Source organism: Dipteris shenzhenensis, chromosome 24 (assembly GCF_047967505.1).
Source record: "Dipteris shenzhenensis isolate YYH24624 ecotype China chromosome 24, Dip_SZ_1.0, whole genome shotgun sequence".
Classification (NCBI taxonomy): domain Eukaryota; kingdom Viridiplantae; phylum Streptophyta; class Polypodiopsida; order Gleicheniales; family Dipteridaceae; genus Dipteris; species Dipteris shenzhenensis.
Genome location: NC_141619.1, coordinates 28,278,227 through 28,404,962, shown reverse-complemented (window position 1 = coordinate 28,404,962; position 126,736 = coordinate 28,278,227). Strand labels below are relative to the sequence as shown.

Below are 126,736 nucleotides of genomic sequence, written 5' to 3'. Positions count from 1 at the left end.
GCACTCTTCCAAGTCCTACAAAAACACCAACACTTTAACCCAATAAAGGTTAAAGAAATGCATGCATTCCTAGTTCTTGGACTAATCCTTGTCCCTTGTGGGCATCCCCAAAGTTCTCTTTTACCAAAAGTAAAAGCAATAAAACTTATTCTAGTTAACTAAAGTCAACATTCTTTGACCGAAGTCAACTCTAATAAAGATTATTCGTTATATCTTGGAAAGAAGCACGAAATGGTGACATCCCCTCGGCTTTTAATCAATTGCCCTCACTGAAAAGGTTTTTGATACAAAGGCTTTATTGCAATAGAAAATAACTTTGTACAACTGGCTTTGAGAAGAGCATGAAGCTGAGTACAGCTGTTGAATCAATCTGGGAGCCTTGAGGCCCTTCTTTTATAGACTTGGCCTAGCAAAAAGCTAGTCCTACTTTCTAAAAGCTACTTTTTACAAAAGCTGAGCTTTCTTGCTTTTTCCCACCTTGGGGCAACTTTTTACCCTTTCTAGAACCCCATGGGACCCTCATTAATGGCACCCTTTATCCTGGTGCTTTTTGCCTTGTGGGACCTACTTTTTGGCACTTCCTCCATTTTTGAGCCTTTTTGCACTCTTCCAAGTCCTACACAATCACAAACACTTTCACACATTAGACGTTAGCGAAATGCATGCATCCCTAGTACTTGGACTAATCCTAGTCCCTTGTGTGCCTCCCCACAGTTCTTTTTTACCAAAAGTAAAAATAATAAACTTTTTCTAGTTAACCAACATCAACATTCTTTGACCGAAGTCAATTCTAATAAAGATTATTAGTTATTTCTTGGAAAATGGTGACAGTGGAGCAGCAATTATTCGTTCTATCTTAACGCACCTCTACTTCCCCCTTGCTGCTCTCGGCCCTACCCTTTGTTGGTCAGACCTCCCCTCACGTTCATCCCTCTCCCCTTGCTGCCTCTCCCACTAGTCATTCAATCCTCTTCCCTCACCATCTCAACCCTCTACTATTGTTGTTCAGCTCACGCCATTTCTTTATCCTCTCCCTCTCAGCATGTTAGCCCTCTCCCTCTCCTCATTCTCCCTCTAGCTACCCACCGACATTCTGGCCTCCTTTTCTTTTATTTATTTGGGAGGGAAGGGAAGGGGGAAAGGAGTGTTTGGGGGGTGAGTATATCAAAGCAAAACCTAGACCAGACGACATCCAAAAATAGTGGAAACCTGAGAGCTAAATAGAAAATGGACTTCGAAGCTTCCTGCTTTGGATTACCCAAAGCCAAAATTCCAAAGACGACTATATAACTTAGAATAGAGTAGAGCTTCTTCATTATTGTTCTTATATTATAGCCCTTTCAAAGAAGTTATATGATTATATTTATATTACTAAATTGAGATACAAAATCCTAGTCACTTGTGTGGAGATGAGAGAACCTATAGAATTGGAAAATAATCATGCCATATTTAGCCAAAACAAACGCGTTGAGTAATGTGAGGCATTATGAAACTCAACATAGCATACTCAGGTTGTTGTCATGCAAAATCTGCCCCCCGGGGCGATGGAAAATGAACAACATGTACTCCTTAGGTGCCGAGCCTATGCACACATCAAAGAAAACTATGGGGACAGCATAAACAACTTGAAAAATCTGTTGGACCAGCCAGCCAAAAAAAACTAGGGAGCTACATAAAAGAAATCTTGGAACACCGCAACAAGGTACTCCAGCTAGCACACAAGCTAGCTCAACAAGTACTGATACAAAGCAAGTTTGTGATATTTTCTTTCACTAGATTGTAACATGTCACGATTTGTTAATAGTGACCACCAGTGCCATAGATCCTGAAGAGTCTCACAAGGACCTTAATACAGCTGGTGATGTCTATCAACCATGTGTTTAGTCAACACATGCCAGATTGCCACTTGCATACGCTTCTCATGGCCAAATAAGTTGTTGAGGTGAAGAAGATCAAAGCATGAAGAAAATTTTAAAAGACCATTGCCAATTGCCTGGCTTAGACTTGTAAAGGATATCAACAATTCTCAAAACAGTGTTGATGTTTCATGCATTATCATTTGAGTCAGGCACCAGCATGATAGCAGGTTGGAGCAATTCCGAGTCAAATCTGTCAAGCAGCTCAGTGGATCAGCAATCATCTATTCCTCTCAAGGCATCTCTACTTCCCCCTTGCTGCTCTCATCCCTCCCCTTGTTGTTCAGGCTGCTCCATTGCATTCATCCCTCTCCCCTCGCCACCTCTCCCACTAGTCATTTGTTCAGCTCACACCATTTCTTTGTCCTCTCCCTCCCCGCATATTAGTGCTCCCCCTCTTCTCATTCTCTCTTTAGCTATCCACCCGGAAAGGAGTGTTTGAGAGGGGGGGGGGGGGGCATATCTCAAAAGCAAAGCATTCCCTAGACCAAATGACATCCAAAAATAGCACAATCTGGATTACACTCAAAGATCCTAGAAATACCCAAAGGCAAAATTCCAAAGACGACTATACAACATAAAACAACGTAGAGCTTAGCCAAAACAAACACGTTTCAGTTAATGTGAGGCATTCCTATGATACTCAACATAGCACACTTTGGTTGTTGCTATGTTATCATAGATATCAACTTCTAAATTCAAAGAAGATTGAGTAATGCTAAGATCTAAGAAACTACAATGGATTCTACTAGCTATACAATTAAGTTCACAAATTCACCAGGATAAATTCTTCCACTAAAGAATTGAAACTACTAACATGATTAAGTTTATGAAGAATGGTTGTGTAAGTTTCATACGAAATCAATTGTTGCATAGCTCAAATTCATAAGTGAGAGGTAAAACAATTAGTGCCCATGGGAATACCAATGCTTTGTTCGAATTAAAAGTCCCAATGAAAGAGATCTTTAGCATGTACAATTTTTATACACCTTTCCTTTTCAAATCAAGGTCTGGATTTTTTAGATTTCAGCCAAGGCTGAATTCTCAATTCTTTGCCTCTTGCCTTTTACTTGTAAGAGACATCTAAATTTTACTTTTTTTTAAATGTACTTACTTGGTCAATGCACACTGAATCCCCACTTCAGGGCGTAGCAAATCACACGGTGACCTTGGATCTATTGTTACAAACACTATAGCATAGTGCATGCAGTACTCCACAAAGCCTAGGGTGCTCCATATGCACCACGAAATCGACCTACCAAATACATTGCCGTACATGCTCACTACCTCATTGTATTGCGGCCAACCCTCTTCTATTGCAAAAGCCCTCTTTCACATATGCCACGAAGAGAACACCCTTATTGGGCATTCCACACCATCTTGGCAATTCCAAGTACAAGGGAATTAGGTACCAAGGAATGTAAGTGCAAGTATTGGCTTGAAGGTTACAATTGCAGCTCTACATGTTGATTCATCATATTGCTAGGTGGAAAAGCGAACGGACCTTGCCCCATCGTCCCACAAGATATTGCAAATCAAGGGCTGAGAGAGCAATCTTTATTACCTTCTGCTAAAGGCAATCTTTTACTGCCGTAATGGAACGTGAGGATGAGTTGCTTCAGCCCATTGATGTTGAGGTTGAGGATTCAGCTATGGATGGGCCTCGTATTGCCTCCAAGAGGATTGTTGGATGATGCAAGGAGTGCAAGGAACTGAAGTGTACTCGCAAATAGATAACGAGAACGTACAAATGGTTTCCTATATAAAAGCGCAAACTTAGGACTAAGTGTCCTAACTAGCCTACAAGGGTATGGCTGAAGTATCCTGGATACATACCAGGTATAGCTGGAGGCTAAATCATGGTTGCACATGTTAAGTCATGATAGATATAGAAATCTATGATAGTACAAGGAGAAATTTTGTGACGAAAGGTATTGAGTGTAAAGCTTGACAAAAAGCTTCAAACTTTATCGAGAGCTTTCGTGACATAATCTACTAAGTTATCCTCCATAGGAACGTAGGACAACTATGTCTCCAGCTAGCAATCGCTCTCGAACTTGGTGATAGTGCACCTCAATGTGCTTCGTACGCACATGGAAGACTCGGTTACATGCAACAGCCAAGGCACTCTCACTGTCAGTGTAGATTATGGTAGAAGGGCCTACGTGACATCAAGATCTGCAAGTAACTTGCGGAGCCAAACACACTCTACTATAGCAGTGAAGGCTGCCCTGTACTCAGCTTCACAACAAAGTAGCAACAGTAGGCTACTTCTTGACCAAGAAATGCATGAAGAAGCATGAAATAGTTGCCACTAAAAGATACGCAGGTGTCGAAACAACCAGCCGAGTCACTATCCGTGAAAGCATGAATAAACGGTGAAGACTTATCATCATATAACAGTCCCATATGCTGTGTGCCTTTCAAGTATTGAAAGATATGTTTCAGCGCTTGCCAATGCTATGTACATGATGTGAGAGTTTGGGGGAAGAGAGAGAGAGAGCAAGAGAGAGAGTGCGCTTGAGAGCTAAGTTGCAATAGAAGAGTGTAAGAGAGTACAACTGAAAGAGTGAGAGATAAGGTTTTGTCCTAGTGACAAAACCTTAGTAGTCACTAACCATAGTTAGCGAACTAACTGCGGTTAGGGGGAAAACCCTCTTAAAGAGGGAAAAGTGCCCCTAACTAGCTTATTAAATTACATTGGTCACTGCTGAATTATTTCTAACACCCCCCTGCAGTGCCAATGTCATGTACAAGGCTGATCAATCACCGAACAGATATAAGTTCAGGGCACTGCGAAATGCCTCAAACTTTTCACGTGATAGTGCTTTGGTGAAAATATCTGCAACGTTGTCATGTACGGACACAAAGATCATACTGATCTCTCTTGCATGCAACTTCTCTTTGACGTAGTGATAGTGAACCTCAATGTGCTTCGTGCGAGCATGAAACACTGGATTCTTTGCCACTGCAATGGCACTCTGACTATCAGTGAGAATTGGAGAAGGACCCTCCAAAGACAGATGAAGATCAGCAAATAGACGTCGCAGCCAGACACATTCAACTGTTGCTGTGAAAGCTGCCCTGTACTCAGCTTCACATGATGAGGTAGCCACTCTAGATTGTTTCTTGCTCAACCAGGAAATGCAAGATTTACCAAAAAAGAAACAATTGCCACTAGTCGGCTGCCTAGTGTCATAATCACCAGCCCAATCTGAATCACTGTAGGCATGCATCTGCAAGTCACCCCCCCTGGGAAATAACAAGCCAAAAGACTTCGTGCCCTGCAAATAACGGAAGATGCGCTTAACTGCCTGCCAATGCATAGTTTTTGGGCTGTGCATATACCTGCTCACCTGAGATACTGCAAACTGAATATCAGGTCTAGTGTTGCAGAGATATATGAGGCATCCAACAGCCTGACTGTAAGATGTGGCATCAACTGATTCTCCTGCATCATGCATTGTGAGTTTCAGCCCCGGCTCCATGGGAGTGGCTATGGGCTTACAATCATGCATGTTAAATCTGTCCAAGAGTTTCTGCACATACTTGGACTGAGACATAGCAGTGCCACGTCTCTCTTGAGAGAACTGGATCCCCAAATAAAAGTGAAGCAGCCCCAAATCTGACATGTCAAAGGTGGTCTGCAAATCAGCTTTGAAATCTGCAATTTTATCTTCATTGGACCCAATGAGCAGTAAGTCATCAACATAAAGAAGGATGACTAAAATTTCCCCCCCATCCATCTTGATATAGAGGGTGCTCTCAGTAGGACTATTGTGCAGCCCCTTGCTGGTCAAAAAGGCATGAATCTTGGCATACCATGCACGAGGGGCCTGTTTCAGCCCATACAAAGCTTTGTTTAGCTTGCATACCTGAACTGCATTTGCTGTAATTTCAAAGCCTGGAGGTTGTTTGACATACACCTCTTCCAGCAAGTCTCCATTTAAGAAGGCTGTTTTTATGTCCAACTGATGAACATTCCACTCAAAATGTGCAGCCATTGCAATAACAGATCGGATGGTGGTCATCCGAGATGTAGGAGCAAATGTCTCCTCATAATCTATGCCCTTTTTCTGAGCATAGCCTTTAGCAACCAGCCTTGCCTTGTATCTGTCAATGGAGCCATCTGGCTTCCGTTTCACCTTGAAAACCCATCGTGTGCCAATGCATGTTTACCTGGTGGCAAGTCTACAACATCCCAAGTCTGATTTTTTTCAATGGACTGCAACTCATCGTGCATGGCATTCATCCAGTGCACATTGTCCTTTGCTTCTTCGAATGTTGCAAGCTCTTCCTCATCAAGAAGAGTACCTGCATATGCTGATTCCACTGAATTAGCACCTTCCATGTGCCTTGCTGCATTGCGAGTCCTGCCAGGTAATGGAGCATCAATTTTACTCTCCCTGAGAGGCTGTAACAGCCAGTTTGGGACTGTTTTTGCTGCATGTATGTCTGCAATTTCTTGTTGCACCACCTGTTCCACTGCCTGTGGAGGTAGCAAGACATCCTGTGGCTGAACTGAAGCATCGGGAGGTGGCTGTAAATTCTGATTTGCATGAGAAATATCAGCAGGGAAACCCAAGACAATGGGTAGCAACCCCTCAAAGACATCCTCTGAAGAAGAAGGCATATGAAATTCAGCCTGAGTGTGAGCTGAATTTTCTGCTAATATCACATCTCTACTAACAATGATCTTGCGTGTAGCAGGATTGTAGAGACGGTACCCCTTGCTTTCTGCACTGTACCTAACACATATGCACTTAATTGCCTTATCTGACAACTTGTGCCTAAATTCAGCTGGCACATGAGCATATGCAAGGCATTCAAAGACTCGAAAATGATCCACTGAAGGCTTTCTCCCATTCCAGACCTCATAGGGAGTTTTTGTTTTCAAAGCCTTAGTGGGAGCCCGATTTAAAATGTAGTTGGCACACATCAAACCTTCAAGCCAGAATTTGTGAGGCATGTGTTTGCTTTTCAGCATACATCTGTCCATCTCCATGAGGGTTCGATTTTTCCTCTCAGCTTTGCCATTTTGCTGAGGGGTTAGCCTCACTGTGAGCTGATGCACAATACCCTTGCCTTTCAGAAAAGCATCAAAATCTGTAGACAAGTATTCCCCGCCTCTATCTATGCGCAATGTCTGTATCTTGAGTCCGGTTTCATTTTCAACCATGGCTGAAAAGTGTTTAAACACCATGAACACTTCTGATTTGCGCTTCAGCCCAAAGACCCAAGTGAAATTGGAGTAATCATCAATAAAGGTAACAAAGCAGAGATGACCACCCAATGATGGAGTCCTCATGGGACCACAGACATCACTGTGTATAAGCTGTAATTTGCGGACAGATTTAACTGAACCATCCTTTTTGAAGGGGAATCTATGCATCTTGCCTAAAATGCACCCTTCACAGGCATGTGGAGGAGGCATCTCAAGAGGTGGCAATGCATCAACCATAGAGTGCTTCTGAAGTGTCATCAAGCTGTTGTAATGCATGTGGCCATATCGGGCATGCCATAATTCTGCATTCTGCATGGCAGCAGTAGGGGTAGAAACTGCAAGAGCATGGGCTGCTCTTTTCTCAAAAAGATCAAGCTGAAAAAACCCACGCAGCAGAGTACCAGATAATCTTAAGGCATAATCATTTTCCCTGTCTCAGACAGCACATTTGTCATCCTCAAAGATGACTTGAAATCCAGCTCTGTTAAGAGTGGACACTGAAAGAAGATTCTTGGTGATACCAAGCACATATAAGACATCTGAAAGTCTGAAAACTGAGCCATCAATGGCAGTAAGCTCAACTTCTCCCGTGCCACGTACTGAATATGACAAGTTATTGGCACAAGTGACTTTCTTACCAACGGGAGGTGGATGCAAGGAAGTAAAAAGACACTTCCTAGAAGTGATATGCTTGGATGCACCGCTGTCAAAATACCAAGTGTTCAGTGTTTCATTGACACTGAAAGCAGATGCATCCGTAGAGGAGTCATAACTGCAAGTCAAAAATGCATATGTATCATCATTACAAGTGGCTGTACTATCCCAAGCATCTGGAGCAGCCAGCCTAGAATCTGAAATGCAAGATAAAAAGGCATAATCCTGTCCAACAAAGTTGGCTGCAGCATCCCCACTGTCAAATGCATGAGGAGCTGAATCTGAAACAGCCATACCGGAGCTGTTTTTCTTCTCTTTTGCAAGCCTTTTCCTGCATTCTGCAATGTGATGACTTGGCTTTTTGCAGTAATGACAAAAACCCTTCTTCTTGGGCTTACTTGCATCATTTTTAGCCTTTTGTGAAGGCTGTCCTGTCCCACTGGAAGGCTGATTTACTGATGTCTTTGCCTGTCCCTTTGTTTTTGACTTAAACTTTGAGAGCATAGCTTGTTCACCTGCACGTGAAGCCAAGTTTTTCCTCGTCTGCTCTTCCTGAAGCAGAAGTCCTATCAACTCATGAAAAGTGAGAGGATTTGCACCCCCCCTCAATGATAAGTTCAGCGAGGTATGAAAGCTGAGATAAGACTCAGGAAGAGAATTCAAAGTGGTAGTAATCATCTCTGAATCAGGAATAATCTCATCTATGTTCAATAATTGCTCTCTGAGATCCTATAGCTTTGTGAGGTGGACAAACATGGAGTCACCCTCTTCCATATGTGTATTACTTAACTCTCTTTTCAAGAAAGATACCCTTGCATCATTCCGGGCTGCATACATGCTTTCTAAGATATCCCACGCTACCTTCGAGGTCTTACACGACCGGATATGCAGAATGATAAATCTTTTCACTGAAAGAGAGATGCATGACAAAGCTAAGGCATCCCGTGAATCCCATCTTTTCTGCTCTGGAGTAGTGGCTATAGCTGCACCAACAACTTGTTCTGCAGCTGCACCCTGTGCACGACCTCTTCCACCTCCTTGCTGAGGAGGGGTATTAGGTGCCATACCTGCTGGTCGGATCTCACCCCCATTCACATAATCCCATAAATTACAATATTGCGTACCATAAAACTCCAAAGGGAGTAGTTGGTACCATCCAACTTGTCTTCCTGTGAAAGACCACCGAACTGGAAGTCATTCTGATTTTGTTGGGCCATATCTGAGAAAGAGATTTAAGCAGATACAAAACTGAATTCCCTTACTGGGAATGAAATGCACAACTCCCAAAAAACACAGCCAAGCACTGGCTGTAAATGCGACTCAGATTTCTGCACTTGCACTGTTAGAAATCTATCCAAGCATCAAAAACTCTCCAGAATCTGCCAAAAGTGCTGCAAAACACTTCAAGAAAGGCAGTATGAACTGAAATCTCCAAAAATTGCTCTCCCAAAACAAAAGCCCCAAAATAGGCCCGAAATTGCAAAATTGATCAAAAGCCCCAAAATGTTGCAAGAATTGCGCTCTGTCTGCAAAAGCCCCAAATTTCACTGCGAAATTGCAGTGTTATTACAAAAGCCCCAAATTTCTGCAAGAAATTGTACCGCAAAACTGAAAGCCCCAAATTTCGAGGTTGAAATTGCAACCGGAAAGGGGCAAAAGCACAGAAAGCCCCAAATTTTGCAATTTCAGCAGAAAGCCCCAAATTTTTGGGCTAAACCTCTGAATCTTCCTGCAATGTCTGCTTCACAAGAAACTATGAACCCGAAAATACCCAAATGACTGCAAAAGACTGCAACAATCTGCACAAATACCACCAGATCTGCTGGTACAATGAGTGCGGATGACCAGGTACGGATGTACGACAGAGTACAAATGAGCAGGTACAGATCTGCCACATGTGCGGATGAGCAGGTACTGATTGTACGGACAATTAGATCGTATGGTCACATGTACAAACGGGGCTGCAGAATGTACGACGACATCATGCTGTACGGCAACGAGATTGCAAGTACGGAAGCAGGTACGGCAAGTACGAAAGCAAGTACACGCACGTGCGTACGGCGAACTCAGATTGTACGACAACGATGGTGCAGTACGTGCTATACGACGCTGCACTAGCGTTGATGTGGGACGGTACAACATGTACGAATGGCAATAACGCAAGTACGTGCAGGGTACGGATTCCGTACAGTCGTACGGACTGTACGGACAGTCTTTTTCTTGCTTCGAGTTGTACGTACGGGATGTAGCAGCAGGAGCGTGGGCTGTAGGCTGGAGCTGAACGAGGAAGGAGCAGGGAGCAGGATCAACCTGCTCTGATACCAAATGTGAGAGTTTGGGGAAAGAAAGAAAGAAAGAAAGAAAGTGTATTATTGTCCACTAAAGGCCAAAATGGGCCCATGGGACATCAAGAACTTTGCGTACAAGATAAGAGAGAGAGAGAGCAAGAGAGAGAGTGAGCTTGAGAGCTGAAAGCTTGAGAGCTGAGTTGCAATAGAAGAGTGTAAGAGAGTACAACTGAAAGAGTGAGAGATAAGGTTTTGTCCTAGTGACAAAACCTTAGTAGTCACTAACCATAGTTAGTGAACTAACTGCGGTTAGGGGGAAAAACCTCTTAAAGAGGGAAAAGTGCCCCTAACTAGCTTATTAAATTACATTGGTCACTGCTGAATTATATCTATAATTCTAACACATGAACCTACTTAACCGAGTCACTGCATATTGCAAATCATGCCTGGTGTGACATAAATAGACAAGGCAGCCCATAGCCTACTGGTAAAGGATAGCATCAAAGGGGTCATCCCATCCTTAAAGAAGAAATGGAAGCTAAGCTCCAATGGTGTAGAACCCGCATATAATCCTCGAGCTGGAACTGTTTGTAAGAGCTGATCAATTTACTTAAATTGGCTCATCATTATAACCCCACGCCCCCGCCCCCCCCCCCCCTCAAACTAGCAAATTGGATGCATGGGTAGTAATGCAACCTGCCCATATCTGTCATGGCAAATGATTTCTGCAAATCAGCTTTGCAAGCTGCAATTTGTTGTATATCTTGCCCAATAATAAGCATGTCATCCACATATAGGATTAAAATCAGAAAATCTGATTCACTCTTCCAGACATAAAGAGTGGCCTCGTGTTCTAAAATCCAAAGAATAACAAATGTGAATGTATTTTGGTACACCATGCATGGGGTGCCTTTTCTACAGCTCCATTCTATTGCGGAGTGTATGGCACTATGCACTGATGTATTATTCCCCGGGCTGCTCAGAAATCTGAAAATTCACAAGACATATACCTCACCCCCCTTGTCAGTGCGGAGGGTCAAGAGCCTGTTTCGAAAGTGCTTGAAACAAGACAAGACATCAGACTAGGACTTCAAACCAAGTATGTTTGAGGAAGTCATGCACAAAGGTGATAGTATAAAAGCCCCCAAGTGATGCTGTCCCGTCGGCTTGCATCAAGATGGACCAAATGCTGTAATCTCCTTCACCATATCAATGAAGTAAGGATTGTGGGCCTTCACTATGGGCACATCTGCTCGGCCCAGTGCTGCATCTTTCAGTGCCCTCCTCCTAGGAGGCCACAAGGCTAGCCTGCACGACTCTCAGAGCCCCTGAACCGGCAGCCCCTAAAGGTGTGGATGAAGCTCTACTCCCGAAGAAGGCAAAAATGGAAGAAGCAGGAGTTGCTACACCTGGGGCTGGTGGTGGCACTGGTTGTAACACACCTACGCTCTCTCTTTCGTCAGTCTAAATGTATTTCGATCTCTCTCTTCACAGGTGATGGCACGCTATTGTCTCTCTTTCATCAGTCTAAATGTAATTCTCTCTCTCTTCACGGGTGATGGCACGAGTGATGGCACGCTATTGTTTGACCCAGCCGATTCTCTGTGGTAACAAGCTCTCTCAACATCAATCCCACGTGTAAGCTCCTCCATGCTAATCCACAAAGCCCCAATTCCCTAGATGGATCTAGTCTGCCACATGTCTTCATTCTAGGGCACCTCGTAAATGCACCTTTTCTACCCCTCTCTTGTCAATGCCTCTTGGAGGAGCCATTGAGTAACCTGAGAGACGAGGGAGGGAGTGTGGAGAGAGAGAGAGAGGCGGGGGGGGGGGGGGGGGGGGGCGGAGGGGGCGCTGTTGGTGGAGACTTGGAGAGGGCTAAGCAACGGGCAGTGAGAGAAGGGGGTTGAAGGGAGTGGAGAAGGGAGTGGAAGAAGAGGGGGCTGAGTGGGAGCGGGTGGAGAAAAGAGTGGAAGGGGAGGGGACTGAGTGGAGAAGGGAGTTGAAGGAGAGGGGGCTGAGTAGAAGGGTGCGGAAGGCGACAGGACTTAGTGGAAGGGAGTGGAAGGAAGGGGCGACTGACTGGAAGGAGAGGGGGCTGAGACTTGAGTAGAGGGAAGTGGGAGGGGAGGGGGCTGAGTGGAAGGGGGTGGAGAGTGGAAAAACCCACTAACAAGCCCCGTCAAGGCAAAAAGCCATTCCCCACGCAGTCCAAAAACGGGAACCTAGGACTAGAACGCGTTCCACACGTGTTCCTAGAACGAACCCTAGGCGTTCCCGATAGGCCCTCCACCTAGGAATGGCGTTCCCACGTTCCAAGAAGATGGAACGTAGTTCCATGGTAATTGTAGGCTAAAGTGCTTAACTAGTGAGCAAAATAGCAAAATGGTATCATGTGCTCAAGCTAACGCTCCTAGTACACATTCAGGCTCCATATATTCAGGTACCTTGGTGGCTCTCTGATGGGATATAAGGAGATCTCGTATCTGTGTCTGCTCAACAGACACTCGAGGCAACGAAGGGTGTGGTCCCCTCGATCTCTATATCCAATGTGCTATGTTAAGGGTAATGCCTCGTCTCTGTCAATCTCCTCTAAGGAGGGCTGAGATAGACCAGACCTCAATCATGCGTGCTCTCATCACTCTCCGTGCCGCATGTGGAGTGTGCCTCTCGTCTGGCAGCATCGTGGCGGTGACTCTCACTGCTAATCCATGATGCTCTCATCTCATCAAGCTCCTCTCCCTCTGCCTCCCAGGTAGTTGACTCAGATGCATAGAAGTCTATAACACGTGTCTGTGCTCGATCAATCTCAATGACCTTTCGCATCGCCTCCTGCAGCTCTCTCGACTGTTGCAACAGTATATCTATGTGTTGTCGCATCTCAATCATATAGAGCCCACCAACACAAACTTGGCCGGGAAATGGATCAGCCGTTTGAGCGGACCAAAGCCATGTCCCTCCTGACAGAGGCAGCGATATCACCCTCAAATCTCATAGTAGACTGGGCATACACATAGAAAGTGGTCCTTTGTCTTGACCTCCCCCATCAGGGCATGTCGGCATATCCTCTGCTCTCTGGGTATGCCTGCAGCTTTACCTGCATCAATCCTCAGCTGATGTGATGAGACTCGCAACTGTCCGATGGCGATCCTCAATGCATGTGAGACTCTCCTATCCTCGAGATATTGAGGTCCAATGACGAGACCATACTCCGAGACCCTCAAGAAGTGGTCATGGTAGAACTGGATCTTGGTGGGTAACTCCTCTCCCCCCCAATCCCGAGACGTATGGAGTTGGAGGAGGTCCAACCATATGATACAGTTGATCACATCTCGTCGGAGCATCTCGGGTGGTGCATCCATGCTGTACTGAAAGGGGGAAGTCTGTCCATCTGAATGTTGTGACTACCAAACCATGAGAGAGAGAGAGAGAGAGAGAGAGAGAGAGAGAGAAACGTTAATGTCCTCGAGAGGCCTGTCGGGCCTATGGGACAAAGTACACCAAGAAAAAATAACCCATACAAGCCTCGAAGGGTCAGAACCAGAAATGCGCAATAGACTGCAAGAGACTGAAAGTGATGTGCTGGGAAAACTCTGCTTTACTGCTGAGAAAAAACCTCTACTAGAGGATCTGGTCAGACCTGGACAGGCCGACTGGCTCAACCGTCCCCTGGTGGTCTGGTCAGTTGAGCCCAATCTATTGGTCAGCTGACCGAACCCAGACTGGTAGGATGGTTGGCTGGCCTGACTGGCCCCAACCAGTCCTGCAAGGCTGGTGCTATGTGGCCCTTTCCAGGCCTACACTCAGCCTTTCACCCAGCTACATACCCTGGCAACATGATCAGGCTAAGCCCGCCAACTACCTGCAGAATTCCCTGTGAAAGAAGAAGAGAACAACTGTCCTCGGCGGGCACACCCACATATCACCCCTCACTCCCTATACTGCAGACAGGAGATGACCAGAATTCTAACAACACTTTCATTTTCACCCCCCTTCTCAGAAGGCTCAGCATGAGATATCATCTCCAATAACTCTCTGGAAAATTCAAAGTTCTCATTGTGCACGTATCATTAGAGGTGTACTTAGGAAGGACAAATATTTTGCCACAATGGGTAGGAGATCATACAAACTCTTAAGGAATCAGTGAATATTAAATGTTTTTGAGACTTTTTGGCAGGCAAACAGTGAGCAAAGTCTTTCCTCAGCAGTGCAGGACTGTAGCATCTTCTTTCGACTCATTGGTTTGGCATGAGGTGCACCACCTTAGCTTTCCCTGATATAGACAGGTACCCACCATTGCTTACTCTCCACCTCTTGTACTCGGTTGGTTTTTAAAATTTTTTGCACTTTGCATTCTTACGTTTGGGCAGATCTTACCTCCCTGCATGCTGTACACAGCCCAATTGAAATACTCAGGTTTTTTTATTGCTTGTCCTCTTGTTATGTCATGAGACGTAATACATCACTTTATTGAAAAATTAAAAGACAGCATAGCATTAAAAAATATCGCCACTATCATGCATAGAAAGGACTTGCACAGACAAAGGATGTACTTTACATTCATTGAAAAATAGTAGCTTCAAAGGAGTCCTAGCATACCACAATAGGTGCTCAATGCAGGCCTTTGAACAGGGCAAGACCTTTAAAATGGCACATATAAAGCGGAGATTGAGGCATTAGATTTCAAGGTCAGGAGAACTGAGCTGTATCAGTACTTTAATGGTAGCGATCAGAGGATATTCAATAGGTATCACTTAATGACGTAAGGAAATTGCACAACATGAGACTGACAGCATGATTATTCAGATCCCATCTTTGTTCTTAGACATGGGCTTCTAAACATTTGATTAAGGAACCACTTAGGTAACACCAAACCTTTCCACCACAGTCATATGTTGCTCCTCTGTCAATGTGACAGAAATTGATATGGTAGCTCCAAGTTCCTCCTGTGTTCAGAGAAGCTCATGCACACAGACAAACGAGGAGTTTGTGGGATTTTTGCAGTATTGTAAACATTGGTAGAAATGACCACAGCTGCAATATGTAAATGTGGCAATGCCAATACCTGAGGAACCTTTTGTGCAAGTTCAGATGTATTGATCAAAAACGATGATTGAAAAGTGTGCTTGAAATGTAACAATAAACCTGACTACCAAAACTATCATCCAAAGCACACACCAATGAAACCATAACGCAGATGTGTAAAAGAACAGAATTCCTAAAGGTGCAGCTCATGTTTATGTGACACCAGCCAAGTCACTAATTGTCGAACTACAAAGAATACAGCACTGTCAGTCATTGCAATTGCCCAAGAAAAGTAGACTTTGCCATGTAAAGGCCGATGATACAACAAACCAGCAATGTCAATTTTCCGTGCAGATTTAGCAGCTAAACTGCTACAATAAACCAGTGTAGCATCAGTTCAGCTACCCATTAAAACCCTTCAAGGGAGGTATATCATAGTAGCCTTATGACAAGTCCACCATTCAAGATGGAAAGGCTGTGCCCAGAACCTTCACCAAACTAAATCAATGCCACACTCAGCAGCTGTATATTTGGGCACCTTCTACCAGCTGCAGCAGCTTCCACTTGTTGTCCGCATAATCTTTGAAAAAAACTCTTATCAAGATAATATACAGAATGCTTTACATTGATGCAATATCCCCAACTAAATGCACCTGGACTAGAAACCAATCAGCCCCATGTATTGATGTCATTAGCGTATCAGCTCTCCAACAGGTTCAAGGGTACAAGTCTTCGAGCATGAAGTCTTGCAAATTGCCAGGATAAATAAAGCCCAATATCCAGATAGCCGTCCTCGCATATAGGCATCATTGAAATAACATGTAATTCCATCACCCTCTCCATTCTGACCTTGGATAACCATGAAGATTAGACTGGGAAGCTGGAGGTTTCCATAACATTACATCTCCTTGGGGCCTCAAGGGGGCAGATACAAACGATGGACGAGGCCCTGCAGGAGGGAGAGGAGGCTGTGCAGAAGGCAAAGGAGGGTGTATTAAAGGTGGTGTTCTGATTGTATGCTCAGGGACTGAACTCGTGAAAGGTAGCTGAGGGGGCATGGGGTTGCCGAAAAAATGGGTGACACTCTGACTACCTCTCACATCAGGTATCAATGCTGGCACCTTGTCCACAAGCCTTAAATGATGTTCTTGCAACACTGCCGATTGCTTGAGTCTGCCTTCAGTGTATGCAGAAACTGGAAGTCGCAAAATGCCAACTGAAGGCCCTATTTCCCTGCTCTGTAAGCTAAGTTCCAAAGATGCCTTTGGTACTGCTGAAAATGAGAGCCCGTTCCGCCCATTCATTTGGTTCTCTTGCCTGTGTATTTGATGAATAGGTGGATGTACTTGGCCCTGCTCACCCTGCATAAACATGGGAGGTTGTCCCCTTAGATCCGCTTGTACAGCGGTTGGACCCAGGTTCACAGTTCCTTGTAGCTGAGAGGCCCTGGTCAGAGAAGGCTGGCTGGATGGTCTGATGAGACCAGCTGGAGTGCCACCAAGATGAAGTTGGGGAATTTCAGGAAAGACAGAGCAGCGGTCCAAGCTTGGCCTTATGGGTGTTAAGGCCTCCATTTGGGTTCTAGGAACAAATCCTGCACTTTGATCACTGCAGCCTACATGAGAATGATTGAGAGGTCTCTGACTCCAATCCTGTAGACTATCTCGAGCTCCTAAGTCTTCAGACATCTGAAATGTATTCCTCTCAGCTCCCTGGAAAAACGAATGCTGCAACAATGGGTTTGTCTTATTGTAAAACTGTCTGGGATGATTCTGGTAGAGACAAGCTCATCAACAAATGCACATAAGGAATTCTCTCTCTCTCTCTCTCTCTCTCTCTCTCTCTCTCTCTCTCCACACACACACACACACACAGACGTCATACATCCACAAAGAGACACCATAGATAAGAGATCTTGTAGTACACAAAGTGTTGAAAAAGATTTGGATCGTATATCTAGATGAATCCAGTAACATGCTCAAACTCATCCTCTAAAATTACAACACAGTGTGCAGTTTCAATCTCATGATAGTCACTCATCAGATTGAAAATCATAAACTCCATCACGCATAGCAGGGACTAGTTACGATGCCTATGCGGCACACTGACTTAGTTTGCCCAATCAAAATGCATCAAACACATGCATAGATGCCATACCAAAATCTGATTGGCTGCTCTAGACTGGGAGACATGGTGAGTCTTTTGCATGTGTGACAAACAGCAAAGCCACATGAGTTAGAATGGTGCCATGCAGCACTCATCTTCTTCATTCATGATGAAGGTATATGGGGCTATGCTACATCATGCGGCCCCTTAAAAATCTCTAATCATTGTTCATGACATAACATCATGAGTGGATTAACCTAGGGACCTGAGATCTAGCTACAACTCTTTTTTATCTTTAATTATCCAAACCCCAAATTACCCCAAGAGTGATTTAATAAACTAATTCCACAGTTCATCAATACACACAGTTCAGGGCATTGTTGAGGAGCTTGAAAAGTTCAGGACAGGACTATTGAGAAATCAAACTCTCTCATGAAAGACAATTGAAGCTCCGTCTGGAAAATCTTGTCAAGGCTTGCATAGGAATCAGGAAAGCAAGTGGTGTAACATTGTAAAGTGAATAGTTGAGTCTTTCTCTCTAGCATTGCCTGTTGAATAATAAGAACTCCAACAAACATGACATGCTAATTGCACAAGCGATGGCAAGGGTTACAAACTACCTTGCTTAAAGGATATAATATGCTGACGTTGGCATGCACACCATTGCATGTCAGAGAACATTGTAAAAGTCACACACTTGCGGAAGAGTGGCACCAGAAAACAATTCACCTGGAGACGGCTCACTAGCAAAGTAGATTTATTGCGCTGAGACGTATGTAAGGAATAAAGAGGATGGGTGGGAGTTTAATGAATGCACATATATTAGTGGGAAATGGAATGGCATCCAGAGGCTTCTGTATTTCTTCACCTAAGGCGCCCTGGTTATGCTGTAGCTTAAGTTTTATGAAACTAGGATCTCAGATATGTTTTGAAGAGCCGGAAATCAATAACAACAACTGAAAAACTGCAACTGTATTCTTAACCTAGCGTGCATCTCAAACAAGTTTCTAGACAGGAACAAAGAACACAAAGCCTAGCAGATACTACAATGCTTATTTGCTAAGGAGATTTGGTACAGCTGCAATTGATCTCAAAATGTCTAGGCAAACCGTGCATCGCTCAGACAAGCCTTATTTCCAACAGCTATTCCAAGCTTCAGTCAAAATCCGGGAATGCAATACTGTTGCCGAATAGGCTTACATTACCACAAATGCATCAAATGTTGAAAGCTTTTTCTCACACTTTCGACCCTACATTGCATCAGCTTGCATCGAAACAATTAAAAGAGCCCACCAGAAACCAGTAAGAGTTGACAAACAAGAGTGCAGAAGTGCACGTCGGCATTGCCTCCTAATATTGTGCATCCCCAAAGTACTCATCCATGATCTTTGAATGCATACAATTTGCCTCCACACTTGGAAAAAGTATCCACATATATACAAGAGCCTCTAATGCAATTTGAATTTTTTTAAACTCTAGTGGTTCCAGTAATGGCATCACAAATTGTTTGGCATCTCTCCTATTCACACCTAATCTACAATCCCCAACTAGAGGATCTGGAGATTGTATGAAAATGTTCATTAAATACATTTTTTGTTCCATCATTATTTCCTATACATCGGCCACAGTCATATCTTTCTTCAAGAAGAACCCATGACTCCTCATTTTCCTCAAAATCTTTCTAGGAAGATCTTCTTTTGCTTTTGTAACAAAAACCAAGCTTTCCTACCCATGTCATAACAGGAGGCAGTGCTAACAAAATCACAGCATTACAAAACAGGCAACTCACAGTTGAAGAAGTGCACCAAAGTTACATTAGTATAAAGCATTCACCGAAGAAAAAACTTCTCTCAAGTATTCACAACCAACCATTGAGGCCTGATGAGATGACCAAAAAAGATTTTAGTTATGCACCTTATAACAGTGGTTACTGTGGATCAGGAAGCTTGAGACAAAATTACCATAGCTACAGTTTTACACATCTACATTATCCAAACTCAGCAAGCTCATATCACCTGCTGTAAGATTCAGAAATGACGAGAAGAACCTTGCATAGAGAATCTGATACAAAGATCGAGGAAATGACTCACCAGTTGATCTATGACTGGCATGGAAGGCGGCAAGGGAGGTGGCATTGGTGGGAGAGGTGGCCTTAGTTGCTGTGTCCCTGCTGGTTTACTGCTTGGATGTACCAGCTCACCTGAATGAGCTGGTAGAGAAGGCATTGCTGTATGCAATTGTGTCACAACCTTCTCTTTCGATTCACCGGTCTTTTCCCCAAGTTCCACCTTAGAATTAGCCATGTTTGTTTGCATAACCTTCTCCGCATGATTGTAAAAGTCTTTAGAAGAAGCACTGTCTGTTCTAAAACCTTTTAGGGTATTTGCAATTGCAGCTAAATCAGTACTAGAGGCTGTAGCTTGGGATGCCGTTAAAGCGTAAACAAGATCTGGATTCTTCAGAAATAGAGAAAGCAGTTCAAGATCAGCACCAGAGCCTCCACTGTTATCTGCGAGTTGCTGCAGAACAATTTTAAGCATGTCCAAGCAGGCTTCTTTGCTTAATTCTGATAAACTCAAACCCAGAGTATCCTGACCTGCAGGACCATTTGATTGATCCTGGATTTTATTTGTTTGACCTGATGTCACAGATACTCTATGTGATTCTGATAATCTCTGATTCAAAGGCCCCCCACCTTTCTGGGGTGTGGAAGCACTGGAAGACATTTCTGCTTGACCCGAAAAACCTGCAACAGCATCTGAACCACTGCTCCGTTCAGTAACAGCCTGGACTGGATGGAGTTCACTTGCTTGAGCATTGACTTTGTCAAGGACAGGAAAACTTAGTTGCATTGAAGTAGCAGATGAATTCTGTTCAGTATCCAATTTTCCCTGTTCATCTTTCTTCAAGGTGTCTCCAATTTCTGGAACATCAGTGCCAATTTTGAGTGGTTCATCCACCTTTTTGCCAGGTGTGAGCTCTAAAGTTTCAGAAGAAAGTATTCCAGTAAAATTTGACAACCTAGCATCTTTTTCCAGGGGCTTCTCTTCACGGGATTTCTCTGCTATACACAATTTGGATGAGCCCAATTTACTTAGGATTGTTGGCTCAGGTGAAACAGCATCAGAAACTAAGAGGCCTATAGTATTCCTAGCATCTTCCCTTCCATCAGCTGTGCTTGCATTACTATCTGTGTCTGAATCAGTAAACCTTGCCACAGCTCTCTCCCTGATGTGACTCCATCCTTGACCGTCTAAGTCACTGGGATTGTCTAAATGAACTAAACACTTGCTATCTGCTTCCTGCCCTCGGACTCTTGCTTCATCAAGTCCTGTGGGAGACTGCAAAGAACAATCTTTATCCTGACTATCTTCATCCATTGCCTCCAGCAAAATTTCAGGTACTAGAATATCATCTACAAAAAGAGAGAATTTCTCCAAAGGCTCCAGTGGATTTGATGGGATGCACTTGGGCGATACATACAATACTTCTTCCTCATTTCTTAGACGTGCAGCTTGAGAGCTTTTTTCTGTGCTTCCTTCTCCACTTGCAACTCTCCATCGCGGCTCAAGCACAAGTCCTGTACAGAATTAGGAAATGAGAAAGTGTCAAGAGTGAACCTAAAGAAAGCACACAATGGAAACAGACCATTAGAAAGCAGCATTGCCTACTTGGAGGTATTGCCCATCGAATGCTGCTGAAATCCTTGTAATGTGCAACTCCGTGACATCTCTCCATTGATTCGGCATCTTCATCCACCTTCAGAGGATTGAGATGAAAGGAAGGAGCAGGAAATTCTTCTGGACCTTTTGTTTCTAACCCCTTATCATTTTGAATACCGCTGCTGGATGCTCCCAGTAAATCAAAACAAGCTGCATTCAGTATTTGTTGTGGTTCGTGTTGAGTAGCTTCTAATTCCAGACTCTCCTTCAAAACACTACTCTCAATTTGAAGCTCGGACTCAGTTTCAGAACCATGATTTACCAAAGAGCATGGAGTACTTTCCAAAGCATTCACAGACAATAGAGGTCCCTTCAGGACTTCCAAAGTTGATTTAGCATTAGCAGAATCTAGCAGAGTCGATACTGCTGAAGGACTTTTGTTTACCCCGACTGCCTCTGGATAAGGCATGCGCATGGAACTCTGTTTTGTTGGCAATATATGTGTTGATCCTTCCGAACTTGATGGCAAATCCGATTGCCAATTTGAAGGCTTCCGCACTCTCGAGCTGCTTAGACTTTGAAGAAGGTGAGCACGCCTTTTGGCTTTCTTAATGTCATCAGCAGACAGAGGCCGAGGAGTTGAGTCGATGCTAAAAGACCTTGCCATTTCTGGATCCTTACAACGTCTAATAGCAACCCTAGATTCTTCAAAAAGCTGAACTTTTCTCCTCTCTTTGAATCCTGTACATTTTCTCTGTTAAGGAATAGAGTGTTGCCATGGCATATGAAGAACATCTGTTGATACATATTCAACCCTTAAACATCAACCAAATCAAGTTGCAAAATAATAACAGTTCACAAAGAGGGGAAAAACAGATTCTAAAAACCTTACAGAGTATTTCAAACAATTAACTTAATACACTCTGTTATCATCTTCCAGAATATCTCTATGTACACAGCTTATCCAGACAATCGCTTAATATCTCAACCAACAGTTAAGAAACCTGATCTGTTAATTAGCAATACCTTGCTAGTGGGTAGGATGCTTTAGCAAACCCTTGTTAGCTAAAGCACATTTGATACAGCTGCCCTTTTAAAAAGGACTCAGTGATGATGGGCTCCAGGATGATCCAGAGCAAACCCTCTATCCCCCACCAGATCATACAGGCATTGGCACTAGAGTCACTATACGCCTAGCTGAGAGGAGAATTAGTATGGCTTGGTATGCATGCATATCCAAACGGTTTCGCAGCCAAGGCATCTAGATGGATCGTCTCCCCCCCCCCCCCCCCCCTTCTTTTCAGTACAGCTTAGATGCTCCTAATCACCTGATTCCCTTCTTTTCAGTACAGCTTAGATGCTCCTAATCACCTGATTCCTCGTGATGAGATCAACTATATCATACGGTTGGACCTACTCCAGCTCCAATAGAATGTGCTCTAGGAGCTCTTTGTCTCGCCCGTGGTCTCTGCATCCTCTCTTGACAGCACCGTGACCTATCACATCTTGCATGTGGACCACCACCTGTGCTTTAATCATCAGCCACTGCATTACCTACATCTATAGATGTGCATACAGCCCATCAAAGGCAGTACGGGGGAAAAGCAGAGCACCGAGGGCAAGATCTTTACGGGCTGGTTGGGCTGCAGCTTTATAAGAAATGCTCGCAAGGCATGTCGCAAGTTCTTCTACGAGTGTGACTTTCCATTTAACATTGCTCATGCTCCTGCGTTTATGGAGTTGTGCAAGAATGGGAGATGCAGAACCATCCTTTAAGCCTCTATCTTCAGAGAGACTACGTACTAGAGACCTGCATGGTGAAAGGTTTGGGGTAGAGAAGGAGCTTCAGTCTATTAAGGTAGCATGGAGCAGATATGGATGTACTACCTTGTCTGATGTGTGGTCGGATACAAAGAGGAGGCCTCTCATTAACATCTTTGTGTCATGTTGTGTTGGCATTGTGTTTCTCAGGTCCATAGATGCAACCAATGACTCTCATACAGGTGATTATACTTATGGTTAAGAGGGCTATCGAGGATGTGGGATCTCAAAATGTAGTGCAGGTCATAACTGACAAAGCTAGTAATTGTCAACGCATGGGTGCACTAATGGAGGTTGAGTATAGCCATATTTTTTGGACACCATGTGCTGCACACAGTTTGGATCTCCTTATCGAGGATATAGGCAAGCTTCCATGCATAGCCACGGTGGCGCATAAGGCACGAGCTTTAGTGACTTTCATTACGCAAAAGCATAAAGCCCATGCTATTTTCAGAAAGCACAACACATTGGGGATTCTGAAGCCCTCGACACTTGCTTTGCCTATCTTTTCATTATCTTGGCATGCTTGGTAAAAATGAAGGCGAATTTGCGATGCATGGTTGTGAGTGAGAAATGGATAGAATGGGATAAGTCCAAGAAACCAAAGGCAAGGGCGTTTGAGGACGTCATATTTGATGGAGACTTTTGACATGCAGCTAAGGAAATCATTACCCTTTGCCTCACCGACAAAGAGGGCTGCACTATAGGATTGGTCTACAAGTTCATGGGGAAGGTTGAAGAGGCAATGAAAGGTTACACTTGGCTGCAAAGAGACACATACATCCAAATGACAAGTCTGAGCATTTGAATGCTCAAATGGCTTTCTTTATATTAGTTGAGACTTTCTTTTACTTGGAATTTCAGATTTGTTTAATCACACGCTACGAGAGATCATGGGCATATGCGAGACAAGGTGGAATACGTTTCATAGGCCAATCCATGAAGTGGCCCATATTTTGCACCCTCTATGGAGGAGGAGGGCAAAAGTGATTATGAGAAGGTTTTATAGGGGTGGACCAAGTTTCGAGGGAGAGTACCCTGATGCAAGTCAGCAGCACTCCATGGAGGACAAACTCCTCGCATTCAAAAACTCCTTTGGGAAGTTTGGTACAGCTCCTCCATGCATCCGTGAGGCCCGGTTGAGGCTGTTTCTTGATGGGACAAGTATGGCAAGAGCACTCCGGCCTTGAGACTGCTTTTCATTAGAGTCCTCTCACAGCACTACTCATCTAGTGCATACAAGAGGAACGGAATTGTATTGTCACTTATACACACCAAGAAATGGAATAGACTATCCACAGCTCATTATCAAAATTACAGCTGGACTGAAATCTGAAAATTTGAAGTTTACGTTAACTTTGAAGCATGACTCCAATAATTTTTGTGATAGGCTTGTGGCTCCTTCAGAAAATAAAGAAGACACAAGGTCAAATCAAGGTGAACCCAGATAAAATACATGTGGAATGAAGGATCGGATAGAAGAGAGAGAGTGCAGGTAGCAAAGGGTCGCAGAAGAACACCCGCCACGTCAAACTTAGATGAATAAAATAGAGAGTACAAGGTACTTGTACCTAGACCTAGGACTAAGTGTCCTAGGTGTCACATAGGACCAAGTGTCCTACGTGGCCTAAAAGGCACTAACACTACAAGTGCCTATATTTATGCCTACACTAACACATACCATGGCCTATAGGGCATCACTAGAACCACCAGGAGATGGCCTACAAACACCCCTCCATGGGATGGGCTGAAGTACTCTGGAAACGTCTCAGAATACCTGGTATTTTCTGGCCATTGTGGCACATGTTCATCCAAAAGGATATAGCCACCTATGAATGTACAAGGCATGTCAGATCATGTAACAAAGGGAACCAAGTGTAAAGCCTATCGGAAGACTTCGAACTTAGGACGAGGAAGTGCCTTTGTAAACATATATGCTATGTTGTCCTCTGTGGGAAGATAGGACAACTCTATGTCTCCTGCTGACAACCACTCCCGAACATAATGATAGTGAACTTCAATATGCTTGGTACACGCATGAAACATTGGGTTACGTGCAATGGCCAAAGCACTCTGGCTGTCAGTGTAGACCATAGTGGAGGATGTCTAGCGAATACCAAGATCTGTAAGTAGCTGTCGAAGCCAAACACACTCTACTGTAGCAGTGAAAGCTACCCTGTACTCAACCTCACAACTAGATGTGCCAACTGTTGGCTACTTCTTCCTGAGCCAAGAGATACATGAATTCCCAAACAAAAAACAATTGCCAGTATGTGACACTCTGGTGTCGGAACATCCTCCCCAGTCACTATCCATGTAAGCATGCATGGTAAGTGAACCCTGATCACCATAAAAGAGGGCTAAATCTTGAGTGCCTCTCAGATATCTGAAGACTCTCTTCACTACCTGCCAAAGCTGTGAACTGGGCATATGCATGAATCTGCTAACCTGAGATACTGCATCCTGCAAGTCAGGTCTGGTGTGACATAAATAAATAAGGCATCCAACAGCCTGCTGATAAAGAGTGATATCGCATGGTGGGCTCCCATCATGAGCTGAGAATTTGAAGCCAGGGTCCACTGGAGTAGAGATTGGCTTGCAATCCTCAAACTGAAAACGATCAAGGAGCTGTCCAATATATTTGGACTGAGACATCATGATACCCCCCTCAACATGAGCAAACTGAATGCCCAAATAATAATGGAGCCGTCCCATGTCTGACATGTCAAAAATCTGCTGCAAATCAGCCTTGACAGCTGCAATTTGCTGAGTATCTGGGCCCATGATAAGTATATCATCCACATAAAATCAGCACTAAAAAATCAGATCCACTCCCACGGACATAAAGAGTGGGTTCTATGGGACTATTCTGAAAACCAAGGGATAGTAAGTGTGCATGAATTTTGGCATACCATGCCCTGGGTGCCTGCTTCAAACCATAAAGGGCTTTTCTAAGCCGGCATACCTTATTTTCAGAATTAACAACCTCAAAGCCAGGAGGTTGTGTGACATAGACTTCTTCCTGCAGATCCCCATGAAGAAAAGCAATTTTGATGTCAAGCTGGTGCACTTGCCAATGATGATGGGATGCAATGGCAATGACACATCTAATGGTAGTAATCCTAGAAGTAATCCTAGATGTGGGAGCAAATGTCTCCTCAAAGTCAATGCCTTGTTGTTGGGCATACCCTTTTGCAACAAGAAGGGCTTTATATCGATCTATGCTGCCATCAGATTTCCTTTAAAATTTGTAGACCCTTAGCGTTCCAATGGCATGCTTGCCGGAAGGGAGATCTACTAATTCCCATGTGTCATTTTTAGCAATGGAATGTAACTCAGCTCTCATTGCATCCATCCACTCTTTGCTGTCAAAAGCATCTTTATGACACAGAGGCTCTTCATTGCAAGCTGTAGCAAGGAGTGCAAACTCAAGAAAGTGACCATGCTGTCTATTCCCTGATCTTGTCCAGGCAACAAAAGGCTGATCTTGTTTGCTGTCCCTCAATGTATCAAGAAGCCATCTGGGAACTTGCCTTTGCTGTCTATTGACAGCTCTTTCCTCAATGACTGCATCCTAAGTAGTGGGATCATTTTGTGCTGGAAGAGAAACCTGCAAATCAGCATGAGGTTGTGGTTGATTATTGCTTAGTGGAGGGCCTGCAGGACGCTCATGTTGCTAGTCAAAATCCTCTTTTGAGGATGGCAGAGGTAGCCAAGATTCAAAGGCATCAAACATGTCAACATCTAGCTTAGCTTTGCAGTCCACAAGAGGAGAAGCTGAATGTTCAGCAAAGATTACATCTCTACTAACAATAATCTTCCCAGTATTTGGTTCATATAACCGATACCCTCTACTCTCCTGGCTGTAACCAAAAAATATGCATTTGATTGCCTTGTCATCAAGCTTATGTCTCAGCTAAGATGGTACATGAACATATGCAAGAGACCCAAAAACTCTCATGTGTGAAAGTGAAGGCTTCCTGCCTTCCGTGCTTGATAAGGTGTAACAGTCTTCAATGCCCGTGTAGGTGATCTATTCAGTACATAGTTGGCACATGCATCAAGCCAAAATTTAATGGGCAAAGACTTGCCATCTCCATTGTGGACCTGTTTTTCCTTTCAGAAACAGGATTCTGCCGAGGAGTGTAAGGAGTAGTACATGAGTGAATAATGCCCCGTGAAGACAGAAATGCATCAAACTCCTTTGACATATACTCTCCCCCCCTATCTGTGTTGAGGGTGACAAGCTTGCATCCTGATTCATTCTCAACCATATTCAGCCATCTCTGAAAGCATAAGAAAACTTCAGATTTGGCTTTTAAAGGATATACCCAGCAATATCTTGTGAAATCATCAATGAGAGTCATGAAATACTTATAACCCCCAATGGGATTTCTCCTCATTGGGCCACAGACATCACTGTGTACTAGCTGCAATTTCCTTAGTTAGAGTTTTGGACAATTCTTTTGAAAAGGAAATCGACGCATCTTACCCAAAAGACAACCCTCACACACATGTTTGGAAACTGTGTGAGTCTGAGGTACATCATTTGCCATCTGCTGTGAATGTAGCTTTGCAAGAGCTCTATAATTGAGATGGCCCATTCTCTCATGCCAAACATGAGTTTCAGCAAGCCGTGAATCTGAAATAGCCAATGCTTCAATAGAAAGTGCAGCTGAATGATGATCAAGGTGATAAAGCCCTTTTTCTAAAGTCCCAGTGAGAACTATGGCATTGTCATCACGAAGATCATAAACTAGGCATCTGTAGCCATCAAAAATCACTCTGAAACCTGAAGTAGCAATTGCTGAAATTGAAATCAAGTTGACTTCAATTCCAGGCACAAAAAGAACATTTGTCAGAGTGACAGGATGGCTTGAAATGGATGTCAGCTGCACATCTCCAACTCCTTTTACAGCATATGAAGCATTATTAGCACATGTAACAGTCCCCCCTCAAGGTGCATCAGCTAAAGAATGAAACAATTGTCTGCAAGATGTGACATGCTTGGAAGCACCACTATCAAAGTACTAGGACTGGGCATTATTAGCAGTAAAGAATGCATCAGCTTTGGAGGGATCAAATGAGCAATGGACAGCCCATGCCCAATCATCCTGAAGAGCATGTGCATGTGAAGCATCTTCTGGCTCATGGGATTCAATAGCATGTGAGGCATTAACTGTCAATCCTGCTTTCTTTTTCTCCGAAGCAATGCGCTTCCTGCATTCTGAAATGTCATGTCCAGGCTTGCGACAATAGTTGCATCTTTTCTTCTTTGACTTATCTGCTGTATTTTTAGATGCATGGGAGGAATTGCAGCTGCTATGCGCAGATTTTGGCTTGCCCATAGGCTTGGAAGCCTTGCCTCTTCCTGTCTGCTGTGAAGCAAATGATTGATCAGGAATGATGGCTTGTCTATTAGCTCTACTTTACTCTTCCTGAAGAAGCAAAGTAACTAGCTGGTCTAGATTACCCATGGCCACTAATCGAAGGGTTGTTGCAAACCCTTGATATGTATCTGGCAGTCCATTCAATGTGGTACTGAAGCTGTGAATTTGGCACCACCTCATCAATGTTGGCAAGCTGTTCCATGAGGTCCTTGACCTTTGTCAGGTATGCATCCATAGAGTCACCTTCATTCATACTGACTTCCTGTAATTGCCTTCTCAAATATGCAACATGAGCTTCATTGCGAATCTGATAGAGAGAAGCCAATTTATCCCAAGCATCCTTTGCTGTCCTGCAAGACCGGATGTGTGGAATAATGATTCTCTTGCATGATAAAGCAATGCATGAATGTGCATTTGCATCTCTTGCATCCCATCTTGATTGTTCTTGAGTTGGAAGAGAAGCAGCAGGAGTGCTAGAGGAAGAGGCATCAGGAGGAGTACCCTCTACAAAGGGACCAGCAGTAGAGGCAACCACTGTAGCATTGGCTGGCCTCAAATCAGCCCCAGAAACAATATTCCACAAAGGCTTAGCAACAAGAATATGTTTCATGAGATAAGACCACATCGGATAGTTGGTGCCATCCAACTTATCATCTTCACGAAGAACGCCAAATAGATCTTGATTGTTCCCAGCCATAGCAAATGTGATACCCTGAAAGAGACCTGAAAACCCAAAAGCCTCAAGGCTATCACTGCAAAAAGCTGGCTGTCCAAAAATGACAGCAAATATCTACAAATTTCTGACCCAAATCAAAGGGCAAATGCATATCTGACCCAAATGTGACTGTGACAGGCAATGTTCACTGCAAAAATAGCAAATCTGGCAAAAGCCCCAAATTTATTGAGGGCAAATAGGCCAAAAAGAGGGCAAATACAGAAAAGCCCCAAATTTTGCTGGAATTTTTGCAAATGTGACCCAATGTATGAAGATTTGACTCAATGTCCTGCAAAAGTGACTCAATGTATAGCCTCAAGGCTTGAAAATGCAAAAGTATGAGTTACTGTCCCAAACTCAAAAGTATGAGTTACTGCTCAGTTGAAATTAAGCTTCCAACGCAAAAGCCCCACATTTTTGTTGACCAAATTCCGGATCAAGTACAACTGTACGGATGTCAGTACGGTGCTTGTACGTAACAGTGTACGATAGCTGTACGGAACTGAGTATGATAGCTGTACGTACGGTAGCATGGTACATTCACACGTGACTCTACGGAGAAGCAGTACGGAATATGCACAATGTACGGCTCAGGTAATACGGAAGTGCGTAGGTGCAATGTACGGCGGCGCAGGTATCCATACATGACAGTACGGACGTCTGGTGTGCAGGCTGTACAGAGGCGCAGGTGTTCATACGTCCAGTGTGCATGCTGTACGGCGGCGTAGGTACCACGCAGTACGGCTATACGTCGATAGTACGGAACACACAAAGATACGGGAGCCTTGTACGAAGGCGTTGATAGTACGGAATACACGAAACAGGTACGGAGCTGTAGCGTACGACTGAGGGTCAGTGAGGTTAGCATGGCGAGGTATGTACATATATCCAGATGGTTTGCCACTCAAGTTATTCATATGGACCCAGCCCAGCCTTTTCAGTACAAGTTGGATGTTACACCCCCTTAGATTCCTAGCACATAGAGGACGAGTCTTGGGAGATGGTGGCCTGGCTCACAGAGGGGGGTCACACCATCTCGATTGATCTAGTCTCACTGGCATACAGGATACATGGACAACATGTCTCCCAAATAGAGACCCATGACGCATATCAACCCTCCCGTTCACGCCCACCCCCTCTACCAAAGGACAATGTGTAGGTGACAGTATCCAGAATTACTGCTTCGAAAATTTGGGTTGCTCGGTGCAGCCAGGTGAGGGGGGGCTAGCCGGCTCTCCGATGGCTACCCTAGTAGCCATCTAGCAAGATATCATCTTCACTTTGCACGCCACTTGGGAGCACAGTACTTCAGGTTCGAGAGCGACCGCCAGCAGCGGGAACACTTCTACCAGGTATGGCCGGCAGGAACTTTCTACACCCTTTCCGCAAGTGGTATTTGTTGGATGTATACACCACCATCTTGGTTGCTAGCTCCTATTTCAAAATCTCTCTAGGCGGTGAGCCATGAGATCCAAAAACAGGTGGCTTTCCTATAGCTGGCAACCTATGTTTCTTTTGTACTTTCATCGACGACTCCTTGTGGAAGCTATTTGTATGGTGTTTTCAAGCATTAATAGAATTTACTTTTTTTCTAGAGATTCCACGGGATGAGATCAACCGTACCATACGGTTGGACCTCCTCTAGCTCCATATGTGAAGGACTTGGAGGGGAACCAAGAGTTACTCACCAAGGTCAATTTTATTACGATCACTTCTTGAGAGTATCAAGGATGCAATGATTATCAAATCCAAATACTTGGATGCGCTGAGGATTTCCATTAAACAATTACAGGTCTTGTCCCACCAGCTAAGAATTGAGACAACGAGCCCCGCAGGCACACTTAGAGAGCAGCGGATCTACAAGCGATGCACACTAGAGGAGGTGGAGACAAAGGAGCACTTTCTAGGTACATGCCCAGTTTCCTACTAGATTCGTGGATGATATCACTGCCTTTTTCAAGAGGGCGCAAGTTCGGGCTAGGTCTGCATTGGCCTCTACTTAATCAAGATGTGACGACATAGAGAGACTCTATTGAGACAAACCAGACAACAGGAGATGAGGGTGACGGGGGAGACAGAGCTAGACCGGATACAACAAGAGTAGAGAAGGACCTAGCCAAGATGAGGATAGAGTGGAGAGCCACAAAGACCACGCACAGTGCACAGACAAACTCGAGCACAAACGATGGAGAGGGGACCGACAAAGGCAAGGTATCACTCTTGATATTGCCAACCGTATACAGAGATTAGGGAGGCCATTCCCCCCACCTAAGTAAGAGACAACCTGACAGGGCAGATATGAGATGTTCTTATATCCCATCGAAGGCTCTCGAGGCACCAAGATCATAGTTGACTACATCTTTTGGTTCTTTTGAGATTTTTTAAGTTTTAGATTTTGGTCTTTGCATATGGAACTCAGCAAGGGCCCTAACAAGCCCTGGTTTGTATGAGATACTATTTTTGAGTGTACCTCGTCTCATAGGCACGTGAGGCCTCTAAAAGACATTAATCTCTCTCTCTCTCTCTCTCTCTCTCTCTCTCTCTCATGCTCATGAGATACAAAAGGCATATAGAAACAAAAGTATACATGACCCTCTTAAATGAGATACCCCTAAAGTTCTGATCTGCCCTGCATATGTAAAAATCAACCCTTAAACCCTTTGAAGCAAAATTACCCCTTGCAGGCAATAGAAATTCACAAGTTCAATATACAACAGTCATTCTTCACAATGAAATTTCAATTAAAAATATAAATAAATCAAGTTCTCACCTTTACAATACCATGTTCCTGATCTATATGCAATTTAATTTGCCAATTTTTAAAAAGTGTGTATTTTACATACACACAGGCTGATATATAAATCAGTTAAACAAAAGGCCTACCAACTGAAACCAAGACTATATTCTCAAGGATACGATCGCCTTGGAGAAGAGAGTTGGCAGGTCGCTTTTTTATTGAATAAAGCTCAGATGGTGTTTCCAATTGCACCCTATTCCAAAGATGTACACAGTAAGGAAATCATTGTGTACTTGATATATGAAGGCATAATGCATATTGGCGTCACTGGATATACCTTGGCTGAGTACTCTTTTCTACTGTTGACGGGCTCGGAACCACGTCTGAGAAAGGCAGAGAGGAATCCACCTGAAAAAGGTCCATTCATCGATATTACCAGGTGGTACATGGACGACCACATGGCATAAATAAGCATTTTCAGAGTTTTTCCAGTATTCTGCAGCAAAATTTTCAAAGGATCTAGCAAGTCGTTTAAATTGACAGAGATTCAGTAGGAGAGTGTTTTTTTTTTTTTACAGAGAAACAGTAGGAGAGTGTTTACCATGCTATCAGTCTTTGATTTCTTCTTCAATGTGCTACCCTCCATCTGTGAGACAGTAATATCTCTGAAGAAAGACCTTTTATTAATTAACATCTAGAACCTAGAGATAAGTAAAATATGGATAATCTTGGATTCTAAAACATAGATATTAACTGCATATCCACATGATAACAAATTTGCAATTCATGACTACCAAAAAGTTTCCTTTGTGATACTAAGTTTCCATTACCTGGCCCGTTTCTGTACAGGCTGAAAACTATATGTTGACGCTGCAAATTGAAGAACACAAGGATTATTAGAGCGTTGAAGCCTCATCAAATAACCGTCACAGCTATAATGCATATGATTTTAAAAAAACTCTACAAATCAAAATCTTTAGGTCAATTTTTACAAAAGCAAGAATTCATCAGACCTTTCTGCAATTGTTCACATAAGTATAAATCACTCTGCCAAATACCTACAGGCAGGCTTTAACGTTTCCAAAAATATCTTAAACCAGTCTTATTTTCAGCCATACTATGAAGATTCTAAAAAGAAATAATGCATACAATTTCATAAGACTAAAAAATATCCGAAGCTTACCGAATGAGATAACTAAAGAGCAGAAACAAAAGTGAATGTGTAAAACCTAAGAGACAAAAAGTACACACAATGCAGCTAAACGACTAAGGGATGCCCTAATTGCCCACAAACAAATAGACAAGGCTAGAATAAAGAGCTGGGCACACAAGAGCAAAGGCATGCATATACCTAGATGAATCCAGGAACATTCCCAAACTCATCCTCTAAAAACACAACATAGTACTCCATCACGCATAGCGGGGACTAGCTACTATGACATCCCCACTGACGTCATCAGCGCCCAACAGTGGGTGTAGACCATAGTATAAAAGTATGCTCTCACACATACAAATCCACACACCCACACATACTTGAGCATCCATTTATACAAAGTCTTCGTACTAAGTTTCTGTCTGCACTCCGGAAGTGAAGGGCAAACTCAGCCATGATGAAGGCTAGCACTAAAGAAGAAGGCTAATCAAAAAGTAGTCCAAATCTCTTCATTCAAGCTACAACTGCTTGTGAAGTCTAAACGATTTCATTTTAGTCTCTCCCAAACAAGCATCTAAATATAAATCTAGTTGGTAGGGCAACGCACCATTTAAGATAGAAAGAATTATCGCAATACCAGCAGGCCGCAACTTGGACGAAAACTTCACAAGGTGACATTTGCATGTCCGCTAATACGGCAAAAGCATAGACCTAGATGAATCCAGGAACATTCCCAAACTCATCCTCTAAAAACACAACATAGTGCAGTTTCAATCTCACGAGAGTCACTCATAAGATTGAAAACCATAAACTCCATCACACATAGCAGGGACTAGCTACTATGACATCCCCACTGATGTCATCAGCGCCCAACAGTGGGTGTAGACCATAGTATAAAAGTATGCTCTCACACATACAAATCCACATACTTGAGCATCCATTTATACAAAGTCTTCATACTCGGTTTCTGTCGGCACTTCGGAGGTGAAGGGCAAACTCAGCCATGATGAAGGCTAGCACTAAAGGAGAAGGCTAATCAAAAAGTAGTCCAAATCTCTTCATTCAAGCTACAACTGCTTGTGAAGTCTAAATGATTTCATTTTAGTCTCTCCCAAACGAGCATCTAAATATAAATCTAGCTGGTAGGGCAACGCACCATTTAAGATAGAAAAAATTATCGCAATACCAGCAAGCCGCAACTTGGACGAAAACTTCGAAAGGTGAAATTTGCATGTCCGCTAATACGGCAGAAGCATATACCTAGATGAATCCAGGAACATTCCCCAACTTCTAAAAACACAACATAGTGCAGTTTCAATCTCACGAGAGTCACTCATAAGATTGAAAACCATAAACTCCATCACGCATAGCAAGGACTAGCTACTATGACATCCCCACTGACGTCATCAGCGCCCAACAGTGGGTGTAGACCATAGTATAAAAGTATGCTCTCACACATACAAATCTACATACCCACACATACTTGAGCATCCATTTATACAAAGTCTTCGTACTGAGTTTGTGTCGACACTCCGGAGGTGAAGGGCAAACTCAGCCATGATGAAGGCTAGCACTAAAGGAGAAGGCTAATCAAAAAGTAGTCCAAATCTCTTCATTCAAGCTACAAACGCTTGTGAAGTCTAAACGATTTCATTTTAGTCTCTCCCAAACGAGCATCTAAATATAAATCTAGCTAGTAGGGCAACGCACCATTTAAGATAGAAAGAGCAAAGGCATGCATTGCAAAGAAAAAAGTAACCAATAGAATCATCATGTGAAAGACAAACAGGACTCTTTAAAAATGAACTTAGTTAAACTCAAACATTTCCATTACCACACCTTAAGAGCAGTGCTAAAGACGATTCATATCCCATGTGACGTGCAATAGAACATGGGAACAGCTGTAATATCTCCACTAAGCTAGAGTAGGAGGCATGAGAAGAGAGTATATATACCTTCGTAAGGCTAAAATATATCCAATCTTACAAATAACTTTTTTTATAAAACAAGTGAAAGACTCCCACACATGTGGCACCATCAAGGTAAATGGTCTCCCCTATCAAGAGCCTTTGAAGCCAATTGAATACCCTAGCGGATGCTTCGAAACAACTACATCTTATGAGGAAAGATCTGATATCAAATATCTAAACCTATGAAGTAGAAGCAAAGTCCTGATTAGGATTGTTCCCACAAAATATCATTACCCGATACACATTGCGCATGGCATCATATGATCATGCCATTATTACCTACATTTCAACGCTATACTCTAGGAGTTTAAATGGAGAAAAAAGATATGCAAAGGTGGGTTGAAATATTTCCATTTTCTCATGGTGGAGAGAGAGAGAGAGAGAGAGAGAAAAGAAAGATATATTAACGTCCACAAAAAGCCTCGCGGGCCTATGGGACAAAGTGACACCAAAGAGAAAAACTCATACAAGCCACAAGGGGCTGAGGCAAAGGGTGCGCCAAGACCCATTTTCTCAGGGTGGAGAGAGAGAGATATATATATAGAGAGAGAGAGAGATTGCCTGTGGATGAAAGTATCCTTGCATTGTGACTGCTCCTGAGAAACCTGCTCCATCTAGATAGCAGTAACCGTGCACGACTAGCAACATCTGATCTTCAACCACACATTTGCACAAAAGCCCATGCATGAATATATCACCCCCTTCACTGTTTCCAAACAAATTCAGGAATTTTCGCCATGAAGCTCACACAAAAGAAAATCACCTTGTGCTCTGTAGAATCTTAGCTTGTTGACAGTCTGCAAGAGAGCAGACATCTGCCTTGGTAATGCAGATCCAAGAGGTAGGTGAGCAATTGTCTGCACTAACCATAGACTTGTTACCAGCAGCAACAAAAAAACATCATTTTCGGCTGGTGATAGGTGTGTTCCAGCATGTTTCAAAATTATGAGAATTTTCGGAAAAGCAACCTTTAAGATAATCCCAAGCCTGTAAAGAAAAACATAACAACAAAGGGATCCTAGTAATAGATAAATCTTCTAATACTCTAAGAGATGCATGATAGAAAATTTACACATCCCACAACCTTAAGTAAAACCCGTATGAGACTAGTTTGTTCCTCGATAGCAGCTTGAATCAGCCATTTAATTATTTGCTGCAAGCCACCTTTAGCCATAAACCTGGGTCCAAAGGACAACAAACGTGCTTTAGCCATGATTGAGAGAATGATATCGATTTGGTAGGAAATATGCACAGAAAAACAATGTCATACCACCGTAAGATAGGCCCATGAGCCTGCAGAATGACTTGTGCAAGTTGAATTTGCCCAGCAAATGTCTTTTCCTTGCGCATAACATCTATAACATTCTCAGCTGCTTCAACAGCGTTTGATTTGTATAATCCTCCATTTGTTTTTTCATTAAAGGCGTCCAACAATGATGAGTATTTGCTCTGCTCATCCTTCATCTGTACTGACACAGACTGATTTTCCTGATCTTCTGAACCATTGAATGGGTTTTGCTTTGAAGAGTGAACTCCAAAGCATCCAGTAAGGCTCCCAGCTTCTTCATGTGAAAGCTGCACCAACTTTCTGACACGTGAACGTTGTCCAGAAAAAAATTCCCTGACCTATACAAGATTCACACAAAACTGAGTTTTTTTTAAATCAACAAGACAGCCACAAACTATGCTTTTGTTTTTAACAAAATCGCCAATGCGAAGACAATGTCACAAAAGAACGTGCACAAGAAATAGGTCAAACCTCCTTCCATCAGAAAGCAAATTCATCAATTAAAATACCAGTATAAGAGCTTTGTAGGTATCTAAGGAGCAAAAGGTTAAAAGCTTTTGACCTTATGATGGCCAAAACCACAAGTTTACAAACCGTGAACTCTACATAGCAAGACTTCGTACAACATTCCAAATGTGTTTCGCCCAACACAGGATAAAGCATGAAATGTACTTACTAAAGTCTGACACATGCACACATGCTGCAACTCAAAAGTAAATTGGCATCCTGTTGAATTACGGTTGGTCACCTACCCACTTGTAAACCCCCAAATGAGGAGTGCACCCAGGGGGTGAACCATGGGGACAATAGCATTAGGTTTGGGGCTGCCACATGGACAGCAAACAGGCTGCCGTGTGAGCAGCACAAGGAGAACGACCCTGGCAGAGAAATATACCTTTGTAAAACTAGAATATATCCAATCATACAAATTTAGATATTTTGTTGTTCTAAAGTCCCAAAATCTACACAGAAAATAAAAGGGAAAACGAAAGAGAAGAAAAAAGAGGTAACAAAAACTTTTTGAAAAACAAAAGGAAGACATACTTGGCAAGCAAAGCAACACTTATGTTGTCATCAGTGCCCAAGCATAAGCAGCTATACTGGGTTTCGAAAGACCCTAGCAGAGAAAAGCCACCATGGAGGGCAGATCTGGTAGAGACGTTTCCAGAGGCTTTCCACAGATGGAAGGGGCAGATCTGTGCAGGGTTTACAGCCAGAAGAAGGCTGATCTGAGGCAGAATCAGCAAGAAGAAGAGGTGTACTGTTCGTGGCAGGTATGGCAGGAATTGGGGCAGAGAACAGCCCCTACTATAAGCTGGATCAGCCTAGGCCACTGGCTGGACGCCATGTGACCCAGGCGGGTCGGCAAAGTCCCCCAAATGGGATCCCAGCAGGGCATTTATAGACACGTCACACATCCCCCCCCCCCCACCCATGGGCTGGTAAGGGGGATTCCAGTCAGCCCATTAGGGCTGGCTGGCCGGTTTTTTGAAGGGTGCCTTGAGCCCTATAAAAGGCATCACCTGGAACAGCACGTCACAGAGCAGGAAGGAGCAGCAGAACAGGCTCAATTGGGCTCTCTTTTGTATTATGTCCATTTTTAAACAGAACTACATCATTGTGGATTCTATACATGTCTTGGATGTATATACCTAGATGAATCCAGGAACATTCCCAAACTCATCCTCTAAAAACACAACATAGTGCAGTTTCAATCTCACGAGAGTCACTCATAAGATTGAAAACCATAAACTCCATCACGCATAGCAGGGACTAGCTACTATGACATCCCCACTGACGTCATCAGCGCCCAACAGTGGGTGTAGACCATAGTATAGAAGTATGCTCTCGCACATACAAATCCATACACCCACACATACTTAAGCATCCATTTATACAAAGTCTTCGTACTGAGTTTCTGCTGGCACTCCGGAGATGAAGGGCAAACTAGGCCATGACGAAGGCTAGCACTAAAGGAGAAGGCTAATCAAAAAGTAGTCCAAATCTCTTCATTCAAGCTACAACTGCTTGTGAAGTCTAAACGATTTCATTTTAGTCTCTCCCAAACGAGCATCTAAATCTAAATCTAGCTAATAGAGCAACGCACCATTTAAGATAGAAAAATTATCGCAATACCAGCAGGCCGCAACTTGGACGAAAACTTCACAAGTTGAAATTTGCATGTCCGCTAATACGGCAGAAGCATATACCTAGATGAATCCAAGAACATTCCCAAACTAATCCTCTAAAACCACAACATAGTGCAGTTTCAATCTCACGAGAGTCACTCATAAGATTGAAAACCATAAACTCCATCACGCATGGCAGGGACTAGCTACTATGACATCCTCTATACTTGTCTTGGATGCACTCTCTATTTACTGGCTTGCACACCCTTATGTCGTGAAGTACACAGAGTTAAAGAAGTTTGATTCCATAGTGAAACACTTCCGTATGTAATTCCTGGGACGCTCTATCAATCTTGCACTACGGGATACCCTCTGGTTGGATACCATATGCCTTTCGAGCAAACCACCAAAGATTACCAGCACAAACCTTATAAAAGTCCCCGTACGAGCAGGGGTTGGTCGATCATGCCTAACAAGAAAATTACCTAATCTTCAAGCCATTCCAAGCCATTAATTAAAAACCTGCTGTTTATCATGGTGGTATGATGCCCACCAATCCGTAACTTAATCTTGAAAAGATTGGTACACACGAGCTTACATTGTACAAAACATATGTGGATGTGTGAGTGAAACTGGCCTTCAGTAACCAAAGGGTAGTAAACCGTAACTATTTTAGCATTCACACCTTTTACAGCCGCATTGTATCATTCCCAATCACTTCCATTAATTAATTTCCACTGCAAAACACTAGAAATAACTGAGAATAACTGGATGGAGGCTAGAGTTCCCCTGCTCAATGAAACATCACACGAGACACCCACTGGCCCCAAATGCCTTGGCGCCCCTTTCGGTATTTATTTCATTCTTCTAAAAATGAACGCATTGTATTATTCCCAATCACTTCCATTAATTAATTGCCACTGCAAAACACTTAGAAATAACTGAGAATAACTGGATGGAGGCTAGAGTGCCCCTGCTCAATGAAACATCACACGAGACACTCACTGGCCCCAAATGCCTTGGCTCCCCTTTCGGTATTTATTTAATTCTTCTAGAAATGAAAAAAAAAAGGCTTTACAACAAGGGCTCGCCCTTGTACTGATGATCCCTATAGTTCCACTGTCAAGCCAAACCTTGGCTTCAGGGCATCAAGCTCAAGTACACCACTAGATCCTAACTGCCAAGGCAAAACTAAGGCATTCCTCATAAACTGGACCAACTGTGAGCGACAAGGCATCGATGCACTTCCCAAAAAGCTCAAGCAGCATCAAAGCATCCAAATGCAATACACTGCCCCTCTGGCACTCTCCCAGGCACACCCTCTGTAAGTGAGTGTCTATTAAGTCTGTAAGGTCCAGAGGAAGCTCCAAACAAATGCACCGCAATGAACTTGAAAATTGCAAATGGAACACAAAGGGGAAGTCAAAACAATTGTACCCGCTGTCCATGGAAGAGGGGCAAGCTCTGCTCTCGCACCTATCCTCTGTCCAGAGGGAGAAAGAGAGAGAATGAGAAGATTGAAAGCTCAGAATGAAGGGGATAAAGAAGCTCAAGTGTGCAAAAGACCACCGGGCAAGAGGAAACAAGTCCAATCAGCAGCCAAAACACCTCGAAGTGCGTGCCAACAGGTTTGTACAAAAGCAATTCCTTTCGTGCAGTCCGTGCAGCAATTAATGCAGGCCCGTACAGCCATTAATGCAGGTCCGTACAGCAGTGTGCCAGCAGTCCATACTAGTTTGGAGAGGCGCCTCCTCCATACCAGCAATAAAGAAGAATACACCTCGACAAGAGAGAGCTTCGTAAACCGTGCCCAACCAAAAATCGCCAATTTTCGTCCAAAGTTCAAACCTTGGGGAAGGATGGTAGGTGGGATGCATGAGAGGTTGCCACATGGCAGCTCATTAATGCTCTAACCCACTCTACCAATGACTTACTTGAATGCCCTTGGGCCCAACTTTTGGAGCCCTCTGAGAATGCCTTAATTTTACCCTTGGTCCTAGTGGGTAGTTAGAATGTGCTCCTAGGGACTTCTAGGAAGTCGACACTTCCTCTAGGCCAATCCCAACGGCCAAACTCGTCTCGGGTTTGTCCACGGGCGTAGCTTTACATGACTTTTCACGTCCCAGTGACATACCCCCCTCTTAAGACAGCAAACAAACTCATTTGCTGCTACAAAATACATGAAATAAACAATAAGGAAAGAGGCATAAATAGCCCATACCAAAAAATACATATTCTGTATGACACAATCAACAATGATGGTATGGTCTAGGAGAGTGCGTGATTCCATCCATACATCAATGCATCACCTATGTGGAGTGACTAGTACACTCATCAGAGGTTCCACGGCACAAATATTGTCAGCAACTAGTACCTCAGGTGAGACCTGCAGTGTCACCAAGCAACCTCTAGATATCCTATGAGCTGTCTGTATCATCACGAAGCGGAGGTGCTACCCACCTCTCGAGCATCACGCAATGCTCCAGACCTCTGCTATGCTGAGCCTAAATGAGGCTGTACCGCAATGGGCTCGAGCTGAAATGTTTCCAGGTAGAGCTGCAATACCCTAGGTGAATCTGCCAATCCACCTTCCTCCATCCACTTGGCATCTAGTGCTGAGTAGTTCTGAAACTTAACCAAATACCTTCCGGAAACTCTACCTCTGACTTTCCTTTCACGGTGTGCCAAAATCTGTTCCGGAACCAAAATCTCATCCAGTTCCTCCACTTCAGGCTGTTTCTCATCAGCAAGTCTTCTGGCACATCTCCCTGGAAAGGCTTCAACAAACTCACATGAAAGGCATTGTGAATTGTCCTATGGCATGGCAGCTTCAGCCTGTAAGATACATCATTTTATCTTTTGCAAGACTTGGAAAGGTCCATAGTACTGTTGGGATATCTCAAGGTGTATGCCTCAGGCACACCTTATGTTTCTATGTGTGAGTGCTAGAGGCACAGTTAGGTGCCCACAAGCACAGTTAGGTGGTGGAAAAGCCACATAGGATGATTGAGAGAATCTAGGAGCAGATTGAGGAGATGATTGTGGAGCTTTGAGGTCATCAGTGATGTCAGTGACCTTGTATGAGGTGCCTACTTAAGGACCTCTTTCTTCTTCATTCTATAAGCAAGTATTCTGAATTTGTGTCAACTCTACTCTTTCCTTTCAGTATTCCAACATGGTATCAGAGCCCTTTGATCCCCCTTGAGCCCATTTCTGCCACATCATCATCTTCTTCTTCATCTTCTTCTTCTCCATTTTCCTCTTTCTTCCCAAAATCTTTGAGAGCTTGGTTCTCCATCTACAAACAGCCATTGCCCAAACCCTCTGAGCTGGAAACTCCTCTAGTATGGGCGAACTTCCACCTGCAAGCAATTGAAGAAAAAACGTCTGTGGTGGCTGCCATTCTCCAAACAGCGAATTTCTTCTGTTGCTCAATACTCCCTGCCTGCTCCGCCATTGCCTGAGCCCTCTTAGGAGTAGATGGGCGACCTCAAGACGAAGATTTTGAGCCATTTTTCAAGTCATTTGGTTCAGTAACGAGGGAGAAATCGTCAAAACTCAGTTTCAGCCTGTAGCAACTCTCCCGGGCAAAAGTGCGCACCATTTCGTCCAACCTCTGTGCTGGACCTTCTCTGGTATATGAGCTTTCTTTTGCTTCAGAAAGCCCTCTTTTCCTTGCTTTGAAGAGTGAGCTACAAGCCCTCCAAGTTCAGCTTTTCATTTTTGACAGTTTTGGACAAGTTTTGAAGATGATGCTACATAAAATGCTACTCTAGCATTTCTGAGCTTTTGAAGCTTTCAATAACTTCAGTACAAGTGTGGATTCAGTTTTGTTTTGACTTGCTAGACCTGGTTTTGATTGGAAAATGTTTATTTCATCCACTTCTATGAAGCATGTAAGAAGAAGCATCATTGATTGAAATTTGGTCACAAGACTTTGCTACATTAAATGCTTATATTTTGAAGCATTTCAGTTGTTATTCTAAGCCCTATAAGAGAGAAGACACTGCCCAATACCTGGGTTAGACCCTCTCATGGCTTGCTTATGCAAAATATGTGAAAAGCCAAAACATAAAGCAATGTCTTGTTATGCTACAAAGGATGAAAATACCAATCTGACTTCCTTGTTGAAGATTGCCAAAACAATGGTTGCCAAAAAGGAAGCAACTTCAAAGACAAAAAATGCAAATCTACTTTCAGTTGATGAGCCTCCACAAGATGAGGCATCCCATGAAGATTATGCATTTTAAATCATCTCTATGTATGCTCCAGATCACTCTTTTTATGTCAAGGTACTCAGCCTGGATAGTCCTCCAAAATGAATGAAAATAAATTATTGTGTGTTGTGTGTTTTGTAAACACCTCTGGTCACCTTATGATGTAGGCCATGTGTATGTTTGTCCCATGGTACCTCCTACAGACATTGTGTGCATGTACATGTAGGAGAGATAACCATTGGAAGGTCTGTTTGTATCCCTTTCTGTTTACCTTACACCCAAGGAAACCCTTGCTAGCATGAGAACCTAGCCATAGATTTATCCTTGACCACCATGAGATGGCATGAGAAACTATGAGACTAGATGTATCCTTGACATAGCCTGAGGCATCTCCTTGAGGGGGGGTTTGTTGGGATATCTCAAGGTGTATGCCTCAGGCACACCTTATGTTTCTATGTGTGAGTGCTAGAGGCACAGTTAGGTGCCCACAAGCACAGTTAGGTGGTGGAAAAGCCACATAGGATGATTGAGAGAATCTAGGAGCAGATTGAGGAGATGATTGTGGAGCTTTGAGGTCATCAGTGATGTCAGTGACCTTGTATGAGGTGCCTACTTAAGGACCTCTTTCTTCTTCATTCTATAAGCAAGTATTCTGAATTTGTGTCAACTCTACTCTTTCCTTTCAGTATTCCAACAAGTACTGCATTTTCAGTTAGGTGTACACCTTATCCTTGCCTTTCATCCGCCTAAGTCTTGCTTTCTGAAAACACAGCAAAACCCAATCATCGACTTTAAAGACCAACTCACGTCGGTGCTTATCTGCTGCTCTTTTATGCTTCTCCTGACTTTTCTAGAGGGCTGTTTTTACCTTCTAATAGGCTGCATATAAGCTTTCCACAAATCTGTCCGCTTCGAAGATCTTCTCGTTGGTGTCCAAGATGGGAGGTACCTTTCTCCCGCCTTCCACAATTTTGAAGGGTGCTTTCCTTACCGGCATAGGCAGCATCAATTGTTGCACAAAAGTCAATGCTTTCAGCCTGTCCTGAGTCCCATTGAATGTCTCAAAGTTTACAGCAGCCCCACCCTCTTTGTAGTCTTTTAATTTGCCCTTAGGTGCAATGTTGTCATACACAGGTGGCTGCAAATAAGGTGGTGGCACCATCTAGCCAAAACTCTATGCATTACTGCCAACTCCCATAGCTGGATTGACTATTCAGGGTCCTATTCCCTGGATCTGTGGCATATTCATGGAGCCACTCATCATTCATGGCATCCCCATCAGCATTCCGGGCTGCATCCCTATGTTTGCATACATCATGTTGGCATTTGCAGCCGGCATACCCCCCATCATTTGTTGCTGGAAATTTTGCATTCCTGGCTGAAAACTGCCCAAGTATGTACCAGGAACACTGAGCCCTTTTGTGGGCTGTCCCACCATTGCTTGAAAAACTGATCCTCTGCCGAAATATCTGGATGCATCATGGGCTGAGGGAGGACTTGCTGTCCTTGAATGAAAATTATTGGCAGTACCTGCTATAGGGGTGACTGTGGGCATGTCTCGTGGCTGTCCACTGAAAGATACATGCATGTGAGTCTTCTTATGCTTCTTATGAGCTGTCTTTTTGCTTCCAGAAGGGGCAATATTAGTAGGAGGAGTTTGCATAATCTCCATGAAAGTCTATTGCAACTGTGACAGGGCTCCCAATGCACTTTGCATTCGCAATTGAAAAAGGGCATTGAGATCAAGCTCCTCTGCCTCATCTACCTCATCCTGTGAGTCCTCAGTGGCATGCGCAGGAGAAACAAGTTGTTCTCCACTGTGCTACTCTTCATCACCCCCACTGATGCTATGCTCCTCCTCAAAACTCTCTTGTCGTCGAGGTAGTCAATGACCTCTCACGGTGTGACATGCTTGCTGGTTCTATGATTGTAACTGGGATGCAATGGGGGCTTTCTTCATGAACCCAACACTCCCAGGGCTCACCTCTGTAGGAAGCTGGTGACTATCCCGGCAATGGAACCACTGAACCGGCCTTCAGTAAACCAAAGGGTAACTATTTTAGCATTCACGCCTTTTACAGCTGCATTGTATCATTCCCAATCACTTTCATTAATTAATTGCCATTGCAAAACACTTAGAAATAACCTACCACGGGGTAAAGGGAGAAAGAGAGAGAATGAGAAGACTGGAAGCTCATAAGGAAGGGGATGAAGAAGCTCAGGTGTGTACAAGACCCCCGGGCTCAAGGAATCAAGTCCAATCAGCAGCTAGAACACCTCGAAGTGCCAACAGGTCCATACAGTAGCAATTCCTTACGTATAGTCTGCACATCCATTAATGCAGGTTCGTATGGCAGTGAACGATGCATTAAATGCACCTTGGACTGCGTGCCAACAGTCTATACTAGTTTGGAGAGTCGCCTCTTCCATACCAGCAATAAAGAAAAACATACTGATCTGCGTGCCTGCAGTCCGTACAGCCGTACGGACTGCCTCGAAATGCACGAAAGAAGTAGCAATTAAAGCATCTACCTAGATGAATCCAGGAACATTCCCAAACTCATCCTTTAAAAACACAACATAGTGTAGTTTCAATCTCATGATAGTCACTCACAAGGTTGAAAACCATAAACTCCATCATGCATAGCAAGGACTAGCTACTATGACATCCCCACTGACGTCATCAGCGCCCAACAGTGGGTGTAGACCATAGTATAAAAATATGCTCTCACACATACAAATCCACACCCCCACACATACTTGAGCATCCATTTATACAAAGTCTTCGTACTGAGTTTCTGTCGGCACTCCGGAGGTGAAGGGTAAGACTCAACCATGACGAAGGCTAGCACTAAAGGAGAAGGCTAATCAAAAGGTAGTCCAAAATCTCTTCAATCAAGCTACAACTGCTTGTGAAGTCTAAACGTTTTCATTTTAGTCTCTCCCCAACGGGCATCTAAATCTAAATCTAGTTGATAGGGCAACGCACCATTTAAGATAGAAAGAATTATCACAATACTAGTAGGCCGCAACTTGGACGAAAACTTCACAAGGTGAAATTTGCATGTCCGCTAATACGGCAAAAGCAATTAAAGCGTCATTGGAATGTGTGCCTTCCGTACGGATCCATACGACACCTTGAGAAGAGAGAACTTTGTAAATCGTCACTTTTCATCCAAAGTTCAAGACCTTGGGGAAGGATGATAGGTGGGATGCATGAGAGGTTGCCAAATGGCACCTCATTAATGCTCTAACCCACTCTACCCATGACACACTTGAATCGAAGTATAAACTTCCTCTAGGCCAACCCCGACGGCCAAACTCGTCTCGAATTTGTCCATGAGCGTACACATAACTTTTCACATCCCCGTGAAAGTGAGTCTGTAGATGTGCATATATGTGCATCCATGAGTCTGTAAGAACAGAAAACGCATGTCTGAAACAATAATTTCCCAAAATTTAGGGTCAAGTTTGTATGAAATGATTATGCATATATGTAGCAAAAAATATTAGATGTGCACGTATGTGCCTAGGTAGTTTGTTAGAAGTGATCATCATACGTATTTTTCATAGGATAGTATTACAGTTACAAATTGAGGGAAAAGATTCATGGAGTAGTAAACTGCGTCAAGAGGAGATTGAAATAGCAAACAAAGGCACATGACTTATAGGGTCTTAGGGCAAAGCAGCTTAAATTGGTGGAGAAAAGGGGCCCACGTGGCGGTGGGGAAGGGGGGGGTGTTTATTCCTAGAACAAACAAATTTATTGCATGCATTGCAATGGGAGACTGATTTGTCCCTATTTCCAACAAAGATGCAAAGCAGCACATGAAACTTCGGGCAAACAAACTATGACCAAGCTATATAGGGAAGTTTTGAACCAATATTCTAGCCAACCCAAACTGTCCGCTGGTTTTGTCCAAGGGGACACCTTATACATACCACACATCCTCACGGCTACATGTCAAATATATTGCACCCACACCCACGATGTCCCCTCATGTTTCCCCCATTTGATCCTTTCACAACAAGGGCAGCAACTGCATACTCTCCATTTATGTGTCATCACCCGCCATTGAAATCCTATTTTTCACCTCGCATTATGCTCCATACACTCTGATCCATCATTTACCTCCCCAAATCTGTGGCGACCCACCACTACTATAGGGAGCTAAAACACTTCAACATAGTAACAAATAATAACTACAAGAATAAGGTGCATGATCATGATGTACCGTGCCGCATGATACCAATCAATAAATTTGGGGGTCCATGCATATCATACCATGTAAGTTATCTTCATCAAGCAATCAACTATGAAAAGATAACTCTAGACAACAATTTGCACTTAGCATATTATTTACTATGGTCTTACCTGAGTGACAGTGGCCCCACATAAAGCACTAATTTCACGAGCCTCTTTCTTGGTGATAGTGTCCTTGATTGAGAAAACATTGTATAAACACTTCAATGCCTTGGGAGTCAATGACTCTCCAGACCTTCTTCCTGCAAAAGGATAACAATATAATGCCCAAATAAACACACATTATGTGGATGAAACGTGCATCCTGTAACTCTATATCCATACAAAGTCCAAGTTTAATTCCATCTTGTACTAGTATATCTATGCAAGGTCCAAGTTTAATTCCAATCTTAGCATCAAATCACAATCAAACAAGACAACTCTCAACTACCTGCAAAGCTTTTTTTTCATGCATAACATGGAGTACATGCTGTGATATCAAGGATAAAACCACATCATGTACTCATGTATCCATAAAAAGTCCAAGTTTAATTCCAATCTTAGATCATATCACAAAAACAAAACATGTCCACAATTGACTTCAAACAGTTTCCCTGTAAAGCTTCACATTACAAATTTTTTTCATGCATAACATGGTACATGCTAGATATCCCTACTTTATGTCATCAACACCAAATAGTAGCACATGTCACTGCATAAAGTATGCCCACTGCAATATTACATGCTCAAGTTTTTACTCCTCTATTGGCAACGCAAACATGATGATGGCTAGCGCTAGAGCTCTCTGGATAGTAAAACACAAAACAGGACCCTCCCAAGCTGCCAAACAAAATTTCGCCATCAAAGGGCAAGCTCCTGTTAGCCCCTGTTCTGGAGATTCCCTAGGCAGTAAGCTGGTTCTCCAGAGACAGCCTGGTTTCTTTCTGGCAGCCAGCTTTTATTTGTACGTACCATTATTAGCTCCTTTTGGAAGCTGATTTGTATGGTGTTTCTCAAGAATTAATAGAAAGGATTTTCCTCGGGAGGAGGGGGGGGGGAGGGGTGGGAGGGGGAAAGAAAGGACAAGGTCTTGTAAAGTCCGAAGTAACTTATGACCTCAAAAAGTAACCTTCTGTGGAACCTCTCCACAAATAAGTACTTTGGGACCGAGCAAAGCCTCCCTACAAGGTACTCCATTTTGACCAAAACATGTGCAATTTTGATAGCCACATAGAGCATGCCTTTATTGTTGTAGCGACCACTCCAAGGTATCCCTTCACCTTCTGTAGAAACCTTTGCTATTATAAAGGAAGAGCCATGTTTGACATTTAAAGAACAAAACTTTCAGTAAAAGCATTGAGATCTCACAGGTAGGACGTGACTCTCTAAAATATACAAGCCTACAACTTAAAAATGTCTTGAAAAAGGAAGGCAAGAAAGAAGAGAAATACGCACACGTGAGCAAGCAGGCACACACATGCACACCCACGTGTGCGCGCGCACAGAGGAAGTTTGAGAAAGAAGAGAAACAAAGAGAAAGGATCTTTAAAAGAGCAGTCCAAACAGCAAACAAAGAATTAAGCAAGATCTAAACCAGAGAACTAAATAATAAGCAAACAATACAAAACATCATATAAGCAACATAACTCAATATCTACTATTACAAAATGATCTTCATACAGAATCTTTCGTATACTGAAGACCACATAAAATATATTGCAAGGAGCTCTTTTTCTACCAACCAGTATTCTCTACCTGTTTTTTTGCCCAACACTGCAGCTGCCTGCAAAAGAGCACGAGTGAACAATGGAGCTGTCAGGTATCCGGACAATAAGAAGAATTTGAGGTAAGATAAAATAATGACGTATTCAAATTGTATGTCATTTTGAGATGGACTGTAACACAAACATAACATATGGAATAAAGCATATACATACCTTTGTAAGACAAGAATATATCCAATCGGACAAATTTAGAATTTTTGTTGTTCTAAAGTCCAAAATTCTACAATGAAAATAAAAGAGAAGTAAAATGAGGAAACCAAATTTTTTAAAAAACAAAAGGGAGACATACTCTAAATCTGTCATTTCAAACTCCTCCTTCAGAAGCTTTTGGACAATAGAAATCTTTTTCCTATGGTTTCCTGTAAGTATGATATCATCAATGTACGAGATCAATACCAGCCTCTCTCCCCCCTCTGAAAAGAGATAAAGATTGGCATTTGAAGTACTTCGAGCCAACGCAATCTTGGAGAAGAATTCATCGATCCACTACTACCACGCTCTCAGGGCCTGTTTCATCCCATACAATGCCTTCTTTGATCTGCATACCTTGGAAGCGGAACCTGGAACCTGAAAGCCCAGTGGCTGCTCCACGTATACCTCCTCCTCGAGGGTCCCCTTCAAGAATGCTGATTGGCAATCCATGATGGCAGCCAAGCTATAAAAGTCTCTATAGTCACCATCCGATCTGTCAGGGCCAGACCTCAAACTGAGCATACCCTTTTACCATCAGACTTGAACTTGAGATTATAAACCCACTCGGTACCAATTACCTTCTTCTTGTAGGGTTTGTCCACCAAGTCCCAGGTGTCATTCATCCATCTCTGCCTTCACGGCAGCCTACCACTCTTGAATATCCTTTGCCTCCTCAAAGGATCTAGGCTCATCAATCTGAGCCACCATGACGAAGTTTGCAGTGCAGTAGACATATTGCGTTGAGACCTCCAAACTCTAAAACTAGGCTCGTTGATGTCTATGACCTGAGAGTCTTGCAAGGTCCTCAGATAAAACCGCGTTGGTAGCTTCTTTTCTGAGGAAGTTGTCTTCAGAGGTGGCTCCGGTGCATCCGGCTCAGCCTCTCTCTCCTCGGACTTCTTCAGCCTTCTCCACTTCTTTAATAGTCAACTTGGGTGGGTGGGTGGGAGTACAATGGGAACTTCCTGGATCTCCTCTTCAAGATGGGGCTCTATCTCCTCAAAGACCACGTCCATGGTTTTCTTTTTTCAAGACCACGTCCATGTTGATGAGTATATGTTGCTTCACCCGATCCAAGAGGGTTGGTATGCCTTGGATTCTTCAAATACCCGACGAAGATACACCTACTCCTGAAATCCAACTTGGTCCTTTCCTCTTTGTACACATGTACGAAGGCATTAAAACCAAAAATCCTGAAATGAAAAATGGTCGGTTTCTTGCCTTAGTATGCTTAATAGGGAGTCATGTCTACAACAGCCTTGGCCTTGGTCCTGTTGAGGATGTGAAAGGCAGTGTTCACGGCTTCACCCCAGTAAGCTTTTGAGAGTTCTTTTTTCTTTCAAAGAGAATAACTTTCTATTAATGCTTGGAAAAACCCCATACAAATCAGCTACCAAACTAGGGCTGATGATGGTAAATACAAAGAGAAAACCTGCTGTCCAAACCCAGCCTGCCGGCAATCCCAGCTCACTCGGGCTAACAAGGAAGATGGAGGCCTATACATCCAGCGGATATCTCCCGCAAAGAATGTGTAGAATATGCATGCAGGCCAAGCCTTGCAAATTCCCGTCTCTGGACGGTCCCTCGTGAGCCTGGAACTCAATGCTCCCAGGTGGCACACAGTGTGAAGATAATGTCCTGCCATATGGCTACTAGTGTACTCGCTCGTGGATGTAGGCCATCTTCTGGTGGTTCTAGTGATGCCCTATAGACCATGGCATGTGCCTTGTAGGCATAAATATAGGCACTTATAGTTTTAGTGCCTTTTAGGCCACATAGGACACTTAGTCCTATGTGACACCTAGGACACTTAGTCCTAGGTCTAGGTACAAGTACTTTGTACTCTTTCTTTTCTATCACTCTAGTTGACGTGACGGCTGATTCTCATCGACTCCTTGTACCTTGTATTCTCTCTTTTACCTATCGACCCTACAGTGGTATCAGAGCCACGGTTGACTCGTCTCCTGCATCTTGGATTTGTACCAACGCTCCTTCATTCGTACAGTCCGTACGACTGTACGGATGACCGTATTCACAGCCTGCTCCACACTTGCGTCACCGTACAGCAGTACTTGCTCTGCACTTGCATCGCCGTACAGCTCCGTACCTGAGCAACCGTACAGATTCGAATCTGCATCGATGTACATCGTACACCGTACAGTTTAGCACCTGCATTTCGTACATCGTACAATGTAGTACCTATTTCCGTACCTATGATTCTGTACAACAGGCATCCGTACAACAGACGTACCTGCTTCATACTGTGTCGTACCTGTTTCGTACTTCTTTCATACATTGCACTCTGTACTTGCGTTGTACTTTGTACCTGCACCATACTTGCTCAATACTTTGTACCTGCATCGCACTTACTCAATACTTTGTACCTGCACCGTACCTACTCAATACGTTGTACCTGCACCATACCTGCTCTGTTCGTACAGCTTGTACCTTACATGATATTCTCAAAAAATTGGGGCTTTTGAGGGCTTTTGCTGTCCTTCACTTTCTTTTACTATTTGAAGTCCTATCAAATTATTTCAACAATTTGGAAAGCCTATTTCTTGAGGTTTATACCTTGGGACAGTTGCACTTTTGCAGTCAATTTGTGGACAGCAAGTCCTAATTTTGCAGTTGCAAGCCTTGAGGCTATTTTTTGGGATTTGGTCTGCAATTTCTCATTTGATTGCAATACATTGGGTCAAATTGGAGAACATTGAGTCACATTTGCAGGACATTGAGTGAGATTTTCAGACATTGAGTCTTTTCTGCAGGACATTGAGTCAAATTTTCATACATTGGGTCACATCTGCAAAAATCTCAGAAAAATTTGGGGCTTTTCTGTATTTGCTCTCTTTTTGGCCTATTTGCCCTCATTAAATTTGGGGTTTTTTGCCAGATTTGCTGTTTTTGCAGTGAACATTGCCTGACACAGTCACATTTGCGTCAAATCTGCATTTGCCCTTTGATTTGGGTTGGAAATTTGCAGATATTTGCTGTCATTTTAGGACAGCCAGCTCTTTGCAGTGATAGCCTTGAGGCTTTTGAGTTTTCAGGTCTCTTTCAGGGTATCACATTTGCTATGGTTGGCAACAATCAAGATCTATTTGGCATTCTTCATGAGGATGATAAGTTGGATGGCACCAACTATCCAATGTGGTCTTATCTCATGAAACATATTCTTGTTGCTAAGCATTTGTGGAATATTGTTTCTGGGGTTGATCTGAGGCCAGCCAATGCTACAGTGTTTGCCTCTACTGCTGGTCCCTCTGCAGGGAGTACTCCTCCTGATGCCTTATCTTCTAGCATTCCTGCTACTGCTCCCCCAACTCAAGAACAGTCAAGATGGGATGCAAGAGATGCAAATGCACATTCATGTATTGCTTTATCATGCAAGAGAATCATTATTCCACACATCCGGTCTTGCAGGACAGCAAAGAATGCTTGGGACAAATTGGCTTCTCTCTATCAGATTCGCAATGAGGCACGTGTTGCATATTTAAGAAGGATTTTACAGGAAGTCAGTAAGAATGAAGGTGATTCTATGGATGCATACCTGACAAAGGTCAAGGACCTCATGGAACAACTTGCCAACATTGATGAGGTGGTGCCAAATTCACAGCTTGTCAGTACCACACTAAATGGACTGCCAGATACATATCAAGGGTTTGCTACAACCCTTCGATTAGTGGCCATGGGTAATCCATACCATTATTCTTTTGATCAGCTAGTTACTTTGCTTTTGCAGAAAGAGCAAAGTCATGCTAATAGACAAGCCATTATTCTTGATCATGCATTTGCTTCACAGCAGACAGGAAGAGGCAAGGCTTCCAAGCCTATGGGCAAGCCTAAATCTGCGCATAGCAGCTGCAATTCCTTCCATGCATCTAAAAATACAGCAGATAAGTCAAAGAAGAAAAGATGCAACTATTGTCGCAAGCCTAGACATGACATTTCAGAATGCAGGAGGCGCATTGCTTCGGAGAAAAAGAAAGCAGGATTGACAGTTAATGCCTCACATGCTATTGAATCCATGAGCCAACAGATGCTTCAAATGCACATGTTCTCCAGGATGATTGGGCATGGGCTGTCCATTGCTCATTTGATCCCTCCAAAGCTGATGGACTTGTGAGAACAAGGGAGAGAGCAAAGTGAGAGAGCACGGACAAGAGAGAGAGAGAGAGAGCTGAAAACGATAGTTGCAATGGATGAGTGTGGTACAACTGAATAGAGTGATAGGTTTTGTCTAAGTGACAAAACCTTATCCTTCACTAACCGTAGTTAGTGAACTAACTGTGGTTAGGAAAAAAAACCTCTAAGTGAGGGAAAAGTGCCCCTAACCTACTTATTACATTACATTGGTCACTGCTAAATTATAACAATAATTCTTACACCCCCCTGCAGTGCCAATGTCATGTACAAGGAAATGATCAATCACCAAAAGGAGATAAGTTTAGGGCACTGCGAAATGCCTCAAACTTTTCACGTGGAAGTGCTTTGGTGAAAATGTCTGCAACATTGTCATGTGTTGACACATAGATCATACTAAACTCTCTTGCATGCAACTTCTCTCTGATGTAGTGATAGTGAACCTCAATGTGCTTCGTGCGAGCATGAAACACAGGATTCTTTGCCACTGCAATAGCACTCTGACTATCAGTGAGAATTGGAGAAGGACCCTCCAATGAAAGATGAAGATTAGCAAATAAATGACACAGCCAAACACATTCAACTGTCGCTGTGAAAAGCTGCCCTGTACTCAGCTTCACATGAAGAGGTAGCCACTCTAGATTGTTTCTTGCTTAACCAAGAAATACAAGCTTTGCCCAAAAAGAAACAATTGCCACTTGTGGACTGCCTAGTGTCATAGTCTCCAGCCCAATCTGAGTCACTGTAGGCATGCATCTGCAAGTCACCCCCCCTAGGACTTGGTACCTTGCAAATAACAGAAGATACGTTTTACAGCCTGCCAATGCATAGTTTTTGGGCTGTGCATATATTTGCTCACCTGAGAAACTGCAAACTGAATATCAGGTCGTGTATTGCAAATATAAATGAGGCATCCAACAGCCTGACTGTAGAGTGTGACATCAATTGATTCACCTGCATCATGCATTGTAAGCTTCAGCCCCAGCTCCATGGGAGTAGCTATGGGCTTACAATCCTGCATGTTGAATCTGTGCAAGAGTTTCTGCACATACTTGGATTGAGACATACCGATGCCACTTTTCTCTTGAATAAACTGGATCCCCAAATAAAAGTGTAGCAGCCCCAAATCTGACATGTCAAAAGTGGTCTGTAATTCAACTTTAAAATCTGCAATATTATCTTCATTTGACCCTATGAGCAGTAAGTCATCTACATAAAGAATGATGACTAAAATATCCCCCCCATCCTTCTTGATGTAAAGGGTGCTCTCAGTTGGACTATTGTGCAGCCCCTTGCTGGTCAGAAAGGCATGAATTTTTGCATACCATGCACGGGGGGCTTGTTTCAGCCCATACAAAGCTTTATTCAGCTTGCATACCTGAAGTGCATTTCCTGAAATTTCAAAGCCTGGAGGTTGTTTGACATAAACCTCTTCCAATAAGTCTCCATTTAGGAAGGCTGTTTTTATGTCCAACTGATGAACATTCCATTGAAAATTTGCAGCCATGGCGATAACTGATTGGATGGTTGTCATTCTAGATGTACGAGCAAAAGTCTCCTCATAGTCTATGCCCTTTTTCTGAGCATATCCTTTTGCGACCAGCCTTGCCTTGTACCTATCAATGGTGCCATCTGGCGTGAGGCAGTTTTTTGCTTTTTAGCATGCATCTATCCATCTCCATAAGCGTACGATTTTTTCTTTCAGCTTTGCCATTTTGCTGAGGAGTTAGCCTCACTGTAAGCTGATGTACTATGTCCTTGTCTTTCAAAAAAGCATCAAAATCTGCAGACAAATACTCCCCTCCTCTATCTGTGCGTAATGTCTGTATCTTGAGTCCGGATTCATTCTCAACCATGGCTGCAAAGTGTTTGAAAACCATAAACACTTCTGATTTGCGTTTCAGCCCATAAACCCAAGTGTAGTTGGAGTAGTCATCTTTAAAATGACAAAGTAAAGATGACCACCCAATGATGGAGTCCTCATGGGACCACAGACATCACTATGGATAAGCTGTAATTTTCGAACAGCTTTTACTGATCCATCCTTCTTAAAAGGAGATCTGTGCATTTTACCAAGAATGCACCCTTCACAGGCATGTGGAGGAGGTGTTTCAAGAGGAGGCAATGCATCAACCATGGCATGTTTTTGAAGAGTCATCAAGCTGCCATAATGCATGTGTCCATATCTGGCATGCCATAACTCCGCATTCTGCATAGCAGTAGTAGGAGTGGAAACTGCAAGAGCATGTGCTAGTCTTTTCTCATACATGTCAAGCTGAAAAAGACCACGTAACAAAGTGCCAGACAATCTCAAGGCATAGTCATGCTCTCTGTCATGGACTGCACACTTGTCATCTTCAAAAATGACCTGAAATCCAGCTCTGTTAAGAGTGGACACTGAAAGTAGATTTTTTGTGATACCAAGCACATACAAGACATCAGAAATTTTGAATATTGAGCCATCAATGGCTGTAAGTTCAACTTCTCCTGTACCACGAACTGAATAGGAGGAGCTGTTGGCACGTGTGACCCTTTTATCGAGTAGTGGATGCAGAGATATGAAAAGACACTTCCTGGAAGTGATATGCTTTGAGGCACCGCTGTCAAATACCATGTATTTTGTGTCTCATTGACACTGAAAGCTGATGCATCCTTGGAAGAATCATGACTGCATGTCAGAAAAGCATAAGAGTCATGATTACAAGTGGCTGTACTATCCGGAGCAGCCAACTGAGAGTCTGAAATACAAGACAAGAAGGCATAGTCGTGCTCCACAAAGTTGGCTGTAGCTTGCTCATTGTCAGATGCATGAGGAGCTGAGTCTGAAACAGCCATACCGGAGCTGTTTTTCTTTTCTTTTGCAAGCCTTTTCTTGCATTCTCCAATGTAGTGACCTGGCTTTTTGCAGTAATGACATATTCCCTTCTTCTTAAGCTAACCTGCATCACCCTTAGCCTTTTGAGAAGGCTGTCCTGAACCACTGGAAGGCTGATTTGCTGAAGTCTTTGCTTGTCCCTTTACTTTAGGCTTGAATTTTGAAAGCATGGCATGTTCACCTGCGCGTGAAGCCATGTTTTTCCTGGTCTGCTCTTCCTGCAGCAGAAGTCCTATCAACTCGTGAAAATTGAGAGGATTTGCACCCCCCCTCAACGACAAATTCAGCAAGGTATGAAAGCTGAGATAAGACTCAGGAAAAGAATTCACAGTAGTGGTAATCATCTCTGAATTAGGAATGATCTCATCAATATTCAGCAACTGTTCTCCTAAATCATGTAGCTTTGTGAGGTGCACTGACATGGAGTCACCCTCTTCCATATGTGTATGAGACAATTCTCTTTTCAAAAAAGACACCCTGGCATCATTCCGAGCTGCATACATGCTCTCCAAAATATCCCATGCTGCCTTTGAGGTCTTACACGACCGGATATGTGGAATGATGAATCTTTTCACTGAAAGAGAAATACACGACAAAGCTAAAGCATCACGTGAATCCCATCTCTTCTGCTCTGGAGTGGTAGGTATAACTGCACCAATAACTTGTGCTGCAGCTGTACCCTGTGCACGACCTCTGCCTCCTCCTTGCTAGGGAGGGGTATTAGGTGCCACATTTGCTGGCCGGAACTCATCCCCATTTACATAGTCCCACAAATTACGGGAAATCAGAATATTGCGTACCATAAAACTCCAGAGGGAGTAGTTGGTACCATCCAGCTTATCCTCTTGTGAGAGACCACTGAACTGGAAATCATTCTGATTTTGCTGGGCCATGTCTGAGAAAGAAAATACAGCAAATGCAAATCTGAATTCCCTTGCTGGGAATGGAGTGCACAAAAATACAGCCAAACACTGGCTAAAAATGCAACTCAAATCTCTGTAATGTCTCTGTCAGAGATCTGCCAGAGCAACCAATCTCTCCCAAAACCTGCCAAAAGTGCTTCAAAACACTCACAGAAAGGCAGTGTGAACTGATACCTGTCAAATTGCTCTCCCGACACAAAAGCCCCAATTTGTGGCTTGAAATTGCAACTAGAAAGGGGAAAATGGTCTGAAAGCCCCAAATGTTGCACAAATTGCTCTCTGTCTGCAAAAGCCCCAAATTTCAAGGAAATTGCATCCAAAAGAGGGCAAATTAATTGAAAGCGCCAATTATGCAAGGATTTGCAGTGCAAAACCAAAAGCCCTCAATTTTAGGTGAAATTGAGTTGAAATTGGGGCAAATCCACGAAAAGCCCCAAATTTTGCAAAATGCCCAATTCAAAGAATATGCTCAAAACTGCCCAAAAATCTGCTCTGCCAAACAATGGCTCCGTGCAAAATGTACCTGCAAAGAAAATAACCTGCACAGAGAGTTTTCTCCAACACAACACTTGCAAACGAAGCAGTCCCATACTAGTTGTGCGGACTGCTGCAGGGAGATGTGTACGACACAGAACGTGAGCTGCGCAGCTGACAAGTGTACGATCGTCGTACAACAGAGTAGTACGATCACCGTACGTTGTACGATGTACGAACGTTGCTTGCAGGTATGAAAATTTTTATGCTGTACAAACTGCCTGCATTGTATGTGAATAGTACGGAACAGGCGCTGCAGTTGTACGTGAGCAACGAGCTGTACGGCTGACGATACGGGCGCTGTACAGTACGATAACGACGAACTGTATGGAATGTACAGGAACTGTACCGCGAACTGTACAGTCTAGCGACGGGCTATATGGCTGACGGCATTCTATACGGGCTGTGAGGGAAAGAGTGGGGGAGTGGAACCAAAGAGATACAGAGAGAGAGGGAGATACAAGAAGTGTGGGTGTGTAAAAAAGTGTTTAGCCACACCACAAACTCATAGGTTTTATTAGGATTAGGCTTTCACCCTATGACTGTCTTAAGACAGTCATAGGTGTCATAACTTTAACAAAAGGGTGGCAATGTGCCTTTACCCCAACAACCTCCCACCTAAAGGCCAATGTGCCTAAAGGGGAGAAAAGAATAAAAATTGCAGCAATATACAGTTACTGTATACAAGACCATAAAATAAGAATGGTCTCATCCTAATCCCATGATGTGGCGGCAATGTGCAAACCGCTCTGTAGGCAAGCTCTTAGTGAGCAAATCTGCAGGATTATCATCGGTATGCACCTTCACAAGCTCAAGTCGCTTGTCTTCCAGTACCTCCCTGATGAAATGGTATTTCACATCTATGTGCTTGGTCTTCTGATGAAAGACCGGATTCTTTGCCAACATGATAGCACTCTGACTATCACAATGCAAAACTGGCATATCTCCTGTAATGCCCAAATCTCCCACCAGCCGAGTAAGCCATATTGCTTCCTTGCAAGCCTCAGTGGCTGCAACATATTCAGCTTCAGTGGTTGACAGTGCAATGCATTTCTGCAACCGAGACACCCATGATATAGCACCTCCTGCAAATGTGAAAATATAACCGGTAGTAGACTTCCAGTTATCTGCATTCCCTGCATGGTCTGAATCTGTAAAACCATGCACCAATGCATCTTGCCTGCCATAGCATATGCACAAGTCTTTGGTACCCTTGAGATACCTCAAAACGCCTTTCACTGCTTCCCAGTGCCGCTTGCCTGGATTTGCCATATACCTGCTGATGACTCCCACCGCAAAAGCAATATCCGGACGAGTGGCAACCATGGCATACATTAAAGAACCAATAGCAGATGCATACGGAACCTTGGCTATTTCAGCCTTATCATCATTTGATCTCGAGCTGTCCTTACTGCTGAGTTTTAAATGTGGAGGCGACGGGGTACTAATAGACTTCCCCCCCTCCATTTTAAACCTCTGCAGTACTTTGTCGATGTACTCCTTCTGTGACAGAAACAAAAATCCCTTGGACCTGTCACGAATAATCCGCATACCAAGAATATGGTTTGCATCACCCAAGTCTTTCATGTCAAAAGACTTATGCAGTTGTTTCTTCAAAGCACTAATCTCCTGCTGAGATTTGCTGGCAATCAGCATGTCATCCACATATAGAATGAGTAGCATCAAACTGCCATCCTTTGCCCGTTTGGTGTACAAGCAGTGATCGGTCTCACACCTATGATACCCTTGGGACTGCATGAAGGCATCAAACTTTTTGTACCATTCTCTTGGCGCTTGCTTGAGTCCATACAAGCTTCTCTTAAGCTTACACACAAGCTGCTCTTTCCCTTTAACAGCATATCCCTCTGGCTGACTCATGTAGATCTCATCATGGAGATCTCCGTGAAGAAAAGCAGTCTTCACATCCATCTGACATAAATCCATGTCCTCATGAGCAACAAGAGCTAACACTGCTCTCAAAGTAGTCATCTTGACTACAGGGGAAAAGATCTCATCAAAGTCAATGCCCTTCTCCTGCTTAAATCCCTTGGCAACCAACCTGGCCTTATACCTCGGTAAAGCATTTGAATCCACTTTGACTTTGTAAACCCACTTGCATGGCAAAACCTTTCTGCCTGCAAGTAGCTGCACCAAGTCCCATGTATCATTTTGAAGTAGGGAGTCCATTTCTGATTGCATGGCTTTCTCCCACTTCCTTTTCTCTGTTCTTCCCATAGCTTCCTTGAAGCTGGAAGGCTCACCACAATCTGTCAACATGATAAAATCAGCCACATTATTGGCTCCTGAAACAAACCTGTCAGGAGACCGTTGTATACGGGTGCTCCTCCTAACAAAATGTTCCGGATTAGGCTGCTGTCTAGCCTGTTCGTCATGCATGACGGGTGGCTGTACCACCATATTTGGCTGTTCTACAGCCCCATTTGCTGGCATATCCAGTGGTGCATCATTGGCAAAATTGTCTGGCTGATTTTCAGCCTGTATACCCTCTTGAACAGGGTTATCTACAGCAGCCTGCTGCTGCATATTAATGGGCATTCTTTGCTGTCCGACATCATCATAAACAACCCTTCTGTATTCCACAGGTTGCACAGGTTCTGTGTACACTATCCTCTTTAAAGATGACGTCATTGCTGCGTATAATCTTCCGTTTGACGGGATCCCATAACCTGTACCCCATTTCACCTTCGTCACCATAAACATGAAGATGCATCTGAAAGACTTTGGCTCCAGTTTTGTGCGCAGTTCTTTGCGTATATGAGCAAAGCACTCGCAGCCAAACACACGTCAGTGCTTATATGAAGGTGGCTTGCCAGACCACGCCTCCTCTGGCACTTTCAACTCCAAAGCCTTGTTCGGCGACCTATTAATTAGGTGAACTGCTGTTTGCACGGCTTCTGCCCAAAAGCCATGGGGCAATGCAGCATAAGACAACATACATCGAACCTTCTCCTGAATAGTTCGATTCATCCGCTCACTCACACCATTTTGAGATGCATTATGAGGGGCTGTGAGTTCCTGTTTAATGCCCTTAGCTTCGCAAAACTGTACAAAAGCATGTGACACATACTCAACCCCATTATCGGATCTGAGGCATTTCAGCCTGCGTCCTGTCCGATTCTCAACCTGAGCGACAAGCTTCTTGAAAGCATCTAAGGCATCGCTCTTATACTTCAAGAAATAGACCCACACTTTGCGTGTGGCATCATCAATAAAAGTAATGAAATACTTTGCACCCCCTAGTGATAGCTGTGGCATCTCACACAAATCAGTGTGCACTAGATCAAGCGGTGCTCTATTTTGGGGAGTTCTCCTCTTATGAGGAGTCATAGAATGCTTGCCAAATATGCAATGATCACAAGTAGGCAAATCTGAACATGAAAGAGACGGCAGATAACCCAAACGTGACAGTTCTTGCATTCCTTTAACGGACATGTGTCCCAACCGGCTATGCCACAATGAAACCTTCGGCAGCTCGATTATGGCAACAACATGATTACCTACACTGGAAACATAAAGAGGGTACAAGGTATCACTCTTATAACCCTCAGCCACTACAACCTGGCCATCAGTAATCACCCATTTGGAATCCCCAAATGTGGTGTGGTAACCACTGTCATCCAACAAGCCAGTGCTAATCAGATTTTTCTTGATTTGCGGCACATGGCGAACACCATCAAGCATAAATATGCGTCCATCAGGGAATACTATCTGTATACTGCCAATCCCTGCAATCTGACATGCATAGTTGTTCCCAAGGTAAACAACTCCATGAGTACCTGTGTAGGAAGTAAACCACTCCCTATGAGGAGTAACATGAAAAAAAGCAACTGAATCCAAGAGCCAGGTATGCATGTCAAGGCCATCAACAACCAATGCATGTGCAATTACAGCAGAAGAGCATAAAACATCATGTCTGTCACTGTCACTGTCCTCTGCTGCAACATTCACTGCATCCAAGTCATCTGCCTTGGCCTTGCCCTTGCCTTTGCTTCCACTGCCTGCATCCTTTGTCTCAACCTTCTTGGCTTTCTGATCCCGTATAAACTTGAAGCACTTAGACTTCACATGTCCCTTCTTACCACAGTAAAAGCATTCAATATCCTTTTTGCCACGGGACTGACTGCGGGATTTGGACTTGCCAGCAGATCTCCCCTTCTGCTGAGTCCTACCTCTTTCCTGTACCTGCAAAGCATTGGAAGACTTGCTGCCCATATTATTCTTCCTGCTCATCTCCTCCATAAGAAGAGAGCTCTCCACATCAACATACATAAGAGTGACATTTGAATTAGACAGGGTGGTCTTGAAAGTGTCCCAACTCTCAGGGAGGGTACACAACAAGAAAGTAGCCTTGAACTCCTCATCAAGGTTCAATCCCTGTGCAATAAGTTGTGTAAAGATGGCATTAAACTCACTCAAGTGTGAGGTCATAGCTGTACCTTCCTTCATGCGAAGATCGACAAGCTTCTTCAACCAAAAAACCTTACTGGCTGAACTCTTTTCGGCATACAACTCTTCTAGCCTCTGCCATAGACCATAAGAGGTCTTTTCAGCCTGAACATTGAACACAAGAGAATCACTGAGAGTAAGCATGATAGCAGCCCTAGCGGACAAATCAAGCTCCTCCCACTCATCATCTAACATCCCAGATGGCTTGACACCCTTCACCCTTATGGGCTTAGAAATCTTCTTTAGCAGAAGTAAACCTGCTCTATCAAGAGCCAGGAGCACTCACAATAGTGCTGTTTTTACTGTCAAAAAATCTGCAGCAAAACAGAAAATTTTCCCTCCAGTCACTGTACCTTCTGACACATTGTACCGTGCTCAAATAGGCATAAAGCAGTAACTTCAGAATGCTGCAGCTGTTCCACAAGTGTTTTATCAGTGCATCATCATCTGACGAAGCACAAAACACTGCTGTCCTGGACACTTCTCCCACCTCAGATGAGGTAATGCACTGATTTTATATGCATAAACCACTTGTCATACACTGTTTGGTCCACTGAAAAAAGGCTCCAAACACCTCAGCCTGTCACAAACCTGCAACAAAGAATGGGACAAATCCCAAACAATCACCCTTCTGCCAAGGGGATAAAAGGCATCTGAAGTTCTCAAACAGTAACTCAAGTGCTCACAAGCAAAATCTGGACAAAAGCCCCTTGATTTCACACCTGTACCAACCTCAACACTGAGGTAGCATACAAAATACAGCGCTCTCCTGGCACTTTCACCTGACAATGTAATGCATAAACGGCCATGTGTACACAGTAACAACACAGATCCCAACGTACAAACACTGAAGAGGAAATCTTTTGAGCACTGTCAACGATGGACAGTTAGGGACCGAGTAAACTCGATGCGACCTGGCCAAGCGTGGCTCAACTGAGATTTTTCAAAGTGTCGTACACAGAATGTGACCTGCAAGAAATGTCACTGAATACACTGCGGAAACAAGACCAATGTGGGCACCCTGGCTCCACACTGCCTCAAGGCATACACTGCATAAACTTCCAGGCAAAAGCCCTTTGAAATTGTCACCTGAAAGCTGAGATTTGCACTCAGCAAAAGCATAAAAGCCCTCTGCAAAATCAAGGCATCTGACCTCCCCAAAACAAAAAAAACTGTGCAACCGCCACACACTGTGGCAATAGTCACCTCAAGCACGAGGGACACGAGAGTACTTGCTGTACCTAAAACACACAGTTTTAGAACTGAACAAATTCCAGGAATGAAGAGCAGAGTGCTCTCTCTTTTCCTTCTTCCCCAAAACAAAATTTCTGTGCTTGCTGTACCTCCTGTACCTGCGCAGCGTACTTGCTGTACCCTGTACCTGCGAGAGCACGAAATCCAAAAAAAAATTTGACCTGAACCTCCGTACGGCGGCGTCCGTACGACGTTGGCTGCTGCTGGTCACGCAACCGTACAGCCGGTACGACGGCCTGTACGGATTCCGTACAGTCGGTACGATTGGCTGTACGGGTCACTCCGGTACGGCCGCCCGTGTGCAGCCTGGGTGCGCGCCGGTGCTGCGCGCTAGCTACACCCGCTTGGCAGCTAGCAGCAGCTAGCTGCTGCTGTTGCGGCTGCTCGCGCGCGACCTGCGCGCGGCTGCTGCGCCCGCTCGCACGCGCTGCCCCGCTCTACTCGCGCGCGCTGCCTGCTCCTGCTGCCGCTGCTCGCTGCTGAGGGTACGATGCCCGAGGGGAGAGAAAGAGACTCTGATACCAGTTGTGAGGGAAAGAGTGGGGGAGTGGAACCAAAGAGACAGAGAGAGAGAGGGAGACACAAGAAGTGTGGGTGTGTAAAAATGTGTTTAGCCACACCACAAACTCATAGGTTTTATTAGGATTAGGCTTTCACCCTATGACTGTCTTAAGACAGTCATAGGTGTCATAACTTTAACAAAAGGGTGGCAATGTGCCTTTACCCCAACACGGGCACCCTGGTACGAACGTACGGAACAGCCTAGAATGGCTGCATGGACTGATGCGAAATGGTACCGAAGCTGCACGGGCTAGGGCTGTACCGCGACGATGCAGGACGAGCTTGGGCAAGGAGCTGGGAGCACGTCCGGGAAGAAACACTGCTCTGATACCAAATGTGAGAACAAGGCAGAGAGCAAGTGAGAGAGCAGGAACAGGAGAGAGAGAGGGAGAGAGCTGAAAACGATAGTTGCAATGGATGAGTGTGGTACAACTAAATAGAGTGCTAGGTTTTGTCTAAGTGACAAAACCTTATCCTTCACTAACCGTAGTTAGTGAACTAGCTGTAGTTAGGGGGGAAAACCTCTAAGTGAGGGAAAAGTGCCCCTAACCTACCTATTACATTACATTGGTCACTGCTAAATTATAACAATAATTCTAACAGGACTCTTTACTGCTAATGATGCTCAGTCTTGGTATTTTGATAGTGGTGCTTCCAAGCACGTCACCTCCTGCAGACAGTTGTTTCATTCTTTAGCTGATGCACCTCGAGGGGGGACTGCCACATGTGCTAATAATGCTTCATATGATGTAAAAGAAATTGGAGATGTGCAGCTCACATCCATTTCAAGCCATCCTATCACTTTGACAAATGTTCTTTTTGTGCCTGGAATTGAAGTCAACTTGATTTCAATTTCAACAATTGCCACTTCAGGTTTCAGAGTGATTTTTGATGGCTACAGATGCCTAGTTTATGATCTTCGTGATGACAATGCCATAGTTCTCACTGGCACTTTGCAAAAGGGGCTTTATCACCTTGATCATCACTCAGCTGCACTTTCTATTGAAGCATTTGCCATTTCAGATTCACAGCTTGCTGAAACTCATCTTTGGCATGAGAGAATGGGTCATCTCAATTATAGAGCTCTTGCAAAGCTACATTCACAGCAGATGGCAAATGATGTACCTCAAACTCACACAGTTTCCGAACATGTGTGTGAGGGTTGTCTTTTGGGTAAGATGCATCGGTTCCCTTTTCAAAAGAATCGTCCAAAACTCTCACAAAGATAATTGCAGCTAGTGCACAGTGATGTCTATGGCCCAATGAGGACATATGCCATTAAGGGGTACAAGTATTTCATGACTCTCATTGATGACTTCACAAGATATTGCTGGGTATATCCTTTAAAATCCAAATCTGAAGTTTTCTTATGCTTTCAGAGGTGGCTGAATATGGTTGAGAATGAATCAAGATGCAAGCTTGTCACCCTCAACACAGATAAGGGGGGAGAGTGTTTGATGCATTTTTGTCTTCACGCGGGTATATCCTTTAAAAGCCAAATCTAAAGTTTTCTTATGCTTTTAGAGATGCTGAATATGGTTGAGAATGAATCAAGATATAAGCTTGTCACCCTCAACACAGATAGGGGGGGAGAGTATATGTCAAAGGAGTTTGATGCATTTTTGTCTTCACGGGGCATTGTTCACTCATGCACTATTCCTTACACTCCTCAGCAAAATCCTGTTTCTGAAAGGAAAAACAGGTCCACAATAGAGATGTCCAGATGCATGCTTAAGGCCAAGTCTTTGCCCAATAAATTTTGGCTTGATGCAGTGATGTGTGCCAACTATGTGCTGAATAGATCACCTACAAGGGCATTGAAGACTGTTACACCTTATGAAGCATGGAAAGGCAAGAAGCCTTCACTTTCACACATGAGAGTTTTTGGGTCTCTTGCATATGTTCATGTACCATCTCAGCTGAGACATAAGCTTGATGACAAGGCAATCAAATGCATATTTATTGGTTACAGTCAAGAGAGCAGAGGGTATCGGTTATACCAACCAAATACTGGGAAGATTATTGTCAGTAGAGATGTAATCTTTGCTGAACATTCAGCTTCTCCTCTTGTGGACTGCAAAGTTAAGCCAGATGCTGACATGTTTGATGCCTTTCACTCTTGGTTACCTCTGCCTTCCTCAGAGGAAGACTATGACCAGCAACATGAGCCTCCTACAGGCCCTCCAACAAGCAATGATCAGCCACCACCCCATGCTGATTTGCAGGTTTCTCTTCCAGCACAAAATGATCCCACTATTCATGATGCAGTGATTGAAGAAATAGCTGTCAATAGACAGCAAAGGCAAGTTCCCAGATGGCTTCTTGATACATTGAGAGACAGCAAACAAGATCAGCCTTTTGCTGCCCGGACAAGATCAGGGAATAGACAGATGCATGGTCACTTTCTTGAGTTTGCACTCCTTGCTACAGCTTGCAATGAAGAGCCTTTGTGCCATAAAGATGCTTTTGACAGCAAAGAGTGGATGGATGCAATGAGAGCTGAGTTACAATCCATTGCCAAAAATGACACATGGGAATTAGTAGATCTCCCTCCCGGCAAGCATGCCATTGGTACCCGGTGGGTCTACAAATTAAAAAGGAAATCTGATGGCAACATAGATTGATACAAAGCCCGTCTTGTTGCGAAAGGGTATGCCCAACAACAAGGCATTGACTTTGAGGAGACATTTGCTCCCACATCCAAGATTACTACCATTAGATGTGTCATTGCCATTGCAGCCCATCACCATGGGCAAGTGCACCAACTTGACATCAAAACTGCTTTTCTTCATGGGGATCTACAGGAAGAACTCTATGTCACACAACCTCCTGGGTTTGAGGTTGTTAATTCTGAAAACAAGGTATGCCGGCTTAGAAAAGCCCTTTATGGTCTGAAGCAAGCACCCAGGGCATGGTATGCCAAAATTCATGCACACTTACTATCTCTTGGTTTTCAGAATAGCCCCACAGAACCCACTCTTTATGTCTGTCCGAGTGGATCTGATTTTTTAGTGCTGATTTTATAAGTGGATGACATGCTCATCGCGGGCCCACATACTCAGCATATTGCAGCTTTCAAGACTGATTTGCAGCAGGTTTTTGAAATGTCAGACATGGGACAGCTCCACTATTATTTGGGCATTCAGTTTGCCCATGTTGAGGGGGGTATCATGATGTCACAATCCAAGTATATTGGACAGCTCCTTGATCATTTTCAGTTCGAGGATTGCAAGCCAATCTCTACTACAGCGGACCCTAGCTTCAAATTCTCAGCTCATGATGGGAGCCCACCATGTGATATCACTCTTTATCAGTAGGCTGTTGGATGCCTTATTTATTTATGTCACACCAGACCTGACTTACAGTATGCAGTATCTCAGCTCAGCAGATTCATGCACATGCCCAGTTCACAGCATTGGCAGGCAGTGAAGAGCGTCTTCATATATCTTAGAGGCACTCAGAATTTAGCCCTCTTCTATGGTGATCAGGGTTCACTTACCATGGTTCACTTACCATGCATGCTTACATGGATAGTGACTGGGCAAGATGTTCCGACACCAGAGTGTCACATACCAGCTATTGTTTTTTGCTTGGCAATTCATGTATCTCTTGGCTTAGCAAGAAGCAGCCAACAGTTGCCACATCTAGCTGTGAGGCTGAGTACAGGGCAGCTTTCACCGCTACATTAGAGTGTGTTTGGCTTCGACAGTTACTTACAAATCTTGGTATTCGCTAGACATCCTCCACTATGGTCTACACTGACAACCAGAGTGCTTTGGCCATTGCGCGTAACCCAGTGTTTCATGCGCGTACCAAGCATATTGAAGTTCACTATCATTATGTTCGGGAGCTGTTATCAGCAGGAGACATAGAGTTGTCCTATCTTCCCACAGAGGACAACATAGCAGATAAGTTTACAAAGGCACTTCCTCGTCCCACGTTCCAAGTCTTCCGACAGGATTTACACTTGGTTCCCTTTGTTACATGATCAGACATCCCTTGTACATTCATAAGTGGCTATATCCTTTTGGATGAACATGTGCCACCATGACCAGAAAATACCAGGTATTGTGAGACGTTTTCGAAATACTTCAGCCCATCCCATGGAGGGGGGTTTGTAGGCCATCTTCTAGCGGTTCTAGATGCCCTATAGGCCATGGCATGTGCCTTGTAGGCATAAATATAGGCACTTATAGTTTTAGTGCCTTTTAGGCCACATAGGACACTTAGTCCTATATGACACCTAGGACACTTAGTCCTAGGTCTAGGTACAAGTACTTTGTACTCTTTCTTTTCTATCACTCTAGTTGACGTCACGGCTGATTCTCATCGACTCCTTGTAACCTTGTATTCTGTCTTTTGCCTAGACACTGTCTCCCAAACACTTTCCTCCAACAAAAGCTGCGGGTGGCTGCCGGACAATGGCACGGCATCGAGGAACTCCATCCGCAAGATCTGCTCACCATGGATCATGTAAGCCGGTGAGACCAAAACAGTAGAGAATGCATGGTGTCCCTCTGTGAGCCATGCAACCATCCCCCACGTGAAGTCTCTCCGCATCCTCTGTCCCTTGGCCACAATTCAGAGAGCTGCTATCCAAATGTTGTGCCGCAAGACAGCTTCATAAGCAGTGTGGGTTCGACTCCAATACCCCCTCCATACAACGAACGCATATGCTGCCCACCCACATCTGTTCCACCCACGGACTAATGGGAAGGCCCCCATAAGCCACCATCCAGAAGAAGCAAGAGATCTTCCACGGTCTCAGACTAGACCATAGCTGTGGCCAGAAGTGGCTGACCACCTCCCTAGGACCTCCTACTCCAGTCAGTGTCGCTCCCTCGAGAAGGTGCATGTTACTACCTCCAACTGAATGCGTCTACCGATGCGGGTCGTCTAAGAAAAGAAGGGCACCTCCTCTCTCCTGTCTGAGTGTCCCGTCCTCACTGGTCAGAACCACTCTCCTAGGTCCCACTGAATCTCCCTAAGAGGCTTGTCCTCCCACAACCAAAGCTGCCAAACTGCTCCCCTTTGAACTAGTTAAGACCATGGTCAAATCAATAGCTTTTGAGAGGTTCTTTGTCATGAATTGGCATTTCTCCCAAGAAATACAGGGGTGCATGTTACTACCTCCAATTGAATGCGTCTACTGATGCGGGTCGTCTAAGAAAAGAAGGGCACCTTACAACCAGCAATACAACCCGTATTCGACGAAGGGTGATACAACAGCTATGGCTTATACAATCTAAACTGACGAAACAGCTTTGACTGTATTTCCACGACTGAAATTAACTCTCCAAAAGCTCTCCCTCTCTCTCTCTCTCTGAACATACACTAGGGCCCAGGACAAATTGTCGGGCTGGACCCCCCCGAAGGTCTTTATTCATTTCAGAAAATCTGTTACAAAAGTTCAGCATGAAGCTGTCTCGTAAGTCTCTCCCTCTTTTACGTGAAAAGAAATCCTTCTTTACAAGGGCTTCAAACCCCATTCAAATTGGCAACATGCCACTTGTCTACAATCTAGACTAACTCTTATTACAAGCCACTTAGGGCCATTCTGGAGTCTTCAAAGCTCTCGGTCACACGAACCGCTTCCTAGGTGCTTGTCAGGCTCCCATTTCGCTTAGGAAAAATAATCCTTGCCAGTACCTGCAACAATTAATTAAAGCGCACCACCATGGTACCCATTAATTGTTAGCGCTTTGCATGCAAATAACACACTGTGGACTAATCCTAGTCACGGTGGGCGTCCCCACTGAACACATGTGCACATCTAAACAAATATATATATATATATATATTAATAAATATATATATATATATTTTCTCTGGTTGACCGGAGTCAACACTCTTGATTATAATTAAAGAGCTTCGACCCAAGGTCAAGGTGCCTTAATTATAGCCAAGTCTCTCCAACCGAGGTTGGCACATCTTGGTTAACCGGGGTTAACCCCTCTTGGCGCATGCCAAGTCTTGTTGACCGAAGTCAACACTCTCTGACCGTAGTCAGGTTTACTTGACTAGAGTCAAGTATCTTTGACCGTAGTCAATCCTTTGACCATTAAAATAACTCTTTGACCGTAATTAACACATATAAAACTCTTTAATTATGATCAAATAAATGGTCAACTGTACTTTGACTTAGGATATTTACATTGTGGTGACATCCCCTCGGCTTCTATTCAGTTGACCTCAACTGAAAAGCTTCCTTGTAAACATCCAAAAGCTGTGGATGATCGGATAACATGTCTTCGTCCATCCACTTGGCATCTAATGCCGTATAATTCTTGAATTTTACAAGATACCTGTAAAATTCTTTACCCTGAGGGCCTTTACGTACAGTATGGTACACAATTTGCTCTGGCTGAAGGACTTCCTCCAGCTCATCCACTTCTGGTGGATCTTCTGATACTGGTTCTGTAGGCTCTGGTCCCTGAAATTTCTTTAGAAGACTCACATGGAATGCATTGTGAATCCTCCAATGCTCTGGCAATGCTAATCTGTATGCAACTTCATTTATTCTCTCTGTAACCCTGAAAGGGCCATAATATCTGGGAGATAACTTTGCATACACTTTCTGTTTGCCTTTAAACTTGCGGAGCCTAGCTTTTTCAAACCTCAAAAGTATCCAGTCCCCTTCCTTGAGATCTAGCTGTCTCCTATGTTTATCTGCAGCCCTTTTATGTTTGTCTTGAGACCTTTCAATTGCTGTCCGGACTTGGCTGTAAGCTGTCTGGAGGTCTCTTACAAACTGATCAGCAGCAAATATTTCATCTTTAGTCCTCAATATAGGTGGCAAAATCACCTTCCCATATATGACTTCAAAAGGGGCTTTCCCTGTAGAGCTATGTACTGTATTATTGTAAGCAAACTCTACTAAGGGTAGGTACTTTTCCCAGTCTGAACTCTGCTCACCCACGTAGCATTTCAGCATATCCAAAATGGTAGAATTTGCTACTTCACTTTGACCATCTGTCTGGGGATGGAAAGAAGAAGAAAAATTCAGATTCGTCCCCATGTTATCAAATAAAGCTCTCCAGAATAGACTGGTCATTCTGGGATCTCGATCACTAACAATGGACTTAGGCATACCATGATGTTTAAAGATCTGTGCCATGAACAGCTTAGCCATATGATCTGCCTTTATGGTTTTGCGAACCGGAATGAAATGAGCTTGCTTGCTGAATCTATCAATGATAGTCCAAATCCCATCATTCCCTGACTTTGATCTCGGCAAATCAAAAATAAAGTCCATTGTAATATTTTCCCATGGTGCCTGAGGCACGGGAAGAGGCATAAGTAGGCCAGGTGCCTTCTGTCTATCATACTTCATTTTCTGACACGTAAGGCATTCAGTAACAAACTGATGTATATCTTTCCGCATTCCTGGCCAAAAGAAATACCTCTCTAGTGCTAGAGTTGTTGCTGTAATTCCTCTGTGTCCAGCATAGGGAGGTGCATGGCATTCCCCTAAAATCTTTTTTCTCATCTCCTGGGTGATGCATAGGCAATCATCTTTCATTAAATACCCATCTTTCAGGGAATAGTGACTGGTGGATTGCCCTTCTTGCATCTGCTGTAAAATTCCACCAAAATCAGAATCATGAGCATATTGTTCCCTCATGCCTTCCACGTCCTCATGATAAGCAATAGTGACATTATTGACCTGGGGTCTTCGGGACAAGGCATCTGCCACTCTGTTCCGAATTCCTGGGGTATGGACAATCTGAAAATGATACATTGACAGCATGTTTGCCCATTTCATATGCTTCTCTGAAAGCTTGGTCTGAGTCAAAAAGTATTTCAGACTTTGGTGATCTGTTTTGACAGTAAAATCTGCACCCAAAAGATAATGTTTCCATGTATGGATGGCATGAATTACAGCCAATAACTCTTTCTCATAGATTCCTAAATATCTTTCCGCATCCCGAAGTCGTCTGCTTTCATAGGCTACTACATGACCATTCTGATGCAATGCAGCCCCAACACATTCTCCACAAGCATCGCAATCCACATCAAAAGACTGATACAGATCCGGAACTACCAGAATGGGCTCTGTAGTCAACTTTTCCTTGAGTGTATTGAATGCTTTCTTCTGTGATAATCCCCATGTGAAAGCTGCATTTTTCTTAGTGAGGTCATGTAATGGAGCTGCGATATCAGCAAAGTGTCTGATAAATCTTCTGTAGTAAGAACACAAGCCTAAAAAGCTTCGAACTTCATGTACAGTTTTCAGCTCTGGCCATTCCTGAATGGCACGGATCTTCGCTGGATCCATTTGTATCCCATTCTTGGATATTATATGCCCCAGATAATGGATTTCTTCCAGGAAGAATTCACTTTTCTTGCTGTTGGCATAGAGCTGATGATTTCTCAGCTCTTGAAACACTATAGCAAGATGTTCTCTGTGGTCTTCCTCTGTCTTAGAAAAAACTAAGATATCATCAAAGAAAGTACCCGTAAAATGCCTGTACTTCCGGAAGATGCGATCCATCATTCTATTGAATGTGGCTGGAGCATTTGTCAATCCAAAAGGCATCACTAAGTATTCATACAACCCGAATGTTGTGCGGAATGCTGTCTTATGCACATCCTGAGGTTGTATCCTCACTTGGTGGTAGCCACTCTTTAAGTCTATCCTGCTGAAAACTGAAGCTCCATTTAGCTGATCCAAGACATCATCAATACGCGGAATAGGGAATCTATTCTTGATGGTCATTTTGTTCAGTGCGCGATAATCGACGCACATACGGAATGAACCATCTTTCTTCTGTACTAACAGTACAGGGGAACAAAAAGGAGACGAGCTGGGCTGAATCAAGCCTTTGGACAGCAAGTCCTGTACCTGAGCCATAATCTCCTCTCTCTGAGTCGCACTGACTCTATAAGGGGGTCTGTTTGGTGGCTCACTACCAGGCATTAACTCTATCTGATGATCTTCTGGTCTCTCTGGGGGTAGCTCCCCTGGCAAAACATCAGAAAAGCAATCTTTAAAGTTTACCAGAAACTGAAACCTATCTTTGTCTGCATCATTCATTTCAGCATGCATATCATTCTCTTTTTCTTTTACAAAAACCATGTACGCAGAAATTGCAGACTTTATTGCTTTACCGCATGAAACATCAGATACAATGGGGATAGTGTCCCCTTTATTCCTGGCAATTACACGCTGATTTTTCCCCCTATGTACAAATTCCAGCACTCTTTCAGGAAGAGTCAACTTCACTGCCTTGCGGTGAAACCAAGGCATCCCCAAAACTACATCATAATGTTTCAGTGGAGAAATGAAGAAGTCTTCCTGATCCACATAACTCTGAATATGAAGACGGAGCTTCCCTATCAAGGGAGTAACTGGCACAGGATTCCCACAAAACATTTGATCGGCATCCAAAGCCCTGCCTAGCTCTTCCGTCTTTATTCCCAGCCTCAGGGCTAGATCCTCTGATATGAAATTATCAGTAGCCCCTGGATCAAATAAAATCAGCGCTTGCTGGTCTCTAACTTTGCCCCATGATAGCAGCAATTCTCGTTCTTCTGGGTTCAAAGCATGACCCAGTATATCAGGAATACCCCCCGCCATTGGCTTTTGCGGTCCCCGTGGCTTCTCTGCCTCTTTTCCCTTCGATGATGAAGGCTTTTCTGGGCACTGGGCAGCCACATGCCCCTCTTTACCGCACCTGAAGCATTTCCCATCTCTACGGAATTCCGCTATCTGTTCAGGGGTAAATAGAGATTTACCCTTATAGGTCTTCGAGAACTGAGTACCCCTCGGCTTCTGAGGCTGAAACCCTTTCTTTTCAGCCTTAGGGGACTCTTTCTTTTCTGATTTTTGAAAATCAGTTTTCTTTTTATCAGCACGTCCTGCATGCAAGGATGGCACTGTAGATGGATCTTGTAGCGGCACAAGACTCGCTACTGAGGCTGAATGCATAAGATCTTGAATATTCTTTGCCCCCAAAGCATTCACTACTGCCTGAATTCTTGGAGTGAGACCTGCTCTGTACTTCCTCATCTGGGTACCTTTGGAGATCTTTTTGAACGGTGCAACCTGCAAATAAGCATCCCAAAACTTTTGGTTGTACCCATCCACTGTATCTCCTGCATCCATATGCAAGCTGTACAACTCGAGGTAGACGGTGATGGACTAGGAGATCGGTGATGACGCCTCGATCTCTTTTTACTATGGGACCGTCTCCTATGAGATCTATGAGATCTCTCTCTCTCAGACTGTACACGAGAGTGTGCCTCTGGCATTGGCACGTCATATACTGGATTAGGCATAGCCTCTGCTGGAAACAAATGCTGAGCCCTGGGATCCCTTTTAAGATTTTCCAGTTCTTGTATACGAGTGCGTACCATTTGTTCAAATTCTTGTTGAGATTGTGGCACATTCCTCTGTCTTGGATGCACATCCCTATCTTGAGAATCCCACTGGATAGGTGATTGATCCATATTCTGAGATCTGCAGATTTTTTTTTTCTCACACTGTGCAAGTAACTAATGCACACTACCTTTGCTTTTCCAACAGAGAAGGTACCTCAACAAGAGGTGTTTTGCATTCACAATCTAGGCCAGTACGGGCTGTCAGTTCAAGGCATGTACCCACACAACTGCCAAAGCATCATCAACTATGTTGCCCTTTTCTGGCTGCTGCAGATGGCCTCAAAAGGCATCTGTTTTTCCCTCTTTTTACTGCTCAAAGGCATGCATACTCCTTTTTCTGCAAATCTCTGTTTTCTCTGCTTTTCTCTGGTTTTCTGCTACTTTTCTGACAGTAAAAGTCTGACAGGCAGGAGAAAATTGATAGCCAAAACTGTCTCTGCAACTGTCTTTTTTTTTTTTTTTTTTTTTTTTTTGAAAGAACAGTAACCAGATGGAGTGACTGCTAGTTAGTCTAACCAGACTAACTGGTTCTGGTTACACCAACCAAACTGATCTGGTTAGGCCAGATTAACTGGACCAAAGTTGAACTAACTAGACACTGGTTCAACTAACCAGAGTTAACTGACTGCAGTTGACTTAACCAGGGTTTCACTAACCACATGTCAACCAACCAGGGTTTAACTGTACCAGGGTTAACTTAACCACTGGTCTGCCAGGCTGGCTGCCACGTCAGCATCTTGCAAGACCTCTGCCACGTGTCCTGCACCACTTGTCCCGCGCCACGTCAGCTCTGAGCTGGATGCCACGTGTACTGCCACGTCATCAGCCTGCACATGCTGCCACATCAGCACCCACGCGTGCCTGCCACGTCAGCTCTGTGTATGCCACGTGTCTGCCTAGGTGGCACCCTGGCCACGTCAGCTCAGCCAAAGGTTTCAAACCTTGGCTAGGCAGGAATCATCGCGCGTCGCGCCTGCGCCTTGTTGATCGATCTAAGCCTTCACGAATATGCGCTGAAGGTCTTCGTCGACAGCTCTGTTAGACAGCGGAATAACTCACGTTGTCCGTCCGTCGGATATTCACGGGACCCCAAATAGTGGCGCAACAGAGGCGTACACATTCATCACAAACTCGGAATCCCCCATCGCGAAGGCGTGTCCACACCTTCATGCTTTGCTTGAAATTCGATGTACAGAGGTCAGTCCCTGTAATCCGTTCATCGATGTCTGGTCTTGCCCCGTCCAATTTGAAGCCCCAAGCCTGCCAACTGCCACCTCTCTGGGCAACGCCATCCTTTCTTCGGGGCAACGTTGGATCTTCTCTCTCGTGCTGAATCGTCACAACCTGAGAAGGTTATGAACCTTCGCTCTGATACCAATACAACCAGCAATACAACCCGTATTCGACGAAGGGTGATACAACAGCTATGGCTTATACAATCTAAACTGACGAAACAGCTTTGACTGTATTTCCACGACTGAAATTAACTCTCCAAAAGCTCTCCCTCTCTCTCTCAATACAACCCGTATTCGACGAAGGGTGATACAACAGCTATGGCTTATACAATCTAAACTGACGAAACAGCTTTGACTGTATTTCCACGACTGAAATTAACTCTCCAAAAGCTCTCCCTCTCTCTCTCTCTCTGAACATACACTAGGGCCCAGGACAAATTGTCGGGCTGGACCCCCCCGAAGGTCTTTATTCATTTCAGAAAATCTGTTACAAAAGTTCAGCATGAAGCTGTCTCGTAAGTCTCTCCCTCTTTTACGTGAAAAGAAATCCTTCTTTACAAGGGCTTCAAACCCCATTCAAATTGGCAACATGCCACTTGTCTACAATCTAGACTAACTCTTATTACAAGCCACTTAGGGCCATTCTGGAGTCTTCAAAGCTCTCGGTCACACGAACCGCTTCCTAGGTGCTTGTCAGGCTCCCATTTCGCTTAGGAAAAATAATCCTTGCCAGTACCTGCAACAATTAATTAAAGCGCACCACCATGGTACCCATTAATTGTTAGCGCTTTGCATGCAAATAACACACTGTGGACTAATCCTAGTCACGGTGGGCGTCCCCACTGAACACATGTGCACATCTAAACAAATATATATATATATATATATATAAATAAATATATATATATATATTTTCTCTGGTTGACCGGAGTCAACACTCTTGATTATAATTAAAGAGCTTCGACCCAAGGTCAAGGTGCCTTAATTATAGCCAAGTCTCTCCAACCGAGGTTGGCACATCTTGGTTAACCGGGGTTAACCCCTCTTGGCGCATGCCAAGTCTTGTTGACCGAAGTCAACACTCTCTGACCGTAGTCAGGTTTACTTGACTAGAGTCAAGTATCTTTGACCGTAGTCAATCCTTTGACCATTAAAATAACTCTTTGACCGTAATTAACACATATAAAACTCTTTAATTATGATCAAATAAATGGTCAACTGTACTTTGACTTAGGATATTTACATTGTGGTGACACACCTCCTCTCTCTTGTCTGAGTGTCCCAACCTCACTGGCCAGAACCACTCTCCTAGGTCCCACTGAATGTCCCTAAGAGGCTTGTCCTCCCAAAACCAAAGCTACCAAACCGCTCCCCTTTGAACTAGTTAAGACCGTGGTCAAATCAATAGCTTTTGAGAGGTTCTTTATACGAATTGGCATTTCTCCCAAGAAATACAGGAGTTTTTATTAGACTAACTACGATCAAAGAGAGTTGACCTTGGTTAACTAGAATAAAGTTTTACTGGGTGTACTTTTGCTTTGCATTGGTAAAAGAGAATTGTGGGGACGCCCGCAAGGGACTAAGATTAGTCCAAGGACCAGGAATGCATACATTTGGCTAACCTCTAATAGGTTAAAGTGTTGGAACTTGTCTGTGTAATGTGTAGGACCTAAGAGAGTACAAAAAGGACCCAAGAGTGGGGAGAAAAGAACAAAAAGCAGGTCCCACAAGGCCTAAAAGCATGGACAAGTGGACACCTCTTTAAAAGGACGGGCTTGTAGAAAGCAAGCCCTAGCTTTTTGCTAGGTCTAATCTATAAAAGAAAGGCCCGGCTTCCCAGATCCATGAAAGGGTTGTACTCAACTTCATGCTCTTCTCAAAACCAGTTGTACAAGTATTTTCTATTGCAATAAAGACCTTCGCGGGGGTCCAGCCCTTATTTCTAGCCCTAGTGCAATGTTCTCTCTCTCCTTCCCTCCCAATCACTCTCTCTCTCTTCATGGCAATTCATGTACCAGCTTCAACGTTGAATCATGGTTGCTGATTGGAGTTTCCAGCTAGAATTAGAAATTGTTTTTAAAGTGCTTCGACTCAGATTCGCTGTGAATTGAATATTGAAGATATGTCTTAGCACCCGAACGGTTACAATGGTATAAGAGCTTTGCTCTCTTCCTAGAGAGTGATGATCCAAGGTCACAAGACAAGAAGGCAATCCTAAGATGAGATTGTTGTTGTGATCAGTGCTTATCTAAGCTATCGTTAAGGAGAAGGAGTGTCAAGATGCTAAGATGCTCAGCTTAGAAAGAGATAGACTAGCGATTCAAAGCATCTCCAGGCGCACCTTCTCATGTTGGTGCAGAAGTTTCCGTAACTATCCAGGCAAAGTGACGATCTCAGATTTACTTGCGCCAAGAGGAATCGCAGTAGGCGTCAAGCCTTGCTTAATCCAAGAAGAGGATCATCGTTGCATATTGTGTTGATTGGCGTGGAGAGTAAGAAAGCTTTCGGCAAATCAAGATCCCGTGGTAAACCAGCAAAGCGTATGACTCGTCTCATTATAAGTATGCTTCAATTTTTCCATCAGACATAAACCAAGAAGTTGGGGCAGCTAGATCAAGTTTTCCGTGAAGATCAAGACTCATGTCGCATGATTGGATGGGCCTAACTAGGTCTGGCGTCAGACGAAATCCATAGGTTAAATTAAGCGAGGACCGCATGCAACGAGCTATCTACCTGTTCCATATACTGAGGTGAATCTGCCAGTTCACCCTCCTCCATCCACTTCACATCAATAGCTGGATAATTTCTGAATTTAAGCAGATAGCGACGGGTAACTCTACCTTTTACCTTGCATACCTTGTGTGCCAGAATCTGTTCCAAAACCAAGATTTCATCCAATTCTTCAACTTTAGGCTGATCTTCAGGAGGCATATCCTTCTACAATCTCGAAAGGAGCCTTTCCTATAGAAGTATGAACCGTGTTGTTATAGGCAAACTCAATGAGCGGCAACTATTGCTCCCATTTCGCCTTGTGATCCGAAACATAGCACTTCATGAGATCAAGGACGGTGCCATTGGCCTCTTCAGATTGCCCATCAGACTGTGGATGAAACGAGGATGAGAAATTCAGCGTGGTACCCATATTTTCAAACAATCCTCTCTAGAACAAGCTTGTCATCCGCGGGTTACTGTTACTGATGATAAGACTATGGTATTCCGTGGTATTTGAAAATATGAGACATGAAAACTTTGCCATCTAGTCTGCTGAAATTTTCTTCTTCACCAGAATAAAATGAGCTTGTTTAACCTGCAAATAATGGTCCGGATACCATCATGACCTGACGGTGTACGAGGAAGATCAAAGATGAAGTCCATAGCAATGCTTTGCCACGGTCTACCGGAATGAGGAGTGGCTGTAACAGTCCAAGAGTTTTCTGCATGTCATACTTCACTTTCTAGCAGGTGATGCATGGCCTAACGTACGCCTCAACATCACATTGCAAAGCTGACCAGTAAAAGAACTGCTCAACAGCCTTCACAATACGTCAATTCCTCTGTGTCCTGCATAAGGCAAAATATGACTTTCAGCCATTACCTTTGCCCTCAGCTGGTTTGTGACACACAAATGGCCATGCATCAACGGAAAACCATCTCGAAGAGCATAATGATCATTCCTCTGTCCCTCAGACAACTGATCGTATACCCGTGCAAAGTCATCATCCGAAGCAAATTGCTCTTTCATGGCATCCAATTCATCATGATAGGCAATAGAAACAGCAGAAACCTGTGGTTTCTTGGATACCGCATCCAGCACTAGCCTTCTAGAAAGTACATATGCAACAACATTCTTGTTTCCAAGAACATGCACAATCTGAAAATGAAAGATAGATAAAAAATTGGCCCATTGCATGTGCTTCTTATATAATCTTCTCTTTGTGAGAAAATACCTCAGCGAAGAATGATCCGTCTGAACATAAATGTCAGCACCCAACAAGTAGTGCTTCCACTATTTGAGAGCATGAAATACAGCAAGCATCTCCTTTTCATAAATCTGAAAATTCATCTTTTATGGCCTGCAAGAGCTTGCTCTCATAAGCAACGACCCTTCCATCCTACATAAAAACTCCTCCAATGTTGTTGCCACATGCATCACACTGGACAACGAAGGGCTTTCTCAAATCTAGCAAGATTAGGACTGAAGGACAATTTGATGTATGGGTGTGTGCCTAAGGGCTAGGAGTGTGTGAGAGTAGGTGTGCTAGAGTGGGTGTGATTGAGAGAATCATGGACCTGATTAAGAGATACTGAGAGAAATTTGTGGATCTAGATGCTCTATTGAGCTCACATATGATGTCACTCTTGGATGTAGCTTGTGCCTATATATTGGGCATATCTCTCATGAATAATCAATCTCTTTCATCATCTTGGTATCTCCATCTTGTCTCCATGCTACTCCAACATGTGGTATCAGAGCCATGGAAGCCACCATAGCCCGTGAATCCTAGCTAGGTCATGCTTGGAAGAGGAGGAGGAAAAGGACAAGATATTTCATCAAGGGGGGGATTGTTCCCCATATAAAAAATTTAGGATCAACATACTAGGGTACTCTGCCCTTGCTATATGCATAAAATGAATGAAATAAAGTGTTTTGTGATGAGGTCAATGATGGTACTCTGCCATGGATAGTCCATCCTTAAATGATTGTTAGTCTTTTGTTTGAGGTTTTACCTTGTTGGACCCATGGGAATTTCCCATGCATAGTCATTGTCCAGTCCTCCATTTGTAAACCACGAATCCTAGGAGTGAGTCACAGGTTGGGGCCCTATGTGTTGCCACATGATGGTGGGCAAGCCATGGAGCATCCCATGTACTACTGTTGAGGGATGAGGTCATCAATTTGTGGGGGGGAATGAAGGACAAACTGATGTAAGGGTGTGTGCCTAAGGGCTAGGAGTCCTATGCTAGGAGTGTGTGAGAGTAGGTGTGCTAGAGTGGGTGTGATTGAGAGAATCATGGACCTGATTGAGAGATACTGGGAGAAATTTGTGGATCTAGATGCTCTATTGAGCTCACATATGATGTCACTCTTGGATGTAACTTGTGCCTATATATTGGGCATATCTCTCATGAATAATCAATCTCTTTCGTCATCTTGGTATCTCCATCTTATCTCCATGCTACTCCAACAATGACTAGATCAAAGCACAACTTTTCTTTCAACTCTTCAAAAGCTGCAATTTCTTTGGAAGTCCAGCAAAAAGATACTCCCTTCTTTGCAAAGCATGCAGAGGTGAAGCGATCTCAGCAAAGTAACAGATAAACCTCCTGTGGTGCAAGCACAACCCAATAAAGCTCCATACTTCGTGGAATCGAGTGGTGGCCAATTCTTGATCACTTCAACCTTCGCCGGATCCATCCGAACCCCATCCTTGGATATGATATGCCCGAGAAAGTGAATTTTTTGCATGAAAAAAATCACTTTTCTTTGCATTAATGACCGGCTTATGTTTTCTCAACTCTTCAAACACAACGGCCAGATGCTTTCGATGCTCTTCCTCATTTTTTGAGAAAACAATGATGTCATCAAAGAATGTATATACCTTTGTAAGACTAGAATAAGTCCAATCATACAAATTTAGAATTTTTGTTGTTCTAAAGATCAAACATCTACAAAAGAATGTGCCCACAAAAGACCAGTCTTCTCTACAAATCATGTCCATCATTCTGTTGATGTGGCGGGAACATTAGTTAACTCGAATGGCATGACAGGATACTCATAAAGCCCAAAAGTGGTCCTAAAAGCCGTCTTGTGCACATCTTCTCGTCGAATGCAGATATGATGATACCTACTCTTCAAATCAATGCGGCTGAAAATGGGAGACCCTCCAGAATGTCATCAAATCGGGAAATGGGAAAGCTATTTTTCACCGTGATCTTGTTAAGTGCTCGGTAATCGATGCACATCCACCAAGATCCATCCTTCTGCACCAACAGGACGGGAGAACAGTACAGGGAAAAGCTGGGCCGAATCAGCTTCCCATTGGGCTGCGATGACACTGTACGATGGTATATTCGGAGGACTACTACCTGGCATAATATCTATAGCATTGTCTTCAGACCTCTCGGGCGGAGTTTCCCTGGTAAAGACTCGAGAAAAAAATCTTGAAACTGAAACAATAAATCTGTCCGCTCTTTATCCATTCCAAAAAGAGGCGGGTAAAATCAAATATGCAAAAATATGCTTTTTCACAAAAGCAGATACAACCGGAATGGACTCTCCTTTGAGTTTTACATCAAGCACATGAGTCTTTCTCCTTTGAGTCAAGGTGACTATCCTATTGAAAGTATCAACAATAGCCCGAAGACGGTAACACCAAGGAATGCCCAAAAGTACGTCACAACCATTCAGAGGCATGATGTAAAATTTTTCGGTATCAACATAGCTCTGGATATGAAGACAGAGCTTCCCAATGATTAGAGTGATGGATGTACTCAGCCCTGTAATAGCCATGTCTGCTTGCGCAAGTGAACCCATCTCCTTAGGGCGTATACCCAGCTTTCCAACTAACTCAAGAGAAATAAAATTCACTTTAGCACCTGGGTCGAAGAAAAATAGAGCGGTCTGATCATGAACTTTGCCCCAAGCTCTACAAAGCTATGTATCATCCTCCTATTTCTTATCAGTGATCATGTCACGTACAAAGCCAGCAGATGGCTTTTGCTTCTTGCTCTTTGGATCAGCTTTGGGTTCCGCCTACTGTTCATCTCTATCCTCCGAGGGACACTGCCTTTTCTTCTTGAGTGGGCATTCATGCACCTGATGGCCCTCCTCTCTGCAGCCAACAACAATATACTGTGATAATCAATCGGCTCAAGCATTGGCCAAAAATCCAGTATATCACTCTAGGACAAACCACATTGATGTCAGAGAGAACTTCATTAGAGAAAGAGTGTTACTTGGTGACATCACATTGCAGCATTGTGATAGCAAAGAAAATGTTGCAGACATCTTTACCAAACCACTCAGTAAAAAGCTATTCGAGAAACACCGACTAGCTCTTGGTTTGATGTAGAGGAATTGCAGCATTGTGATAGCAAAGAAAATGTTGCAGACATCTTTACCAAACCACTCAGTAAAAAGCTATTCGAGAAACACCGACTAGCTCTTGGTTTGATGTAGAGGAAGGGCATTCCCATTAAAGGGGTGTGATGGAATGTAATGCTCAGTCCTTCTTCGATTCCCCAAAATCATCATCTTGAGGGAAGGCCTACTTCATGATGTTGATCTTGAGGGAAAGTGTTGAGAGTTCACGCTCAACATCATGTGATCATGTGTGCATAGCACCATCACGTGATCATATGTGCACAACACTAACCTTATAGAGTGCTATAAAGGAAAGGGTTAGATCCCCTAACCCTAACCCTAAAAGGGTTTGTATATATTCTATTTTTTCAACTAAATGTAGTGTACAGTTAGTTATTTGTGGTGTGCTCTCTAGCTGTGCCCTCTCTCCTCATCTCCACTCTTCTCCTCTCCCCTCCATGTGCCAGGTGCTCTACCCTACAAGAGAAGATTTGTCCACCATTGCAAAGCATTTCCCTTCAAGAAAGTGGCGGCTTTTCGAATTTTGGACAACTCTGTGAAATTCCCACCTTAGTATGCTGCATCGAACTGCTGAATAAAAAAAGTGTCGAATTTTACAGCTGAGCCACCCTCTATATAATCTTTATGCTTCCCCTTGGGTGTGAGATTATCATTGACAGGTGGGCTCTGAATACGAGGGCTGCATCTCATTGCCAAGATTTGTGACACTCTGTCCACACAGCAGGATTGAGCATTCCTGGTCCCATTGCATTCATTCCAGACATTCCCGAAAAATTCCCCATCATACTGGGCATAGCAGTTTGCATCCCTGGCTACATCCCAAGGTTTCCATACATCATATTAGACATCATAGCCGGCATACCTCCAAAATCTGTCCCTAATAGCCTTGTATGCCAGGCTGAAATCCATAAGGGAAATTTCCAAGCATCCCCATGCCTTGCTCAGGCTGTCCAACCATCGGCTGAAACATTGAACCTCCTCCGAAGTAACCTATGGGCATCAAAGATGGAGGGAAAGTCTAGTGTCCCAAACCATAAAATGGAAAAATCTGAGGATTTCCACCCATACCTGATGCAGGGGGCATTGCGCCAGCTTGCAAAGTCTTCTTCTTCTTCTCAGGCTTCAAAGGTACATTCACCAAATTTGCAAAGCGTGGATCCTGCATCAACTGCGCAAATGTCAGAGCGGTTCCCTGCAACAATGCCCTGAACTGTTCATCCGCATTTGGCTCCTCAAGGCTCCTGGCACGAAAACGAAATCCTTTTTTTGAGCTTCTGGCAGCCCTAGCAGCCCACCAAGAGCCCACAGACTGCCCTGGTAGTCGAAAATCAGCAAGGCGATGTGATACAATAGCTTTGGAGCACTTTCCCATAATGTGACTTGCCTCTCTCTCCTCTTTTGTGGCCCAAAAGAAAAAGAATAAATGCTTCTACTGCGATGAGCAGGGATGTTATGCGAGGGACTGCAGAAAGAAGAAGGCTGATCAAAAGAAGGAGTCATTGTCCAAGTAGGAGTCAAAGAGTAAAAACCATGGCAAATGTGGTAACGGAAATAGGAGAGGTTTTCTTGGTGACAATTAAGGAACTATTCTTATATCTGACGCCAAAGGGATAAGAGGCTTTTTGAAAATTGAGGACAGCAATGGTTGTTCAGATCATTGTTTTGAGAACAAGGCTGACACCACTTGCGTAAGGGAGGTATCTTTGGGGAGACTCACAAAACAAGAGTCAAGGAGTACAGGGACACTGAAGATGGCAACAAAGCATTTTACATGGATGCTATGGATGCCTCCGGGTGGTACCCAATTTGTTTTCAAAGCAAGAAATCAAACGGGTGAAACGAAGGGCATATATATTCTTTGTGCATACGTTCAGACTTCAGTATCATGCAATCGGCAAAGTGCTTTCCTTGTGTTTCTCAGGTGCTAAGGAACGGAAGGATGAAAGTCTTCCTAGCAAGCAGAGGGGAAAATCTTGTACAAAGGCCATCAAAACCTGCTGCATGACTTCTGTCAAGGACAGTGATGATTACTTCCAAGGAATATGACTTGCTCACAGGGAGAGGGAGAGGCTTCGTTGAGGTTCAGTTGCAAAATATCCGAGGAGCATCTAGAGCTGATGACTTGGTTGTAGGTGATACCAAGGTGGTGACAAGTTGAAACAAACCTTGGAGCAGGACAGTTGGATGTGCCTGATATTAATACCAGGATTGCTCAAGTACATAGGCATCTTGGTGATCAAGATGGTGGTATCATGGACATTGGGTGCTACAGCATTGTACCTATGGTCCCGGATGGCTTACCTGAATGGAGCTGGACCCAAAGGAACAAGAGCTGCGGCTTGAAGGCCATAGATCAAAGCCGTCTCGGAGCTGATGGAGCATCTACATCGACGAGTGGGTGTTGGCCCAGGGTGGGCCCAAGGGAGGGGTATTGGGATTAACATGGTCACCTCCCCACTTGGGAGCCTAAATGAGGACGATGTGGGGGAGGTGCACCAGCAGCAGAGATTGGGTCTGAGAGAAGCCACGTGGGCAGATCAGAAGTCAGTCCCTTGCAAAGGTGAAACCATCCCGTTGAAGCTAAGCCTCATACATCATTACCTTTGTTTTACCCAGGTTGACCTTCATGTCCCGACTCTCACAAAAGATCTGTAGGGCAGCCAAATCCATTCGTGGCCTCGTGTTGTGTTTGAGATTAGTGCCATGTCATTTGCATACAGCAAGATAGGCATGAGGGTCCGTGGAAGTCAATCCAAAGCCACCCAGTGTGCCCATAAAGAAGCTAGCTCATCAATGTAGGCCCTGAAGAGGGTAGTGTGGCCTTCACCCTCGTGTGTGCAGCGTAGACCATGGAAAATACCCCAAAAAATGAAAGGCCGCGCACTGTTGACGCGTGTACAGGGGGAGTTCCATCCCATAAAGCAATAATCACTCCTTGGAGGACCTTGAATATATATGCCTCATGAGCCCTCCACAATCATCCCCTCCCGGGACTTTTTGTGGGCTGTGTGGGCGGCTATGGGGCAGGACTGGGGACCACACACCCGGTCCATTTTCCAAGGGGACACGTGGCACGAACTGCGTGTTCCTACATGGTATCAGAGCAGGCATTTTTGGGGCTGCTTGTTACATGCATGACACGTGGCAGCAGCAACTGTTTCAGGACCTGTGTGCACTTGTGCAGAGCTGTCGTGATCTGCACGAGCAGGCGTTAAGTGCGACTCGCCATGGAGGGCCGTGATTCGTGGCAGATTTTGAAGTGCAGCGGGGCAGCGGCTGCATGCACCAACAGCTGGCTTGCCTACTGTTGGTTGGCGTGGACTTTGAGGCACTTTGGGCCGCTTTGGTTTGCCGACCCCCTGCAGTTTGTCCACATCGCCTTGGTTTGGTACTGGCGTTTGATTTGGTCAGTGCTTTGAATGGTGCTTGAGCCGCTTTGGTTTGCCGACCCCCTGCAGTTTGTCCACATCGCCTTGGTTTGGTACTGGCGTTTGATTTGGTCAGTGCTTTGAATGGTGCTTGAATTTAATGCTTCATAGGGGGGGTGTTGGAGGTAATGGCCTTCACCCTCACGTATACAACGTAGACCATGGAAAAATACAAGGGAAAATGAAGAAAGGCCCCACGCTGTTGACACGTGTACAGGGGGAGTTCCATCCCATCAGCATAATCACTCCTTGGAGGACCCTGAATATATATGCCTCATGAGCCCTCCACAGTCATTCCCTCCCGGGACTTTTGGGGGTCCATTTTCCGGAGGGATACATGGCACGAACTGCGTGTTGCGACAGGTAGGAGATAAAGGACACCCCTGTTTCACCCCAATGGCACCCCCTTTAACACCTCATGTGTGGTGCGTACTCTACAAGTAACTCTTTGTTACATAACAGAGATGGAGGTTGCTTGTTGTATCCAACACACCCACAGCAGAAGAATGTGTATAGTGCTAAATTCGAATCTCACTCCTTTCCCTTGTGCACACAAGTAGATAGAGAAAAATACATATACCTAGATAAATCCAGGAACATTCCCAAACTCATCCTCTAAAAACACAACATAGTGCAGTTTCAATCTCACGATAGTCACTCATAAGATTGAAAACCATAAACTCCATCACGCATAGAGAAAAATACAGACAGATGCATTGAACAGTGACCAATAGAGTAGAAACAGTAGACCTGTATTGCTCCAAAGATGGACAAAACCTGATACAAAACGTGTGCTCAGCGTGCCACCATCTAGCAGTTAGGGTACTGCCAGGAGGAACACTAGCACCTCAGAATCCTCTTCTACCTCTTTATCACACCTCCAAACTCTGTCAGCCTCCATGCTCCTATGGAGCTTCAGCAGACACTGCTCTGTCAGACCTCCTTGCTGCTTTGCACTGCAACCAATGGTGAGGTACTGTTATACATGCAGATCCTGGACCTCCTTGCTGCTCCTGTCTGCATCAATCTATGAGGCACTGTGGACCCTGATCCCTGGCCTTACTGCTGCTCCAATGTGTAGCCAATTGTAAGGCATACAATGAATAGCACACTGCCCATACAATGAATATAGGGCTTGCAGCCATCTGAACTCGCTGACCAGCTATGGACTGGCCGACCAGTCTGTCAGCCAATCTAGGACTGCCCCAGTCTGATCCTGCCTTCAGCATAGAATCCTATACATGGCCCTGGTCCAGGCACCTATTGCTGGGACCTGCTTGTGGACCTACACCTGACCACCTGTACTCATCTGTACCTCCAACAGCACCAGTACAGTCCAAAACTCTCCCAGTCACAGTACCACATGAAGCTGCAGCTCTGCGTCGTCTCCAGACAAGCGTCCCTGAAGCTGCTGAGCAGATATGGCCTCTGAATAGCTCCCTCAGCCCTGTTTTTCTTCTGCATAGGTTCCCTACCACTTCTCTCTGTGATTAGTCCAATCCCATATATACTTGAGTTTACCATGAAACCAACAGCACAGGCACGCTTGACCAGAGGACATGCATTACTGAGCGAGACAGTACTTCTCCGCACACTTGCAGCACACGAATACAAAGCCCCTCCTTTTTTACATCTCAGATATATTCTAAAGCCACCAGAACTCCAAGTAAGACCTTGATTGCACCCACAAGGAGCTTAGGCTACTCATGATTGGCACACATCGTGTTGATATAGCTAGCTAGTAACACCTCCGCACATTTCCCTGTTTTCCCAGATTCAAAGTAGCTTCTTAGAGGTGTGATAACACACGTCTAGTTCCCCCATGGGAAAGGTGCTCTCATGATGATTTCAGTTTTTGGTCCTATAGGCCTTTTTTGGCCTTTGCATATGTTAATAAATCTCTCTCTCTCTCTTTCTCTCTCTTTCCCCAAGCTTGGAAAATCAAGGTGTATGCTAGGATATCCATGTTAAGAAGAGGGTGAAAACCTAGGCAGTATAGACTTCTTAATAGACCTAATGGACTAGCATTACTTTAGAAACAGCATTCGGGATCGTCCTAGTCAGGGCTCACCAAATGGCAGAGTAGTGAGCTACATCAAGAGGGCTAAAGCACTAAATTTCGAAGTATGATCACATCTGTAAAAGGTTGTTTGAAGAAGCAAGCAAAAAAAAAAGAGAGAGAGAAGGCAACGGAAGGGATTCTAGGACATGCAGTTGCATTAGAAAACATAACATACTAATGCACCAACGCATAGCATCCATTAGTGCATGATTACTGCGCCCCTTACCCAGACAATTGATTTCCCTTCATCGAATCGTTCTTAGGATAGGTCGATCATACATGATTGGCAAGACTACTAGAACTGACAGCAACTGCTAAGGGAGAGACATGTTACACTATTAAAGTTCATGTTGCGACGCTGCAACGACATAATAGACGATGTGCATGCGGGAAGAATGATGTAATTTGAACTGAACTCCTATCATCTAAAGGTCCACTATTGCCGCACAGTGCACATAGCTAGACCCAAGACCAAATTAAGATAATTATTAGAGAAACGGAACTGCGATATGTTTTTGTCCCTGTTGAACTCCTGCTCAAAGCTTGATACAGACATAAATTTTACATTGATGTTGTAAGGTACTTTGCATAGGCATCGCTTTACGGTCTCTTGGAAAAATAGGTGGGACAATACCGGCTTTGAGGATTTAGATATTCAGCAATTTAGCGATTCGCAGCACAATAGTACGTATCACGACAGAAAAAACGACCATCTCAACTTTCCTTCCGCAAAATTAGAAGAATCAAAGACTACCCAGGTCACAGCGGAGCCCTAACCATTTCTTGAGCGAGCGGATTCGTCCCTGTGATCCGGCATTGCAGCACGACGACTCTTTGGAGCTCGTCCATTTGCTCGTGAATTCGGTCGCGCTGGGCGTCGAGCAAGCTGCGCAAGCCGGCAAGCTCACCAAGGGAGCCGGGAACCGCTAGTTCGGGGGGGGGAGGGAGAGAAGGAGGGGGAGGGAGCTCGGCCATGGCGAAGGGGGGAAGGGGAGGGGAGATCTGTCAAAGGGGGGAGAGAGGGGGGGAGAAAGGGGTCATTGGGAAGCAGGGGAGGAGGAGAATGACGGGGGGAGGGGGGGAAGGGGGGAGGAGGAGGGGAAGGAGAAGGTAAATGGGGAAGAAAGGGGCGGATCTGGGGGTGAGAAGGTGAGGGACGCCATAGCCAGCGAGCAAACAAAGCAGACTTGTTCGTTTTCTGCTGCTGTTTTCGGGCCAAGGTGAAATTTGGCTGCCCCGCCGGACACGAAGACCGGAGCATCTAATGCTACGTCGTGGTCACATGGTCTTGTTCACCGCGCTTTCTTCGTTGCGCATCGCGACAAGCTTTGCCTAATTCTAATGTTTGTGGTTTTTATCACCCCTCTCCCTTTCACCGCTCCTTTTCCCCCTTGGATCACAACCCTAAAACCAGCACGTAGGATCCTTGAAGAACTTCAGCAATACCTGTCCCACGTTACTAGCCTTTTCACACGAACGAACACCTCTCGCATTTTGAGGGAGTTCCAAAAGGTGGCTTGCGCCACCTCTTAGCAACTAAAGAACTAGAATCTATCTCCTGCAAACCAAAAAACGAGGTTGCATTCATTGTGGCAGGTAATATTGCTACTCCTTAGGGATTGTTCTCTCTTCCCAATGATTCACCGCAACATGAAGGGATTGAGTGAGGGGGGCCAATGATTTCTGAACGTGGGGATCATATCATCAAGCCCTTCCACTCTAACCAATTTCAAATGCACTAGTAGTGGTTTCTCGAGCAATAGTCCATCGACCATGGGTGGTGCCAAAAAAAAAAAGCACTCCCATTCTACCCTTATCAACTTCATTGACCTACATACACCCTCGAACATAACCGCAACCATCAATTGTTTGAAATGCACTCTCATTGCCGCCAACATTCTAGCAACACGACAAGTATTAGCTTCATGGATTGCATAGCACCTCTTACAATTATGGGATGGCTCCAGACGCAATCCTAATCAAATGACAGTCACCAAGCTACTCGAGTTAGGGCCAACATGTCAACAACGACTTGCAAACCTTTAATATTCTAGGCATTGGCAATCAAGTACAAAGGTTCCCAAAATCCCTCCAAAATTGATGAATTACCAAGGGCTTCCACATGATTGTAGGTCATGGGAGAAATGTAAGAATGGGTACATTCACCCTTAACAAGGGTTTAAGTTTGGGATAGTCAAATAAGATACCAAATGTTTGGTATATATAGTCAAATACGATACCAAATGTTTGTTCATTTTTAGCCAAATTAGTTCTAAAAGGGACGATCCATTTGTGTCATGTATGTTGATCATGAGCTCATTAAAGCCAATCAATTTTCTCTGTCATGGATAATTGGAACTCATGGATAGAGGAATCACTTCGTTATCAGACCTTTACTTGGTCGACAATCTCTATGGATGCAATTTACCAATGTTTGCAAATCTTTAGTTAAATCTCTTAATCGTAGTTCAATGAGCATTTGAAAACCTACTCTAGCATATGTTATCAATGTTGAACTCATTTCCTACCATTCACTCTACTAACAGGGTTACTTCCAAATAGGCAAGTCATGGCTCCTATGAGTTTCCAAGCAAAATGATTGAAGGAATACCATTGTTAGTGTCATGTTAAGGGACATTGTCACTTAATCTTATGCACCATCTTTTTCCCTATGTCAAGGAACATGATTGTTGTTTGGGAGACATTGTCAAAACAAACCTTTGCTCTTAGCAATATATGAAACTTTCCATAAGCCCCATGTCCAACTTTCCTTGATGCATGAGGAGCTCATGCATTTAGTTAACGATCTTGTCCCTCATATATCCCCTCGATGATTCAACCACCAATGTATAGTTCTCATCATTGATTGTTTGACCATTATTTTAAAGACTCCCCAGGCGGTCAGATGTGCTCACTAAAAATAGGCTGGTTGATAGTCAATGTTTTCTTTTTTGTTTTCTTCCACGATCGACGCCACAGCAATTGTTGATTTGTTTGGTTGGAAAAATATAGTTGAACAACCACTGTACTTCACAAACCAAGAAAGAGAAGGTGATGGATCGAACTCTACATTAGACTCCCTAAATCTCAAGTCTATTTTTAACACATAATGGATTCTAGGTCTTAGAAGACCGCCATGCAACCTTACTTCTTGATGGAAGACCTAATGCAATTTTGATCCAACATCACTATGAGGTAAGAATCTCAGTTGTCCCCATAAATCAAGTATCAAACCATTCCATTCATGAAACAAATGCCATGACAATGTTAGAAGGGGCAAGTTCCAAAGAGGATAGTGAAGATGGACCCATGGTGATCCAGTGTATAGCTTATGCAGCCCTCATTTGTGAGCAAAGCCCACAAGTACTAGTGTACACAAAATGGTATAAGCCTCGCGAATGTTTTCTTGGATAGAGGTGTAGCCATTAACATCATGCCCAAGAGTACCATGGTGCAATTTGGTCTAAATCTTATCAATTCAATCCACATCGAGGTCAAAATAATTACTCAATGGAAGGCTATGCCCTTAGGAGTTGTTAAACGAGTTTCCATGCAGATTGGTTGGGTCACCTTCCTTTACAACTTTGTTATCTGTTACATGGCCTCACGTATATGCTCTTGTTGGGAAAACCATGGTTGAAATCTGCTAAGGCTTTCAAGGTTGGTCTATTGATGAACTCGAGAAGCCCCTATGGTCTACATCTTCACCCGTTGACATGGTCATTGGCAACTCTCTCAACATAGGCAAATAGAAAGGGGAGGAGGATTTTGAAGAGGAAGCGAGTGCAAAAGAAAGGTAGAGTGCCTTTGAGATTAGAAAATCCATCGGGAGCAATCAACCTACATCAAGCACTCACCCTTTCATGGCAAGACATATGATACAAAAGTTATAGAGGATAGTGAGACCTTGACTTCTTGGATCATGCTAGTCTAGAAGAAGCAGAAGTTATCATCTTGGACTAGAAGAATAGGTCTTGGGGAACAAGTTGCTTATATTTGCATGTTCATGACTACTAAGCCACTAGTGAAATAAACATCCAATTGATGTTGAAATTGCTTATACATGTAAGTTGATGACTAGTAAAATGCTAGAAAGGGGATTACTACTAATGAATCCCATAGTAGCCATAGCTCACTACTAGAGCTATTAGATGGCAAGCCACTATGTTTGGCAAGTGCGTCGCCATATGCTAGAAGGTTATGCCCTATAAGGATCTTAAACATGGCTACTTTTAGCCAAGTATGCTAAGATGAATGATGACCTCCATTATCAATGAGATTGCTAAGTTGGGAAAACCTCCTGGCCAAGTAGCCCTACAGTGGGGAATTCAATTAAGGAGCAGTGTTTTACCCAAAAGCACTAGACTAGAGCGATTGAGGAGCAGCATCGACATTTTAGACTGATTGATTCCCCAAGAAGATATGGAAAAGATCTCATAAATCGATCATGGGGATAGCCTTTAGAAATCGATTGCATCCTATCTTTGTGCATGGCACCACTTAGTTGCTTACTTGTGAATAATCATTCCTATGCTTTGGGATCTCTTGCACATTCCCATGCCTTAGACAATGACCCAAACTTTAGGAGCCCTACATTTCTATGTGTTTCCTCAACATATCCATGCATGGTCGAAATGGAGAAAATGTGCACATTTCACCATACAAGTCATGCATGATCCTTATGAACTTTGTGACTATAAGTTCTTTGCTCATTAAAAGGTCTTTGCAAAGTTTCATGACCATCTTTGGACACATACAAGTATGGTGTAAACAGACTTAGAGGGGGTCACATATAAAAAATATGACTATCATATGTGTTGAATGAAATGATATTTTTAAATATATTTTTTTATTTATAGAGGGGTATTATTAAAAACATTTTTGAAAGGAAGTTTCAGAAGGTTACAGAAACAAATCTCTTGGCAAATGTTCATGTTCTTTGAGCTATACATTCCCAATGATATCAGTTGTGCTAGCCCATACAAGTTAAGGCACCAAGACGAGTGTAACATCTTTTGATGCTTGGGAATATTGATCATAACCAACAAGATCATCAAACATAGCCATAAGTCATAACCCTCATTGTATCCCTCTTTCCTACCTAGCCCTAGGTAGTGGTAGCCCAAACTATTGTGTCCTTTTTTATATAGCCATTGGCATAGATGTTGGAATGTCATGTTCTTCAATATTCATGCTTAAGACAAGCTAGCATCCTTAGGAGCTTCATTCCACTCTAATTTTGCTAAAATATACAATAGCACCTAGGCCACAAGCATGAAGAGTTGGTAAGAACCTTGCATGCCGCTTAGAGCTTCAGTGTGCTCTTTAAGATTGCCCCGACATCTTCCAACAGAGACTCTGTATTTGACTCCAAGCATTCCACTCAAACTCACGGTGGTGGATGATTTTGACAAATGCTTGCAATATGATTTGTGGATGCTAATTGTTGTATGACATCCATGTGTAGCACGTAGGGGCTAGGGACTAGGTACAAAGCACTAGCTTTTTTATTTTTAATGCAAAAGGCATGGAGGAAGGCCTAAAAACAAGGGAATTGGGCGCCTCACCTTTGCTCTAACAAAAAAGAATAATTTTTTACTGAAAAAGTTGGAGGCGTTTGCTTTGAGGAGCAAGGGAGCTAATTATGGAGCTGGGAAGCTCAAGCATGAAGAAGGTGCTAGAACCCAACCAACAATAGCACAATCTCTATCTTTGTGGAGTTTGCCTTCTTTGGATGCCAAAAAGCAAGTTCGATTTCAGCTATAAAAGATAAGGACAGAGCGCTCAGTTTCAAGCAATTAGGTCACTTGTCTTTTCGTTTGCTAGAGGTGGTGGCTCTCTTCTTGGAGAAAGCGAGAGAAGCTGCAAGAATTGAGATAGTCGTCTATTTGGGGCATCTGTGCTCAGAATTTGGCTATGAGTTGATCTAAAGAGTTGAAGATCAAAATAAGAGCTAGCTTTTCATCTCAATCCGAGGTCATGGGGGCGAAAATTTATGGTCAAATTCATAGACAGCAGCTGTGTAGGAAGCATGTCGACTTTTCTTATATTGCTCTTTTTGTAAACTCCAATAAGTGGTGTCACTAGAGGAGTAGTGGTGAGTAGAGCATCTTCTATTTGTGGCTATACCTCTGATATATTGGTTCTTTCTCATCCTTTGCATCTCTTTCTCTATTGTCTATTCGTCGCACAAGATTGTCCTTGAGCAGTGGTTGATTTCTTGCATTCTCGGGTTTTGTTTCTTTACAAGAATCTGTGCAGATAAGTTGTGGTGTTGCGACCTTTGGTGATTGTGGTAGTTGTGGGTGTCGTGTGAGCCGATTGTGTTGGCGGTATGGTGCCAAGCCGACTGTGCGCTCATCTCTCTTTTCCCAACGGTCTCTTATTCTCGTAATGTGACTACTAACATGCCCCTTTTGTGTGATGGCCATAGAATTGGACTTGCCACTATGCTTATGCAACTACATCCCCTTTCTCTAACAACTTACCAACAGCTACCTTGTCTATGATCGCTTGTCACTTGCTAAAATGGACATCCTAGCATCTTTCTCTCATAATTCATCCCAACTTTATCCCATTGGATCCAGTCATGATTTCCTATTGCATGACTGATAGTATGTGCCCTGCTGTTAAATTTAAAAACTAGAATTCATCCCCTTACCAACAACTATCTTGTCTATGATTGCTTGTCACTTGCTAAAACGGACATCCTCGCATCTTTCTCTCATAATTCATCCCAGCTTTATCCCATTGGATCTAGTCATGATTTCCTATTCAAGAATTGCATGGCTGATAGTATGTGCCCTGCTGTTAAATTTAAAAACTAGAATTGCACTAGAAATACCCAATCATTCACCATCATGTTTCCTCTTCTTATATGAATTGAGAAAATTGCAAGCTAGTAAGGCTCAATTGCAAACTTGCCTCAAACTTGCCTTCACGATGGAGGAAGCTTATTGAATGGATAATTAATTGCAAATAGCCTAATCATCAAACAATTATACTAAATTTTTGTCATGGTAATGAGCTCTTTATGGGATGGGTAGTCACCCATTCTACAATATCTTCTCAGCTTTGAACATGAATGTCACAAGACATTCGTGATGCAATTTTTTCTTTTGTTTATTATTATTGCATTTGTAAGAGATAGAAAGGGGACATGGAGGTCAAATGTGTGTGTGTATTTTTTCCCAAGCGGTTAGAAAAATCATTGTTGCAAAGTCATGACAACAAAATCTCGTCACAAACATGGAATAAATTTCATTATGCATAATGAATTATAGTGTTACTAGAGAACAAAGTTCAAGTCTCATAAAATACACTCTAAAGAAGGTCAAGGCCTATCACCTACAACCATCCAATAAAACACAAACATTTGTTATAACTTAGTTGAGAATAATAAGACTACGAAAATTTAGCTATTGATGTTAACCATAGTTGAGTATAAGAACCAAACTATCAAGGAAACATTGCTAATTACCAGAATATGCTTTGCACAGGGAATCAAAACGTCATTATAATCCTAAGGTGCAAGCCAAGTAGTGCACAAGTGTGTCTTTGTGTGCATGCGCATGTGTGTGTGTGTGTGTGTGTGTGTGTGTGTGTGTGTGTGTGTGTGTGTGTGTGAGAGAGAGAGAGAGAGAGAGAGAGAGAGAGAGAGAGAGAGAACTAGAATGTTACTTGTAGACCAGTTTATACATATGACTAAAAGGTGTGGCTATATACCATTCGGAAGATGGTAGAATAGCCAAATTATCAAGGAAAAGAACGTTGCAATGTTAAAGGTAGATATAAAACTTTGACCTTCACCAGTGCTATATACATGGGCCAACCAATCCTTAGTCTAACCATGAAGAATAGACCAAGTATGCGTGTGGATATATGTGTGCGGTAGTCATAAAATGGAGCGGGAAAGGATGGAAGGATGGGAAGAGTGGGGGGGGGGGGAGGGGAGGGGGAGGGGGTTGGATATTCTCAAGGGTTATTATGTGTAAGGCCACATGGATGGAGTAATTACTTGTTTCATATATACTATAGGTACACTTGACAGTTGGCCCCAATCATAAAGATATCATCATTAATACAAGTGAGGATTGTGGCCTTGGAGCTATCCATAATTGGTGTACATCAATTTAATCAAGCATCCTCGATCCATCATGTTGATCTAGGATAAGGGAAACAATGGGGGGGCTTGTTGCATACAGAAAAAGAAAAGGAAGGGGCAACCATGCACATAAAGGGGGTGTTATAGATCAACACAATTGCAAAGTCTTATCACATCTCAGTCATAAGGAGTGTAAATGGTGGCTTGTCTCAAAAGTATCCATGAGATAAATAAGGATTTCATCCTAGCTTTCTCTGTTTTTCTCACATAAAGTGAGAAATCTGCCTTGGAAAGTTAGTGCTCAAATGCGTTAGCAAAGAGATCTCTATACCTAGCCGTTTAGTGCATTGGTTTAGCAACTAGTGTGTGACATGTTTGAGCTGCTCCTTTGGTCATAAGTGGATATCTTCCATTTTAAGACCCAGGCCTCGTTTGTCTCGAGATCTCTATACCTAGCCATTTAGTGCATTGGTTTAGCAACTAGTGTGTGACCTGTTTGAGCTGCTCCTTTGGTCATAAGTGGATCATTGCCATTTTAAGACCCAGGCCTCGTCTGTCCCGAGTGAAATCCAGTTGGAAAGTAGTCGTGTGTGTGTGTATGATCCATAGCTCCCCTTGCCGTCCCAACTACTCCATCTTGAACATCTGATTCCTCATCATTAAGTCAAAGATTATGGGGGTCCACTGCTCATGCGGATGTGAAGTTGAAGCACCAGAAAGAACGGGAGGGGTTCCCAATCTCGCGAGTGGAAACCCCCTTTTGTAATGCCTCCAAAGCAATGGGGTACTCACCTAGAAAATCAAGTTAGCCCCATGGCCAACCACCAAAAGTCTCGTAGAAGGGCTGTGTTGGACAAGGCTTTGTGGCCCTGGAGTTCGAGAGAATGAGGAATATTCTTGAGTTGCCTTGTAGGAGAGGGGCCTTGGGCCTGCAACAAGGAGGCAAATTGAGACTGAGAGACGAAGAAGCCGCACTCTGACCAGGGGGCTTATGTAGAGGTGTGTGCGGTGAGTGGTTGCCAAAGTGGGGAGGGAGACGCAGGGACTATGGTGAGGGGAGGAAGAGGCTGTGAAAGGTGGGGTGTGTGTGTGAAGGGGAGGGAGGGGGAATGGGTAGTGAGGTGATTCATGACTTTGCTATCGTGGCTACAGGGGAGGCGGGGGCGAATAGAAGGGTGGGCCAGAGGTGGAGAGACAGAAGACGCGGGGGGCCGGAGCAAGTGGGTAGAGGGTTTGGAGGTGGGATGATGGAGCGTGAGAGCTGGGGAGGGACACCTCTCTTAAGCCTGAACTAGTGGTAGATTCCTGACCCCGCTGGGGACCTTGGGAAGCTACAGAAGAGGATCCACCGAGAGATTGAAGAAAACCTCGGTCTTCGGTGTTCAAGGTTGATCTGCTGGGCCTCACTCAATGTGCCCCACCTGTGTCGGGAAAGCTGCTGAGGGACTCATACTCGCCTGCTTTTATCAAGGGACTTTATAATAGGTAATGGGAAGGATATGAGTGAACTAATGGGGAAATTAGGTGAGAGCCATTAGGGGGGTAGGAAACCCATGGTCCCTTTCAATCTATTAGTATTCTCGTGGAACTAGAGACCAAGAAATGAAACATCGTTCCTCCTCGAAGATTACATCCCAATAAATCTCATCAAAGTGTAGTATAAATAATATTCTCAATAATGTGATGCAATAAATTATTATCGATAAGTGTGTGTGCATATATTCACATGCATCAATTATTAGGCTTTGTGGTGAGTATTTTTGTGTGATCGTATTGACATTTTTTCCCTTATTGCAATGGACAATTAGGTTGGTAATTTATCCTCCTTATACAATTGTCTCAAATAGACGTGTGGGATGACAATGCATAGCTAGTCACCAACGGCCATTCATATATGTTACTCCATTGACTATTTGGGATGAAAACATGAGATTTTCTTTTTTCATACCAGATTGTTATGCCCTTTGTCTTTTAATTTATTATTGTTGTTCCTCTTATTTTATTTCATGCGAGTTCTTGTAAAATCCAAACTATTATGCCATTTGTATTTTGTTTTATAATTATTGTTCCTCTTCTTTTATTTCATGCAAGTTCTTGTAAAATCACAATGAGGCACTAGTGCAAAAAATAATTTCTCTCTCGTGATTTTTATTTTGGGAAAGTAAGAAAACTCCCAAAGCTTGATCTTGCTTTGATGCAACTTGTTCTTTCTAAATTCTATAGACAAAAACAACAACTTATGTGGGGGGGAGGGGCAAAAGCGTAGCTACTTGCACTCCCTTGGCCCAATTTGATAATGTGACCAATTTAACATTTTCCTAGTTATATGTTTATTCTTATTGTTCTTTTAATTCTCCTCTCCACCTACATGAATTAGAATATTACATCATTTGTGGGTTGATTAACACAACAATACAAGGTGTACAAGGAATTTCCCACAAGGGTGCACCATAAATTTGCACTAGCACATGAGTATTTTCTATTGACTCCCATTAGTATTTTCTATTGACTCCGTAGAAAATATATGAACTTTCAAAAGCATGCAAAGTTGGGTAGATAAGGGAAAATAACCTCACTTTTGGATAACTCAAGGATTGCAAATAAAGAAAAGCACAACTGTAAGCCTTGTAAGCGACCATGGGATGGTACTCCACCTTTATACATACATTTAGTATTGTAGGAAGACAATGATTTAAAAAACTCAAGTCCAATAAAAAAGCATCAAGCTCTCAACACGAGGGTTCAACATAGATGTCACATAGTTGTTGCAAATGATATTAGAATGATATACACAAATTTGCATCTTATATGCCTACAATACTGAAAATCCATAGTTACCACTTAAGAAATCAAATTGCAAAGCCCAACTTAGGTGGGAGCTATCAAACCGCACGCTCAATATATCCCAACTCTTATAGGAGTTGCCATCTTATTCTATCTATTAGTTCTTAATGGCAAAGTCACCCGTGTCATAAATAGCAAAATTTGCAATAATATAAGCATCATCCACACCTTTAGATTTTAAATGCATTTAGAATTAATGGCATGAGAAGGCCATGGGGATTCCTAGAAGTATTGAGTTCAAAATGGATCCATGTTCATCATTTTTTCATGCTTTCATTGATTCAAAACATAATTTGAAACCTTAAACAAGGGATTGGGTGCATTATATTGCAACTTCATAATGTCTAATATATTGTTAGGTATGGTTTTCAAGTATTTCATAATGTCTAATACATTGCCAGATATTGTTTGACATTATCCATGCCAATGAAACCTATCTTTAAAAATGTGCTCCTCTATTATCAAAGACTTAGAGTGAAAACTAATCCAATGGGAGCCGCCTTTCTCCCAAATTATCCAAGATTAGACCATTTAGTAAGGTGCAGTCAAAGATAGAATCATAGCAGTAGAGAGAATATTACTTTGCCTAATGTTGGTGTGACTTTTTTTGTTAGATCCACAATCCACTTGGCTTCTTTTCCATGTAAGCGATTACTTTTCGTACTATTCCAAGAATTTATAGACACATTAGCATTAGGACTTATTATATATTGAATCATTTTCATAGCTAAGGTAGAGGTAATCATCAAAAATTTTTAGCACACTTAAAGCCACTTCTCACAAGTTGAGGCAATGTGTACTAGAACAACGAACCCATCAAGGGACTTGTCCATGTCCTCTTTTGATAACCCCTTTTACAAAATCTCTATAACATTGTTTATAGCTGGGTAAACTCAATTATACATCAAAACCTTAGATAACCCCATTTACACATTAGCATTAGGTGAGACATTCTGTTCAAATTTGATGAACGACGTATATGTAATAAGCAATTTTATGATGCAATTTCAAATTGATGGAGAGCATCCAGGTAAGACTCTTTATACAGCCAGTAATCAAGGCTTTAAGATAGGATTTTTTAATTAAAAAACTTACTTTATACATGTATAGGTCTCTTATACTAATATAGACTTGGATATCCATGTTGGAGCTAATAAAAGTCTTCTTGCATGATTCATGAGACTTGCATATACTTCTTGCATATATGAGTGATGAGATAGACCCTTAAATGTACTTGCAAAACACAAAATTCAATGCTTCTTTTCATGTTCTTGGTAAGACTTAGATTGTAGGACAAAGGAATGTGTGCCACATGTCCTGAGGGCATTGGCTACTACGAGGCATCCCATACAGACTAATAAGGGGATAGATGGCATGTGCTATAGGTTGGGATTGTAAGTATCATTCCTAAAAAAGGAAGGGTGCAAAAAGCTTGGGAAAGTTAGGGAACAAGTATACTTGGTTGGAAAGTGCTATTTAAAGGCATGATTCTAGCCATATTACTAGTGGAAACAAAAGATGATTTGAATGCATGGGAGTTGGAAAATATAAATATGTCTACACGAAGAGAAGTTAGCTCTAGCTTGTGGTAGGGGATTGTCCATCTCGTGTGTTTTTCTTGGAGACATATCAAGGAAAATATCGATATAATTATGGATAAAGAGTGTAATCTAGTTAGTGTGTTTTGGCACATAGTAGCTATGTTTAGAAGAGAACTTGGAGAGATAGTGGATGCTCTAGCAATGGCTAATCCAGCTTGGGATAGCAAGATGCAAGAGGTGCTGGCTGGTGTGGATTGAAATTGGTGATCGGGGCTTTACTAAAAAAGCTATTTGGGAAGGCCCTTTGTTCTATGGATAAAGATAGGACCTTGAGATCAGATGGGGTCATAGTGGGGTCCTACACTGCATTTTGGCATTTAACAAAAGGAGACTTAGTAGAGATGGCTAATCCCTCTCTCTTGAAAGGCATACTATAAAAATATGTGAATTTTGGATTGTTAAATCTTTTTCCCAAATGCCAAAATAGGTGGGCAATTGGTGCCCAATAACAATGCTAAAGACATCTTACAAGATTTTGGCTAAAGCCTTGGCTTTATGTATTTGGGATGTCTATGTATTGGTAGTGGATAGGGACAAAATAGTTTTGTAAGGGTGAGGGATATCTTTGAGAATGTTTTGAATGTATCAATTGCCTTGGATTATGCATGCACAATGGGTATCACAAAGTTTGTTGGAACATTGGTGGGTTGGTGATGCATTGGTGAGAATGGTGAAGGCTTTCTTCAAGTAATAATTTTATAGTTTGTTCCTAATTGGAGGGTAAGTTGGTAGGTTTACACTACTCTCTTGTTTGCTCTACACACAACAACCCTAATGGCCCTCATTAAAAAGGGGGTTGAATATGGAAATATTTGTGCCTTTGCATTGCTAGCAAGGAATCAATTCTGTGCATAATTATCTATAGATGACATTGTGATGTTTGAAGATTGAATCCCTAGCATGAACAAGATGCCACTCTACAAACATTTTGATTTGTGTTTCATTGAGCATCCCCATCATAACTATTGTATAATTTCTTTATGTAGTCTGTCCTAGTAATAGCACATTCTTATTGAGTTTGGGAAGATATAAGACATCATTAATGTAAGATCTCTGTCCTATCTAGTTGTCTTTAAGTAGACCCTTTACCTTAAATTGGGTTTGGGATATTGTTAGCCATGCACGTTCTTTGATACTTCTAATTAATTCATTTCCAAAAACCATTCTTTGTGACATGTTACAATGTCATGCTTTGTATCTATCATGGATCTTGACTTTCATTGCCATACTCTTCCATTACAATTCATTTGATTAAATTGTTGATTTGACCTTGATTGTCTTCATAACCATGTCCTCCACCTTTGTTATCCTATGTTTTTTTCCCTTGATCATGTTTCTTGATTATTTTGATCGTATCTCTCATACAATGCAAATCAATGATAATAATTGTGACAACTATTGGGAGAACTTTTCTACATAGTTTTTCCCTATTTGATAGTTACATTTATTCAATTGATTGTTGGAATCACAAAATGTGAGATACCAAATGATTATTGTTGTTGCTTTCCTCTCCTTGATGAGTATTCCCCACCCACCTTAGTATTTATTTGATGTTAAAAAAGCTTGTTTCTTCATGAATCCTTTCTTGTTTGTATATTTTGTGTCCTTCATTCTTCACTTAGAAAGGTTGCTTACAAGTCTTCAAAATGATGTGTATGGTGAACACAAAGAGAGTCAAATTGTATTGCAGTAGTGTGTGTTACATTGATGAAGGCCAAAATGAGGATATATATCCTCCACATAGCTCTTAGGAAAAAAACCTCCTAAATGGAAATAAGTTCACACCATGCTATTCATAGTCTAATAAATCCCCCCTAAAGTGGCAATGTGAGAATGTACATACGATGGATTAATCACCAAAAGAAAGTAAGCCTAAAGATGCAAAAAGCTTCAATATTTTTTGGCCTGCCCTCAGGGTAGCCTTAGCAACGCTTCAAATTTGGCAAATAGGCATTTTTAGAATTTTTAGAATTGCATTTTTCCTATTGGACAATATGTTGACTCTTCTTCATTGGACTTGAATGAAGATTTTAAAGTGGTTGACTCTCTCTCCCCCCCCTTCTTTATCTCCTCAAGTCTTCTTACACACCATCTCCACCTTTTCTTCCCCCCTCCCCCCCCCTCTCTCTCTCTCTCTCTCTCTCTCTCTCTTTATCTCTTGTAGTCTTCCTCCACACCATTTCCTTTTTGTTTGCTTTTTTTATCTTGGGCAGGCCTAATGAATGATTAAATATCATTCACCTTGTTATAGGTAGTGCCTTGGTAAAAAGATATACCATGTTTAGCTGCTGTGAAGGATAGTAGATCAAGCTAATCTCTCTTGCATGCAACATCTCTTTGACATAATGATGATGTACATGTACGTGTGTTTTGTGCAGCCATGAAACATAAGATTTTGTGCATTGTCATTGTCAATGAGAATAGTGTCAATAATTTTAGACATGTGGCATTCAAATAGTGGAGCCATTGTATTGAGGGTGCCCCAAACCTCAGCCATCTAGCCTAGCCCGGCACACAATCTCTATCTGAAATAATGATGGTATACCTCTATGTGTTTTGTGTTGGTAGGATTCTTTGCACTTTGATTGTTAGCGAGAATTGTGTCAACATTTTTATTACATGGCATTCCATTACCCTCAGCCACCTAGCTGGTATAATATTGGGTTGATTGCCCTAGTCTTGGGAATAATGTTTTACAAGCTGGTTTTTCGTGCCTTGTTTTTGGCAATATTTTTGTTTGTCATTGGGCTTTAATGGCTCAAGAAAGTCTTATTTGCTAGCATTTTGTTTCAAGAACAGCAAAAACATTTATCTAAAATCTCTTGATGATCAAGAGTTCATTGTGATTTTTTTTTTGGGAGAATTTTTGATCCAAAGAGTGGTGGAATCCTCTAAGTGTAAGAGGACTATGCATGTATCAAGAGGGGATGTTGAAACCCTTATGTATTTTAAACACCTCAAGGGAGATTGTGCATGGACTTCTCTAGTGGGATAAGAAGAATGCAAGTCTGTAACATTGGCCTTGTGAATGCATGTGCTCTACACATGCTATGTAATATTGTATCTATTAAAGATGAGTGCAATGCTCATCATGTTGTGCCACATGTTGGTGTTGAGAGGGGATGGTGGAATTGTCATGTAATGGAAGTAAGACATGAGTGGGTATGTGGGTTTGTCTAAGCATGTTAGGATGAGCCAATGATGCATGGGTGAGTTGATTAGGGGATCAGGACCCCACTCCAAATACTTATATAAGTACACACATGGTGAAAGTGTTGATGTAGTATAAAGTCCAAACTTTGAAGTTGGATAGATCTTGCTCTCTTGCCTCTCTTTTTTTTTTTTGGTGAGCTTCCCTTTTGAGAGTTTCTACCCTTTGACATCCTCTCTCTTTGGACTCCAACTTCTAACAACACTGTTGGCAACTCTTAGGCTTTACAACACCAATAATCATGAAATGACTATAAACAATCACAATAAGCTATGGTAATCAAAGTCGCTAGCAACCCCATATAATGTGAGATACTTTAGAGGTTAAAGCTTTAGAAAGGAACTCTCCATGCTTGATAAGCAGTTATGAGAAGAAAGAGATGCAATGAAGAAAAAAAAGTATGTTATGGAAAAACGACCTATAGCTCAGGTAAATGATGCTACAATGGTGGTTGTAAACATTGCTTGTGAAGAGAATTAGTGATGAAAAAAAATAAAGAAGTGTAGGTCCTTTAGACAAACTGAGAAAACTAGTGACGTGGAAATTTATGCAACCGACCTTCTGCACAAGACCTTCCAACCATAAGGCCTTAGTCAACTTTTGAATAAAACTGCTACAAAAATACTGTCACTAGCTGCTACCCTTTGTTAACTTCATCTCTGCATATTGTGTTGCCTCACATCTATTCTGCCAGCTACAAGCAAGTTCAATCAGACTTTAAAGGTTCACAAAGGAAAGGAAAAATGACACCAGCCAGTGAGGAATGAAAGGTCCATTTGCAATGCAGCAACAACGAAGCTTGGAGTAGTAGTTTTAAAGGGAGAGGGTGGCTATGAATGTAGTAAGAGTAGAAACGTGGGAGAAAAGCCTAGAGCTAACGGGTGGAAACTCCCAAAAGTAAAGTTCACAAAAACATCGGAGAGGCAAGAGAGCAAGATCGAACCAACCCCAAAGTTTGGACTTCATTCCACACTACACGCTTCAACCATGTGTGTCCTTATACAAGTATTTGGATTGGGGGCTCATCCTCACATGCCTAGCCAAACCCACACACCCACTCTAATCCATACACATTCAACTCTAGTCGTGAAGGCTAGCTTGTACTCAGCTTCACATGAAGAGGTGACTTGTTTCCTGCTCAACCAAGATATGTATGAGTTGCCACGAAAGTACGTTATGCATAGACCCATGAAGTTTTGCCATCAAGCTCTAATCCATATACATTCAACTCTAGTTGTGAAAGCTAGCTTGTACTCTACTTCACATGAAGAGGTTACTACGATGGCTTGTTTCTTGCTCAACCAAGATATGCACGAGTTGCCAAGAAAGAAACAATTTCCACTGGTGGATTATCTAGTAGCATAGTCAAGAGCCCAATCTGGATCATTAAGTGCATGAAACTAAAAGTAACCCCCCTTCGCATAGGACAAACCAAGGTATTGGGTGCCCTGCAAATATTTAAGAATGCTACCCAATTTACCTATGCTGGATGTCAAGACAAGTGTTGTATAGGTAAATTGGGTAGCCAATGGCCTCATTGTAAACTATTGTAGAGTTATAAATGGATAACTTAAGCCTCGGTTCAACTAGAGTTGAAATTGCCTTACAATCATGCGTTTTGAAGCTGTAATGGCAACCCATCTATATATTTGGAATCTTTCGTGACTATGCCCTCTTCTGATTACACAACTAAATTCCAAAGTAATAATGCAATAGCTACAAATCCAACATCTCAAATAATGCTTCAAGAATTCGGAATTCTCTCCTCAATGGTGCCTATGAGTAGCAAAACATCAACATAAAGAATGCCTATAAAAAACAACTTCCATTGTCTCTCTTGACATAAAGCATACTTTCAATTAGACACTTGTTGAGACCTTGGTTGGTTAAAACTATGAATTTTCTCATATCAAGCTACTCATAATCTAACATGCTTATCCACCTTTTTGAATAGCTATGCTTTGCACTAGGCTTTTATAACCTCCAAGTAACAATTGAGAATTTCCTAAGTTGGTTCTTTCATGGTCTCTCATGCCATTGCAAAAGACATACATACATTGTCTTTCTCATTGCTTTGTTCAAAAAATAAATGCATTCATGTCTTAGTGTTAGGAATCTAGAAGTAATTTCTGCATAGAGTCCTGCAAACATATATCATGATGCTCAACTAATGAGTAAGATTCAACCCAACATAATCTCTCAATAATCTATTTGACTAGATGATGTGTATATTATCATTTGAATGTCATTCTTTTCCATTTTCCTTCCTCCTTAGCAGGTATGATCTCCTTGAAGTATGTAAGAATACTCTTGATCGTTCCATTTAACATAATCCCATTGATATTGGAGTACCAAGATTGTTTCCATACTATACTTCCATGTTGCCTAATTTGTGTGCTCGATGCTTATGGATTGATATTTGCTCAGTGATCCCATGATCCTAGCATAACAAAATACATGCTAAATTTGATGAATTAGGGCACAAATGGGGCTCTTGGACTTAAGAATTGGTCCTATATGAATGAATTTGATGAATTAGTTCATAAATTTGATAAATCGGGGCACAAACGGGGCTCTCGGACTGAAGAATTGGTCCTTGTATGAATGAATTTGTCCTTCAGTCATGGTGTGCATTGATTTAAGCTTCATGACTCTTAGATTTGTCCTAATTGAACTAGACCAAGTGGCCAAACATAATTAGGTTTTGGTTTAGTGTGACTGTAGGTGAGCTTAGTTAGACTAACCCTTGGCTTTGACTAAAGCATGGTTGAGCAACACAAGGTATCTAAAATTATAACCAATCTTTATCTTTGGACATGTTTTTAAACCAACAATATTAAAGGATTTGCAAGAATCTCAAAAATTTTTTTATGGGCAAAGTTTTAAATTGCCTTTCAAAAACACAAAAATCGGTAGTGACTGGGGCAAAGTTGAGGCTTACTCCTATCCACGACTTTTGTGTCCATAATAACAGAGCAAGAAGGTGGTCATAACCGCAACAAGATGTTCCACTAGCCCATAATTAATTTATTCCAACTAGATGCTAAATTGTCAGCATCCCTCCCCTAATGCAAGAGGACAAAAAAACATGACTTGGCATCATCACCTTGTTTTTTGTTGTTTGTTTACACGCGCACGTTGTGCATTGAATGATTTGGCAGTCTCGACGTTGTTTCCAAATACACCCACCCATGGTGGTTTGAATGCATTTGGGCAGTGGGCTGGACGAGGAAGGGTAAAGTTGCCTACCCATGATCCAACAGGTAAGCTAACGGTGCAAACACTCTGAGGCCAGGTTAACACCACTCGATAGCCATCCTCCAAAAGGTGGTATGAAGGGTTGCAGTCCTAGTTGGCCCAATAGAAGGGATGGGCCCGGACACCGGTCCATGAAGGCCGCCCACTCCTCCTTCAACTACGACATGATTGGCCCATTCCATCTCCTCCAACCACTACACCAATCACATGTTGGTGACATAAATTAGTGGGTTGATGATGACTATGAGCTATAGTGACACTCGACGGGCATCCTCAAATTCTATTTCCTCCTTCATGGTGGGCAGGTGAACCCGAGCTGGTGTGAATGGCGACATGTGACGGCCATCCTCCAATTGGAGGTCGTACTTGATGGAGAGGTGAACCAGCCCTAACGACTGCCAAATCTTGCGAAAGGGCTAGGTAAGTTGAGCAAGGCACACTGCAAATGTGAAAGTGGTAAAACATACAAATTTGTATAAAGGGGGGAAATGTCTTGATAATCCAAGGTTGAAGCCATGGCGACCTCCAACGCCACAGCCACCTCCTCAGGCTTCCACTGCCTTCCTTTACGCCTTCGCCCATCATCCTTCACAATAGCACCTCTGTCTCTTGGCCAGAGAGTTTTGATACCTCCTCAGCGTCTCTTCACGGTTCACGCTGACTCTAAAGATGACCTAGGCCCCGGTCAGTACCCCTTCCCCTTCTTGTCGCATTGCTAGGAATTTTCGTAGCGCTTTTGGCCCCGCGAATGGCAATTACTACTTATTCATGATCAGTGGATGCCTCGACGTGAATGTGTGCGTCACAGTGGTTGCATTATAGGATGGACTCAGCAACTACATGTCTTAGACGGAAATAATTCCCGATTGTTTAGTTTGCTTCTGCTCTTCTGTTAAGGAAGCACTTAAGGACGACGCAGTACATTTTTGGTGTTCCTGTGAATTATCCTAATTCCATTTTTCGCCCCACAAAAGTGATCGATGTCTGGCATTTCGTGCCATAGGAGACAGTGAGAGCAAAGAAGTATTGGAGGCTTTCTTCTTAGGCAAGGCCTTCGCTGAGGCATTGACTGAAAGGCTGGGGACTGCTGTCGGGGAGTTTTTGAGTGACATAGGACGATTACAAGCGGAACAGCAGAAGCAGCTCCGTGACTTTCAGGTATATTCTCTAAATTACGAGAACTTGTGTGCTCACGTTGACAAAAGCACAGCTGTCTATATCAAAATGCAAAACGTGAATGTGACCGGAGGCATCAAATTCCTCCCTTTCCTCAAACAAAGGATCTAAAATGTTCCAAGGAACAATTCTCTGTACAGGAAGAGGTGCAGGAGAGAGCTAGGAAGGCAAAATTGAAGGCTGCACAAGAAGTACAGGCAGATGAACCCAAAGCACAGATAAGATCGCCGTACAACGGGACATCTGCATCTTCAACAAATTTGAATAATGGTTCGCCAACTGCAACCGTGTCGTCTCCTCCAAGACCGACTGCAGCACAAGATCCAACTGATTTGTGACGTTTGGCTTTATTGCAAAGTTGGACGGTAGTTGTATGTAATTAAAATCTAGCCGCCTGAGTAGAAATGTGCATTATTTGTGATTGATCAAAGGAATGACATAAGAGATATATCTATGTATGAAGCATTGAAGTGCATAGTCCCATAAAGGTCAGACTGAGCTCAGTATGTGGACACAGCTACAGCTATCTACAATGGCAAGAGGTCAAAATGTTATTGCAACATATGTTTGGGTGATCTCACTCTTTTCCATCCCACTTTTTATGCAAGATTGTGCTAGGCTTGTTGTTTTCGTCATTCTGCAGGACATATCTGCCACCCATGTAACAAAGCCAGATCAAACAGTCCAAAAATTCTTTTCAGCTTCGTTCAATCGAATAAATTACTTATCAAGTGGAAGCTGATGACATTGCAAAAATTGGAGGGGATCAAGCTAGGGTCCACTTTCAGCTGGTATTGCGATAATTCATTCTATCTTAAATGGTGCGTTGCCCTATCAGCTAGATTTAGATTTAGATGCTCGTTTGGGAGAGACTAAAATGAAATCGTTTAGACTTCACAAGCAGTTGTAGCTTGAATGAAGAGATTTGGACTACCTTTTGATTAGCCTTCTCCTTTAGTGCTAGCCTTCATCATGGCTGAGTTTGCCCTTCACTTCCGGAGTGCCGACAGAAACTCAGTACAAAGACTTTGTATAAATGATGCTCAAGTATGTGTGGGTATGTGGATTTGTATGTGTGAGAGCATACTTTTATACTATGGTCTACACCCACTATTCGGCGCTGATGACATCAGTGGGGATGTCATAGTAGCTAGTCCCTGCTATGCATGATGGAGTTTATGGTTTTCAATCTTATGAGTGACTATCATGAGATTGAAATTGCACTATGTTGTATTTTTAGAGGATGAGTTTGGGAATGTTCTTGGATTTATCTAGGTAGATAGGGTCCACTTTCAGCCATGTACCCCTTAGCATGTGAGCCCATGTGTGAGCAATTGTTTGCCTCGATTGCTGCCAATGGCATTTCCTTACCTTGCACGCCTTCAAGAAACTTAGTATGAAGACCTTTGTGTAGATGGATGCTCAAGTATGTGCGAGTGTGTGGATTTGTATGTATAAGAGCATATGTTTATATTATGGTCGACACCCACTGTTTGGCGCTAGTCCCTGCTATGCGTGATGGAGTTTATGGTTTTCAACCTTAATGAGTGACTATCATGAGATTGAAACTGCACATTGTGTTGTGTTCTTAGAGGATGAGCTTGGGCATGTTCTTGGATCCATCTAGATTTATAATGATAGGTTAAGGTTTAATTAGAGGCCTACGTCCCCAATCCTCTAACCTTGTTTTCACGAATCTTGAGCTATAACTTTCTGATCTATAATGTCCTGTTACATGCCATCCACTCTTGGTAGATACTAACTACAAGTTCACACACAGGTTAAACAATCAAGCGTTGGGCATCTAGCTCACTTCTTCGCTATAGAATGCCGAGTGGCCCTTGAGCTGAAATGTCCAAGATTGATGGCCAACTAATGAGGGCCAAGCCACTTAAACAGCCACAACCCATCGACTATGACCACCATAGACCTCTTGTGTTTATTTGACGTATTTTAGTAAGCACTGGGTTTGCCCAAGAGACTCCGCGGGTCTTTAGAAACCCAGTATAGCTGCTTATGCTTGGGCACTGATGACGACATAAGTGTTGCTTTGCTTGCTAAGTATGTCTTCCTTTTGTTTTTCATAAAAGTTTTTGTTTATCTCTTTTTTCTTCTCTTTCATTTTCTCTTTTATTTTTTTAATCTTTAGAACAACAAAAAATCTAAATTTGTATGATTGGACTTATTCTAGTCTTACAAAGGTATATACTCTTCTTGATTTGGGGCAATTCCATTTCCTATTTCTTGTTGAGCATCAAGCAGAAATAAAATGTCTTTGGATTTCAATCAATTGGCCTTATGGAGCTGGCATTGCTCATGATTGACCACATAATCGTGTAGGTAGGATTTCATATTTGGCCAATTAAGGTGTTGTTAGACCAAATCCAAGGTGCGATTAATGCATGTGTGTGTGGTACTTTGGATATCATGACATCCATAAAGTTTATGGCATTAAATGTCATCCCTTGTCACTTTCAAAGAATAATCCAGTCTGAATGGAATATTGTTGTGCTATCCACCCTCCCCAATGCCTAATGCTTGGCCTGCTCCTTTGGTGCCACATGTCCTATAAAAATCAGGCTGGACCTCTTGCCATGATTTCCATGTTTTTACATTTATATAATTAATTTTTACATTTGCCTCGTCTCATTGTACATATGCTTTTGCTTAGGATATTTTAAAACTTAATTATCATGCTCATTGTCAACTTGATTGTAACCTTTCGTGTACAAGAATCAAGATCCTTGATGAAGACCTCAAATTTGCATATGATACTCAGCTGTTAGATAGTTTAAATAAGATGTAGGTGATGCAGTCTTGACCAAGCATTTGTGCTTTACCTCACAATCTAGCGTGGTTTCGACCAAGAGTTTGTAGTATGCCTTGCTTTAAGAAATTTATACTTTTCTTGCAAAAAAAAGAACAGAATTTTTTTATGGTTTAAGGTCTCTCTCTTGAATTCTTGTAATATGTTGGGATATGTTGTAGACACGTACTTTAACAACCATTGGTGGAGGAAAGGTTTGACTAAACATATGTGCTTTGCATCACGACCATTTGGGTATGGATGTTTTGACCAAAAGGTTGTATTGTGCTTTACCTCACAATCTAGCGTGGTTTCGACCAAGAGTTTGTAGTATGCCTTGCTTTAAGAAATTTATACTTTTCTTGCAAAAAAAAGAACAGAATTTTTTTATGGTTTAAGGTCTCTCTCTTGAATTCTTGTAATATGTTGGGATATGTTGTAGACACGTACTTTAACAACCATTGGTGGAGGAAAGGTTTGACTAAACATATGTGCTTTGCATCACGACCATTTGGGTATGGATGTTTTGACCAAAAGGTTGTATTGTGCCTCAATTTAAGAAAGATTTTCATGTTTGTGCCTATCTTTTGAGTTTTTGTGGTTCTATCATACATTTGATTGAATTGTTTCGCAAAAGAACAAAAGCTTCCTTCCCCAGTATGAACAAAATTGCAAACACTTTGCTGTTGGGATATGGTGTAGGCTCGTCGTTCAACAACGCATAGAATGGGTATTGCCGTTGTAAATGGTCCTTGCCTTGACTAGGGCATCACAACACAATCGACCTTAGGTATGCATAGGTGTATAACTTCCCCCCTTGGTTGAGGTTTGGCTGCATACAGTTGCACGTCCACTTACGCTTTTAATTAGTGGGTGTTTATGAAATACTTTAACGCAACTAGCTTTGCACTAGAGAAATGTAGACAATTGGTTGCAACTTGTTACCTTGTGGTAAACATGATCTTGTATTTTTCCAAAGAGAATAAATTTTTGTTAATACTTGAAAAACCAACCATACAAACGTGGGAAGAAATGAAACCGATTGTCAACCGGCCTATTTTCAAAGAACCCAGCTCATTGCCTAGGGAGTCTTTGAAACAAGGGCTAGCGACCATGGTGGACTATACATCCAGCGATTTCCTTGCTCCATAAGTACATAAAAGATACCTGTAGGCCACGCCTTGCATAAACGCATAGCGGTCATCTGAGATCCTGTCATCCCATGCTTCCAAATGGCGCGCAAGGTGTACATGATGTTCCAGATGGCAACTAGAGTGGTTCCTAGGGGAACCTGGTAGGCACCCATCACAAAACTGCAGTGGGCATCCCAATTTCAAGTAGTGATGCTAGACACTGTCTCCCATAAACTAGCCTCTGGCGATTGCATAGGGTGCTGTTGGGAAGGAGGCGTCGCGTCCTGAGCCTGTATCTGGAAGACCCTCTGACCTTGGATATTGTAAACTAGAAGGCTGGACCAATGGAGAGGCATGACACCCCTCAGTTTGTTGGAAATGTCACCTCCCCATCTGTAAGCCCCCATATGAGGAGAGCATGGGGGGGGGGGGGGGGGACCTGGGTCCTGAGGGATGGCCACATGGGCAGCAAGATGGCTGCCATGGGGGCTTGAATCAGAGAGACATACCTGGAATGGTGGCATCATCATATGTGCTGGATATGGCAGCATGTAAGGGCAGGATCAGAGCTTGGAGTATGAGCCAAGAGGCGCCACATGGTGGGTATTCGTGGGCAGGCATGTGAACTGCATCAAGCCTGGAAACAGACAACGATGGGGCCGGTAGAAGGCTGGCACATGGCGGAGATATGGCACAACAGGTTCGGCCTTAGACTAGCCTGGGTAGGGTTGGCTGGAGCCAGCCAACCAGGGCAAGCTATGGGCAAACCAAGGAGCTGTGCCCCTGCAAAGTTATGGGCCAATTGGCCCTGGTTTTCTGCCCCAGGAGGGGCCAGAACCGGTCGGCCAGCAGGGGGAAACTGACCGACCAGGTTGGCCAGTCTGTGGCACCTGGGTCGGTGGTATTCCCAGCCCTCTGGGCCTATAAAGGAGGGCCTTTGTGCCCTCATAACTTATCTTTGGAGCAGCCTTTTGAGGAGCAGAAAGCAGCAGCACCGTGAGCCACAGTTGGGCCTCAACTTGGAGGTGACTAAGGCAAAAGGGCTGCAGACTTAGTACACTCATTGGCAGCCCACCTGGGCTGGTTTGCAGACAGCAAGGTGGAGAGATCTTTTGGACGGAGAGTCTACATACGCTCGAGGTGGAGCACGCGGGCTCAATTCTAGAGATATCCGGTAGATAGTAAAAGTACGTGGTAAGATCAAAGGACCACACTTTGGTGGGACTTTGGATCTCTCTCTCTTTTGTATTGTGTCCATAGCTTTGGATGGAAATATATATTCTTTTGGTAGCTTCTATATCTGGCTGGTTCATTGTCTATTGATGAGTCTGCACATTTGTGTGATGCACTTAAGTTTAAGAAGTTTGTGATTCCACACCCCACACACACTATGTGAGCTCTTGGGCTATTCTATCAGTCTTCTATTGTGTGTACCCTCTGTTGGGCGATTTCTAACACAATCAACCTAGCAACCATCCCCCAAGTGAAGTTCCGCTGCATCCTCTATTTCCTAGGCCTCCCCCATCCAAATCCTCTATGCTGCAAGGCAGCCCCAAAGGCAATGTGGAATCGTTTGCATATCTGTATCCACGTAGGAGCCATGGCATCTAGCATCTACGTGCATTTGCTTCAGCCATGGCCCAATGGGCAAACCTCAATGGGCCACCATCTAGAAGGAGTCGGAAATCTTCCGTGGCCTATGGCTGGTCCATAAGCATGACCAAAATTTGGAGATCACCTCCCGGGGAACTTGATGCTCATCCCTGTGCCGCCCTATCGAGGGAGTCCAGGTCACAACCTCTAATTGGAGGCGACAATCGATGTTTGTTGTGTACGAGATGAAAGGCACCACCTCCACCCTACTTGGAGTGCCCTTCCCATGTAGGTTAGAACCACTCTTCCGGATCCCACTGCAACGGCCCTCCCACAACCAAAGTTGCCACCTCAACCCCTCCTACCTACCGAGACTAGAATTGGATCAATGGTCCGATCCTTGTGCAAATGGCGCCACTATCTAGTACTTTACCACTCAAGCATTTCCAGGGTCCCATCCATCTCTAGGTCGTCACTTGTCTTGGGCTGAAGGCCTCCGAGTCCAACTCAATATTGTCTAGAACGGAAGGATTTGACGGATCCATGCAAAAATTGGATCCTGAGGTGCACCCTGGTCCTAAAAAATTGTCCAAACTAGGGGGGGGGGGGGTGAGGCTCTGTGCAAGCCCTCCCAGCATGACTTTGAGATCATAGAGTCTATCTCCAACATTTGGATACTTGACCCCGACAAATGAGAGAGTTCTCCGGCTGGTACCTTTGCCTCGGTGGGGAGGTGGCTCCATGCCCCGAATGAACTGGCTGGGCCACTATCCCGCTGTGTCCAACCAATGTGCATTTGTTGTCCCAGCATGAGACCATCTTGATCTCTAACCTCCAAGTGCCATAAGAGGGGCTGTTTCTCTCAAAGTTCTCATGGCACTGCAGGCTGGCATGAATGAGTCCTAGGGCAAAGTATTTATATGGATTTTGTGGTAGGTTTACTACGAACCTCTCGTGGGCATGATGCAATTTGGGTAATCATTGATCGACTCACCAACCCAACTTGCTCATTTGTTTGTTGAGAAGTTGTTTAGTTTTTATGGCTTACTGGCTGAAATAGTCAGTGACAAAGATGCTAAGTTTATGGGCATGAGTTTCTTCCGTTGAGAAAATTTCCGTCGATTCATTTGAAAGATTTTCCATTCATTGATTTCATTCTTGTGAGAGAGTATTTCTTGTTTTTGAGAAAGAGAGAGATCTAGATCTTAGTCTTTGAGAGAGAGATTTTGAGAGATCTGTGAGAAAGAGAAAGAAGGTTGATTCCAAAGTAGTGAAGCTTCTCTGTCAGCTTCCTTCGGCGACTTTGACTAGAGCTCCTAAGCTAAGCCTCTCCAACAAGAGATCCATGCCATGTGATGTAGATGCCCTTGACGAGGTGAGCTAGCATGGTTGGGGTCTAGATCCCATGGAGAGTCATTCAATCCAAGACTGGTAGCGCTATTCGCTTCGGTGAGAAGTAGGCTATGGGTGTCATGAGTGATGGATTCCCTAGAGACCATATGACTTGTTGGCTTCAAAAACATTAGGCTGGGGCATGTGGTATGGGATGCATGACCTAACCCTTACTTAAACTAGCTTGCTTGTGGTCTAGAATATAGGCTTGGGGTGCTTTCTTGCATCTGGAATGTAAGGCTGGGTGGTGAGCCACTAGCTCTCCTCCATATAGTTTGTTCTTAAGAGTGTATCTGTATTTTTCAAATTCTTGTTGTTGGATACACGTGTTGTACTTTCTTCTCCTGTGCCTTTGGCAAGGCATGGATAAGTTGTGGAGCATCGTGGTTAGATTTTTACTCAAGATGCTCTCTCTAGGTATGGGCCTTAACACAATCCTTGCGGTCACAATCCGTGACTTTTGACAAATGAGACAAGAAGAAGCACATTGATAAACATCTTTTCTAATCTGAGGTCAATAGAAATACGTTTCAAGGTGCTTCGAAGTTAGTGACACACCTTGATGTCCTATGAGAGAGAGAAAGAGAGAGAGAGAGACTTGATGGATGACTGAGCAGCATATGGATAGGTGGATGGTGTATGGGCATTGGAAAGTGTAGGGCGTTGTTGGACAAGTGGGATTTGTTGTTATGTCCATGTTTGCACATATCGTGGCTAGTGTTATGGAGGTTATTTTAACCTAGGGTCGTGTAACCTAATGTTGGGATAGGTATGACATGAATACCTTTGGTATAATTAGGGTAGTCTTACGGTTGAGACTCATGGCATTCTTGTGGGCTCTTGAAAATACGTAGTTAGGATGGAGCCTATCTAGGCCTATGATCCCCTGATAACATCTGTGTGTAAATGGGGCTTCGTGATATGGGACACATAGTCTTACTCAGGAATTCACTTGTCCAGTTGCTTGATCTCTAACTCGGGGGTGATCCTTGCGAGGATCTATGGTGGGAGTGGGGACACGCTAGTGTACACCATGTATCCTTTTGTGTTTGTGTTCTAATACTTGCTTGTAGATAGAGGATTGCGTTATACACCTAGGTTAGTTATGGCTAACCTTTAAGGGTGTTTCATTTGGTATTACAGCTAGGTTTCAATCTTGGCACCTATGGGTTATGGGCCCACCATGCTTCTTTAGCGCACTCTGATAATACTATGTCCACATCTAGACATAATGTGGCAGACTGTTATGTCCACTTCTAGACATAACATGGCTAGAGTTATGGAGGTCAGGTTAACCTAAGATCACGTAACCTTAGGACATAATGTACGTTTGGTATAGTTAGGGTAGTCTTAGGTTTGAGACACCTAGGACAATTAGTTGATGTGATGATTCATCAACTGATTATTACTAGCACAATTGGTGGCTTGAGTACACATGATGGTGAAGACAATTGGGATTGATCAAAATATTGAAATTTTGATAAAGGCCATGGGCAAATGTTGCAAAATAATATATATTGACTCTTGGCTAATTTATTGTATTTGTATTGGGGGTGTATTTTTGTTGGAAAGGTCACCTTACCATCTGTAAGCTCCCATATGAGGAGAGCATGGGGGGGGGTGGACCTAGGGTTTGAGTGTCTGCCACATGGGCATCTGATTGGATGTCATGGGGACAAGAGCTAGAAGGGATTGAGTGATAAGATGGGGCTGCCACAGGGACAGCATCTTGGCTGTCATGTGGGCAGCACATCTAGAGCTGTTATGAGCAGATCAGAGGGTCAGAATAGTGCAGAAGCATGGCAGATTATGGATTACAGACGCCTGCTGTACGGCTGGTTTCAGGGACATGTACGGAGCTCGGGCAAGAGCCCTAGAGCTGGAACAAGCCTGGAGCAGAGGCAAGATAGTCTGGGACAGATTGCGATGGATCTAGGACATGGAGGCGCACTGTTTGCAGCAGGTTTGGTGGGGCTGGACCCTGAATATATAGGGCTGGGCCCTTGCCTAGATTGGAGGGCCAAAGGCCCTAGAAGTGTGGGGCCAAAAGCCCCGGGTTGTGAGCCCTTAAAGGGCTGGACCAGCCACAGTCTGGTCGGCCAGTCTGGTCGGTTTTTTGACAGGCTGGTCGGTTCTTTGACAGGCCCCTAGGCCTATAAAAGGAGAGACTTGATGCCTCATAATTCATCCAGCAGCCAGCAATCCATGAGGCAGAAAGGAGCAGCAGGAAGCCACCCTCTGGGCCTATATCCAGGAGGTGAGAGGGTGCTTGAAGGGCTGCAGACTTAGCCAGGAAGGGCTGGACCTTGGCTGTCTTCTAGGGCAGAAGGTTGCTGAGATCATCATCTTTTGGAGCAGCCAGTCACAAGCAGGTTGGAGCAGTGGAACAGCTATCTTGGGGCCTACATTCAGGAGGACCAAGGGGACCTGTGTGCTGTAGACAAAGCTTGGCAGGGGCTGCCCACCTAGGCTGATTCACAGGCAGTAAGGTGGAGAAGAACACACTAGACGGAAAGTCTACAGACGCTCGAGGTGGAGCACGCGGGCTCGAGTCTAGAGATAGCCAGCAGATAGGAGAAGTACCTTGTGGTTAGATCAGAGGACCACACCATTGGTGGGACTCTGGATCTATCTATTTTGTATTGTGTCCATAGTTTTGGATGGAAATATATTATTTTGGTGGTTTCTTTATCTGGCAGGTTCATTGTCTATTGATGAGTCTGCACATCTAATCTATGTGACACACATTAAGTTGAAAAGTTTGTGATTCCACACCCCACACGCACATTGTGTGAGCTCCAGGGCATTACTATAAGTCCTCCGTTGTGCGTATCCTCTGTTGGGTTATTTCTAACAATTTTGCTTTGAGATATTTCAAGCTCATGGAGCTTTAATAAGCAATTACTCCAATTGTGGACAAGGGATACTTTTGGATGTATTATTAATGGCTCTTTTTTAATTTTCAATGAAATATTATAAATACTCTAGATAGGAAGCTAGAGCCACCATCTAGAGGGGGCCCCATGCCTGGTCACTTTATTTCTCCTAATCTCTCTTCCTAGTTTTTGTGACTTTCCTCGACATTCGTTAAGGAACAGTGTACTTGCTACTTCATTCTTGGGGTGGCAATCAAGGTTTTTTTAAGAAAGAAGGGTGTGCACAAAGTCGATAGCATTTTCTTTCATGTCTTTTCTATTTTTTTTAATTTGCTTTTCCGTTGATCGAAATGAGAGCGAAATCTATCGTAGTGGATTATTGATCTAGTAGCTGGAGGGTGAAAGCTCCTTAGAAATAGTTAGTGATACTACCAAGTTTCAAGTGCGGAAGCTTAGGGATTGAACAGTTAACTCTGTGGATCTATGCAGCTTTGGTGCCTTCTTCCTCATTTGGACAAACCAGTCGATCAGCTTATTATGAACAGTGTGCTTTGTTACCTCTCAGCCCCATAGCTCAGTAACTGTAATTCCTATGTTTATGTTCTTTGTTAATTTGCAAAAATGTGGGCATGTTTATTTTTTTGTTCATGTGGCAACTATGCAATACCTAGCTTTAGAATGGTTAATTATACAACCACAAGCTACACAAAAGGTATCCAAGTAGTCCAAAATGGCCATAGTATTCTCAGGAGTTAAGTTGGTATCATTAGCACCCTGTTGATAAACTAGATATCTGCTTGAGGGGAGTTGAGGTTAACCTCTCTCATCTATGTCTAGATTAGCTAGCCCAAAGAACTTACTACAGTTGCAAAGAGTAGAGGAACTATAGGGCATCCTTGTCTAATTGACCTTTCCAAAAGGAAGGGAGCATACGTTCATTATTCACACAAACTTGATCCACAATTGAAGTGTTGATCAATGAATGCCCATGGCCCAAGCTCTCATGCTAATATATAACCTAGGTCTAAATATATCATAAATGCTTCTGTTTCTTTTGAACTATAGCTTGGATCGTATTTCTTAACCTTAGCCCTAGGTCCTTCCATGCTAAGCGAATGGTATGGACTCCTACTCTTCCTTAACCCTTGGGCTACATTTAGGCAACTCATGGTTAGCTAGGGATGTAACACACTTCTTCCCCCAAGGTATTAATGTCCTCATAAATGAATGGGGAAAATGAATGGACAAATTTCTTTTAGATATCCTAACATATATTCCTCAACATTCCATTTAAACTCCTAGAAGTTGAACTGGAATTTTATAAAGAGCCCCTAAACAATCCTCATAGCTTTCCATACCATCTAAGTCATCTTTAAGAGAATACATAGGCTAGACTAAGTCATGAACAGGTTTTGGTTCAACTTAGATCTCTAGTTGGTTATTCTCTTTGTCATGCTAGCTTATTCCTAGAGTCCCATGTGAAATGAATGCTACTTCTACCGGCTAAACTTTCAACTCTTGTACAACATATTTCTTTCTTCTTGTACATAGAAGAGAAGTAGATGAATTCAAAACGAGAGAGAATTCTATTTTCATAAGCCAAATATGATTAGAGAGCAAAGTTAAACCAATATCATGGGGAAATTATAGGATATTTTCAATACACACTACCCTTACATCCCTTGTCTTGAAGATCCAATATCCCTTCTCTATAGGTATCAATATAAATATCCCTTATATCCCTTCTCTTGAAGATCCATCCAAGGACCCTTCTCATGAAGGCCCATCCAAAGATGGTGTTTTCAAATGCCATCTTGCTCAACCTTTAGCGCTTTTGATTAGCTTTCTTTACTTATGTAGGAGTCTATGCATACCCTACAAGAATCACCCATTTGAATATTATTCAATGTGTTCTTACTAGCTAAGGTTTGAATTAAAGTTTTTATTTAAGCATTTCCAAGCTATGGCCTATAGTTGTTCATGCGTAATACAACGTGGGCTACATTATTGGGATGCACCTCTCCCAATTTAGTGATTGTCTTGAGACAAATGCCTTCAGCATATTCTCTGGTATGATCTCTCACCTAATAATCTTAAGAGATCAACCAAGCTCATACCCACTTTCCTTCCCAAGAAACTATTTGTCGAGAAGTGTCTATTCTACTTCGAGCTTTGTTCACAAACTATGACACTATGCAATTTGTAAAGTCCATTTTTAATATTTGATTAATAGATATTTAATGTGTATTGGTTTAGCGAATTGTCTCCTATGCTCTCTTTATCTTGTCTTGGATAACCTTGTAATAATTACCTTGGATATATTGTTACAAAAATTACATTTTTGATATATCTTGCTTTGGATATTATTTTATTCTAGTCAAGTGTGACTATGGCAATATATTCCATAGGAGCGCTCCGGATGCGGTGGTAATACTAGTGGATGCTTTGTGTGGTTAGTTGGGGACGCCTAACTAGCTTGTGTTTTGGCATGCTAGATGGTCGGTATTGTGGGTGATTCCATGTTAATACTGATGTCGCTAGTGTTATTGGTGTTGTGCTTGATTATTGTACTGTGAGCGCAATTATGTTGGGATCGGTTGATTCAGTGATTTGTTCAATCGATTGTTAATAACTAATGTAATTGGTAGCTTCAGTACAGGTGATGGAACTAATAGCGAGGATTGGAGTTAGTGCGAGAGTATCGATCAAGGTGTCGCATGACATCTTTTATGGCCATGGGTTAATTTTGTATTTCTTTGATATTATAAAGTTTGAGTAATATTTTTTGGAGAGGACATAAATCAATTTTGGGGCCAAAGAGGCTATGTAAAGCAGATCTCTTATTTTGGAAGACAGGGATAATTTTGGCTTCTTGTTCTTTTACGAAATATTTTAAATACTGTAGATGAGGAAGCGTGAGCCACTCATCTAAAGGGGGGGAGATTGTATCTAGTCTGCTTGTCGCTATCATTGTGTGATTGTATTCTTCTTCTCCAATTGAATTAAGTAGTGAATTTGTGTGTAAGAGTCTCCCTTTTTTGGTTTTAGTAGTATCGAGCTTTGGTCACACTCTTGTGGAGGCAGAAAAGAAGATTTAGTCAAAAATCTTGTGAGAAGAGCTGTTCAGAGTAGTACATGTGATAGAAGAAGAGGCGTCGATTCCAAGGAGATCAAGAAATCAAGGGGCCTCTGCAAGCAACAAAAAAACTCACAAGTAGTGTGGGGACTCGTGCCATTACTCCTTCTTTACTTAGGCCCACGCACCTACTTAACTCTACCCACATGCCTTCACTCCTTCTAGTGGTGGCCGCGAATCTGCTTTGGGACTCTGCGTAGAGAGCCACAAATCCACTCTGGGACTCTGCACAGAGAGCCACGTTGACAACGCCAGACGCATTGAATTAAATCCGTTGCCCCGTCGCCGCTTATGTGCAGTCTGCACTATGCTGTCGCGCAACGAGAAGGAAGCTCACAGCCTCACCAAAACCTCTAATTGACTCTGGATCTCATTCCGTGCACCGGATCCCATAGCCTTTGCAATCGTTGCGTGCAAAGCGCCGTCTCTCATCATTCTCCACCTTTAATTCTTATCACGCCAGCCTGCATTGTCATGCATGCCCATCAAGTCTTGGTCGTTGTGCCTGCACGGAGCTAGCACTAGATGGCGGTCCCGTTCTGTCCCTGCCATTGCAGTCAGCACTCAATGCCCTTATTGATTAAGCTCTAACTCTCTCTTGCAGGCCAACAACTTTATTTCTCTGAACGTGCAACCCGCATATCTACCCATTGACTGTCCTTAGAGTCTAGTTTGGACGTTGACACAACCCTCTGGACAATCCATGCATGCCATGAACCTCTGCATCATCTCTCACAACACCTATAATCATAAAGGCATGTTATTCAAAGCATTGGCTCAGTTTTTCACTCCAACAGTTTAAGGGAACGGAGGAGAGATCACGAAGCAGTTCATTCCATCTCACTGTAGAGTCAAAGATTTCTTTGACTAAATTAAAGCTATATGACTCAACAGTCTTTATTTAAAAAGAAAAAGAAAAAGAAAAAGAAAAAGGAGAGAGCCCAAATATTCATAAAAGCCTTTTAAGGGAAAATTTCAAAGAAGACATATTGGCGATTTGCAACATACAAAGTGCGAGGCAACTCCATCAACATTAAAGGTGAAAAGCGCAACTGAATCTCAAAAAGCTCAAATCAAGAAGGAGATTTGGAGCCACAAACTCACCAAGCAATTAATTGGAGAGTGTTTGAGCATAAAGGCGACATCAAGCGACATCATTGGCCACATATGTCCCACTCTAGCCCTTTCTTCATCTGATTAAAGAGCGAGATAAGTGATTTCTTTTGCTTTATATTTCATACACAGTAACGTCCACCATCCGCTTACCATACACTTGAATTACAATTTTTTTTCATCCATTTACTTTTTGATACACTTAGTATCCTTAATTCCCTCTGCTCCGCTTTATTTGTATTTATTGCAATATCATGGGGGATCAACCACAACCACCCATGCTCCAAGAGCAATTAGACGCACTTTAGGCACAGTTGGCAGATGAGCGTGAGCATAGGGAGAGATTGAAAAAGAAACTCAATGGTAAGAAAAGGAAGGACATTATCTGATGATGAGTCCAAAGATGATCCTATTATTAGGACAATCAGGGTTGCACTGAGAGCACATAATTTGAAAAAGGGAAGTAAGATAAGTAGAAAAGATTTCTCATTTTAAAATTTTGATGAAAATAAAGATGCATGCACTATCTTGTCTTGGATCACTCAGTCAGACGAATATTTTTTAGGGAGAAAAAGATAAAATTAAATGTGCTAAAATTAAGGGTGGAACGTCATTAAGCCCAGTAAAAGACGACCAAAATCCTAGAAGTCTTCTCAAAGGCTTATCAAGAGAGATTTCCTTCCCTCACACTTCAAAGCAAAAGCCAGGCAACAGTGGGATACTTTCAGGCAATTCGATAAAGAAACAATCTCTACATACACTGATAGGTTTTGGCAAACCTTGTTTCAGTTACAATCCTTAGAGAAAAAGAGTGAGCGAGATCAACGAAGAAAATATGTGGTAGGTTTAAAATCTAAATTGAGAGTTGAGATTAATATGTTCCATCCTCATCCACTGAGCTCTGCCATTTCTCTTGAAATGAATTGAGAGGAAGAATGGAACCCCAAAAGTAGGGAAGAGCTTGGATCAACTTGTACCCTTCCATAAGAAGAGGAGGTTTGACAAAAAGCCTCTCTTCAAATCTAAATCTGGTTTTGTTCCACAGAAACAGATTCTTCTTCAAAGTCGAATGGTGGAAATTTCTAGAAGAAGGAAATAAGATGCTACAAGTGCAATAAGGTGGAACATATAGGAACTGAATCTCTAGAGAGAGAATACTTCAATGGCAAAACTGCATATGATCGAGAACAGCAGAGCAGCCAAGCAAGAAGGAGACACGACGCCAAGCCACTCCAAAGGTGGAGGTAAGTATGATTATTATGCTCTTTTGAAAATGAAAGGTTTCATTAACGGGGTAAAGAAGTTGTTATTCTACATAACGATGGTAGTACACATGATTTCATCTCGGAAAGAGATTTGGCAAAGCTAAACCTAGAGTCATCCCCATCTCATTATAAAGTTAAATCTACTTTCACCAAACGAAGCATAACTGCATTAGAGAAGTCAAGGATCTAGAAATTTCAATCAAACCTTACAAGAATAGATGAGACCTTCTAGTGGCACTCTTACAAGGAGTTGATATCATCTTAGGAATGTTATGGAGACATCAGTATAATCCTAAGATAGATTATGACTCACATTAGATGTGGATTGAGAAGGACAAACAAGAAATATGTCTAAAGAGTTCCATGAAAATTGAAATCAATCCTTTACTCAATCATACACAATCCAAGAGAGCAATAAGGAAACGTGAGAAAACATATTTGATTTTGGTCAATACAGTAATGGCCACTTAGACAAACACTAAGCCTACAAACTAAAAGTTTCTTTCTCAAAATTTTGATTGTTTCTTAGAGGATTTACCACTGTGATTACCATGCCCTCGATCTAAAGATGATAGGATAGAAATCCTACTGGGTAATACTCCACCCTGCAAGGCTCCTTATAGAGTCAACCAGTTAGAACAAAAGGAAATTGAAAAGTAAGTGGAGGAATTAATACAAAGAGGATTGATAAGACCCAAAAAATCTCCTTATGGGCACCTGTCTTGTTGGTCAAAAAGAAAAATGGAACCCATCGAATGTGCATAGACTACCGTGCACTAAACAAAATCATAGTGATGGACAAATATCTAATCCCTAGGATTGATGATCTTTCAGACAAATTGAAAGGGGCCAAGGTCTTCAGTAAGATTGATCTTAAATCTTACTGAAGATCTTTTAGACAAATATCCAATCCCTAGGATTGATGATCTTTTAGACAAATTGAAAGGGCCAGATCTTAAATTTGGATATATTCAAGTTCGTATGGTAGAAGAGGATACATACAAGACTTCCTTTTGAACTAAAACATTATGAATTCCTAGTTATACCTTTTGGGCTAACTAAAACATGACATTATGAATTCCTAGTTATACCTTTTGAACTAAAACATGACATTATGAATTCCTAGTTATACCTTTTGAACTAAAACATGACATTATGAATTCCTAGTTATACCTTTTTGATGATCTTTTGGTGTTTAGCAAAGATATTGAGGAGCATAAGGAACATCTAAAGTTAGCCTTTTCACGTTTGAAAGAAAATCCATTGTACATAAATCCTGAAAAGAGTAGAGTATTTGGGTCACATAGTGTCTGCCGATGGGATTTGAGTAGATCCAAAAAACATTGAATGTATAGTCACATGCCCTAAACCCTGAGACATACACAAATTAAGATCACTCTTGGGATTGTGTAGCTTGTATAGGAAGTTTATCAAGAATTTTGCATTCGTTGCACATCCATTGACATACCTTCTTAGAAAAGCTAAGCATTTCTTATGGACCGAGCATCAAGATAAATCCTTTGTAGCTTTGAAAGAAGCTCTCCTACAAGCTCCTGTGTTGCAACTACCAGATTTCTCTAGACCATTCTTTGTAGTTGTAACTGATGCTAGTGGATATGGAGTTGTGCTTATGCAAGATGGACATCCTATAGCATATGAGAGCTGAAAATTAAAACTAGCGAAATGTAGTTATAGTACATATGATAAAGAATTAACCCCTATTGTTCATGCCTTATAAATGTGGAAACGTTGTTTGATGAGAGTTGAGTTTCTTATCAAAACTGATCAACAAAGTATCAAGCATTTGTTGACTTAGCCATTAATACTTGATAGGCATATCAAATGGGCATCATTTATACAAAGTTTTTAGCCCATGATTTAGTATGAGCCTGGTAAAGAGAATGTAGTTGATGATGCTCTCAGCAAAAAGCCAAGTATTAATCACATCACTAGTGTAAAGACCCAGCCTTTTGAAGGTATGAAGAATTCTTACCAAAAGGATCCAGACTTTTTTGATATATGAAATAAATTAGAGAATAATAATTGGAATCCTATGTTAGAATATACATGCAATGATGGATACCTCTTTTATCAAAAGAAATTATGCATCACTTGACCCTTTAGACAAATTGTAATGAAAGAAATCCGCCAACCACCATATATGGGACATAGGGGAGTGACTGCCGCTTTACAAGTGATAGCAAGAGAAATTCATTGGCCTATTATAATAAAATATGTGGCTAAGTTCGTAGCCAACTACATCACTTGCCAGAAGATCAAGAGTTATAAAGGAAAGATTCCTAGATTACTTATACCTTTGCCTATTCTTACACAAAAGTTGGGAACAAATATTCATGTATCTCATAACAGGTTTTCTTGCTACAGCGAATCAAAATGATATGATATGGACGATTGTGGATTGCTTTAGTAAGCAAGCCTATTTTATCCTATGCAAGAAAACTTTAACAGCTCAGCAAGTTGCACATATATTCATCATTGTTCATCATGGCTTGCCAAAGATCATAGTGTTTGATCGAGATTCAAAGTTTTGCAGTAATTTTTAGACTGCATTATTTCCTAATCTAGGCACACTGTTAGATTTCTCCTCAGCTGAATCCAATGGACAAACTGAAGTCACAATTAGTACTATTCTAGACATGAGCTTATGTGGGAAGTCAACCAAAGACTTGGGACAAATATCTTCACCTCTTACAATTTGCTTACAATAATACGCCTCATTCTGCAACTGGAAGAGCATCCTTTGAGATCATCTATGGGAAAGTTTACCTATACATATCACACGATTGACCCTTTGAAGCAGCAGATGCATTTACCCAAAACTATCAAAATATTCTCAAAAAGGTTAGAGAAGCCATTGCAATCGCTCAAGAGAAGTACACAAAACAGGCTAATAAGAAATGGAAACACATGCTTTTAAAGAAGGTGATTATGTACTTTGAGAAAAGAAGATTAAAGAGCATTAAGAAATGGCCAATAATTAAAATGTCCCCATGTTTTTATGGACCTTTCAAGGTGATTCAAAAAATCAATGATCTAGCACATAGGCTTGAATTACCAGATAACTAGAAAATACATAATGCTTTTCATACCAGCCTCTTAAAGCCATTCAAAGGAACTCTACCTATACATCCTATTTATGAAGAGGCTCCATTGATTGTTGATGAAGAAGAAATATTAGAACCTGAATGCATTATTGATCTTCAACACATCTCGACCCGAATAAAAAAAGTCTATACCAAATATTTGCTCAAATTTAAGAATCACCCGAGAGATGATACTCAGTGGATGCTTGAGTGGTTCTTTCGAGCTTTTCTATACCTCATCAGTTCTATAATCAAACACACAACTGAGGTCAATTGCAATCCAAGCAAGAGGGATGTTACCTAAATTATATTTCTAATATATCTTGCTTTGGATATTATTTTATTTTAGTCAAGTGTGACTATGGCAAAGTATTCCATCGGAGTGCACCGGACATGGCGTGGGTCCTAGTGGATGATTTGGGTGGTTAGTTGGGGATGCCTAACTAGCTTGTGTTTAGCCATGCTAAATGGTCGGTATAGCAAATGATTCCAAGTTAATACTGATGTCGCTAGTGTTATTGGTGTTGTGCTTGATTATTGTACTTTGAGCGCAGTTATCGATTGATTTGGTGATTCGTTCAATCGATTGTTAATAAGTAATGTAATTGGCGGCTTGAGTGCAGCTAGCAAGGATTGG

At 42.9% G+C, this 126,736-nt stretch overlaps 2 protein-coding genes across 4 annotated transcripts; one reads left to right on the top strand and one right to left on the bottom strand.

The window, feature by feature from the left end:
- Window positions 1-15,313: 15,313 nt before the first annotated feature.
- On the bottom strand, window positions 15,314-88,462 carry LD (Homeodomain-like superfamily protein). The gene is made up of 14 exons (XM_087395253.1): window positions 88,265-88,462; window positions 48,294-48,321; window positions 46,671-46,801; window positions 35,932-36,287; window positions 35,746-35,839; window positions 35,425-35,518; window positions 35,223-35,309; window positions 32,369-32,408; window positions 32,140-32,203; window positions 31,876-31,946; window positions 31,718-31,791; window positions 20,885-21,616; window positions 19,304-20,793; window positions 15,314-16,879 (listed from the first exon to the last, which is right to left on the bottom strand). The coding sequence occupies exons 1-14, from the start codon at window positions 88,460-88,462 to the stop codon at window positions 15,938-15,940; spliced, it is 4,401 nt and encodes a 1,466-aa protein (XP_087251379.1). The 3' UTR covers window positions 15,314-15,937.
- An 18,451-nt stretch (window positions 88,463-106,913) lies between these two features.
- Window positions 106,914-120,423, top strand: LOC147886449 (uncharacterized protein At4g13200, chloroplastic). Of its 3 annotated transcripts, XM_087395746.1 has the most exons (5): window positions 106,915-107,189; window positions 107,509-107,663; window positions 107,822-107,951; window positions 110,930-111,002; window positions 120,136-120,423. In XM_087395746.1, the coding sequence occupies exons 1-5, from the start codon at window positions 107,021-107,023 to the stop codon at window positions 120,170-120,172; spliced, it is 564 nt and encodes a 187-aa protein (XP_087251872.1). In that variant the 5' UTR covers window positions 106,915-107,020; the 3' UTR covers window positions 120,173-120,423. The 3 variants fall into 3 exon arrangements, with proteins under 3 accessions (XP_087251871.1, XP_087251872.1, XP_087251874.1); XM_087395745.1 differs by lacking the exon at window positions 110,930-111,002 and having other exon boundaries at window positions 106,914-107,189; window positions 120,136-120,420; XM_087395748.1 differs by lacking the exon at window positions 110,930-111,002 and having other exon boundaries at window positions 106,919-107,189; window positions 120,141-120,420.
- The last annotated feature ends 6,313 nt before the right edge of the window (window positions 120,424-126,736 follow it).

Excerpts from the sequence above, each read along its gene's own strand:
- LD (XM_087395253.1), bottom strand. The coding sequence starts at position 88,462 with ATGGCCGAGCTCCCTCCCCCTCCTTCTCTCCCTCCCCCCCCCGAACTA. Across the intron at positions 35,310-35,424 it reads AAGATTCTACAGAGCACAAG|ATGTTGCTAGTCGTGCACGG; the intron begins GTGATTTTCTTT and ends GTTGAAGATCAG. Across the intron at positions 31,947-32,139 it reads AATCAAAGACTGATAGCATG|GTGGATTCCTCTCTGCCTTT; the intron begins GTAAACACTCTC and ends GACCTTTTTCAG.
- LOC147886449 (XM_087395745.1), top strand. The coding sequence starts at position 107,021 with ATGGCGACCTCCAACGCCACAGCCACCTCCTCAGGCTTCCACTGCCTT. Across the intron at positions 107,664-107,821 it reads AGCAGCTCCGTGACTTTCAG|GAAGAGGTGCAGGAGAGAGC; the intron begins GTATATTCTCTA and ends TTCTCTGTACAG. Across the intron at positions 107,952-120,135 it reads TTCAACAAATTTGAATAATG|TACAGGTGATGGAACTAATA; the intron begins GTTCGCCAACTG and ends TGGTAGCTTCAG.